General features: G+C 49.7%; 2 protein-coding genes across 2 annotated transcripts; one reads left to right on the forward strand and one right to left on the reverse strand.

The window, feature by feature from the left end:
- Positions 1–13,745: 13,745 nt before the first annotated feature.
- Positions 13,746–27,454, forward strand: MCRIP2 (MAPK regulated corepressor interacting protein 2). The gene is made up of 5 exons (XM_065412814.1): positions 13,746–13,800; positions 14,140–14,218; positions 23,593–23,723; positions 25,933–26,034; positions 27,384–27,454. The coding sequence occupies exons 1-5, from the start codon at positions 13,746–13,748 to the stop codon at positions 27,452–27,454; spliced, it is 438 nt and encodes a 145-aa protein (XP_065268886.1).
- A 9,195-nt stretch (positions 27,455–36,649) lies between these two features.
- On the reverse strand, positions 36,650–94,871 carry ABCA3 (ATP binding cassette subfamily A member 3). Its single transcript, XM_065411892.1, has 30 exons — positions 94,794–94,871; positions 85,480–85,741; positions 82,751–82,878; positions 82,014–82,179; positions 78,882–79,141; positions 77,368–77,484; positions 76,236–76,356; positions 73,983–74,156; positions 72,311–72,492; positions 70,434–70,580; positions 68,422–68,551; positions 65,952–66,106; positions 64,402–64,557; positions 60,664–60,874; positions 59,201–59,351; positions 57,540–57,638; positions 56,312–56,504; positions 54,194–54,497; positions 52,572–52,845; positions 51,164–51,368; positions 48,001–48,220; positions 47,533–47,691; positions 45,654–45,826; positions 44,450–44,584; positions 43,335–43,529; positions 40,139–40,326; positions 39,499–39,669; positions 38,916–39,103; positions 38,696–38,769; positions 36,650–36,781 (listed from the first exon to the last, which is right to left on the reverse strand). The coding sequence occupies exons 1-30, from the start codon at positions 94,845–94,847 to the stop codon at positions 36,650–36,652; spliced, it is 5,124 nt and encodes a 1,707-aa protein (XP_065267964.1). The 5' UTR covers positions 94,848–94,871.
- Positions 94,872–144,179: the final 49,308 nt, after the last annotated feature.

Here is a 144,179-nt window from a genome sequence, read left to right on the forward strand (position 1 = left end):
GGGAATCATCCCAGACCTGCAACACTATGTGATCCCACCAGTCTGTGCTTGTTTCCCAGGCCCAAAATCGGCATTCCACAGCATGAACCTGGCCCAATGCCACCATGATCTCCCAATCGCCACATGCCGTGCATCTAGGAATGTCTGTGTCCATGTCCTCATCAGTATAGTAATCGCACTGTCGTCGCTTCCTCGCCCGGTTTTGCAGGTACTGAACGTACTGCTGGATAATGCACGAGGGATTTACAATGGTCAAAACTGCAGCAGAGATCTGAGCGGGCTCCATGTTTGCCGCGCAATGGCGCCTGCACGGCTAATCCTTGAAAAAGGGAGCGAAATGAGCTGTTCGATTCAAGATGGCCGATAAAAGGCGGTAAATGGTTGTCTTCTGTAGCTTCCATGGGAGCCCAGGACAGCTTCCGCCGCTTTCTCCAGATTGTCTGTGCGGCTCTGTTCACGATGGGCGAGAAACAGCAGGGAATTGTTGCCTTCTGTAGCTTCCACGGGAGCCCAGCACCGACAATCTGGAGAAAGCAGCGGAAGCTGTGCGGCTCTGTTCACGATGGCCAAGGACATTTGAAGTGGATTCAACATACGAGGAGACCGTGCTGCACCGTCTGCTGGCAGCATGGCGTCTGCCGTAGCTTTCACGGAGGGAGGAGCGAGTGACGGCACATACCCAGAAAAACCCGCGAGAATGTTTTTGCCCCATCATGCACTGGGAGCTTAACCCACAATTCCAATGAGTGGCAGAGACTGCGGGAACTGTGGGATAGCTACCACAGTGCACCGCTCCGACATTCAATGCTAGCCTTGGTACTGTGGACGCACTCCGCCGAATTCACGCGCTTTAGTGGGGACACATAACATCAAATGTATGAACTCGATTCTGGAAATTCTAATAAAATAACTTTGAATTAATTTCGTACTGTAGACGTACCCTGAGACATGAACACTCTCTCTAGCTTCCTAGAGAGAGAAGGACCTGGCTGCCTGGGAAGCTGAGAAGGGTATCTAGGGTGGCGCAGTGCTGGGGAAGGGCAGAGGGAGCCAGGGAGCTCCAGTCTAGCAAAGCCCCAGGCTGCAGGCCGAGTTAAGGGCCCACAAAAGGGTACTAGGGCTCCAGAGGGGCAGCCCAGATATAGGCAGAGGCAGCTGGTCCAACCCCCCTTGCCGATGATGAGGGGTTTATAGACTGCTGTCTGCCCCAGGGAGTGGGGGCTAGATGGAGACTGGCAGTAGCCACCGAGGCAAGGTGGGGATAGGGGGCTGGGGGTTCCCCTGGGAGGGGAGACCCAGAGTGAGGGGGTACTGTGGTGGGCAGAACCCCTGGGCAAAGGGCACCGGGGTCTGGGAGGGACACGGGGCCAGTGGCAGGTGAGACACCAGCCTGCAGAGGGCGCTCCGGGCTGGAAAGAGCTAATTCCTGGGATGACCAGCAGGAGGCGCCGCGTCGGTGAGTCGTTGCACCGCTACAGGCCTGAGCACACTAGCGGGCCAGCTGTTGAAAGTAACTATTCAATGGTTAAGATGGAGGGCCTTGCATAGTGCAGCCCCACCCCCACCCCGAGGAGCTCAGAACAGCTTATCAAACAGGCATGCTTTTCTGGGGAAACTTGAGGCACAGATGAATTAAGTGACTTTCTAAAGATCAGTTAGGGAGTCAGTGGCAGGAAGAGAACCCAGGAGTTCTGGTTTTCAGTCTGCTGCTTTACCCCTCAGTTCCACCTTCCCCTATCTGTCAAGCCCTGGCAACATGTGATGCCATCACTGACCCCTAGAGCTGAGCAGGGCGGGTAGGAACATTATACCTTGGTGGTGTTGCTATCAGCAGCTGTGGCAAGGGAACCTACAATCCCTAACTCTATATGGGCCCCAAATCTGCTTGCACTGACTTTCCACAGCCAGGGCTCCCACTGGCTGGGAGCAGGATTGTGCCTGTGATGGGATCCCCGGGGTGCAGCCTGGGACTGTTGTACTCCCTTAACTCTCCAGCTTGGGCTGTCTCTCACAATGCTTTGCTAGTGACAAGTGGCAAACCCCTCCAGGCCCTGTTATCACTTAGCACAACAGCATGTGGAGCCCCACACCCAGCTAGATTGCATGAATGCTCCCAGAGTCACTCATGAAGCACACAGGGAAAGGCACTGGCCAGATTCCCCCAGCTCCCAGCACTGTACCTAAGGAATATACCATCTTGCACTGCTCAAGATGAGCAGTGCAAATTTATTAATTGGTTCATCACTTCATCAATGGAAAGTGGATATACACTAGCCTTTGTACCCTGAGCAGATTTACCACACACTTTGTACAAATTCACTGGTAAAGATAAACAGTAAAACAAATTTATTGACGACAAAAGATAGATTTTAAGAGATTATAAGTGATAGGCAAAAAGTCAGAGTAGTTACCAAAAGAAAATAAAAAATAAGCACGCAGTCTAAACTCTCAACCCTATTAGACTGGACAACATCTATTAAGCAGTTTTTCTCACTCCACTGGATATTGCAGTCCTTAATATACAGGTTTGTCCCTTAAACCTGGGCTCTTCTGTTGGAGTCTTCAGTCTTCTTCTGAGTGTCTTTGTTGCTTGCAGCATAGGTGGGGGCAGGAGAAAGGCAAAGCATGGGCCCCCTGTGTTCTGTTTTATACCCTCAGTCCACGTGCTTGGAGAACAGAAGTCCAGGCATGTCTGGTGGGCATTGCTGAGTCCTCAGTCATGGTTGAGCAATTCCCCATGTGTGGCCTTATGAAGGTGAGTCATTGAATTGTAGCTCCCTTACTGGACAATGGCTGGTGATGTCTGCTGCTCAGCACCCACCCGGGTGTTGATTACCTCCCTTGTCATTGTCTCTGGAGAGCTAGTATCTGGGTGCCTCCCAAACCCACAGAATATTTTAATGACAACCATATAACCCAATTCTCATAACTTCATACACATTAATGATATACATATTTAGATTGAAAAATGACTTTCAGCAGATCATAACCTTTCCCCTGATACCTCACATGGCCTGCTTTATATGCAATATCACAATTATATATAAATGAGGAGTATGGGGGTTACAAGATGCTACCCCAAGGTATAGTATGTCACAGTGCCCTTAGGCAGGAAAATCAGCAGAGATGTTTTTGACTCTGTCATGTTAGGGCTTACCCCTGGGAGAGCAGAGTGCTTCCTGGGAGATGCTAAATGTGTTCAGCTTCCATTACAGCGCAGAGCGGGGCATGGCCTGGGAGGAGCAGAGATGTAGAATACACAGGATCAGGGCCGCAGACTAACTCTTTGCTGTTCCACTCTCACTTTGCCAGCTCTGTTATATCATCGATCCAGCCTGATGTCTCCTTGGTGCATTTCTGGTGGGGATGGTTTGTAATCCCCAGCAGCCTCTGGCCTGTTCCTGGGCTTCTTCTTGGCATCTGGTTCAAGAGAACATACTGAGCTCTCACTGAGCCATGCTCCTAAAGTGATGGTATTTCATATGCCCTGGTGCCAACATCTCATTCTCCTTTATTGATCCCTTTACATTATGGACTAGCCTGGGACCTCCAAAGGCTGCCCTGGACAAAGCTTGCTCCCCCCACCTCCTCCCAATGGGGATTGAGTGCTGGATGTGACGTGGTAAGCGACTACCTTTTGTCCTTTGCAACAGTTGGCAATGTACCATCTAAATACACACACAGCAACGGGTACTGTCCACTTTAGTCATCAGCGTGGGGCCGTTTCTTCCCCACTCTTGTGGAGTGTTCGGGAGGCGCCTCTGGGTGTCTGGGCATCAAATTAAACCAACAATTCCTAACAAGATGGATAAAAACTCACCACCTCACTCCCCAAAAAACAAACTGAGTCAGCCCACTCGCACCTTCGCCCTGGCGAAGGCTTGATGGAGCACGCTCTGTAGGGAGTTTTGTCCAACCCCACCCTGCCTCCAGCCCCTACCCAGATGCCCAGTTTGTCCATAGCTATGTACTTACCTGGCCCCTTTGCTGTAGGATCTGGGCACCTCACACTCAGTGGATTTTAGCCGGGTGACACCTGTGAGGGTGATAGGGCAGTGGGGCACAGATAGACCAACACTCAGATCCTTAGAGTTAATTAGGCACCTAACTCCCATTGATTTTAATGCCTAGATACCTTTGAGGCTCTGGGCCTAGGAGACTTGCCCCAATCACCCAGCATGTCTATGGGTATGGCACAGCAGGGAGCTGAACCCAGCTCTCCCAGGTCAATGTCTTATGCACTAGAGCACTGGTTCCCAAACTGGGGGGCGTGAAGAAATTCCAAGGGGGGCGCGAGGCTGCCCAGCCCTTGAGCTCCCGGCAGGGGAGGCTAGCCCCCGGTCCCTCCCCTGCTGTCCCCCCTCCCCTGCAGTTATGCCACCGTGCAGGGGCAGCGCAGCTTGCACCCACCCACCTCCCAGGCTTTCCAATAAGCCAGTCCTGCCACTCTGAGTGGCCTGGTAAGGGAGCGGGGGGGTGGGGGGGTTGGATAAGGGGCAGGAGATCCCGGGGGGCAGTCAGGGGACAGGGAGCAGTTGGATGGGGCAGAGGTTTGGGGGGTGGTGGTCAGGAGACAGGGAGCGGGGGGGTTGGATAGGCGTGGGAGTCCCGGGGGGCCTGTCAGGGGGCGGGGGTGTGGCTAGTCGGGGCAGTCAGGAGACAGGGAGAAGGGGGGGTTGGATGGGGGTGGGGTCCCAGGAGGGCAGGGGGTCCCAGGAGGGGGCGTTCAGGGGACAAGGAGCAGGGGGGGGTTGGATAGGGGGTGGGGTCCTGGGAGGGGGCGGTCAGGGGACAAGGAGCGGGGGGGGTTGGATAGGGAGTGGGGTCCCGGGAGGGTGGTTAGGGGCATGGGGTCCTGGGAGGGGGCGGTCAGGGGACAAGGATCAGAGGAGGTTGGATGGGTCGGGAGTTCTGAGGGGGGCAGTCAGGCAGCGGGAAGTGGGAGGGGGCGGATAGGGGGTGGGGGCCAGGCTGTTTGGGGAGGCACAGCCTTCCCTACCCGGCCCTCCATACGGTTTCGCAACCCCAATGTGGCCCTCGGGCCAAAAACTTTTCCCAACTCTGTAATAGACCAACAGACAATAAATTATACATATTCTGTATAAATAATAACTATTCATAAAATTGTCCAATTACAGGCCTATATTATTTAACTACAATAAAGTATTAACAATCTTCTTGTTTTTGATTATGAATATAAGTAGACAAGAATAAAGGTATAACATAAAGTACAATAATAATAAAAATACAACTACAAATAAAAGTATATAACTGCAATGTTTTCAAATTTCATACCACAAAATGCGAATATTTTTTATTTTTTTGCCTTTCAACGTGTAGGAGTGCCGTTTCAGTCGGTGAGGAGGCTGAAGAATGATGTAGAAAGCAATGGAACTTTTTAAAACTTCCTAGCTCACTTGCGAGAGTGTTTGAGACTGTTCTATCGTGGGAGTGGTTACCTCCACCACTCAACGCGCAAGGCCGGCTACTTGCCGGACTGGTGGTGGGGTATATAGAGAGCAGCATGCATCCCTACGTAATAGTAGTAGTAAATAAACATTCACAATAACTCAAATTAACTTGCGTCCGTTATTACTCACGAATCAGGAAAATTATTTTTATAGATTTTTTTTTATTAGTATATTATGGCTGCGATTAAGAAATGGAAGTACGATGAAGACTACATGAAGTATGGTTTCACCGTCATGGAAAAAAACGGGATTGATCATCCTCAATGTGTAGTATGCCACACAGTTGTCAGCAATGATACCTTGAGACCTAGTCGTCTTGAGCGACACTTGACAAAGAACCATAGCGCTTTGAAAGAAAAAACCAAAAGAGTTTTTTGCTGCTAAACTTCAAAATTTAAAACTCATGAAGCTGGACACTACTGGAGCTTTTCATCAAGCGTCAGCCAAAGTGGTAGAAGCATCTTATGAATTGTCATTGCTCATCGCTAAAACCAAGAAAGTGCACATAATAGGAGAAACTCTTGTGAAGCCTTGCTTGTTGAAAGCAGCTGATATTGTGCTTGGTGCCAAAAGCAAGAAAAAAGTATCGGAAATTTCGCTTTCCGACAGCTCTGTGAAACGTTGCATCGATGACATGGCGAAAGATCTAAAACTTCAAGTTGTGGAGGCAGTGAAAGCTTCTCCTTTTTTCGCAATTCAGTGCGACGATACCACTGATGTAGCACAATGCTGTCAGTTGCTTGTCTATGTTTGATTCATTAACGATGGAACTGTGAAAGAAGAACTGCTTTTTTCGAAGGAATTGACAACCACATCAAAGGCTTCTGATGTTATGAAAACGGTTTCCAACTTTTTTGAAGAAAATGGACTTCCATGGGAAAAACTGGTTGGTGTATACACAGACGGTGCTCCAGCGATGCTTGGCTGTCGCTCTGGATTGGTGACATTGGTGAAAGAAAAAATCCACCTGTAACCACGACTCACTGCGTCATACACAGACAAGCGTTGGCTGCTAAAACCCTTCCAGATGACTTATGTGACTCGTGGATTTGGCCATCAATTTTGTGAAGAATACAAGACTTTTTGCAGTTCTTTGCGCGGATTTGGGAGCAAATCATAAAATTATTTTGTTTCACACGGAGGTACGATGGCTTTCCAAAGGGAACATGCTTTTGAGATTATTTGAACTGAAAGACAAAGTGGAAATTTTCCTCAAGCAACAGAAAAAAGAAGGCATACCTCGTGGACATTTCTGAATCTTTGAACAATCTCAATTTGAAGCTGCAAGGAAATAATGCAGCAAACATTATAGTGCACCACGATGCCATCAAAGCGTTGATGGAAAAAATCAAGCTTTGGAAACGTCAAATGCAAGCTCAGATGCCTAGCTTTTCATTTTTTCCAACATTTTCATCACTTGCTGAAAATGAAGGTTTCCAAGAACTTTGTAAAGAGGATGCAAAGAACAAAATTGTGTTTCACGTGGACTGCCTTGCTGACAAATTCATCTGCTATTTTCCAGACAACTTTTCTGGCAACCCCGTTCATAAATTAGCACGTAATCTGTTCAACATTGATGTCGATTCGTTGCCAGAAGTATTGCAAGAACAAGCACTCAAAATGAAATATGCGAAGTATGAAATATTCAAGTGCGAAAGATATTTTTGAAAACTTAAGCCTGGAGGAATTTTGGAGAAAATATTTCCCAATTTACCCGAAAGTTGGAGAAGAAGCGCTACGTATTATTCTTCCATTTTCATCAATGTACCACTGTGAAAAAAGCTTTTTCGAGTTCAGTCATAATAAAAACGAAACAAAGGAATCGACTGGATGTCGAAAACCATTTGCGTTGCGCACTTTCATCTTTCAAACCTAGGATTTCTCACTCATGAAGTAAATGCATGAAGTAAATCCTTCACATTACATTTGTTTTGTTTATGCTATTTCTCATTTTAAATTACATTTTTATTAAATTTTTGTGCCAAAAAAACCTATTTGTGCTTATTTTAAATTTTAAATAAAAAAATGTATACCAAGTTTTTGTGTTTATTTTTAATTTTAAATTACAAATTGAATTTGTTAAAAGGGGGGTTGGATGATGGTAGAGAGGTGGGGGGCATGAGGGTTTCTCAAAAATTAAAAAGTGGGCCTGATGCCGAAAAGTTTGGGAACCAATGCACTGGGGAGCATTAGTAAGAGTAGCTCAGTTAGAAGGACACTGAATGAATGTTCAATACAGAGACCTTGATCCTCCCTATCAGTACACGCTGTCTTACAGTGCCTTACTGCCCTTGCTGGCGTCAGACACTGCTCCCGAGCTCATCCCTCCACCCCGAGCCTGTTGAGTGAATCCAAGTGTCTTTCACCCAGCTCTCGACCTTCCTGGCCATGAGCTGCACTGAGCACGTGAGCCCGAGGGGCAGGAGCGACGGGGCCGGAGGACTCCAGAGGTTGCATGTCGCCCCAGCTGCATGCTCCGTCAGGCCAAGGGAAACCCCTGCAGCTCCTCATTCTGCACTTCAGAACACAAGATCTCATATGAAATAAAGGAAGGAATACGCACATACTCGTGCGTTGCCATTGATGCTGGACTTTGGCTAGCTGAGAAAGGGTTTGGCTTCCCCTTTGTCCTACCCAGACCAACAGGGGCATGTGGGGCACCTCCTTCTATACTACAACCTCCCATTCCCATAAGCAGTGGCTTAGGCAATGGGAGTTAGGCACATAACACCTTTGAGGATCTGGGTCAGCAATTTGAGATGAGAGCTGTTCCGAATCCTGATCTTTGGCAGCCCCCTCCCTTCATTGCAATCGGTCTCTGCTTCTCTGTGTACCCATGCACCCTGCCCTACAGGGCAGCTCTGGGCTGTGCTGCCTGCCTTAATTGCAGCCAGAAAGGGTGGTGGCTGCAATGCTGCACATGCCAGTCACTCGCAGGCATCCAAGGGCACAGGGAAATGAACATTCCCCTGTAGAGAGGGGTCAGTATTGCAGTGCTCCCAGAGTCCCAGCCCTCACTGGCTAGAGAAGCAGGAATGCCCAAGGTCACCCTGGAACCTGGATGTCCTGTGAGGCAAAGGCAGGCCACACCTGATGAAAAGTCCAATGACTAAGCAGCTTCTTGTCAAGTCTGAACTGGAAACTGCCTTTAAACCGGGTCTGACCTGGGACACAAGAAATGCTGGATGGCATGTGGGGGCCTTGTATTCCCCTGGATAGCCTTTTCCAACAGTGGGACCAGGGGAGACATCATCTAGTGGTTAGAACAAGAGCGTGGGAGCTTAGGAGATCTGGTTCCTAGCTCTGCCACTGATTCATTGTGTGACCTTGGGCAACTCACTGTACCTCCGTTTCCCCATAGCTAAAATAAGGATCATAATATTCAGCCCACCTTCAAGATCCTCAAACGAAAGGGAAGTGCAGAATATTATGGCTACTAATTTCTGCCCCCTTTCAGTAATTTGGGGTTCTGAAAGTCATTACTGATTCTGCAGGTTGTTATTCCAGCCCGGACTGAATTCCACTGGGGATTTTTAGTCTTCCTGGGGCAGCAGGAAATGAGCCAGCAGCAGGATTCTGCTGTGTAAACACAGAATGGTAAAGTCCTTCTTTTGATTATTTAACTCAGATTGGAGCTGGAAGGAATCTGGTGTTTACCATGCACTTTTCCATAGCTCCCAACCTGCCTCAGGCCAAATGTACCACACTGACCTTTGCAATGTGTGACGAAGATCCTGGACTGGGGACCTGTCGTCAACAGCAGAGAGGGGCAGACACATGAAATGACATTTCCTTACAGCGTACAGAGCGGCTTAGGGCATCATATTTCAGAGCCAGCATTTTGGTGATTAACATTTGACAGAGGGAATTGCTACTTCAAGGTAGACCAGTGGTCCATCCTGTTCAGTCTCTGAGAATGACCCACACAGCTACTTCAGAGGAAGGTGAAAGAAACTCCACAGTGGACAATTATGGAAGAAACTCCCATAGGAGAATTTTCTTTCTCAGCCCCATCAGTTAGAGGTTGTCTTGGGCCTGGTCTACACTTAAAATTTAGGTTGCCATAGCTACATCACTCAGGGTTGTGAAAAATCCACACACACCCCTCGAGCCACCTAGCCCGACTGACCTAACACACAGAGCCAACACTGCTAAGTTGATGGAAGAATGCTTCTGCTGAACTAGCGACCATTGCTGGGGGAGGTGGGATTCCTACAGTAATGGGAAAACCCCTTCCATCACTGTGGGCTGCATCTATACTAGAGGATTACGCTAGCATAGCTATGGTGCCATAGCTATGCTGCTATAGTGCCTGTAGTGCAGACATGGCCTCAGTCTCTGAAGCATGAGAGCTACCATCCCTTGTCAATGTTGTATCTTATCTAATGTGATCGTGGGTGTTCTAGTGTGAACCCACTAAGGCCTTGGCCTCAAAAATGCATTGTGGCAGTGAGTTCCACAGGTTAATTATGCATTGTATGTAAAACTATTTCCTTTTATGTTTCAAATGAATCATTTTCTAATCTCACTGGATGAGGGCAGTAAATGGTTTGCGCCCAGAGGAACCTAATCTGTTTTCACCCATGTATTCCTGTGCCACGGTGTAGAGTGAATAGAGATAGCCTTCCCGGTGGGACAAAGTCTGTGTCACTTCCATGTGAATACTGTAGAAAAGGCCTATGGGTTATGCCTTGGATTGACCAAAGACCACATAATGGCTCGGCTATGACCTGATCTGAACATGGCCCCTTTCAAGAGTCACACAAACACAGAGACTATTGTCGTTGTACACAAATGAGACACGGCCCTCTCCACATGGGAACCTTTCAGCCATTTGGAGCCAGTCAATCCCTTGGTTTTTCCAGTGGGTGTCTTTGAGTGTTAGGGGAAGTCCAAATATTGGCTTTCTCCAGAGCGTGGGGGCAGGGATGGTTTGCAGTAGATGTATCCCTGGGGAGTGAAGCTCAGCTGCCTCCCAAAATATATGTTTGTTCAGGGTCTTGTGCTCCCCTCCATAACCCTGCATGGAGGCACCATACACCCCCACGTCCATCCTGAGCACTGGCTCCGCAGGAGACTCCATTGAGCAGCGGCTGTCAGACTCATGGAGCTGTCTTAACTTGGACTGTTCCCCCTTCTGTACTACGGGACCTCACCTGGTTGTGAACAGCTGTGATAGGGAGAGCTTCTGGCTGCACAGCCGGTATATCGGCCATGCTGTGCAGGACCCCACGGAATCCAGGTGGTACAGCATCTCCCCCAAGATCCATTCGGGTCTGACGGGACCCAGGGGTTAAAGGAGTGAAACACACATACCCCTGGTCTTCTTCCATTATCTGCCCCACAGAAGAGAATGTGCCAGGGACTCCACAGCATTTCCTCTGCCTTATGGGTTAATGGGGCCTTTATTTCCTTTTATTTTCTCCAGTCAACCAACTAATTTGCCTGAAGATACCAGCATATGCACAGACTCTCACAGCCAACTTACTAGCCCTGCTCCTTGGATGCTAGTCCCTTGGGTGCAGCTGAAGGGTGGGGGCTAAAGCATCTGACTGCATCAATCTCCCCTGTATTTACACAGACCTCCATGACAGCCCTCAGCTGTTAAAAGCCAGTTAGGGCCCAGGCCTGCAGCCTGTGCTCATGCAAGTACAGTGGCCCCATTGAAGCTCATGAGAGAAAGGTTTGCAGGATTGGGCCCTAAATTGCTCATTACAGCCACTTCTTAATTCTTCAAACAGCACGTAAGAAGCTCTTCTGTTTATTTCAATCAACACCTTTGAAGACAAAGCATCTGTATTCAGTTTTTCTCCCTGCTTTGATCACATTCTGCCCCTCAGATCTGCTAATTCAGTCGGGAAATCTGACGCCGTTCTCAGCAAAATAGTTATAGGGATTTTACAATACATAGATGTTAGGAGTTTGTTTAAAATCTGAGAGTTCAGGTCTGAGAAGCAGCAAATAAGCCTAAAGTGAAATGACAGCATCGAGGCAGTGGTGGCCGGGCTTTCCAGTCAGGGGAGCCCTACGTTCTATTCCCATCTTCTCCCCTGTTTCGCCTGGGAAAGAATCACTGCTTTTCTGTTGCCTGAGTTTCCCGTTTGTACCTCCTTTATGAAGTACTTGGAGGTCTACGGATGAAAAGCTTTGTACACATATAAAGGGTCAGATCATCTACTGGTGTAATCTGTTTTATCTCCATTGACTTCAATGGGCCTATACCGATTTACACCAACTGAGGGCCAAAGTATTTATTACTGAGAGCTGAAATTTTAGGTCAGTGCAGAAAAACTACATAAAAGGAATGAACAAATATGTAAATGAAACCACTGGGGACTGGAATTTTTTGTTAATGTTGCTTTGGGAAAGCAAGCCACCCATTCCTAATAATGATACTTTGCCCTTCTGATCTCCAAGCACACAGCAAACACGACCAAATTAAGCTTCCAAACGCCCCTGGGAGCTGGGAATTCCTATACTCCTGATGCAAATGGAGAAATTGAGGCACAGTGGGCTGAAATTACTTGCCCACAGTTGTAGTGTAGGATTAGGAACCAGGTGTCCTGTGTCCAGATTTCTGACTAGGCCACACTGCCCCCCCCAGTTCATGACTGATGAAAACGGCATTTCCCCTATTTATATTCTGACAGTCTCACAAATAATCTGGCTAACACAATAGAGAAATTCTCCCATTCCATAGTACCTCTATAGACACTGGGATGAGGTGTCCTGTATGTAACCTTCACCGCTGGGCACCTAAGTCTCACCCAGCTCTGCCCTTTCTCCATTCCAGGAGAGACTTATTAAGCTGCTAGGAACCAGCTTTTGGCTGCTGTTTATCCCTTTGAAAGCTCAGTGGCTACTTTGCGAACATGTTGTTAGCATGGGACCGAACTTACTGTTCGATTAGACACATGGGTTAGGATGCCAATAGAACTGCAAGGAAATTAGAGAGAGAGGCTTTAGGTCATCACAATGGGTCTGATTCCCACCCTCCAAAGCAAGTTACTGCTGCTGCACCTGTGTCTTTTCCTTAACCCATGGAGAGATAAGGCACCCCGGGGTTTTCAGAAGGCTGGGTGACTTTGGTGGGCTAAATTCTGCTCTCTGTTACACTGGGTGCAATCCCAGGAGTGCCGCAATACCCTGGGCACAACCAGGGAAAGACTTGGGTTGGCAGCTGTGCTGATTTTAATCCTTGCTCTGGGGGTCATCTAGATTGTTGTTGGGGAAATCCTGTGTCCGCCACACCTAGGGTTCAATCAATCCCCCACTGACGTCAGTTGGAGATGAGATGGACTGGCCAGGCCTCTAGCATGCAGCACATGCTCATCCCATTTCAAAAGCGGCTGCTGGTTTTGGGGGGGGGGGGATAGGCACAAGGCTGATCCTAGCCCCAAAATAACCGTTGCAGCTTGCAACACATCATCACAATCGTGCTGTGTCGGATGACAATCTGCAGAAACAACATCACAGTGCATTTTGCGATGCCATGGCTCTGTTTTCACCTCTGAAAAGGGATGGATTTATATGTACCTCCAGGTGTTTTTATTAGTTTATGTCCGTGCTCCCTGAGTCATGCCTGAGGGCACAGTGCAGTAAATAAAGATCAAGATGCACAGGTTTGTCTGTCATGGGGTTACCTTGCAGACATGTGGCCAGAAATCCCCAACGTCCTGCCTTTGGTGGTGGCTTTTAAGATTATTTGCCTGGACTATTTTTAATGGTTGTATATTAATATCAGGCACTGCTTGGCTGGCAACAACTGTTCAGCAGCAGCCAAAGAGGCTTAGCTACAAAACAGAAAACAGTTAAACACCACCAAAGATTTAATTCACCCAGCAAATGCAGAGAGAACAGGGAGGAGCCCCAGGCCCGATTTCTTCCTCCATTCTATTTTCCCTCGTTCAGTAAGCAGAACTATCCAGTGCGCCTTAGGTGTTTTGTAGTTGGATAATGAAGCAGAGGCGCCACCTGCCCCTTTAAGAGGCTTGGGGGGCGTGTTGCATACATGCTGCTGTCTCTCACGGCTTCCCTCTGCCTGTTAAAGGGGAATCACTGTCTGTCCCAAGCTCTGCGCAGCGAAGTTAAAGTCAAAGGCATCTTGGAAGAGTTTTGCAACAGGCAGCTCTGGCTTTGGGAGCTCTGGCTAGACCCGTCTTCTGTTAGTGGCCCGCTCCGGGAGCCGGGAAAACATTTCCCCACCGCAACAGTAAAGCTGGGTGCTGGGCTCCCTCCAGCCCTGCCACACGATCAGCTGGAGCTGCGGGGCACATGATGTACACGATTACCAGGGGACCTAGCAAGCTAGCCACCCAGAGAAGGACAGGTAAGGGGGGAGCCAAATGGGAAGCTGCTTCTCTTTGGTGGGAGCAGGCTCGGCGGCGGCAGGGGTGCGCCCCTGTTTTTGTCCAGCGGGGCCAGGAGGATCTGCTTCCCCTCCCCCGGTGCTGCTCCTCTGAGCTCTCCCCCCGCCCCGCTCGGCAGCGTGCCCTCCTCAAGCACCACGTTGCCTGTGGCAGGGAGTCCCCCGTGCCCCGTTGCCTGCCTGTCTGACCTGGGAGGGCAGGGGGCGTGGGGCGGGGAGATGTGCCGCCGGGGGACTGTGGGTCGTGCCCAGGCGCGCCTGGGGGCTCGTGCCCGCCCTGACCCCGCTGTGTCCCCGCAGGTCCCACGCAGCAGGTGGAGAGCAAGGCGGCGGATCTGAAAGGCCGGCAGCCGCCGCACAGCGCCTGGCCTCTGTCAAGGTGAGCTCCGGGCCGGGCTGCATTTGGCACGTGCTGCTCCAGGGTCCCAGCTCGCCGGCAGCTCGGCTCCAGCCTCCCGCGGGGGGTGCCCAGGTGCGGGGCGCGGCAGCCCGGGGGGAGGGGTGACCTTGTGCAGAGGTTACCCGGCTTGTCCTTGCCACATGGCTCCGGAGTAGGAGGAGGGGCTGGCGGGGAAGGAACAAGGGGTGGAGGCGAGCAGCGGACTCGGGAACCGGCCCCGATCGCTGCTTCCCCAGGCCGGCAAAGGCCTGTGGAGGGCCGGGGAGAGGGATCCAGGCTGGGGCAGGGCCCGCTGCACGCGGGGGCTGGAGTTGGGGACTGGGGGCGAGTGGTGCAGAGAGCTGGGGGCGGGGCAGGGGGTACGGAGCGTGGAGGGCGAGTGCAGAGAGCTGGGGGGCGGGGCAGGGAGCGTGGGGGGTGGAGGCGTGGAGCTGCGAGCCCCCGGGGGAGGGGGACAGAGCGTGGAGAGTGGGGCTGGTAGCCCAAGGGGTGCCAGCCAGATCAGAAGCACTGGCAGCCCCTCCTCTTGCTGCTGCCCAGAGTTAGCCTTTGCCCCAGTGTACAGGCACACATGCTCCCCACGGGGGGAGGGGCAGGAGGAGGGTGTACCGAAGTACAGGCATGGGATGCCCTGAAGCTGAACTCCCAGGGCCTCTGCTAAATTAAATGCCTATCTTCCTCCTGCTGCCCCCCATCCAAGGGAAGGAGCCATGCTAGCCCATAGCCTGGAATTGCCAGCTCCCTGGGGCTCCAAAACCCATGTAGGGATAGTGGGGCCGCAAGATTTGGGACCTAGTAGGATATGCAGGGCCTGAAACTGTGCATTTCTCTCTCTCTGTCTCTCTCTGTGTGAGGCATGAAATCCTGGCCCCAGTTAAATCGATGACAAAACCAGTGCTTAAAGTGGTCTGAAAAAAGTGTGTGTGTGTGTGTGGTGTCTATCATAATCTGGGAGCAGCGGTTCTGGCAAGACATCGCGTTAAAGTGCACCCCTCAGGGACCCCGGGGAATTAAAAAAAAAAAAAAAATCTGTGTCTGTGACCTTGCAAACCCCACTCCCACTTTAAGCTCTGGGCATAACTTCCATTGACTTAATTGGGGCCAGGACGTCACCCAGGGGAGCCTCTTCAGAAACTTTTATGCTTGACCATAGGGGGTGGGGGGGACCGCCAAATACGGAGGTCATTTTGGAAGTTCATGGCCTGGTTCAGATGAGCCATTACAGGATCAGGTGCAACCCATGGGTATTTCCCCCCTGGCCTTGCAGCCTGTCTGTTCCTTCATCGCTACCCCCAGCTCCCTTCTGCTTGAAACAACTCAGCAAGGAGAGCTTTCACTTAAAGGCCATGGGAACTGCAGATCCAAGCAGATGGATCCAAGCCCTTTACAGCCTGGCTCATAGAGGATCCTCTCATGGTGGAGAAGCAGAGACCCTCCCCAGTCTCTGAGGCGCCCCCCCCCCCCCAACCTGCTTTTTCCCAGATAGCGTAGCCTGAAGATAAGGAATTAAACTCTCTTTGTGGGTCTGAAGATAAGAACGGGTCCAACCCTCAGGCACTCAGTGGCCTAGGCAAGGGTAATGAAGGTGCATTGGGACGGCCCACCCAGCCTCCTGCCTTCAGTAGGAAATATTTCCTAGTTTCCCAGCCCAGGTGAGGGGACAGAAAGGTCAGAGCAGCATGTAGCACTATGATGACATAGCCAGAAATCCAGGCTGGAGGTGGTGCAGGGGCCAGAGGCAGTTAGCCACTGCAATCCACTGGCTCAAGTCACAGTCACTGCCCATTTCCAAGCCTCTCTGTTGTCCACTCCAGGGAAAAATAGCCAAGGGCAGAGTGGTATTCCACCTTCGCTATATGCATGGCCCTCAATTGTGCCATCCGATCCACCTGGCTGGACCTTGGCCCCCACATGGAGCCCCATGGATGTCAGCAGGGCTCTGTGAGGGCTGCTTTGGCACCCCCCGCTGGATCACCCACATGTACAGTCTGGGGTACATGAATGCAATGAACCCTTCCATCTGGAAAATTACCATCTGTGAATGGTGCATTGGGATGAATTGGGATGAAAGTAAACTTATTTTACTCTAATCTTATTGCACCTAGAAGATCTTCCCAGCACCTGTTTGCTATGTGGTCTCCCTCTCACTCATCAGACCTGTCCGCCTGGCCCTTTTCTTCACAATCTCTCTCCAGAATGGACTCCCTCACCAGATCATTCAAAATTCCACACAGCAAAAATGCAATAAGAAAACCTTGGGGTTGCACAGCTAAACACGCAAAAGTCAGGATATTGCAACATTGCTATTGTACACAGAGCCTTAACTCTGCCCTATTGGGAGTAAGCATTACTATACTGGTTTTTAATTACATGATCACATGCTCTTTGTCAAATAATGAACAAATGAAATCAGACAGTATTCCCATTTACAAACAGCAGAGCTATATTCACTCTTGACCAACCATAACATGTACTGTAAAAGTTCTTTGGAAATAACCCCTTGTTGGAATGATTAAACACAGATTTCTGGTGATGACATAGCCATCAGATCTGACTTTTATTCTGTAGCTGCCAATGAAACAGAACTAAGAGCGGGGGGAGAAGTTTCATTTAAAGGTCAAGGAACCTGCAGATCTACTCAGATCAGTCTGAGGTGGGGGAAGTGCGTGTACACACTTCCAAACAGTAACGTGTAGATTAGTCTATAGATGATATCCTCAGTTCCTCCGCTTATCAATTCTCTGGTGTGGGGAGAATCTTCATTTTCATGATAGGATGTATATAGTGGGGCTCTGATTACTCCCTGGCAGATAGTGTTGTCTACTTTGGGAAGCTCTCAAAACTTTTCATAGCTTAGGCCATACCTTCTTAGAGAGATTGTCTAGTGAGTACTTTCCCTCCCATTCACCCAGTTCCCTCTGCCCTCCCATTCAGGATCGCATAACACCACCATGGTAATTGCCTGCATAAAAAATTAACATGAGGAAAGGTGGTTGTGGTGGTGGTTCTCTTAGTGCAGTGTAGCAGCTGGAGCCAGGGAAAAGATAGCACCATGGGACGAACCAGCTTTCTACAAGCCACCAGTAAGTGCTCTGCAGACCACAGGTTAGGAATGGCTGGTCTGTTTGTTTCTGTTCTTCCACCATATGGGGGAATAGATATAATTGTATCTAGGGGATTATATTCTAGTGGAAACATTATAGTATATTTAATAGAAAAAATCCATCTTTGGAACACTTTAGACATTGCACTGCTAGGATAGCATCAGAAGACTATATAATGTAGTTACTGTAAAAGCATTGCAACCAATGGAATTTCAGTATGCAAAAGAGCCATATGATGACTGGGCTGATGTCAAACCCACTGATTACAACGAAAGGCCTACTGCCATGCTCCTCTTTCCAGGTGGGGAGTGCCCCTGATTTCCCACTGAAATCAACGGGTTGATTTCACCTGAGCACCTTGCAGGATTGGCCCTTTATCCCTATACTGTCTCTAATCCAAACCCCACTGGAATCAGGAGAATGGTCTGTATTAATCCTCTGCACTTCTACAGCACTTTCCATTCAAGGACCTCAGCAGTGCCTGGACCTGGTGAATTCAGCTCCCCAACACCTTCTTAAAATACATATTTTGGCAATGACAAATAAACAGCCTGTATTATCCTTGAATGGCAATAGAGGCAGATGCAAACCTTTGATCAGCTCTGTATGACACGTGTTATCAAATATTTATTATTGCTACATTGTAGTAGATGAAACTGCTTTGGGTTTTGCTCATCTGGCTTCAGTGGAGGTAGATTATTCTTGGATTTCACCACTTAATATATTATTTCCCTTAGAGCCTATTGAACAAACCACAGCCTTCATTAACCATGAAAGGCTGTTTCTCATTTTGACCAGACTTCAGTTTAACTCATAGCCACAAGATTCTCCCATCAAGATGACCTGTGTTTGTGCCCTTTTGGTTTGCTTCTTTATGGTATACAGTGGTGGTCTGGAAGGGTTTGATATTTGTTGTTGTCAGAAACATCAGGAACGTCAATCTTCCTGTTTATCTTCCTGTTTTTGCTGGAGGACTTCTTGGATGACACAGTGCTATAGTTTGGAACTTTCTCTGCTCTTAACTGAAAGGGCTGGAGGTGCTGAATAGGAGTTAAAACAAGAAACAGAGTTTATATAGTCTTTCCCTCTCTATTAATCAGTTTTCATTTCTTTGCTATTTTCAGTGTCACAATCCTAGTAGATCTCTAGTCATCCATAGAATCTCCCAGAGCAGACAACACCTTGGTGTCTAATGTGAAAATCATGCCGTTTTTCTCCATCCTTAAGAACCAAACAGGAAAAGACACACAAGCTCCATTTCCCCCCCCTTTGTCAGTTATCTTTCACACATTAAACAATATGATTGTTAAACATTTACTGTCTTTAAAATTGCAAGTCACTTATTTACCATCCTGGCTGTAACATTCACACTGTGTTGAATGTTATACAGAATGCAATTTTCCTCTGGCATTCTGAGCGCCTTCCTCACTGGCTCATATGGCATCGCTTAGGTTGTGTTGTTTGCACTGCAGATTCATCAAGGCAGGGGAATGGCTCCCAGGGGCAGACAATGAAGCCAAGAATAGACTAGCAGTATTTTGTGAGACTTGGTCAGACAGGGTTTCAAGCACTTTTCAGGACTGACAGTCTCAAATGGTGACAGGGCAGGTCCTGGCCTTCAGGTCACTAACTGAGGCCTTGAGTACGGTGGAATTTCTAGACTCGGGAAACTATGAGAGCTGGTGAAATTGTAATTTCTGCCCCATTAGAAATTCTGATATTTCAACATTTGTTTTTGTCCCAAATCAGGAGGAAAAATTGAAATATGGAGATTTCCCCCAGAACAGCAAATTTTGAAAAGTTTCACGTCAAAACCTTTAATTTAAATGTTTCTGTTTTCACATTCCCAAATTCAAATGGTTTTGTTTGTTTGAATGCCTTGTGATCTATTATCTTCTATGGGACTGGGATCCCCAGCTAGATTACATCTCCCATGATGCATTGTGGTCAGATAACTCACGAGGCCCTCCCACAATGGTTCAGTTGCAGGGCCCACCAGAGTGCATCATGGGAGATGTAGTCCAGTCAGAGATGCCATTCAATAGAGAAGAATGGTGGCATAAGGTATCCAAACTACAGTTCCCATGAGACACTATGACAGCTCAAGCAGACAAGAGATTAATACTATACTGACCTGAAAAACTTTGATTCTATTCAACAAACTGAAATATTTCAATCTGGGTTGACCTGGCCTGAAACACAGTATTTCATTTCTATTTTCCTGACAGAAAATTGAAAAGTTTTGCAAAATCAGGGTTTTTTTTTTTTTTGGTGGAAACTGCATTTTCCATCAAATTCCCAGTCAATTCTAGTAGCTACGCTGGTTTAGACCCTTCTTGCACACTTGGTGCATTTGTGTAAAGCAGAGGTTCCCAAAGTGGGCGATACCGCCCCCTGGGGAGCGCTGGAACGATCCAGGGGGGCAGTAGTAGCCTCGGGTGCAATTGGAGGGCGTTGAATAAAAATAAGGGGGCAGTGGAAGCATAAAGAAAGAAGAGAATATAAGAAACTTTTGAAAAACCGTTCGTACATGTTTCATCTGTTGTGTAACATAGAGTTAAAGTTGTAGTGATTACTTTATTTTCCAAATAAATTCACAAATTATAACCGATCAGGTGTCAAGTCCGCCAACAGCTCTTAACAAGCAAGTGTTGGCAGGCGAGCATGTCGCGCATTGTCGGGAAGTCCAGCATGCATCGGCAGGAATATGTGCGTGTAATGACTTGTTTACAATACGATACTATAAATAGGCGACATGTATGAAATCTAATTTAGATTGTTTCTGAATTGTGTAAAAAGCAGTTAACAATAGTGCAATAAGTATTTAAATTTTTTTATTCATATTCGATACCTTCGATCTTTACGGATCACATACAAAGCAAATTGTATTATTGTTGTTTCAATAAAACAGCAATTTACACGTGAGTATTTTTATACATTTTCTTACATATCTACCGTACGTTTCTGTGTCTCTAGTGCTTACTAATAATAAAATCGTAGCAGGCTTGTGTCGATACAGTACTATTTGAAGTGTACAGTCAATATATTTGTCATATTTTTATTACAATATTAACGAAAACAGGGGAATGAAATCGTAAAAAAACTGTTAACTATTAACATTTATTTATATCTATCGGATCATCTGTGTTAATTGGTAAATAAGTCGTGTGTTAATAAGGAACAATTATTTAAATAAGGGCAAACTAAATTAAAACTATTAACTGATTTTTAATTGCATATTGATTATTTTTTAAATTAATTATTTCTTGATAAATTTAGTTTGATATTTGACAATTTAATATCAAATACATATATCTAATGCTGAGCAAAGAACAAAACCCAGTTTATTAGTTTCATTAGTATTTTAGTTTGGTTGTCTTTTGCCGTCTTACGCAAAAACCACTGTATACCTGATGTCGTGGGCGATATTCTAATAACACATCTTTCTTTACTATATTGTAGGACGTAGGTAGAAATATAGATACATAAAATAACGCAAATTTGTCACTGCATCTTTCTGTTTGTTCGCTTAAAGAAGGTAGATTTCCAGGGGGGCGCTGAGTAATTTTTTTTCTGAAAAGGGGGGCGCTGAGTAATTTTTTTTCTGAAAAGGGGGCGGTAGGCCAAATAAGTTTGGGAACCTCTGGTGTAAAGTGTGGTCTACATTGATGCAGCTACTCCAGTTTCAAACATATTACCCCAATCTCTTTCCTTCATTGAGCCCTCCACCTTCTAGGATCTATGGGGAAAAATAGCATGTGATCATGTAACTCATGACTGTACCATAATGCAGAAGGGGCCAAATTAAGGTTGCATGGGCAACCTTAGTTCTGGCATGTCTTATCTTCTGAATGCATGACTTAGCAACCTTTATGTTCTTGTAAGATAGCATGTTTGTGTGTAATTTCCTCAGTTTTTAAAAAAAAAATTAAACTGAACTGCCCCCAGAAATACCATCAAGTGGCATCATATTTAGTCCTACATGGTTTATCAGCAGGGTTGGACCCTTTAGATGTACTGCACAAACCTCTGCCACTGAGCTAATGAGGTAACTGATAGCAGTGGTAGGTGGTTATCCTCTACGTGGGTCCAGCACTAAAAAGGTATGGGACACTTTGCCAATGGGTTTCACAGATATTGGCTCACAGCATAGGACTTGAGAGACTCAGGAATTGTGGGTTCCATTCTATGCTTTGGAGGGGATTGCGCTTTAGGGGGCACAGGCTCTTCTGCCCATTCCCCCCAACCTGCTTCCTTTTCCAAGTCCCACTCTTCAGGCTTCTCCTCCCAGTCTCCTTGCCCAGCATGTCCTAGTCTCCCCCTCTGGGCTCCCCAGTTCCAGTCTCCTTGTCCGGCCAGTCTCACTTTCCCACCTCTTGGTCCCTCATCCGATCTGTGTCTCACCCCCACCCCAGCTTCTAGTCCCCCGTCCCCATTGGATCCAAGTCCCAGTCTTCCTTCCTGAGCTTCTCATCCAATCTCAGTGATCTCCCTGCAACCCTGGTTCCTTGTCCCAGTCTCTGCCCAGCCAGTCCAAGTTCTCCCCCTGCACTCCAGCCCCTTGTAAGATCTGTGTCCCCGCTCCTTCCCCCTACCCCACCCCATTGGTATGCAATCCTAGTTTCCCTTTCCCTTCCATCCCCGCCATCTCTAACCCCAGTCTCTCTCCACCAGCCCAGGCCCTTTATCCCAAACTACTCCCCTCCGCCCCCTTGTCACTTCTGCATTCAAATCAGACAGTTTCCTCTATCTGCTTAGGCCCGGCAAGGGATCATGGCTCCGAAGCAGATGGGGGCCCTGCTAAATCTTTTCAAAGAAAAGGTCACTTTTTTTTAAAAAAAACACATATTTTTCCTAAGCCTCATTACTGGAAACATCTGAGCCATTTTGGATAAAATCTTCCCCACAAAAATCAGCCTAAGGCAGACACTCAGTATGGGAAATTTCTGTCTAACAGCTTGAAGTTTGGCAAAGTTATAAGCAACTAAAAACAGGAGCTTATACTGGGAAGCATCAGGCAACCTTTACTCTAGGTGGTGCTTCCAGCTCCACCTATAGTAAAACATTCAACTCCTTTGGAGATAACGTGTGGCCGCTACCTACGGTGATGGCAGGGGTTCCCCTGTCACTTTCCTGAGAGGCGGCAGCTAGGTCAACAGAAGAATTTTTCCATCAACCTAGCGCTGTCTGCACTGGGGGCTAGGTTGGGTCCGGGGTGAGGATTGTTCAGGCCCTGAGTGATGTGGCTGGGTTTAACTTTTTAGTGCAGACCTGGCCTCAGAGTACAAAGCCCATATTCTCCCAGGGCATATTCGGCCTGTGACCGTCTCTGCAGCTATGTCACTAGAGACCAGCAGGCTGGGTCTCTGGGCTGACTTGGGCTTTTCTAACCCAGCCAGTTAGGAGCAATCTGTTTTAGTGGCACCTACAGACTTGACATATTTTGCCTTTGGGCTCCCTCTACTGGCTTGAATGAGTAGTGACACATACTGTGCCCACACCTGATGCTGGTGCTGGGACAAGGTTAATGTCTAGATCTATTAAACCAAGTGGGGATTGGGGGTGAGCCGCTGCACAGTGAAGCTGGAAGCTAGCAATCGAGGATTTCACTTCCTGGCCAAGGAAGGCCAGGGAAAGATGAGGCACCAGCTGAAATGCCTCTGGCTCGGTTTCTTTTGCCAGCTCTGCTGCTCCTACGACGATGGCAACATTTTCCTTCCCAGCGAAAACTCATAGTGCAGTGACTCTGCCATAGCAGTGGTCCACACGCTGAGGTTCTGAAAAGTGTATTGGCAGAAAGAGTGGCCCCAACAGTAAATGAACCAAGTCCCATGTACTGAATTTGATCATTTATAGCAATAGGCTGTTAGTTAAAGAAAGAGACTGCAAACGTTAATCATGGTTTCATCACCTCACCGTGTTTATATTTCACTAATGCCTAGAGCTTCCACCTGAGCGCAAGGCACCATTGTGCTGGACAGATAAAGGGACAGGTGCTGCCCCAGAGAGCTAATCTACATAGAGCAGACAGCTAAAGGAAGGGGAAATTGAGTGACAAAGAAGCAAAGTGACTTGTCTCAGGGTGTAACGAATAGAACCCAGGAGTCCAGACTCCCAGTCCCAGTCTCCGGCCACAAAATCCACTTCCTCTCGTTACACCATGCCCTCTGCCCCCTATCCTACAGCTTACTGGCTCTGGATGCAGAGAGATCGGTCTTTTCGGCCTCTGATTTTGTCTCTTTGCCTCAGTAGCCCAACTCCCAAACTCGTGTTCAACAGAGTGAATGGCAAGAGGCCCCTGGTGACGACACAGCCCACGGCAGCCACGGAGGAGAGCTACACGCTGGCCCACGAGGAGAACGTTCGCTTTGTCTATGAAAGTAAGAGGCCCCCATAGCAGGGTCTGGCTAGTTCAGAGAGAGAAGGGAAGCCTCTGTAAACCCCAGTCTCACAGGGGTGTGTCAGTGCCAGAGGTACCCAGGGACTGTAATGTAGCAGAGGGGACAGAGGGGTGTCTCGGTGCAGGGGGGCCCCGGGGGCCGAAACATAGCAGAGTGGATGCAGGGGTGTCTCGATGCTCGGGGTTCCCAGGGGCTCTAACAGACCAGAGGAAATGCAGAGGTGTCTCAGTGCTGAGGATTCTCGGGGGTCGTAACGTAGCAGAGGGGACACAGGGTTGTCTTGGTGCTGGGGGTTCCTGGGGACTGTAACAGAGCAGAGGGGATGCAGGGGTGTCTCAGTGATTGGGGTTCCCAGGGGCTGTAATGTAGCAGAGTGGACGCAGGGGTGTCTCGGTGCCGGGCTTCACCGCGGGCTCTAACAGACCAGAGGAGACACAGGGGTGTCTCGGTGCTGGGGATTCTCGGGGGCTGTAACATAGCAGAGAGGATGCAGGGATGTCTCAGTGCCAGGAGTTCCCGGGGGCTTTAACGTGGTAGAGGAGACATAGGGGTGTCTCAGTGCTGGGGGTTCCTCGTGCTTACCCATGGTAAAGATCCTGTTGTGTGACTTGGCCCTTCTCTCACTCCCCCAGCAAACTGCCACCTCCATGACATCCCTTGTCTCTGCTCACCTGAGGAAGTTGATTGGAGGTTTCTTGTGATCCAAACATCCTGCAGCCAGCTTCTCCTTTGCTTGCCCAGACTCCGGGTGGGGATTTGGGGGTCCTGGTGGATAATCAGCTGAACACGAGCTCCCAGTGTGATGCTGTGGCTCAAAGGCTAATGCCATTCTGGGAGGCATGAACAGGGGAATCTAGAGTAGGAGCAGAGATGATTTTACCTTTGTGTCAGTGGCGTAGCCAGGTGGAGCGAACGGGGGGGAGGGGGACATAAAAAAAGGCGCCACCCGCTACGGTGCTTGTGCTCACCGGGTGGTGCTCCGGGACTTCGGCGGCGGGTCCTTCACTCTGAAGTGCCGCCGAAGACCCGGAGCGCCGCCCGGTGAGTACAAGTGCCTCAGCAGGTGGCGCCTTTTTTTATGTCTGCCCCCTCTGTTCAGAGTAAAAATTAAAAAGGCGCCACTTGTACTCAGTGGGGGAGGGGCCGCTCCCCCTGCTCCCCCCTAGCTACGCTACTGCTTTGTGTCGGCACTGGGGAGACTACTGCTGGAATCCTGTGTCCAGTTCTGGTGCCTGCAGCTGAAGAAGGGTGTTGATAAATTGGAGAGGGGTCAGAGAAGAGCCATGGGACTGATCAGAGGTTTAGAAAACCTGTCCGATAGTGACAGATGGAGCTCCATGAGTCTAGTTAGTTTAACAAAGCGAAGGTGACTTGATCAGTCTGTAAGTGCCTACATGGGGAACAAATACTTGATAATGGGCTCTTCAGTCTAGCAAAGATCCAAACAGGGTCTACTGACTGGAAGCTGAAGCCAGACCAGTGAGGGAATTAACCATTGGAAGAAGTTACGAGGGGCGGGGGTTTCTCCAGCACTGACAGTTGTTCAGCCCAGACTGGGTGTGTTTCTGACACATCTGCTCTAGGGAGTGTCTGGCCACCGTTCTCTGGCCTGCATTACACAGGAGTTCAGCCCCCATGATCCCAGTGGTTCCTTCTGGCCTCGGATGCTGGGAATGTGTGTGTGGGGTGGCGGCTATTAGCGGTGGGGGAGGAGGTCTGCCTGCCCTGCCACATATGGGCATTTGGCAATTCCCTTGGTAAGGCTGTCACCAGCTCCAGGGTGCATCTCCACAGTGCGGTGGCCAGAGCAGCCCAGTGATGTCTCCTCTCCTGGGTCTGAGTCTGGGGGCTCTATGGGCAGCAGCACTCTCCAGGGCAGGCAGGGAAAGCTTATCCCTGGGGTGCAGGGGGAGACACACCTGTGGGTGGTGCCGCCCGTCACTCAGCAGCAACCTGCCTGCCCCCAGCCAGGCACTGGGGCAGCATCTTGTAGCCCTGGGCAGAGGTGGGGGAGGAGGAGGCCGTAGGGAGCTGGGGAAAATGGGGGTGTGGGGGAGCACAGAGGGGATCCAACGTACAGCAGAGCTGGCGGTGCCTGTACTGGACCAGTCAGAGTGCAGGCTCCCTTGTGTGATGGTGGCTCCCCCCCCCAAGGACCTGCGGCTCACACCTTTGCTCTCCCTTCCAGCCTGGCAGCAGGTAGAACAGCAGCTGGATGGCAGCCGGCCAGGGGAGAGCCGGCATGGCCCGGTGCAATACGCAGAGAAAACTCCTAACCCCGTGTTGACAAGTAAGTGTCCAGGAGCCACCTGCAGGGGGCAGCACATACCTCAGCACAGGAAGCATGCAGGAGAGGAAGCGCTACGTGCTGGCTGGTGGACCAGGCTGGCTTCCTAGAGACCAGTGCAGCCCCAGCTCTTTACTAGGCGACCCACCAACTGCATTTGGGCTTCTTGGGGGGTGGGGGGGGGGCTACCATTATCCCTGCTGCCCCCTCCCCTCCTCTCCCCAGCCCCCCTCCCTTCCTGTCCTCTGCTCTCACCTCAAATGCCTGCTGCCCTCTCTCCCCTTCTGGTGCTGACTGTCCGCTCGCTGGCTCCAGTTGCTTGCTCCCAGCCCGACTCCCGCTAGCGTGCTGACAGTAGCAGAGTGGATGTTGCAGTGTGGGCTGGAGCTCAGGCTCTGAAGCCCAGCCAGCCCCCCTCAGTGAGAGTCTGAGTGCCAGCCCCAGCCAGAACAGGCACTCGGCGAGCGTGAGTGGGTCTGGCCAGGCGGCTCGCTCCCAGCTGCAGCGCAGAGGTCCTCAGGAGGGCAGCATGTCGTTGCCCAGGAGCCGGGGGCTCGTCCGCTGCTCTGGAGAAAAGGGCCTTGAATCAGTCCAAGTCAGCAGGAGCTCCCTTCTCTGGTTCTTCTGTAAAATGGCCCCTCTTCCAGCAACCACACTGGATCAGTGGCACCGGGGGGGGAGGGGGCACCAGCACCATGCCGGCGGATTGGGCGAGATCTGGCTCAGGAGAAGAGCGCCCCCTTCTGAGTCATCAGCAATGTGTAACTCTGCTCTTGGCCAGATCACTCATGAGCACCATTGACATGGTCCCCGCTCAGTCACTGGGGAAGCCTTTTGCCAGGAAGCCCAGGGCTCTCCTGGGAGCAGCAGGCAAGGTCAGAGTCCCATGGGGAGCACGCTCATCTCCTCCAAAACTGACTGTGCTAAGGTTTCCACGCCTGGCAGCCCAGTCACATGGCTCCAGAGAGCGAAGGCTGCCGCTTTCGTGGCAGGAACAAGGAGACCTTTGATCAAACATGCTAAGAAGGGAACAGGTGGGGAGTTTCTGTAGCGTCCTTCATACTGCCAGCAGCCCAAAGAAAGAACTGGGGGAGCCATGATGCAGGCAGCTGCAGCAGCCAGCGGGGGAGCAGATCTGCTGTGGTTGAAAGAAGAGGAGGTGCTCCAGGGCAGGGGAATTATTCCCTCAGCTCAAACAGGGGCAGTGGTGAGAGGCCAGGAGAAAAGCTTTGCCTGCAGTTCAATATCACCCCCCGTGATAGTTGGGGGAATTGCCATATGCCAATGTGAGTGCTGTTAAACTGTGCTTCCTATCTCCATGCATTCTGTTCTAGTCTCTTCCTCTCTTTCAGATTTTGTGCCGATTGACCTGGAGGAGTGGTGGGCGCAGCAGTTTCTAGCCAAAATTGAAAACGGCTCATAAAAAAACCCAACCAAAAATACAGTGTAAAAAATATTAAGTTAAAGAAATACACTTGTTAAAATAATCCCAGCCCAAGTGACACCACTGGAACTGGACCACGGCTCCGCCACGCCACCCTCGGCCCGGCCAGGGGAGGAGAGCAGCCCACTGCCCCGGCTCGGATTCCTTAAGTGCCAGTGTTCAGACACTTGAAACTCCTGCAGCCTCTGGGGCCTGGTGACACAGCTGCAGCGTGGGTGGGGGGGGGAGAGAGGATTGTGCCCCCGCTCATCATCTCTCTCCTCTTTCTGCCCCTTGAGCTTTTCCCCATGGGAAGACAATGGTTATCTGTAGCCAGGACCTTGATACAATAAAGAGCTGAAACTGCCAGTGGATAGAAGCTTGCTCCGCCTGTGGGGCTTTACTTGCAGGCTCCGTGCTGGCCAAGGAGGGGCAAGAGACAGCAAGGCCCTGTGCAGCCACCCACAGTCCCGTGTGACTCTGCCCGTTCCTCCACGGAGGGTGGGGGGCATGCAAAGGAACCAGTGTGAGAATGATGGGGAGGGGCTGCTGGGTCAGAATATTTGGGTGCCTTTGCAGGTGGGCTGGTCATGGGCAACAGGGAGTTTACCTGCAGCTGGTGCCCCTGGCTGAGGAGGCGCAGAAGGTGTCTATGTCTGACTAGGGTAGTGTTTGGTGCACACCGTACAGGGAAGCGGCTGCCCTATTGCACATTCCCTGCTGGACTGGTGCAGCCCCTTCACTGTGCTCCAGGCTTTGGGCTCCTGCCTGGCCCTGAAGCAGCTTGAACAGGGAACCCCATGGGGGGGAAGGGGAGGGGAGCAGGTTCAAAGCGCAAAAACAACTCGGTTTAGCCAGGCCAGCATGCCACTTTGGGATCTCCCAGGCCCCATCCTCACAGAGCCCCCTTCTTCCCTAAGCTAAGCATCCCCATGACATGCCTCTCACCTCCCTCCCCACCGCATACACCACACAGGCATTGCCCCTCCTTACACACTCACCCCACCCACTAACTGAGGGTTTAGACTCCTCCCTTGCCGTAGGCACCGCTACTCTTGCTAGCCACCTGGGCTGCCTGCCCACCCCCACAGTCGCTCCACCAGCCAGGCCTGGCACCTTTGTGATGAGGGGCAGTATCTGAGAGGCAAAAAGATGGGCCCAGGCCGGTCTCGGCCAATTCTGGCTGGGCCTTGTGCCCACCCTGTAGCAGCTAGGGAAGCTGAGCCCAGGAGGAGCCGAGCAAGATCCCCAACTACAGGCTAGAGACTAGGCAGGATGGCACTGTGCGGGCATAGGCACCGCTTCCCTTTAAGTGAATGGGTGGGACCCACAGGGATCCCGCTGCTGGTCTGCCCCAGCCAGTGAGCACCACTGCCCCCACCATGCCTTCCAGTGCCCGAGGCAGAGATCAGCAGCGCCACACCAGCTAGGGCTGAGTTCCATGCAGCTGCTGGAGACATGCTCACAGTGTGAGTGTATACAGCCCTGCATGAGGAGACCTCATTAAGCAGCTGTCCCTTCTCCATTGCCTTGTGCATTTGGCCATCCAATTGTCCAGTCCCAGCCTGAGCCTTGCCGTAGGCCTGAGAATAGGCTGGTGACTGCACAACCCCAGGGTACATAGCCCAGTGGCAGAACATTCCCCTTGGGAGGCTGCAGCCATCACACACGTGTACGTACCCTCTGTGCCCAGGGACCGTGCTGCCTAGTGATTAGTGCACGGGGGGGTGGGTAGGCAGGACCCCTGGGTTCTGTTCCCTTCCCCATGACTCAGGCTCCCCTGCTGGGCAACACTCAGCAGCCCTGGGCTGACAGGTCCCAGCAATGCAAAGTACTAGATGGGCCAGGCCAGCCCCCAAGCGTGGCGCTAGCTGGGTGACTGGAAAATGCCAGTGTCCTAAGAACTGCCTGAGGGGTGCTGGTTTCCCCCCCCCCCCAACCTGCTCTGTGCAGCGGTGGCTGGCAGCCATGAGGCCCCTTTCTGGGCTCTCCCAGGGCCACCAGCGCGTTAGTGAGTGCTCAGAGCAGCACAAGTGAGGCTCTATATGATGGAGCCCGCCATAAGGGACACCATGGGGAAGCTCTAACTCTCCCCTATGCAAGCCAAACGCTGTGGGCAGGCGCACAGGGGGCTTTGAGATGGGGAGGAATCAGACTGAGGAATAAGAGGCCTATGCCTCGGAGGGTCCCCTGCAGCCATGAGCCAAAGTGGTTTGTGGAGGCAAAGCCACCTAGCAGCGGCCCCTGGGGTAGGGGAACCCCATGGTTCAGCTTAGGTGATGTTTGGCTTTGGAAGAGACCTCACTCCATCAGTTACAGCCTCAAGAGCTGGACTCTAGACCCTGCTCTGCCCATGACCTGCTGTAAGGCCTTGGCCTCATGGCGGCACTTCGCTGCACCTCCAATTCCCCTCCCACTGTGTGGGGCTTGTCCATTGAGCCTGTTAGCTCTGGGGGAAGGGACTGGGTCCCCTTGTGCAGTGACAGGACCAGGAGACTGAGTGCAGACAGGGGCTCTGGCTACAGCTCTAACATAAATAATGAGCCAACAGGAGAGGCAAGTGGGGTGTGTTTTGCTTCCCTATTTCCTCACACCCAAATCTGCACTTTGATCCAGTGGATGAAAAGATTCCTCGATACAAATCCAGTGTCAGTCAGCCCTCCCCCTGCTAATTATCCAGTGCGGCCCCCCTGGCCCAAGTCCTCTCCAGGGCACCTTGGGCTGGGGAAGGGATTGTACCTGTCGTCACGGAGTGCTCACACTACCCCCATCAGCACATACCGACACGGAGGACACGTCTACACTACAGACTTAAGTCAAGTTATAGGCACCGCAGCAATTACTGTGGATTTTCACATCCACACTGCTCTCCTTCTGGGGCTGGTGCGTGTCCTCACCAGGAATGCTTCCATCAACTTGAAAGGGGCAGCGTGGGGGGCTGCCAGCTCCTGGGCCCTCAGCTCTAGGTGCAGCTCCTTGCCAGGAGCCTGGCAGCCGCTTGACTCCTGGCAAGGAGCTCTGCGCCTGGAGTCCGGGTAGCCACCAGGCTCCCAGCAGGGAGTCTGGGAGGCAGTCTGGCTCAGATCAGGGAGCCCGGGGGCAGCAGGGCTCTAGCTGGAGCCTCCTACCCACCCCGGGGTGAAAGCCTGAGTTGTGAGCTGGGTGCAAGGTTGACAACAGGGAACTTACCAGCCTTTCTTGTCAATTTCACAACTCCAGCAGGAACCCATGAAATTGACAAGAATGACAGATTGGTCCTTCTTTGAGCAGGGGATTGGACTAGATGACGACCTGAGGTCCCTTCCAACCCTGATATTCTATGATTCCATGATTCTATGACAGCATAAGTAACAGCAGAGTCTAGTGGCATTAGCTACACTGACATAAGCCCTACGCCTCTCGTGGAGGTGGAGTTAGGTCAGTGTAGTAGGGCACTTACATAATTAGGTTGATGTAAGCTGCCTTACGTCGACCTACCTGTGTAGGGTTGACCAGGTCTGAGTCACTAAAACTCTCCCCTTCCACGCTTTCTGGGGACAAAATGCAACGCTGCCCAGCTGTTCACCTCGGGAGTGGCTCTTTACAGGCAAGTAATGGGAGGAGGCACTGGTAGGAAAATCCAGTTGATTTCTGAGACGGGACAAGCTTCACTGCTGCAGCCTGGTGCGCACACGGCCATCCAAGAGCAACAAGCCCTAGCACACGATGGTCTCACGCCAGCGCCTCCCTCCTACCACTGCTGCTAGCCTCTTTACAGTAGATTGGTTTCACAGAAACCAACACAAAACCAGATCAAAATAAACAAACACAGAGAACCCCACGGGCTGGAAACAGACACATGGAAACCTGGCATCTGAGTGCTGAGAAACAGCGGGTGGTAGCAAGATGTGGAGCTGGCGCCTCTCTCTGCGGTACCTCTGGGGCTAACACAAGCTGCCATAGGCTTAGCTCCTGGCCTGGATCCTGTTATTATAGATGGGCTCAATGCTCCAGAGACCTATGCTGGGCTTAACCCTACGCAGTGTGAGCAGATCCATTGACCTCTGTGGGGCTGCACACCCTGCCTTAAATTAAGCCCAGCCTTAAGTCTGCAGAATCAGGGTGTGTTTAGTAAATAAGCAGGAGAAATCATGACAACACCAACACTGATCATTCTAAGCACTGACTCGAAGGCAACATTCTGCGGAGAACAGATCCTCAGCACTCACATGCCTGAGGGTTGTTTTGTAACAAAAATAAGATCAATTTAAATACTGAGCTTAAAAAAAAAAAAAAAAAGGCTGAACCTTTATTTTAACTGGTAACTCAATTTTTTTTTCCAGATCAGTTCCAGTTCAGCAGGTAGGACAAAATTAGGGTTCAGGTTCAGTTCCAGTTCCACTCCTGGGCTGGAGGGAGATGCGCTGACATGCTTGGGAAAATTCCCTTCCAGAAACACAACGAACATGCACGCTCCTGCACATAGGTAACAGCTACAGCCTGCAGGTCATGCTGAGGGCACGAAGCAGGTGCTCAGGCTCCAGGCCTCTGTTTTGCAAAAAGGGTGGGAGGGGGTATTTAGTGCACTGGGCAAACATCATTCAAAGGGTTTGAAAAAGGGAGACTCCATTTCCTTGAGCTATGAAGGCCAGAATTGCTGGGTGGAGGTTTCTTGCTGCAGAAACTCAAAGCACATCAGAAACACTTCCAAGAGCAAGCAAGGCAGTTGTGATGCGAAGCACAAACCAATTACAAATTGAAATGGAAAGGAGAGCGCGTGGGTTCACAGACCCCGATCTGCTGAAGTCAGGCCTTGCACATACTGTTCTCTGGTTGAAATCTCACCCCACTGAAGTTTTGCCATCGATTGCAATCAGGGTAGGATTCCACTCTCAAATCCAGCTGGTGCTCTAGCTTATGCTATGGAGACTTTTCAATAACGTAGGCTTTAGAATCTGATTTTGTGGCAAGGCAGCCCCACATGAAGCCAATGAATCCTGTATTAGCAACAAATGCAAGGGGTAGCCAGGACCCTGGCAATTTCTTAGCCAACAGTTGCTGACAGGTCAGAGAAAATGCCCCTGACATACATTATTCCACATTTAACTCCACCTCTAAAAGTGGCTCTTCCTGGCCTGGCCAGAGATTTCCCCTACACAGTTGCAGTGACAGGTTGCTGTCACTGTAGACAGCAGCCACTGCAGAGCCCCCCTCTGAGCCACGTCACAGCATTTGGGGCTTAGGGACAGTGACAAGGCAAAAAGCAAAGATCTTCAGCCTAAACCTGCAAAGCTATGCACCAATGCACGGGAAAGCCGCCTGTCACAGACACACACTGCAATGCCAGACACCACACTGTAATCACTTCTCTGTGCCCCCTGATGTCCCACAGAATTTGGGACAGCTCCAGGGATTTTTGGGGGTGGGGTGGAGAATAAAGCAAGCAGCTTACTCCAGCAGGAGTAAAACACAAAAACACACACAGATTCTTCCTCCCCCCAGCAGTAATCAGCCACTGGGAAACATTCATTCTTGGGCTGATCCAGCTTCCACTCAAGTTTTCCCATGGACTTCAAGGGGAGCAGGACGGTGCCCTTCCTGCTTAGCAGTTGTACAACTGCAGGACAGCTGGATCACACAGAACCTGGCTGAGCAGGTGCCCACCCTTTGCTGTATCAACATATGGACTTTGGGGGATCCAGGCCTCCCAGCCCACAGATCCCTTAGCACCAGCTCCCATTGATACTGCCATTGCAGTCAGGTTCAAGCAGCAGCAGCATTGGCCGTTGGTAGTGAGAGCTGCCAACACCCACTGAATCTACTACGTGGTCAACACCTCCAGGGTTTGATGGGTCCAAAGCTTCCCCACTTTCCAGGCAGCCGAGCCCTGGTGTCAACGCTCGGCGAGTGAATAATAAAACTGACACATGCCACAGTGAAGAGCCATTCTTAGTACAGTAACATGGTGCACCATCGTAGTAACATTTGGGGGAATGGAACGGAACAGAAAAGGGGCTGGTTACAGGAACAAAACACAAATTAAAAACCCCAATGACACAACCACTCAAACGGAATCTGTGTCCCACCCATAAATATTAGTTCCTTATGTGCAATCGTGTGTGTAGCTATAGTGCAATATCTCAGCTCTGCCCTGATCACGGAGCAGTCAGATGGACGGAGCTAGTCATCAGCATGGGAATCAGACCTGGTTATAGGCAAAGGAGAAAAACTGAGACACCCCAAACATATCACCAGCTACTCCTGCAGCCTCTTCAGCTGGCCCTTCCATACAGGGACGGCTCTGCAAGCCAGAGAGCCCAACCCTGCCCGCAATCACTGATCACTTCCATTGCATGCCACAGGATCGGGCCCATGGCAGGGTGAGGGATATGCAAGCAGCGCAGGGAGCACAATGGTGCCCCCTGTGGGGGCAGTTTGGCCATTGCTAGGGAGGTACCCAGGCCAGGCTGAGCGGAGAGGTGTCCCAGTCATGACATATTTGGATCCAGAGGTTGCCCACCTCCTTGGAGTGCCTTCAGGAGAGAGCAGAGAGAGGGCCCCACAGCTACGCCTCCACTAGCAGCACTGGTGTCAGACCAAGCTGGGCTCCTGTTGGGCACCAACCGGAACCCCCGCAGCCTGGGTTTTTGGATCCACTATGCCAGGGCAGCCCATTGTAATTAAAACATTTAAGGAACTAACAAAGCGCTATGTCTCGCACGGCAACCCCCTGAACCTCCTCCTCCCAGCCCACGGTTTACCTCCATCCCCTCTGCCATTTAGACTGTAAGCTCTTCAGGGCAGGGATGTGGCTATTCCTTGACCACCAAACGCCGTGCCCTGTCTGGGCGCTATGTAGAGGCCAGACTCACACCAGTTACAATCAGCATGTGGATCGGAACGAGCCAGAATCTGGGCTGGGGACTTGACTCCCAGTGCCCCAGCTCGGGGTTTGGGAACCAGAATGTGTCTCCCAAATTTTGTGTGCCCAGGCTGCAGTTAGGGTTAGATTGAGCCACTTCTCACAGCAGAGCAATGTAAGCAGGAACAGCTTCCCTCGGAGGGAGTGGGACACGACAGACATCAGCCGTGCCCCGTACCCCACAGGGCGCTCTACATGGAGGTTCCACTGAAGATCACACCGTGCTGCAGGTTGGGAACCACGGAAAGGGGCCTTCCACCAACAGGCAACCTTTCAGGGGGCGGAGGAGGAGCTTTTCCCTTTTCAGTGGCATGTCCCTGACCTCCCGGGGTGGTTTTTGGTGAGCTAGCTGGCAGCAGACGCAGGGCTCAGTGCTGAGCTGATGCTCGTTGCAGCAGGTGCTGTGCAAGTCCGACAGCAAATGCCATGCCCGTCGGCACAGACGGGCCCATGCTGACCTCAGGGTGGGATCTGGGGTGGCCTGGAGCACCCCGACCCTCCTGAATAGGATCAACAGGGTTCCCTTGTTCCACACTAAGTCCTTACTGGGATAGTCTACCTGCACCCCCAGAATTTACTCTGTGGGGCGTGTGCACTGGGGGAGGGGACACAGACAGATGGGAATGTAATTTCACTGCCCTGGTCTGGACCATGCACCAGGGAAGGCTCTCCCCAACCACGCCCACAAGCATCTCACAGGGTCTATACTACAGATCCAGAGCCAACCCTTCCTGGACAGCTCTGCAATGCGCCACCCATGGGTTGTCCCCATGGACTGCTCTCTAGGGTGCCCCTCTAGAACACAAGCGCCCGCTGTATGCGGGTTGCGGCCCCAGTGCTGGACATGGGGGCGTTTACCCCTGGAAGCCCAGAACGGTTGTTAAACGCTGGCTGTGAAGGATGTAAGTGCAGGCCATGCAGTGAACTCGGAGCACCTGTGAGTGCATGCCGACACGGCTCCTTCACTTGTTAGCAGGCAGGATGGTCTCTGAAAAGGGCGACTGTTGTATCCGATAGCAGCTCCCTGGGCAGTGGGGTCTTGCATCCTCCCAACACAGAGCACGCCTCGTGCCGATGGCTGTGTGCCAGGACGGCGTGCGATCGCTGCAGCCCAGCTCGGTACGGAATGCGGCTGTCCCCAGTGTCAAGTCAGAACAGGACAGGCTGTTAGGAGGCTTAAAGGGAGAAAGTGAACAGCTCTGTCCTTCCTAGCAGCTGCTACCCCCGGCTCCCGCGGAATGGATGGAAGGTCCATTGGCAGGGCCTGTCGCATGAACAGTGGCTATTTGCTTCTTTCCATCTAAACACCAAGGGCTCCTGGAGGATAATCCCCAACAGATCCCAATGAACCGAGTGAAGTGCTGGCTCTAAGCTATATGACAGTGTCCCCTTAGATCCCAGCAAGCCCCAATGGAATACAATTCGACACGTGAGAGTCCCAAAGCCAGGTCCTTATGCCAGTGCGTTTCTGGGCGGATGAGGCGTGTGCAACGATGTGGCACGTTAGCGAGGGGACCCTCTGGAACGGTGCCGGGAGAGTTCGTCCCATGCTCAGCTATGATGCAAACCTGTCTCACGCTGCTGCCAGCGCGGAACGAAGCAGCCCTCCCAAAGGACGCACGGGGCCTGATCCTGCTCCCTGCAAAGCCACAGAGACTCTGCCTGCAACTGCAAAGAGCAGGATCAGGCGCCCACCTCTGTGCTGGTGCCCTTCCCCTGCATTTTGATGCCGTGCCTATGGATGGGAGTGAACGTTGAAGAGTGACGTTTTCTCACACACTCAGGCGTGTGCTGCCAGCGCCCCACACAGACGTGTGCAAGGGTCGGTGACAAGGACACTGATCCAGAGGGGAGCTCTGAACCCTCCCCCCCCCCGATCATTCGATACATGGATTCCCCCCTTCGATGGAGCAGAGCAGCCATGGTGTAGAGATGAGCACTGGCCTCCAGCGGCTCTGTAGTTCCATTGGCTGCTCCCCCGTCGCTGAGCACCGTCCTCTCCTCGGCTGGTTTAAAAATGGGAAGGAGGGAGTAAAATTCAGAGATTTCCCCAAAAGGCAGCAGTTGGCGAGCATCTTCACTGTCTGTGCTTCACACACCCCCATCCACACGCTCCTTGTGATCCCTGCACTGAGGAGCAGACAGGATGCCCCCCACCCCCCACGCACCCTGGTCAAAACTTTCTGACATTTATACATTATTTAAGACACACGCTGATAATATAAATTACTGTCTCTCTATATACTATGTATAGGCAGCAGGTCAGTCCAGGAGGAGGGCAGGTGGGTCTCTGTTCATTTCCCTCGCTCCTCTGTGCAGTGCTGGAAGCGGGTGAAGCTCATGAAGACCTGCTCCAGGGAGATCTGGCTGACTGAATAATCCTCCACGTGGAACTTCTCTTTGGCTCTCTCCAGCGCCCCGAAGACCTGGAGGGGACAGCACAAGAGGCCGGGTGACTCCACGGGGTTGGGCTTGGGGGGGTAACCGGGTGGGACTCTCTGGACTGCGTTACGCGGGAGGTCAGATCAGGCATCTCTATCTACACAAGTAACTGTCTGCAGGGATCGGAGTTTACTATGCAAGCTTGGTTCCTTACCTGCGGGGATGTCCAGGAGCCCCAGTGAGGGTGGCATGTATCCCGTGGCACAGCGCTGGCTACAGGCCCCAGGCACTGCTGCACTCTGACAGGGGTCACAGGAGGAGAACCCTGCTTGCGGTGCCACCTGCTGGTCAAACGGCAGGTGTGGATGGGTTTCCACAGGAGCTGGGTCTGACTGTCCTGACCTGGCGGGGGATTGCTGGGGCTCAGAAAGGAGGGTGTTTAGTGAAGGGTCTGCCCCTGTTTAAAGAATACGTCCCTGGGCTGGAGGCAACTGGGTTGCACAGTTCACCAAAACCCAAGGCAAGCGGCTCAGGCCAGGACAACCTGTACGGTGCAGCTCGTGCAAACTGCATCCCACAGTGCTTTCGAGCTCAGCAAGTGGCTTAGGCAGCCAGGTGTGAGTCAGAGCGACGGGGAAGGGGGAACAGGGGCCCTCAGACAAGATCTGACACAAGACAGAGAGTCAGCACGTCTGAGAGACTGAGGCTGTTCCAGATGGAGAGAGCTGCAGAGGAGAAGGCTCTCACACCAGTAGCAGAGACATGGCCCGAAGGGCTAGGCTGGTGGCAAGTCCAAGGCAAACAGGAGGAGAGGGAAGAGAAATGAAGGGGGGGCAGGGGCTATGGGTGTACGCGACAGGGTCATGCTTCCGGGAGCCTTGGACGTGCTGGACCTGGGAGCTGCAACAGGTCAGGTGAGAAGAGATGAAGGGAGAGGCAGCCAGGGCTGCAGTGGAGATGGAGAGGAGCAGATTTGCAGACATGGGAGAGGGGGACACAGAGCTCAGGGATGAGGGTTAGGGGAAGGGGAGACAAGCGGCAGGTGAGAGCTGAGAGAGGGACAGGGGAAGCATCTCTCACCCAAGATGGTCAGGGGTTTCCATGCGCAGGACCAGCATGGGGTGTGGACAGCAGATGCCTTGGAGTGACTCGCCCTGAGGATGCCACGCCCGCAGCACTGCTCCCTCTGAGCTGCACAGCAGAGCTCGGCAACCCCCAGCCCAGGCAGGCTGGCTTGGCCATTTCTGGGGCAATTGTTTTTGCCCAAAGAAATTCGAAAGCCCCCAAAAAGGGAGGCATTTTGCCCAAGCCAAAGCCAGAGGCCAAAGGCTGTGATCACCCACAACCTCCCAGCACTGCTCAAGGGGGAGCGGTACAACTGCTGCGGCACCCAGAGTCCAGCCACTAATGCACGGCCCAGTACCACATACACTGGTATTTCTTTATTGTAGCAGCTTTGGGTACCACGTGCCAATCACAGCACTGAGTTCGGTGGGGGACACCACTGACTCATTCCTAACTATTCTAGAGAGATTTAAAGATCTCCTGAAATAGTACCCCCTCCAATTACCCATCTGCTCTGGGACAAAAATCAGCTTAAAAAGCAACTGGCGAGAGGAAAAGGCAGAAATATTAGCATGGAGAGTGGGGGCGGGGAGAGGAGCTGAAGCTATTTTTAAATCAGTTACTTCCGATGTCCTGTATTTCAAATGGACAGTGTCCCTTTAAACAGATACCAGTAAATGGAACGTCAGTGGCCCGGTGGATGTACGTGTTAAAGCAAAGCCCAGCTGGAATGGATGGATAATCCCAGCTGGAATGACACCCAAATGACCAGGGGCACGCAAGTCCCTCCATTCACTCCCTGCTTCGCTCCAGCGCCTCTTGTGTCTGCTATGGAAAGGGAGAAGCCTGGCTTGGCCTGGGCCAGACGCTAGCAGCCTCTGGCCTGCCCTCACCTGTGCCCAGCTGAGGTTCTTGTTGGTCAAGTGATAATGGACCATGCCTTGGTGCTCGTGCTTCAGGACGCTCCCTGGGGGAGACAAGCAGAGGTTAGCGCTGAGTTAGGAGACTGCAGGCGACATGCGCATGCATGGGTGCAAACGGGGCCTGCTGCCGAGCCCCACACCCAGGGCTCCCCGACATGAATGGGGGCCGTGTCCCAGTGAGGGGCTGTACCTGGAAACATCTTCTCCACAAAGGCCTTGAACACCTGCACGTCGCCCTCCTCCTCGGCCCTGGTTTTTGCTAGCAGGGTGTATCCGCTGCCGAACTTGCTCTTCAGGTGCTGGGGGCTGCCTAGGCATTTGAACTGCCCGTTCACCATGATGGCCAGCCTGGTGCACAAGGCCTCGCACTCTTCCATGCTGCAGGGAGGAGAACAGAGCCATGGAAAGGAGGCAGCACCCAGAAGCGACGATGCTGGAACATCCGGGGGTGTTGCTGCCTGGGACTGGGGCCAGGCACAGGAACCTGCTCTTTACCCACATGGGAGGTGGGGTGCCAGCTCCCCCTCCCTGTCCCTGCTTCGCAGGCCAGATGCCATGGACAGAGCTGAGCGGGTTACACTGCGAAGGACTGTGCACTGCTACCATTGCAATAGTCATTCAGCAGGTGCCACAAACACTTGCCCGTGCAATACATCCGGGTGCTCTGGGAGACAGGGAGCAAGGGCTAGTCCATTGCAGGGAACCTCCCAACCAGCCTGCCCCGCTCCTCCCCCTCCCCGCTGGATCCCAGCAAGGAAAGGGGTGCTAGCCACCTGTGGGAGGTGATGATGATGGATTTTCCACATTCCCGTGTCCTGGTCACAGCATCCCAGAGCAGGCGCCGGGCCACAGGGTCCATGCCGGTGGAGGGCTCATCCATGAAGATCACAGGAGGCCCGCCGATCAGGGCAATGCCGGCGCTCAGCTTCCGCTTGTTGCCACCACTGTGAGGGAGGGACCGACAAGACAGGCAACCTTGAAACCAGCTCTGGGACAGCCAGACTGGGAGAGCATCGTGCATGGCTCTATGGGATGCCGAGCTGTCTGGGCTACGCCGGGGGGTGGGGACAAGCCTGGGGCATCTCCTCGAACTATTCCCATGCCCCCCCCAGCTATAACAGGTAATAGTTTGCACAACCCTGTGTCTCAGTGCCCTGCAGTGCATTTACCTGCACAGCCCCTTCAGGCAGGGAAAGTTTCTCCATTTGACAGATGGGGAAGCCCAGGCAGAGACAGGGAGGCTGGCCAAAACCTCTCAGCAAGCCTGTGGCAGAGCTGGGACTAGATCTTCGATCTTCTGAGTCCCAGCCCTGAGCTTTAACCACTAGGCCAGGCTCCCGCAGGCACTCAGGTTTCCAATTCCGCCCACAGAGACGTGTCTGGGCAGAGAATGCCACCGGGTCTCCGTCTCACCTGTAGGACCTCACTAGCTTGTCCGCGTGGGGCTCCAAGAGCAGCCCTCGCAACATGTTCTCCACGCAGCTGCCGATGTAGCGCTCGGGAATCCCCCGAAGCCGGGCATACAGGCTCAGTGTCTCCCGTCCAGTCATGTGATCCAACAGGGCATCAAACTGAGGGCAGTAGCCGATCCGCTGCTGGACCTTGGAGCAAAGGAAGGCCAAGAAAATAAGCCAAGAGTGAGGGGCTCATTCCACTGAGATCACCAGCAGGGGGAGCTTTGTTCTTGCCACAAAGACTCCCTCCAGTACTAATTGTTTTACATTAATTACATCAGTGGGTAGATTCAAACCACATCAGCCCTGAATGTACTGGGTCTCCAGACAGACAGACACCCCTGTATGAAAGGGCCTTATGACTAAAGTGTCTTCTAACCAGCTGGTAGGATAATGAGCCATGAGAAGCCCCAGAGCTGCTAGCTACGTAGGGATGGCTAGCTAACCGTGCTTGCCGATTCCTACACAAGCTTCCTGAGCTGCTAGTCTGACAACACCATACTACCCTATTCAGATCCCCTTCGGGTGGCTCAATTCAGCTGGCTGTGGCTACCAGGAAAGAAAGCTACACTCTATGTACTGCCTGGCAATAAGCAAGAGGAGAAATTGGTCATTCAGAGAGCTCAAGTGAGCACCACACAAAGTTATTCTCTGTACAGAGCATCTGGTATCTTGCTCTCCAAATCCTCGCTAGCAAGAGTGATATTTGCGCCAGACTCCTATGGCCTGATCCCCTGCATTAGTTTCTGGTGGGTAGCTTTCCGGGTCTTAACTCTGTGTTCCCTCTCCCAAATCAACACCATCTGCAGACCAGAGCCCAGGGACATGAACACCTAGCTACGGCCCGCTTCAGCGTGACAAGAACAAGATCACAAGCTCCTAGCCAGTTTTATTCCGCAGCCGGCCCTGCAGATTCATTGTCTGTGCAGAGGGCGTTGTGCTTCCTTGTGTCTGTCGCTTCCCAAAGAGGGCCTGCCAGGGGTTAGAGAGACAGGGAGAAGAACAAACTAATGCGAGGAAAGGGACAGACACAGAAAATTATGTTGGAACTTGGTCAGGATTCGAGGAGAGCCCTCAAAACCAATCCCCAATGTCAAGGCGGATTGTCTTGGGGAAGGACTTGTTAACATGCCTGGAGCAGCAGTACCATGTATTGGCATCCACCCACCGATGTGTCAGAACCTAAATGATCATGGCCCATTCTCAGGATTCTCTGCATGGCTACCAGATGCTTAGTGAACGAGGGAAACACTGCGGCTTTGGCTGACATCATTAGTTTCCTGAAAGCCAACCAAGATGGACAGACAAAGGCCAGCTCATCCCATTTAGGGACTACAGGTCCAGTATCGGTCTCATAGTGGTCAGCACCAGCTACTTCAGAGGAAGGTAAAGAAACATGATGGAACAGCCTATCCATAGGGGTGTTTCTCACCAATTCCCCATCAGTTAGTAGCTACTTTATTCCATAAGGTATCGGAGCTTCAATCCCTTCTGAATAATTTTAACCCTCTCGAATCTAACTGCAGATGTTCTCATTAGCCATAAAAGGTCTAATACTTGTTTGAATCATGCTAAAATCTCATTGTGTGGCAATGGGTTCCACCAGCTAATTATGCATTATGTGAAACATTTCCTGTAACTAGGTTTATTAAATGCGTTGCCTTACAACTCCATTGAGTACCAACGGGTCTTTTAAACAGAAATTGTGACAGATATGGCAATTTCCTGCAGTAGCCTTGAAAAACCTCGCTGAATTAAGTTTAAGTAACTTTGGCATCGACTGCACTAAATGCAGTTTATTGATTATTGTGGGCTGAGATTGTCTGCACCCTCGAGGGGGAGATGGGATGTAAGGCCTGATTGGAGGATATGAGGACTACACTGAACAACATGCCAGAGGAGAATGGACTTTTGACGTGGATTTCCTGGGAAATGTTTAGGGGGAGGGGAATGCAAATTCCTCACCTCTGGTTATGCCAGAACGTAGCCTTTGGGAGCTCCACCCTGAAGGCCTTTGCCTGCTGATCCCCTGTTCCCACAGACTGGACATCAAAGGCCAGAAATGTGTAAAGAAATAAATGACCTGACCAGGTGACTGTTCTGTGTCAGAGCTAAGGCTGTTATGAACTTGTAGTCCCAGAAAACCCTCCGGACGGGTGTGAAAGGCTGACTCCTGCCAGAGCCCTGCTGGAGACAGGGTGATCCCTGGTGAGATCATTAGCAGGCGTGTAGGTTTCTATTGTTTGACTCTCACCTTAAGAATAAATGAGCTGTGTGAGAACTTGTAACTGCTGGTAATTCACAACATTATAGATCCCACACGCTGCCTGCCACCAGATCTGTCATGGTGCAGACCAACGGCATGGATATTCCCACCGTGGTCCACCAAGGGCACCTGCTCTAGGCTCCTGGCTTCTCAGCCATCACCTCTCTTGGGCAGTGATCTACGTCTCTCTCCTGCTGGACTGGGGTTTTCCTAGGCTGCACAGTTCCGACCTCTGCAGCGATATCCCCAGCAAGCCCGACTGCCTAGGCAGGCCAGCATCTGCGCTTTGTTTCTCTCCAAAGGCTGGGAACAGCTGTGATTGCCAGCAGGGATAAGTTACTGTAGTCAGAATGCACCACGGAACTTTTGTCCACCTGGCCAGTTAGTGCGCTGTCAATTTACACCTTGGCTTGCCATGCACTAAGTCTTCATGACAAGCCCTAATTTGCATGCTTGTTTTTAGCAGCCCATGTCATGCTGGGTAGCTTAACGCACTTTGAGTACTGTGCATGGCATGATTCAAATAGTGATTGAAGTTATCCACGTGTTAAACTTATTTGATCTCTGCCTTTACAGCAGAGGGGACCAGCGTGCCAAGTAACCAGATTTCACTCAGTGGAGCAGGCTGGCTGGACATGAAAGCAGCACCTTGGGATCATTATTACATCAGCCTACAGCACAGCACCCCCAAGTCCTGCTTCGGCCCTTCCACTTACAAGGCAAACAGCCACTAACCACACGCACGCAGCCAGAAGCAGCATCATGCACTTTGAGAATCAAACACAGGGTGCTGAAGCAAGACTTCTCCCCACCCTGCCCCTCCAGCAGTGCCCGCCATGGGTGGCAGCAGAACCCCAGCCTCGCCCCTTCGCTCGCTGGGGTTCGGTACCTTTTTGATGTTGGCCAGAATGCTGTGGCCATCCACGTAGGCATCCCCCGAGGTGATGCTCTCGTCGCCCGTCAGCATTTTGAAGGTGGTGGTTTTGCCGGCTCCATTGAAGCCCAGCAGGCCGAAGCACTCCCCTTTGTTGACCGCCAGGGAGATTCTGTCCACAGCTAGCAGGGACTCACTGCTGTTATACACCTGGAAGAATACAGAGCACTCGGTCACAGGGAGGCTGGGCTGCTTCTGTCTGCCACAGATGCACTACTGCTGCTTCCCGACTGGGCGCTGGGCTCCGCAGGGGATGCTCAGGGTCAGGGCTCAGAAGGGGACCCCAAGAGCCTTGAGACAAATGAAATCCAAGCCCCTGACCTGACACAGAGCTGGGAACACGGAATTAGATCCCCACCTCCTACCCCATGGCAGCAGGGGGTCCCTGCCCACCACAGCTGTGCCCAGTGTGACAAGGGAAGCTGACCATAACGTGGGCATTTGGCATCCTGCGTGTGAGCAGCAATGGGGCTCAGGACCCCGTCTCATGGCAGCCAGCGCGCAGGGCCTTAGCATGCAGTGCTCAGTATCATAGAATCACAGGACTGGAAGGGACCTCGAGAGGTTATCTAGTCCAGGCCCCTGCATTCGTGTCAGGACTAAGTATTATTTAGACCATTCCTGACAGGCATTTATCCAAGCACCCAGGGAAATGGCAAGCATGGGCGCATCCCTTCACATCCACCGAAGCCCAGGGCTTTCCTTGGGCACTGTGGTGTCAATTCCTCCCCATGGACGTGCCAACAGGATGCTCCAAGGACTAACAGCTGCACTCTTCCACCCCAGTCAGCACCGCCACTCACCAGGGTGAAGGTGGCCTTGTGGAACTTGGGATTTGCACCAAGTTGCTGGGGGTGCTTGCAGACGGAAGGCCTGATTTTGCTGCTGTGCAAACGCACAGTCCAGAGGCTGTGCAAACGTTCCCCTGCATGGCTTTGCTAGAGCACCTTGAAATCCAGCCCCGCAACACCCCTGCTAAGCTGCAGTGGCACAAACCATCCGTGTGCATCCCCTTTAACCCGGGAGCCCTGTAGGGATCAGATCTGCGAGGTGCCTGGGCTCCAGCTCACCTTAGTGAGCTCTTTGATGACCAGCGGGCTGCTCAGCGATGACAGCAGCTCTGGCGGGGACTCCAAAACTTTCTTCCTCTCATCTGCCACGTCCCGGTCTTCCGGCAGCACGGGCATCCTGTTCAGCAGCATTGCCTATGCCAGTAGAACCAGAGGGAGTTATTGGCAGGGGCAGGCGGGCTGACCGAGGGCAAGCCACCAACATGGAGAAATGCAATGTTCCGATACACCCTGGATGTACCCTCCCACCCAGCCAACCTGAGGATTGATCCAACCCCCCGCCCTTGGTTGACTCTTCTGCCCAGTTGACTCTAGGAACAATTCTCTGCTCTGCCCCCACCTGACACAGCCCTGATCGGGGTGGGGAAGGAGGGAGGGGGAGGAGAAACCCCCATGCTCAGCGGACGGACAGATGGACCAGTGCTGTGAGCAGTTTAGTGCCCCCGATTACCCCTGCTCTTAGTCAGCAAGAAGATGGGATTTAGAGCAAAGAGCAGGTAGTTTGGGGCTCCAACACAATGACCACACCTCTCACAGGCCTCGTGCTCCGTTGAGATTTGGACTTGCTAACTCATGCTCTGGGGGGGGCTTTCCTTACCCCAGCCTGATGCAAATGCCCCTGAACCGAACACACATCCCCCAATCCCAATGGTCCCAAACGCTCGGGGACAATCGGGACCAGATCTGAACTGAGCGCTTTGGGCCCATCTCCAGGGATAGCTCAGTGGTTTGAACATTGGCCTGCTAAACCTAGGACTGTAAGTTTAATCCTTGAGGGGGCCACTTAGGGATCTGGGGCAAAATCAGTACTTGGTCCTGCTAGTGAAGGCAGGGAGCTGGACTCAATGACCTTTCAGGGTCCCTTCCAGTTCTATGAGATAGGTATATCTCCACATATTCACCCCAAGAGCCAACAGGCCCAATTCCCTTTTACACCAGTGTCACTTCCCTGACATCAGCGGAGCCAATCCTGACGACACGGGGAGTCTCTACAGGACCCCAAGCACACAGACACCCCCTGCAATGCTGGGCCTGGCAGACTTCCTGCTGCACACGCTCGTGCCCAGGGGCACATGTCAAACCTGACAGAGGGGGCCATGAGCAGGGCAGTTGCTGGTACGAGCCAAGAAAAGGGCACAGACCATGAAGAACGAAGGTGGGGGTAGAGGAGGCCTGGAACTACAACGTGCAGTCAGCAGCTCACCCATTTCCGCCTCCTACAGATGCCGCAGACTAAGGTCCTCAGTCTCCAGAGGAGGTTAGTTTCAATGAGGAAGAGAAGAAGGAGGAAGGCGGTGCCCTGGACACTCATGGAGGTCAGATATTGCCCGATCCCTGGAGTCTCCCATGAGAAGTAATTCATCTGGTAACTGATATCTGGAAGGTGGGGGGGGGGGGGGGGGGAAATCAGAGGTGGGTCATTCGGCTCTTTGGTGGGAGGGGAAGATTCACCCTTTTATGTTTTCAGAGGGAATGGAGCTACTTCCCCGCCCAGCTCGGCCAGTGCCCCTCCCCCCCCCAACCTGCCCGCTCAGCTCGGCCAGTGTCCCCCCCCCCCCCCCCCAACCTGCCGCACCCTAGCTGGGGATTCCCCCGCACAGTTCGGCCAGTTCCCCTCCTCCGTGCCGCACCCCGTCAGAGAATGCAAACTGGCAAGGAGCTGGTGATGCAGAAAGATGCCCATGAAGACCCTCACAAAGACCACTGGATTCTTCATTCTTTGTCCAGACTTTAACCTAGTTCCTCCAAGGTAAAAGGCTAATGCCCCAACCCCACTGTGCCCTTCGCCCTCCCCATTAGCCTTTAACCATCTCCTCGTTTCTTGCTTTCCAAACAGACTTCTCAGCTCCACCGTCCAAGGGCAGGAGTGGAACCCCGAGGTGCTGGAACCACTGTGGAGAGGCTGATTGAGGAAGCAGCCACAGCTGGGCCCACGCCCAATCAGGGCCCAGCTGGCCCTGATAAGAGGGCTGGGGGCCGGTAGCTGGAGGAGTCTCACTCACTGGAGTAGGAAGGGCTAGCTGCCTGGGAGCAAGGTACCTGAAGCAGAGGAGTGCTGGGGAAAAGGGCAAGAGATGCTGGGGAGCTCCAGCCTGGTAAACCCCCAGGCTGCAGGCCTTGGTGAAGGCCTACAGAGGTACTGGGGCTGCAGAGGTGCAGCCCGGGGATAGGAAGAGGCAGCTGGTCCTACCCCATTGCCAGTGATGAGTGGCCATTACAGATTGCAGTCTGCCCCAGTGAGCGGGGGCTAGATGACGACTAGCAATAGCCACTGAGGCAAGGTGGGTGTAGTGGGTTGGGGGTTCCCCTGGTAGGGGAGGCCCAGAGAGTGGGGCTACTGCTTGGGCAGAACCCCAGGATAAGGGGCACCGGGGTCCGGGAGAGACACTGGGGCCTGAGGCAGGTGAGCCACCGGCCAACAGAGAGCGCTCCAAGCTGGAATCAAGCTAATTCCCAGGACTACCAGCAGGAAGCGCCACACCGGTGAGTCTCGCTTTGCTACACACAGATTTCCCACGCTAAAGTGTCCTGAAGGAACACTAACTGCAGAAGCCAGGCCTGCCAGGCCCAGAGAAACAGGGAGACAGGGATTCACCCTTGCTGTGCATTTACACATCAGGGATCAAAGACACCAGTAAGCTTTCAAGTATTTTTCACCTCTCTCCAAGCTCCTCCCCTGAACTCTTCTGTCCCCCTTGAGCCTGGCCCATCAATACCATGGCTCTGGATGACCATGAAGGTTCTAATTTGCTCTCCAGCTCCCCAGGAGCCCAAATGCTAAGTCAATAAATATAATTCCACCAGTCAATTTGCACTGGTTTACCCAGAGGGAGCCGAGCCTCAGGAATACAACTGCACAATGAAGGCACTCAATAGCACCAAATGATACAGAGGGATGAGCAGCATTTGTAATTCAAGTTCCCTTGAATGTCAGCAATGTTCCTTTCTCTCCCCCTAACTCCCAACACCTCTCAGAAAAGTCTGCTATGGACACCAGCTCATGCCATCTTACTGCAAGGTGCATAGGGCTGCTGGACAGTCATGGGCTGGCGAGCTGAGCAGGGAGTGACTGGGACACTCACTGAACGCTTTGCAGATAATGATGGCTTCGACGGAAGAGGTGCAAAACTGAATGAACTCATAGTTCTGGTAGAAGTCACTGATGCACTGGCCCAAGCAGTAGTTGGGCAAAATCAAGAAGATTTTATCCAGGGTTCTGGACAGGTCCACGAGGCCCAGCTCTGAAAGAGAAACAAGATCAGCTGGGCGGACTTCAATGATGGAACCTGCTGTCTTGCCAAGAAAACACAGCGCCAAGACTTCAGAGTTTACAAAGCTAGGAGGGAAAATGAATTGGCACTGCAGCGCATGGCAGGAGGAATGAATCTGCAGAGATCTCCCTGCTAGCAATTAGCGCTGTAGGATTCCCCCAGCAAAGGAACTAAGGAAAACCTCTTTCCACTGGAGGACAAATCATACCAGCGTCTTTATGAGATACCGGGGGTGGGGGATGGGGATTCTGTCAGGAGGGCAGAGGGCAGCCCCTTTACCTGGAATGCTCATGATCGTGACTGCGAGGAAGGTGGCTGTGCCCGAGAAGATGTTGAAGATGGTGAGGCGCGTGTAGGCCGTAGCTGCCACTGAAAAGAAGAAGCTGAGCAGGTACATGAGGGGGATGATGGCCCAGCCGTAGAGCAGGAAGATCAGCATCACATCGACGAGGTGGCTGTCCTGGGTGAAAGCTTTCACGTCGAAGGCTTGGAATATCACCTTAGAGACGACATCGAGAGGAAAACCAACACGAGGAGTGAGCTGTTCTAGATCACAGCCCATAGAGCCTCCATCTGAACAGGCCAGACAGCAGCATTGTTAAGCTGTTAGCTAACTCTTCACACACACTGCCAGCTCCCTCCGGGGCCTGGGCAGAGTCAGCTGTCTCATGGAGCCCCCAGCTGTGCACAACCCCACCAGCTCCCACCAGGGTACGACAACATTCTCCGTCTAGAAGGAGCCAAAGATCAAGACACCGGGAGTAAAGCAACACTCTTTACACTTCACCACCACCACCACCACCAGTCTTTCCAGCAGGATTACTGTAGGCCAGAGTTGCAGTTTTCCCTTTTGGTCCTTTAGAGTAATCGAGACAATAACGGATCCAGCTGGGACGGTCCCATTCTATCTATCCCCAGACTACAACACTGGGCACCATATACACATCTGAGCATCTCGGAAACATCAGTGAATTTATCCTCAACCCCTGGAGAGACAGGGAAATATTATCCCCATTTTGCAGATGGGGAACTGAGTGACAGGGCAGATCAGTAACTTGCCCAAGGTCACAAAGGCAGGCTGAGGCACATCAGGCCAGTGGATCCAGGTCTCATCACCAGTTCATGCAAACCACCAGTTCGCATCACTCATGAAGAGGCTCAAGGAGTCTATGGCAAATGGAGGGCTGCCCATGCCATGCCACTGAGCTACGTGGTACAGCCCAACTGGATTGGCCACATCAGCACCTCCTACAGCTTCTGGCCATTCGGGAGCCATCTTCAGCCCTGCTTTGCCTAGAGACAGTTACTGTAATAAGATGGGCCCTGAGGATAGGAGATGGATAGGAGTTGACAAAGTTACTGGCCCAGTGTAGGGGGGGGGGGGGGGGGGGGAAGAGAAGCAGTAGACATGATATATCTTGATTTTAGTTAGGCTTTTGACACAGTCCCACATGACATTCTCATAAGCAAATTAGGGAAATGTGGCATACATGAAATTGATATAAGATACGTGCACAAGAGGTTGAAAGACTGTACTCAAAAAGAGTAGTTATCAATGGTTCGCTGTCAAACTGGGAGTGTGTTGCTAGTGGGGTATCACAGGGATCAATCGTGGGTCTGGTACTATTCAATATTTTCATTAATGGTTTGGATAATGGAGTGGAGAGGATGCTAGCCCTTTGGAGGCCAGGATTAGAATTCAAAATGACCTTGACAACTGCAGAATTAGTCTGAAATCAACAAGATGAAATTCAATAAAGACAAGTGCAAAGTACTTCACTTATGAAGGAACAATCAAATGCACAACTACAAAATGGGGAATAACTGGTTAGGCAGCAGCACTTCTGGAAAGGATCTGGGGGTTAGAGTGGATCACAAATTGAATGCGAGTCAACAACGTGATGTAGGTGTGAAAAAGGTTAATATTCTGGGGAGCCTTAACAGGAGTGTTGTATGTATGACACAGGAGGTAATGGTCCCGCTCTGTGTGGCACTGGTGAGGCCTCAGCTGGAGTTCTGTGTCCAGTTCTGGGCACCACACTTTAGGAAATATGGGGACAACCTGGAGAGAGTCCAGAGGAGAGCAATGATAAAAGGTTTAGAAACCCTGACCTGTGAGGAAAAGTTAACCTGGGCACATTTTGTCTTGAGAGGAAAAAAAAGACTGGGGGGGAGGAGCGGGGGACCTGATAAGTCTTCAAATCTATTAAGGAGTGTTATAAAGAGGAAGGTGATCAATTGTTCTCCACTCCTCTGAAGGTAGAAGAACCAGTGGGCTTAATCTGCAGCCCAGGAGATTTAGGTTAGCTATTAGGAAAAAACTTTCTGACTACAAGGGGAGTTAAGCTCTGGAATAAGCTTCTAAGGGAGGTTGTGGAATTCCCATCATGGGAGGTTTTTAAGAGCAGCTGGATGAACACATGTCAGAGCTGGTCTAGGTTTACTTGGTCCTGCCACAGTGCAGGGGGATGGACTAGATCGGGGTCTCAAACTCAGATGACCCCGAGGGCCGCATGAGGACTAGTGCATTGGCCCGAGGGCCGCATCACTGAACCCTTCTCCCCCCCCCCCCGCTGCCTCTGGCCCCGCCCCCACTCCACCCCTTCCAATTAGGCCCCGCCCCTGCCCCACCTCTTCCCAGCCCCATTCCAATCCCTTCCCTGAAGTCCCCACCCCAACGCTGCCCCCAGGGGGTGCAGAAAGGGTGCAGGGTGCAGCGGGGGCCGAGGGCAGGGAGTTGAGGTGCAGGAGGTGTCCAGGGTGCTCAGGGCAGGGAGTTGGTGTGTGGGGTACAAGAGGGGTGCGGCAGGGGGTCGGGGTGCAGGGTGCAGCAGGTGGCTCAGGGCAGGGAGTGCAGGAGGGGTGCGGGATGCGGCGGGGGCTCAGGGCAGGGAGTGGGGGGTGCAGGAGGGGTTCAGGGTGTGAGCTCCAGCCTGGTGCCGCTTACTTAGAGCGGCTCCGGGGTGGCAGCGGCGCTCACTGGGGCCAGGGCAGGCTCCCTGCCTGCCTTGGCCCCGGCTCCATGCTGCTCCGTTCCAGGAAGCAGCTGGAACCGTGTCCCTGCAGCCCCTGGGGGAGGGGCTCAGGCTTCCCTGCTTGTGCGGCGAGCCGCTCTTCTAGGTACCTCCCACGAAGCTCCTATTGGCCGCGGTTCCCTGTTTCCGGCCAATGGGAGCTGTGGGGGGCGGTGCCTGGCAGGAGGCAATGCCGGAGCCCTCTGCCTCCTTCCCCCTCCCCTGAGCCCAAAGGGGCGTGCTGCCGGCTGCTTCAGAGAGCAGCGCGGCACTTGCAGCATCAGGAGGCAATCCCACGGGTGGGTGGGGGGGTGCGCGGAGCTTGCGGGCCGCGTGTTTGAGACCCCTGGACTAGATGACCTCTCGAGGTCCCTGCCAGTTCTACATTACTATGGTTCTAAACCAGGGATGTGTCAGTGGTGACTCACCAGCATCAGCGCACAGGGAATGAGGAAGTTGATGAGGTCCCAAAGCAGGGCTGAGAGCCAAAAATTGGCCACGTAAACCCCGCTGACAAACTGCACGTGCTTGGCCTTGATGGCTCTCTCGCTGACCAGCAGGAGCGCGAAGGTGCTGGACAAGGAAGCCATCCCATAGAGCAAGTTGATAGCAATGGCGAACCCAGTCTGGCCTCTAAGGGAACATTAAAGCAACTGGTTAGCAGGGGGAAAATCCCACCAGAGCAATACCGAGCATTTTAACTCGTGCTGCAGACTACGCCGTGGCTGCACACAGACCAAGCTTGAGCTACTGCGGCTGTATGGCCTATTGCTATCCCCTCCCCCAGCATGGATTCTCCTAATGCCAGATGGGATCCTGACCATCTTCCAGACCCACCCCTGGGCTCCCTCCCAGTCACTCTAGGCAGCTCTGAGCCCAGTGCTCCAGCCTGGAGAGCAGATGGGCAGCTCGGGGAGACGTTCCTAGTGCAACGTCTGCTCTGCAATGTGTTCAGCATTTGCTGCACCAAAGGGCAAATCCTGAGCGGTGCTGCAACTCCCATAGACTTCAGTAAGACCTGCAGGCACTCTGCACTACTCAGGATTGGGCCGCAGCAGTTCACCCCTGGCTGGACCTTTACCCATCACACAATTCAGCACCAATGGCAGGCTGCCTTGCCTGTGGAGAGGAGCCATGGGCTGGAAGAGCATGGTGTACCGAGGTGCCAGCAGAGCTCGAGCAGCCCCTGTCCGCCCCAGGCTCAGCTCAAGGGAGCCAAACCCACGCCCAAGATGTAAGTGAAATAAAAACGAACGAGCACTACAGTGGTAACCCAGCGCCTCTACCCAAGACTCTCAGAGCACCTGGCAATCATCAACTAACCCTAACCCTCCCTTGTGGGATCAGCAGCATGATCCTCTGGGAAGAGAGGGGAGTCAAGGCACAGACAAACGTGGTACAACGTGGCTGAAAGTGGGCATCTCCACTGTCAAGTACCTGCCTTTAGACACCTACAGCCTGACTTCCCGAGGTGTTCATCAGCTCCATGACCATAGCTGGAATCCCGGGCCCTTAGCGCCTCCGAAAACCAGGCTCTAGGTATCTAGAGACAGACTCAGCCACTGAGACACCCACTTTTGGCAATTTGGGTTTACATGACCTTGGGCGAGGTCACGCAGCAAGCCTGTAGCACAACTGGAAACAGTGCCCTGATCCCCTGACTCCCAGGCCTGTGCTCTTGCCTGAGATAATACTCCCAGTTTTGTCCAGTCTGCACGGGACCCTCAGCTGGTGCAAGTTAGCGTGGCTGGATGGAACTAGGCCTATTCACTCCAGCTGCCGATCTAGGCCCCTAACCCCTGGCATGAAAGCAAGTAGTAAGGAAGCTGGATGTACTCCATGAGCTGGTCCTTCGCTGTCTCTGTGATGTTCCGGGGCTGGGGATAGTTGGTGACAGTGATGGAAGCATTGGGTCCAGCCAGCAGCCGGAACAGGGCGTTGTCTGCCAGCATCAGTGCAGTGGCGGAGGCATGATACGCCTGGTTGTTGAACAGTGCCGTGACCACCGTGCGGTTTTTGACCTCTTCGAAGGAAGCAGCTGCGATGTAGCGTTCGTTGAAAGTTCCGCCCTCCTCCGCCGCTCGGGAGATCAGGTACTCATCCAGGTCACCTGTGCCAAGCACACCCACTTCGCCATTACAAACGGACCCCAGCTCATACCCACGCAATGCACACCAGGGCCCGAGCATAAGAGTAACCACACTCCACCAGAAGTCCACGGGAGCAGGGGAGGCTCCACACCTCAGAGTCCAGCTCTAATACAGCCCAACCGGGGAATTAGATGCAAGGCTTGGCATGCTCCTCACTGAAAGAAATCGCATGCTACAGAGGCGGGTGAGTCTTAGGTTTGTGTTGGTGGTTTTTTAATTCAGGCAAAACTCAGAACATACTGCATGGCTCTGCAAATCCCCAGGGCTTGGATAGGACACACACAACAGGCAACTGATTGATCTGATCAGTGATAGGCTGCTTGCTTAATATAAAACTGAAATGCCCTTTGAAGGGAGCATAGATTCTGCTAGTACTTCTATGTCGAGCTAAGTCAAAAGAGGATCACGCCATCCAGAGTTCTTGCTAAGGGATGAACCTCCGGGTTATTTAATGTAACAGAAGAAATAGAAGTCTACCAATAGTGCAAGCGTGTCAGAGAGATACAGACAGGCCCACGAGGGCCAAACCTAACAAATTTGGGGAAGGGTTATTCAAAGAGCTGTTTATGGGACAGCCTGTACAGCAATTCCAAGCCTTCCTATAAATCCAGATTTCCTCGTTTAGAAGCGAGATGCACTTGTGTTTTAAAGCGAATACATTTTTAAATTAAGTAAACAAGCACGCAGAGTCTGGGAAAGCTGAACTAAGTTTAACCCCCTGTTCTCATCTACATGAGGAAACATTTATGCATCTGCAAACAAACATCTACTTGTCTTACAGACTGCAGAGGCTAGCTAAGAGCCAACATAGCCTACCTTGAGAAATAATATGGAGAAAATAAGCAGGCTATATGCAGACGTGGATACATTTAATGAGCATTAATATGCACACCTTATATTAAGAACATAAAGCCAGTGAATACTGAGGCCAGAACTGAGTTCTGAGCTAGTGGCGAAATCTTTTGTCACCTTCCATAAAAAGAATTAGCTATCAGAAGTGCCCAGGTTGAAAGGCAGGTGAAAATTGGGAGGTTAAGGTGGAGCTCTGTCTTTAGCATGCCTGCTTAGCGAAATGGTCTAACAGGATGGGATCAGAAATAACCTATGTACTGCATTACCCAGGCCATTCAGGATACAGTGAGGCTGGAATCGGACTTCCCCGGTGTCTGTTGGCTGCATCACATTGATTCTACTCAGTTATTCTAGCTACTCACGATCTTTGGAGCAGGCAACCAGCAGCTCTTATACATATGGCCTGACACTGTATGACCCCTCCAGAGTAACAGCCCTGTCCCTGGCCTGACCTACCTAGCACCTCCAGGGGCACTTGGCCCTGAGCATCCAGCAGCACTGCATACTGTTCTGCCAGCCTCTGGGAGATCCTGGATGCCTCGGAGACAGAGAAAGGCACGACAGTCTTGCCATACGGGTCCAGCGTCAGCCTGAGCAGCGCGGAATCTCTCGGCCCGGGGAAGGTCTTGGCAACAACCAGAGCAAGGGCTGTAAAAATCAGAGGCACCAGGAACTGCGCTGCCACCATCTTCCAGTTGCGCCAGCTGTACACTGCCCTCTTCATGAACATGGCATAGAACTGCTGGCAGCATAGGTAGAACTGAGATGGGAGAGAGGGGAGGGGAGGTTTTAATTTGACACCAGCAGACAGCCCAGCAGGACAAGCATGCTAAAACCCATCCCTGCTGGGCCCTTCCTGACCCAGACCATGCTAACTGGACTAACATCAGAGCTCCCACTAGCGATGCTGGCTTCCAGCAAAGCCTGTAAGGAAATTATGGTGGGTTAACAACTTGACTTCTGATGGCAAGGTCAACAATCTGCAACTAATGAACAGGCCACTGTCAGCTTGAGATCCGATCTGTTTTCAGAAGAGAAGCTCCAGACCCCTGCCCCCAAGGCCCCAGCCAGTTTTTGTGGTTTTACAACCACCTTGTCTTACTTTTTTCTCTCCTCCCCTGTGGCTTAGTGAAATACACACAGAGAGCAGTAAGAGAATATGGACACACACAGGCTGCATACAGGGTGCTGCTGCAGCTACACAAAGCAAGAGAAAGATTGTGTCTACTAATCTCCTTCAGTGCTAGGCACAGGCGTGCTACTTGGGACAACGGCAGGGAAAATACTAGATAATTTGCACCTCTTTCAATTGAAAGTGACCCTTTAAACATAACATTTGCAGTGCTGTTGTAGCCGTATTGGGGGCGCCCAAGAGAGCTCGTCCCTTCTACCCAACAGCAGCTGGTCCAATAACAGACATTGTCTCTCCTCTAGATCTAATGTACTTTTAAAAGGGTTGCAGTGGCTATTCCCTCATTTAATGCACAAAATCCATCTAGCAGAGGAAAGATGCCAGAGAGAGGAAATTCGCCTTTAGAGTGCTGGAAATATTCAGTGTTAAACATTGAGAAGAGTAAGATCAGGACATCTCAAAAGGAGTCAGGAATTCTTGTACTTCCCAATTAAAGGCTTAAGATGCACACGATCCAGTGACTTCGCTATGGAGGAATTCTGCCTCTTCTCCTATACACCTCAACCCTGGCACAGCAACTAGTGCCGGTCAAATCAGAGAGGTTTCAGAAAGAGAGCGACCAAGACACAGCTCAGATTGCAATTCTGGGCATTTGAAATCAGAAGCAGTGGGAATCCAGAGTCAGAGAAGGGGACTAGAATCAGGACTCCTGGGTTTTAATTCCTGATTCGGCCACTGACTCATTGTGTAACCTTGGGCAAGTCACTTCACCGCTCTGTGCCTCAGTTTTCCCACATGTAAAATAGGGATCCGATACTGACCTGCCTCACAGCTACACGGGTGAAACCAGCCAATCACTGTGCTCTTGAATGAACTCACACAGAAAAATGATAAAAGACAAAAACTCTCCATCACCCATGGGAGAACACTTCACAAAGCAATCGCTCCACATCTGGCCTCTCAGTCCTCATCCTCCAAGAAAACCCGCACCACACCTTTGACAGACACACCTGGGAGCTTAAATTCATAACTTTGCTAGATACTAAAAATCATGGGCTCAATAGAGACACTGGTTGTATGTCTCATTACAACAACCTGTAACCCACTAACCCTGCTTTGCCTTATGACTGCAGTGTTTGTTAAATGCCCACTTCATCTTGAATGGTCTCCTGCAACATGTGTTAACTCCTTACTACGCTTAACAACCTGTTCCCCCTTGCATTTAGCGGTGACACAGATTACCTTTCCCAGACCTGAAGAGGAGCCCGGTGTAGCTGGAAAGCACATCTCTTTCACCAACAGAAGTTGGTCCAATAAAAGATATTACCTGCCCAACCTTGTGTCTTTGTCTCAATACGACAGTTCCCTCCAGACCCCAACCAAGCCAGTGGAGACACTCTCTAGCCTTCCCTATGCCCTGACATTCCCAACGGAGCACTCACCCCCGTGTTCAGTTTGATACTGGAGCAATCCTCCGTGATCAGAGCCCCACTATCATCAGTCATGTCAGTCATTCCACTCAGGCTGCTGGAGTCATCCATGGCCCAGTCGTTGGACCGCCTCTCATGCTGGTACTGCAGGGCAGGGAGTTGGATGGCTTGGATATCCATGCTGGAGTCCACCAGCTTGCCAACCCTGAAACACAAGGAAAAGCAGCCAATGGAAGTCACGCAGGGGACTGAATTTCATGCTGCTACATTAAAACAAAGGAGACTCATGGGTCAGTGCTAACAACTTGCACTACAGATTGGCCTGAGCCCACATAACCATGCAGGGTTCTAAACGGACAAGCTGAACTCCAGTCCACATGCCTTTTCCCAGCCTAGGTTCATTCAGATTTTTGCCTGATCGACTCATCCCCCCACATAGTCCTCTCTCAGCTATTCATTCCCAGTTCAGCTGTGAGGAGGAGGGTTCGTGGAAAGGCTTTATACCGTGGAAATGTTGGTCCAGGCGCTTTCAGGGCTCCAGGGGGCTCTTGCGAATGCTGCTTGGATTTTTTTTTTTTTAATTTAAGAAGACAGAAGGCGGCTTTGGCCAATCATGTGCTGACTTAAGTGGCATTTCCAGAGAGCCTCCCAATCCAACTTCACAGTGCCCTAAACAGCAGCTTCACTCAGGTTTACCACCAGTGACACCTACAGTTGAAGAGGAAGAGGTCTGTGCTATGGATCTGAGGGCTGGGGGGGGTTCAAACACAGTTGACGACTCATACAGAGGTGAAAAATGTATAAAATTGAGTGCAAGGATGCTGGAGTAATTGCCAGAATGACTGGCGATCAGCCGAGTCCCTTCTGGACTTCTGTGACTGACTATGAACGACAGGAGTTAGGGCTACATTAAATCTCAGTGATCAGTCATGTAAGAGACGCATGAACCCCAGGAGGGTTCAGTTGTTTCCTTAGAGGAGCCTAGAGTGCCCTTGTTCTCAGTACAGGTTTTACATGTCCACCTCCCACAAGCTATTCTGATCTCAGAGCCCCGCTGCAAGGCTCAGATCTGGAAACCTTTCCTGAGAGGATAAGGAAGGGGATTGGGTTCACTCATCATGTCACTGCACTGAAACGGATATTGCTGACAGGGGCTCGTATTCGGAGACACCACCCTTAGTGAGTGGGGGTGCAAGCCTTCCCCGCTGGCTATCCGAATGGCTCATCACGTGATACCCACCTGAGGAAGACCTCCTCCATAGTGGTGACAGAGGCACCATAGCTAGCAATCCCCAGCTCCTCCCGTTTCTGCTCCAGCTCCGTGAACAGCGCCTCAAACCTGCCAGGACAGGGATGGAGTTAGAAGCTACATTCTGGCCCTTGCTAGAAGCTGGCTCTCCAGGTTCCCTGTGCAGAGGCCAGGCAATAGCCAGCCTCACTCGTCCATTAGGATGCCAGGCAGACAGCTCCCTCTGCGTGGCTTGACATCAGACAAACAATTAATGGACCAGCAGAGGGTGATGGGAAGCAAGATGGAGTAGAACAGCAGTTCACCAGCAGGTGTCGCCCTAGACACCCAGCGTTGGGATTTCAGGTAGACAGGGTTGTATGGGAATCAAGACAGCTAAGGGCAAAGAGACCGTCCAGACACTGGCCAAGCGCTGGCATGAGCCAAGGAGCCTGGGTTCCATCGTGCAGCTCCTGCATTCAGTTATGCTTTGGCTCCGGAGCAGCTTTTCAGCTCAGTCTTTATCTGAGCTTTATGGAAGCTCCTGGTGGTTTGCCAAGCGCACAGTCATCTCATTGCAGCTTCACTAAGCCCCTGTGGAAACGCTAATCAGCAGCATTAACTATTAGTTTTAACAGTTTATATCCCTGTAGTGCCCATGGCGACTAGCCCTACTGTGCGACGACACGGTCCCTGCCCCAAGGAGCTTACGATCCAAGCAGCCCTCCAGCAACCGATCCCCGCTGCCCGTTAGCGACAGCATGCCTGGGAACAGCAGGGATTTCCCCCCAGCAGTAGGAGCACTCTGGTGCCTATACCAGACTGCTCTAGCCCTGCCTAAACGGAGGCCGAGGCTCCTGCACTGAGCACAGAGCTACGCAGCAAAGCTGCTTCCTCAGTCTCTCTTCTGTGCAACCGAGGAGCGACCTGTATGCCCCACGTCAGGCAGTCTGGTCTGTCTTCTCTAGATACAATAGCTGGGGTGTACCAGAGACCCTCCATCCTAGGAACACCATTGGCCAATCCAGGGAGAAGCCCTGTTTGGCACTTGGGAATGCTGTGGCAGAGCAACTGAGGAACTTGTCCAGGGTCCCAAAGGGAGTCATCATCAGCATTATAACTCAGGTCTCCTGGGTCATAATCCTGCACTTTAACCACCAGGCAACTCTGCTCCTCTAAGCAGCCCTTCGCTCGATAGCTTTGCTTTTGCTACTGACAGTTTGCCCAGTTAGTCTGGATTTCTGTCCATGTTAGGTACCTCTCTGGTGCCCATCACCATAGCGTGTGGGGGACTCATGGTCTTTAATGTATCTATCCTCAGCACCCCTGGGAGGCAGGGCAGAGCTACTGTCCCCATTGTACAGATAGGAACTGCGGCCCAGCCAGGCTAAGGGACTTGCCCAAGGTCAGATAGGAAGTCTGGGGCAGAGCAAAGATTTGGACCCAGGCTCCCATGTTGTAGGCTAGTGCCCTAACCACTGGCCCATCTTTCCTCCTACACCTTGCTAGATAACCGAGCAGTGGAGCATAGTTTAGGTCTCTAATTGCTGGCAGGCCTTGTGTGTGGCAGTACTGCCAAAAACCTGGGCACTGCAGCTTGGCACCGGATTCGGCGCACAGCCATGTAAACAGCAGTGAAGGGAGCTATGACAATTGTCAAGAGCAGCTGTTACCTGTGTGTGCTCTCTGTGGGCAGAATGAATGACAGCTCGGCCCCGGCATTGCTCTCCAGGCTGGCATTGGGCACGTACTGACAAATGAGGCGGGAGATCTCTCCGAGGTTACAGTATGGCTCCTTCACCATCACCATGTGGTAGCCGGCACCTGGAGGAGACCAGGTACAGAAGGGCACCAGTCACAAAGAAAATTTCTTCCACGGCATACCTAGCCTCTCACTGCTGGGGAGAAAACAGGGCCCGGCCTAATGTCACATTACATGGACCTCTACAACCTAATGCCAGGTGGCACCTCGACAGGACCTGAAGGAAGTCTCACCTGCCCTCCTCAGCTGGGAGCTGGTGGACGTGACCCCAGGGACTAGCGGATAGTGTTGATCTAGAGGGGAACCCTCAGGGATCCCAGCACCAGAAGGAGTGAAAAACCCTCCCAGCCTCACGGTGCCTGCAATCTCTCTAAGAACATACAAGCATAAGAATGGCCAGACTGGGTCAGACCAATGGGCCATCTAGCTCAGATTCTTCCGACAGTGGTCAGTGCCCGGTGCTTCAGAGGGAATGAACAGAGCAGGGCAATTATCGAGTGATCCATCCCGTCGTCCAGTCCCAGCTTCTGGCACTCAGAGACGTGTGGAGCATGAGTCGTGTCCCTGACCATCTTGGCTAATAACCACCAATGGACCTATCTTGCATGAACTTACCTATGATGAGGAATATGGGCAGATGACATCTCAAAGAGAGAGAATGGCAACAGGCAGGGTGAGTGAGTGAACAGGAATACAAAACGACCAGGGGTTTCCTTGTTAGCCCCACCACCCCTTCGCCCTTGGATTCTCTCCCTCCCCAAGGTGCCTGATAGCAGTGCTCCAGGGGTGGACGTAGCCTCGTGAGCCCATGGGTGCTCTACACTAGACCGCCGAGGGGGCACCTATCACCTGCAGCAGCACCCCTGCCTCCAGCCCAGTGCTGCAACCCTAAACCTGGCCTGACTAGGACGGGAGGCAGACTGGAGAGAGAGCCCACCCTGCACTCACCCTGCTGGGGTGGGTCCTATCCCATGGCGCTGGGCCAGCTCTCTCCCTCAGTCCCCCTCTGTCAAGATGATGGGGCAGCTGGACCAAATCTGAGCGAGTAGTGCTGCGACCTGGCACACGGGGTCGCAGTGCCACTCAGGTTCGGGCTGGGATCCCGTCTATCACGATGGAGGGGCAGGCAGCTGTGCCAAACCTGTCACGTGGAGGGGAAGCTGGGCCAAACCTGAGCTGGGGGCCCTGTGCAAGTGCACACTGGTTGATCCAGGCCTGATTCCTGTGGGTGCAGTGGCGTCCATGGACCCTGGCTAAAGCCACCCCTGCAATGTTCCCCTCCCCAGCAGAAAGGCCCTGCAGCACTCCCATGAGGCCTGAAACTCTCTTTTCCTCTGGGCAGATGGACCGAGGGAGAAGGTGACCTCTCCATACCATATTTGTGCTTGAGGAAGAGCGAGGACCCACAGCACTGCAGCTCGCCCTGGGCCATGATAGCGATGCGGTCTCCAAGCAGGTCTGCCTCATCCATGAAGTGGGTGGTCAGCAGGATGGTACGGCTGCTCCTCTGGTGCTGGAGGAGGTCCCAGGTGGCCCTGCGGGAGGCTGGGTCCATTCCTGACGTCGGCTCATCCAGCATCACCACCTGCGCACCAGAGAAGGTCGTCTGTTAGATGGGCCCAAGACAGACCTGGCACTGTGCAGGGGCCTGAGCTGAACACAGCCCTGGCCTGGCAGCTCCGCAAAGACACGGGGAGGGGGAACATAGATAGTTACAACAGGGTCACAGCAGCAACAAGTGGGAAATCAGGGGTGGAATCAGCTCAGCATTTTAAATGTCTGTACACAACTGCAGGGCATATGGGGAGCAAACAGGAAGAACTGGCAATATTAGCATATGAGCTAAATTCTGACTTAATTGGCAGCAGAGACGTGGTGGGATAAGTCTCATGACTGGACTATTGGTAAAGAGGGGTGTAGCTCATTCAGGAAGGACAGGCAGGGTAAAAAGGGAGGAGGTTTGCATTATACACCAAGAACATGGACACTCGTTCTGAGGTCTAGGAGGTGAGAGGAAGATCATTTGAAAGTCTCTGGGTAAAGAATAACAAGGGTAAAAAGTAGGGGTGACGTCACGGTAAAGGTCTACTATAGAGCACCAGATCAGGAAGAGGAGGTGGATGAGGCATTCCTAGGACAAATAACAGAACTATCCAAAACCCAACAGCTGGTAGTAATGTGGGACTGGAACTACCCGGACATCTGTTGGGAAAGTAACGTGGTAAAAGACAAACTTTTCAGTAAGTACTTGGAGGGTATTGGGGACAAGTTGTTTCTGAATGTGGAGGAAAGAACCAGGCAGACAGCCAGTTTAGACTTGATTCTGAGCAACAGGGAGGAACCGGTAGTGAATCTGAAGGTGGAAGATGATTTGGGTGAAAGTGATTCACAATTCTAAGGAAAGGAAAGAGTGAAACAGCAGAATAAGGACAATGGACTTCCAAAAGCCGACTTTAACAAACTCTGGGAACTGGTAGGTCAGGTCCCATGGGAAGAAAATCTAAGGGATAAAGGAGTTCAGGACAGCTGGCAGTTTCTCATGGAGACAACTGCAAACTATCCTGATGCAAGGAGGCAAAATAGGAAGAGGCCAATATGGCTGCGTCAGAAACTCTTTAATGATCTAAATATCAAAAAGGAATCCTACAGAAAGTGGAAAGATGACGACTTGCTAAGGAGGAGTATGAAAGAACAGCACAAGCACATACGGATAAAATCAGAACAGTTAGCCACAAAATGAGTTACACCTAGCAAGGGACATAAAAGGCATTAAATACATTATAGCAGGAAAAAGAGGAAGGAAAGTGTAGGACCTCTACATAGTAGGGAAGGAAAGCTAATAACTGATGACATCAAGAAAGCCGAGGTGTTTAATGCCTGCTTTGCTGCAGTCTTCACTAAAAAGGTTAATGACAACCAGATACTCAACATAATTAATATTAACAACAAGGGGGAAGGAATGCAGGCCAAAATAGGGAAAGAACAGGTTAAGGAATCTTTAGTTAAGTTAGATGTATTCACGTCAGCACAGCCTGATGAATTCATCCTTAGGGCACTTAAGGAACTAGTTGAAGCAATCTCGGAGCCATTAGCAATTATCTTTGGGAATACATGGACAACAGATGAAGTCCCAGAGGATGGGAGAAGGGCAAACATAGTACCTGTAGTTAAAACAGGGGACAAAGAGGACCTGAGGAATACAAACCAGTCAGCCGTACTTCAATCCCTGGAAAGATACTGGAACATATTTCTCAACAATCAATTTGTAAGCACCTAGAGGATAACGGAGTTGTAAGGAATAGCCAACATGGAGTTGTTAAGAACAAATCATGCCAAACCAACCTAATTGCCTTCTTAGACAGGGTTACTGGCCTAGTGGAAGGGGGAAGCAGTAGATGTGATAGATCTTCACTTTTAGTTAGGTTTTTAACCCAGTCCCACATGACAGTCTCATAAGCAAACTAGGGAAACATGGTCTAGATGAAATTACTATAAGGTGGGTGCACAACTGGTTGAAAGACTGTACTCAAAGAGTAGTTATCAATGGTACATTGTCAAAATGGGAGGACATATCTAATGGGGTCATGTAGGAGTCAGTCCTGGGTTGGGTACTATTCAATATTCTCACTAATGACTTGGATAACGGAGTGGAGAGGATGCTTATAAAATTTGCAGATGACACCAAGCTAGGAGGGGTTGCAAGCACTTTGGAGGACAGGATTGGAATTTGAGACGACCTTGACAAATTGGAGAATTGGTGTGAAATCAAGAAGATGAAATTAAATAAAGACAAGTGCAGATTATTGCACTTAGAAAGGAAAAATCAAATGCCCAGCTACAAAGTGGGGAGTAGGCAGTAAGGAAAGGATCTGGGAGTTATAGAGGATCACAAGCTGAATATAAATCAACAATGTGATGCAGGTGTGAAAAAGGTTAATAGCAGTCTGGGATGTATTAACAGGAATGTTGCATGTAAGACACGGGAGGTAACTGTCCCGCTCTACTCAGCATTGGTGAGGCCTCAGCTGGAGTCCTGTGTCCTGTTCTGGGCACCACACTTTAGGAAAGATTGGGACAAATTGGAGAATCCACAGGAGAACAACAGAATTAAAAAAGGTTTAGAAAACCTGTCCTAAGAGGAAAGGTTAAAACGTGGCATGTTTAGTCTTGAGAAAAGACGACTGAGGGGGGACCTAAGAACAGTCTTCAAATGTGTTAAGGGCTTTTACCAAGAGGACTGTGATCAATTGTTCTCCTGTCCACTCAAGATAGGACAAGAAGTAATGGGCTTAGTCTGTAGCCTGGGAGCTTTAGGTTAGACATTAGGGAAAACTTTCTAGCTACGAGGGCAGTTGGGCTCTGGAACAGGTTTCCACGGGAGGTTGTGGAATCCCCGTCATTGGAGGTTTTAAGAACCAGTAGGACAAACACCTGCCAGGGATGGTCTAGGAGGTTTGTGTGGCCCTTCCTCAGTGCAGGGGGCTGGAATTCATGATTACTTAAGGTCCCGTCCATCCCGACATGTCCATGATTCTGTGGCCTGCAGGGATCTGCAAGGCCTGGGCTGAACGCATCCCTGAGCTAGCAGCTCTGAACAGACATGGCACAGCGCAGAGGGATGCCCACAGCCGGAGCTGAACATAGCTCTGCACAAGTCTGTAATGGGCACAGTGGAGGGACCAACTGCCACACACTCGTCTGCCCCACCAGTCTAGATGCTGTCGGTACCAACCTTGGCGCTAGTCCAGAAAAGGCAGCCCGGCCTCCTGCCTTCCATTCTGGGGGCACCGGAAACCCCCCCCCCCAACACCTGCCATTCTAACAAACCCTCCCGACTCACGAGGGGAGGGGTGGCTTTCGGCAAGCTCAGCGCCCATCCTGCTCCAGGCCAGGCGCAGGCAGCAGTAGCAGTTTGCCACAGCCCTGTCCCCAGAGAGCCCTCTGCTATAGCCACTGAATGACACAGCCTCCTTGTGCCCCTGAGATCACCAGTGCACCTCCTGGTGGCGGAGCGGGAGGGGCTTGGGACCAGCCACTCTGCCAGGGAGCTCCCTTACTAGCACTCCAGCTGCTGGGCTCCACAGGGCCACTTGAGCAAAGGGAGCCACTTGCCTTGGAGTCCCCGATGAGCGCGATGCCGATGGACAGCTTGCGTTTCATGCCCCCGGACAGCGCCTTCGACAGAGAGCAGCGCTTCTCCTCCAGGTTCAGCAGCCTCACAATGCGGTCAATCTCCTCCGGGCACTTCAGCGAGGGGTAGCCCTTCAGCTGGCAGACAAGGTGAAGTAAGGGTTAACGGTTGAGAAAGCAAACCCAGCAGGGAGGAACCTGACACAAGCAGCCAGGAAAGCCCCTATGCAAGGGGCCTTGTTCACTCAGCTCCTGGGTGTAAGGACATGCTCCATGCTCCCTTTCTACCCACGCTTCTGCATTAACCAGGAATGCAAAGTCAGGAGAAGGGGAAGAAGTTAACCGCTCATCTCCTGCCACAGAGTGAATCCTTTCCTGCAGGACTCCCCGGATCAGACCCTTCCTGTCCCCTGGGAGGGGCCATGCTGCTCTGGCACAGCCAGTCCCAGCTGCTGCCCCAACGCAACAGCCTTAATGGGATTCCTAGGGGCTAAATCCCAGCCGGGTTTGCAGAGACCCAGCCAAGAGGGACACCCTGAGCTGAGCTATTGGTGTCTTTGCCAGAAGCTTATGACTAAGGCCGAAGACAGGAGAAAAGGGGGGCGGGGGATGGTTCTGCTTGGACTGCACTGCTTGCAACTCTCCTTCCAGCCACCCAGTCTCCAGCCCAGTCACCCCCCGCCCCCAGTGGGCTGGGAAATCGGACAGCAAGGTATCTCAGTGGGAGAGCATCCTTAAAGCCGCTCCGCCACTCGAGGGGCTCCGCTGCTCTCTCAGACCCTCCAGAGCCGCAGCGCTACATGGGAAAAGGCCCCCAAATGCAAATGAGCACGTGGGGGAAGCCCTGTTCCCCTTCAGAACTTAACGAGGACCATGGTCTGCCCTGGATGGCTGAGCTCAGCTCATCCTGCCCCACTGCCACAGAGCTACAAGGAGGGAAGGGAATTTGGACTCAACAGAATAGTCGGCAGGCACCCAAGAGTAGTTAGATGCTACGCACCCATCCACGGGTCTCTCATATCGATGACCAAGGAAGCAAACTTCCCAATCGCTCTCTCATACACTCTATAAAATTTCACAGGCCATAGGCTTGTCCACCTGCTGAGTTGCAGCAGCATAACTTGGTGCGCACCCCAGTTTAAACCCAACTCATTTTGGATTAGCTGAAATGGATCAGCTACAGGTTTAAGATAAACTGGATGGAATAAGCTATTCAAACCAAAGACAGTGCTTCTGCAGGGTTTGCACCTGTTCAACCAAACCAGCTGCAAGCTGGCATGTAGATAGCCCCAGTACGGATAGAAAATTAAAGGATAAACATTATTTTCTATTATTCGGATGAAAAGTATAAATATCAGTGTTTAGTGCAGGCGGCACGCAGGAGTAACATGGCGCTACATTACTGACTGCAACTGCTGTGCCCAGCCGAGAGCTACAGGCCACCATTGTGCTACTGAGATACCAATACTTCTGCAGGCACAGCCGGGCCCCCGGCCTCTTCCCTCCCAGGATGCCGCACGTCCTCTGCTCACCCCAGAGTAGAAGTACAGGTGCTCCGCCACTGTCATGTTGTCAAACAGAACGTCGTGCTGGGGACAAAGACCCAGACTCCTTCGGATCAGAACCATGTCCCGGGAGATCTCGTAGCCGCTGATGTAAGCCTGGCCACTCGTGGGAGGATACAGACCTAGGAGGTGACAATAACCACATGTAGGTAAGAGCAGTGAGGTGCCAGGGCCCTGTCTTCTCCCAGCCCGCACTGAAGCCCTCAGCTCCCAAGCCCTGTGGGTTTCCCACACCCCTCGCCCTAGGCTAACTAACCTTCACTTTAGCCACTGTGCTTCGAAGAACTGAATGGGGCTCCCCTTAGAGTCACTCTGTACCACCCCTTAATTAGCTTTTTCCCTCTATCCTGACAGAGCTGATTTCACAGAGCTCCCAGAATGGCCTGAGCAGGGAGAGAGACAGATGGGTGGGGATGTGAACCAGTGTCTGCCATGCAGCAGTGCACAGCACCTGCCATTACACCACTGGCCCCCACCTCCTGAAATCCCCTTCAAAGCCAAAGGAAGTCTCAGTCCTGGCTTGGCTACATAGCCTTGTTCAGCCAGCAAAGCGCTCTGCTGCAGGGAGAGGGACGACTCACTGCAGGGGCCAGGAATTCACTCCTCCCTTTGCACAACTGGCAGGGGTTGTGCTGTCCTCTGATACATCAGCCACTGGCTGCTAAAGGAGGCAGAATACCAGACTGGCTAAACCAATGGTCTGATCTGGCCTGGCAAGTCCTATGCCCCACACACTGCTGAGAGCCACATGAAGGGTGGGCCAAGCCGGGGAATTCAGCCATCAAGCAAGATAGATAAATGTCTATCAGGGATGGTCTAGACAGTATTTGGTCCTGCCATGCGGGCAGGGGACTGGACTCGATGACCTCTCGAGGTCCCTTCCAGTCCTAGAATCTATGAATCTATAAGAGAGCCTGGCTGAGATTCCCACATTTCATCTTCTGGTCTTTGGGCCAGCAGAGGCAGCGTGCTAGGCCCCATGAGGAGGAAGGGGCCACGTGTCACCCCACAGCTCCCTGAATTGTCAAGAGCCCTTCATTTCCAGATAGCCATTTGCTGTGCAATAGCAACGGTCTATCGTTCTGTGGCATTCACCAAGGCGTCGCACAGGAAAACGAGGAGGTGTGCGGAAGCAGGGTGTGCAAAGGAACAGGCCAGGACAAAAGTACAACAGCTCACCTATTTGCAATAGGACAGACACTGGAGAAGTGCAACAACTTTTAGACTTCAAAACAGGCTTTTGATAGCGCTTAGCAGCAAGGGGCATGGTGAGTTAGGAGAACGTATAGCACCCCAGAGAAACTGATCAAGCTGAGAGAAAAAATCTACAGCAAGTTGCCGAGTGCGGTGAGAGTTGACAAGAAGCTGATGGAGTGGTTCAGGATGACCATAGGAACGAGAGAAGGGCGCACGCTAATCGGCAGGTTTGTTCCACTCGGTACTGGAAGCAGTACAGGCTGTAGCCCTGAGAGAAGTCACGTTATATGGGAGGACCGAGAATAACGCAGAGACAATATTGCTCCCCTCCCCCACCAGCATTGACCAAGGAAGATTTACAAAGAATAGCCGACAAGGCCGCCTGGGAAAGTAGAAAATTTGGACGCAAGATCAGCATGGAGAAGACAAAAAAATATGGCAATTGGAAGACAGGAGGAAAAGGTAAAGCTCAAAGTCAGAGACAAAGAACTAGAACACGTGGGAAATCTTGTGTGCCTTGGAGGACTAGGAGTGGAGAATGGGAATTGTTACAATGACACAAAAAGACTTGGACTAATGGCTACTGCATTCAGAAAACTGCAAGATCTGGAAGGCTAAAGACATTTTGATGAACACTACCACGTGGATTGGAATGCTGGAGGCTGAGGAAAGCTGACGAACAAGATTTTGACTGCAGAAATGAACTGGCTGAGGGGAATGCTGAGAGCTTTGAGGCTGCAGAAAATTAAAAATGCAGTGATAAGAAAATGTAGAGGTCAAGAAATAACGCTGTTACAGAGGGTTCAAGAAAGACAACTGATGGTTCAGACGGACTTGGAACGGATACCGCGTAGGGTGATACATACCAGAGCATAAAGGACTCCTAACAGAGGGAGACTGAGGATGCATTGGACAGACACAGTGAAGAATGACACAGAACAAAAAGGTTTAAAGATGAATGAAGCCGGTACGAGGTAGAAAGCAGTGAAACGATTTCATTCGGCTGGCGGATGGGAACCAAAGAAGAAGAGTCGATTGTGCTGCAGCAGTCACAGGATGCTGCTTTGGGGATGGATCAGACACCAGGAGAGAGTCCAGGCACCTCAGCAGATGGTTATGGCTTCAGATGATCCAAAGCAAGATACAACCCTGCACCAGGAAACGCGCTGTCACCTGGGCACTCTCAGCCATATCCCCCGTGCTGCAGTGCGCCTGCCCCTGGATGGCCTGGGGGCTGTACCTGTGAGCATGGACAGGGTGGTTGTCTTCCCGGCACCGTTGTGTCCCAGAAGGACAGTGATCTGCCCCTCATACATGTTCAGGGTCAAGTCCCTTACTGCCTCCTTGGTCTTGCTCCCCACTTTGAACACCTGCAGAAGCAGAGAGAAAAGCCGAGTATTAGAAGGAAACACACATTCATCTTGCCCATCTACTGCACCCTTCATCCCACAGCACCTACAAGAGACCACCTCCTGATGCGGCCACCTCACGTCTTAGGAGACCACCCCCTAAGTGTGTCTAAGCAGAGCAATTTCAAATCTACAACATTATGCAGCCAGTGTATGCAGATCCCTCGAGTGGCTATGTTAAAATGTTGGGTTTCTCCATATGCATGGACAGATTGTTTTATCCCACTGCAAAAATGCTACCACCCATGGTGTGAGCCTTGGCTACTGTTTAACAATGCCCAGCAATACTCTACTCAGGAAGAAGGCAGACTATTGAAATGGGAGCTATGGTTAGGAAGTTTTTAAAATATAAGCGAGGGCATTTCAGACCCTTGTGGAAGGACGGGTGTGCCCCAAATTCCCCAAGCCCGTGTCACGGCCACCAGCCTGTAGGCAGATGTCTTTTCAGCATCCATCAATGCTATGCCATCAGCTACAGGGATCTGGTGTAGATCAACACTTCCTGTCCCTCCTCAGCATGCGTAGCCAGACAATCAGCAAGAGCCTGGGAATCCAACCTGGTCCATTGTTTAAAAGCCCAAAGCCTGTGTAATGAGGGGGTTTACACAGCAGCTTGCGTGTCACGCACTGAGCTGGACGATGGGTGATCCAGGCCAAACACACAGTTCAAAGTTCTGCACAGACAATACAGAACGGGGTGCGGTCCCTACGGTGGTGGTGGTTTACCAGTAGGTGATTGCAGAAGGGGAGGAAAGGAGGGAGCTAGCTCGGTATTTGTTAATTGATGCATCAGGCATAGAGGCAGAAAGACGTCAGGAGAGGGCAAAAGGAAGGACTGCTCAGTGCAACCGGGATGCATGCCCACTAGGAGCTCAGTGTCCATAGCTAGCATGGCAGTAGCCCATCCCCATAGCAGCACATGACCCACTGAATGCTAGGAGGGGTTTTTTGCACGCACGGCTGCTGCAGCTACACCCCAGCCTTCAAACTCTTTTGACAGAGAAGTTGTATGCAGCCCTGTGCTCTGGTGCCACTGCTCCAGGTAGGGGAAGGGAATGGGTCTGAAGCACCAGGAGCCCCGCTGATGTCTTCTAGGGACTCCGAAGTGAGGACTTTGGTCTCCAGAGCATTGTAACAAACCCTTTAGTCATTTCCTGCAATCCCCATGGGTCATGAAAGTGACAGACTCCAAACTGTTAGCCCTGGTCTACACTTAAAATGTAGATCGAACTAGGTATATCACTCAGGGGTGTGAATTAAGTGCTGTAGTTAAACCAAACTAACTCCCAATCTAGCTGCAGCCAGGGGAGGTGGATTACCGACACTGAGGAAAAACCCCTTCCATCGGTGCAGGAAGCGTCTACACGACAGTAGAGGGGGAGGGATAGCTCAGTGCTTTGAGTATTGGCCTGCTAAACCCAGGGTTGTGAGTTCAATCCTTGAGGGGGCCACTTAGGGATCTGGGGCAAAATCAGTACTTGGTCCTGCTAGTGAAGGCAGGGGGCTGGACTCGATGACCTTTCAAGGTCCCTTTCAGTTCTAGGAGATAGGATATCTCCATTAATTTACAGTGCTACAGCACTTTCACCCGTAGTGTAGACATGCCCCCAGAGGCTGTTGCAGGGGGTGGGGGAGAAGGGAGGGAAAGAGCCGAGTCACCCCACCCTTAGCATTGCTACTAGCTATTCCTGTCTGAAATTGCATGACCCATGCCAGCACGGATCTATCTGGTGCCAGACTCTTCCTGCCGGGGAGATCTTTACTGCTTGCTCCAAAGACCTGCAATGTGTTGCTGTCAGATTGTCCCTGCTTGCTGGGCAGGGACTGGTCTGGGGGACTTTACCTTGGAGAGGTGCTTTATTTTGATCCCTGACACCAGATCGGCAGGCTCTTCCTCAATGTACTGGCTTTTCAGGGCCTTCTCCGGGTCCTCCTCTTCCTCCTTCTCTTTCCCCAGGACGGTTCTGGGAGTCCCGCACCAGTATGAGGGCTAAGAGGAAAGATACAGAGAGAGTGAAAGTAGCCCAGCTGCTGTGCACAGCAACCTTCCCTCCCGCCAACCAGCATAACCAAGATGGGATTCGTTCTGCCACAGCTCACGCCAATACATCCCATAAATGGAGCTGTACAGAGCACCGGCAAAGAGAGACACGTCATACAGAGATGCCCGTTAGACACAACTCAGACAGGCTTTAGAAATACTCCCCCTTTCAAATCAGCACTTTGCAGGATCCGGCTAGGAACGGAGCATCTCCAACACAACAGAAGCCCTGGGCCATGAAATCCCCCCTCTCCCCACCCCAAAGGGGAGCCCCCTGATTTTCTCAAGACTCCCAGAGGAGCCTCTGACTCTATTGACAGCCATTTCCGAAAGAAAAGGCATTAGGAGAATTAATTCACTCCTCCACTGATGCCCTCTAGCTTCCAAGAAGGCAGTTTTAGTGCACCTGTAATCAAAAGTAGAGCATTGACAGGTAGATCAGCCACTGGCTGAAAGTTCTTGCCCTTACATGCTGTTCCTTCTGCTTCTAGCCAGAAATCCCACATTGATGCTAATATTAGCACACATCATCACCACCACATAGGCAGTCATTCTTATAGCGGTCATCGTCATGGAGATGATAGCAGCACAAGGACCCCAGGCACCACCCCCCTAGCATGATATTGTCCAAGGAATGTACCAAGTGGGATACCAGCTCCCCAACACAGGGGGTTGTGCCAATGAGAGTGGGGGGGGGCAATCGGGGCTGCTCAGAGGGTTGTCACCTACTCTTCAATCGCCCACTGTCCCTCATCCTCCCGCCCACGCAACAATTTCAAACGCACTAAGTGAAAGGAGCCATGAACTGCCACTATTCAGAGGCTGCAATCACTCTAGTCACTGGGGGAGCCATGCTCTCAGGAGCGAGAGGGCCACTCAGGGTCTTAGCTGGAGGGAGAGGCCTGACTTCACTCCCGTATTTGGCTCTCCTGCCTGGTACAGCAATCCTCTGCCTGCCACACGAGTGGGCCTGACCCGTTCCATGCTGTAGGGGAAAGTGTCAAAAGTCATCGCACCAGGTTACTATTTCCTGATCCAAAGGGTCTCGGCACTCCCTGTGCTTTCCAGCAGTCCGCAGCACAACCTGCCAAGCAGAGAGCTGGCTCCTGAGCCCCACACAGGTATCCTAGAGGAACGCGCTCTGCTCTGTGTGCTCCCACCTGCCCTACAGAGCCAGAAATGAAAGCATGCTGGGATGTGGATTTGGGGGCAAAAGAAAACACCACCATGTGATCACCCACGCCCGGTGGCCCTGTACCACCTGCTCTTGTATGGAGCCTGCCAGGTTTCAAACGCTAAGATCTAGTCACTCACATGGCTGCTCTCTGAGCCTTAACGTAGGTGTTTGGGGTGTGGTGACATGACTCGCAGCATCACATGTGCCAATAAACCCCAGCCCAAAGATCTAAAGCCAAGACCTGGAAAGCGCATTTCACTCTCAGCGCAAGGCTCCTCAGATATAAGGCAGCACAGGGCTTTAGTTATCAAGTATGGGGCACAGATACTGAGACTAAGCCCAGAAGAGACCATTGCAATCGTTTTAGTCTGACCTCCTACATAACAGGGCAGAGAATTCCTATTTAAGCCCCATTATAATAAACACTCTGGGTGTGAGAGCAGAATCCCTGCGTTTCATCTTAGACATTGCCAGTGACAGAGCGCACAGCAGTGGTGCTCACCGTCAAGAAGAAGTACCACGGCTGTGGCACGCCATACTCCCCTGGGAAGACGGCCTCCACGTACCAGGCCACCAGGCCATAGAGGACAGAGTCCAACAGCAGCATCCCCAGCACCTGTGCAAAGGTGAAGTTATCATCCACGCTGACTGGCTTCATGAGGTCCTGCCACTGAACGCCGGTCCCTGAAAGCACACAAGATAGCGTTTGCGTCTGCCAATGTGCAGCCACAGTATGTAACACTTTGTAACTCCTCACCCACAGGCTGGGAGAATATATACAGCGGTGCACGTTCTCTGGGACTGTGAAATAAGGGATCACAATACAAATTCGCTGCTAGCACACTGTGTGCGCATGTGTGGGAGGGGGATAGAAAACACATCTGAAAGCAAGACACGATAAATATGTTTAGCACATGCCTGTAACTTATTGTGTGATTTAATTTACAAAGATCTGCAAAAATGTGTTGGCTAAATACCTATGTTACTGCATGACCTTGTTCTCAGCAGCTTTGTTCTATTCGCCCCCCCCCCCCCCCAAAGTATGGTTTCAAAAACTCCATCTGCACTAGGAATCAAATCATTGCTAAAAATGTTGTTCCAGTACAGGACCTCGAGCTGGCAAAGAAAATATTCAGTGCTCGTATAGCTCAGTCCACCCAGCCTCAGTGCCGTGTCCATACTTAAGACATGTACCATTTGGTCCTCCTTACACACTTGTAAAACCCCCTGTATCCCCTTAGGAGTGCTTTGAACAGTGTCCCTGCCACATACCACTTAGATTAGTTAACCTTCACGTCAGTCTGCACCATTTCCCATCTGAGCTCCCACACGGCCTCCACCACTGTAGTGTCTGAGCACCTCTCATACATCAGAAATTATAGCCCATGGCACCCTTGCCAGGTACGAATGTACAATCAATCCCCATTTCACAGATGGGGAACCGAGGCACAGACAGGTTAAGTGACAGGAGCTGAACTCAGATCTCCTGATTCCCAAATGGGGCCCTTGATCACAAACCATCCACCCTCTTTTGCACTTTCTGACACTGTATCAAGGAGAGAGATGTGCGTCTTCTCCCCTAAAAAATACTACCCATGTCTCAATCTCCCGCTTAGTTTCATCAATTCGCAAAGACAACGTTCTTCTTGGAAAAAGAGACAGACTGCTCATTGACATGGAAATTAGCGAGAGAAAGATGATCTGGATTCAATTAACGTCAGAAATTACATTCCTCAGAGTAGTATTAACTTTGTAATTAACAAAAGCAAAACCACCGAAGAATCCTAGCTTTGCCAGCCAGATCCAATTTGGAGATGAGGTGCTTCCAACAAACTGAGAGCAGCTCCTCCAGAGAGATACAAGTTATCCAGAACCTCGAAGCGGGTAAGTGTGTGCATTGACAGATCCCCTCCTTTGGATTAGCTGTCCAAGGACTGACTCCTGCTCTCACTTATGCCAATGACAAGACTCCTTCAATGGTACAGGATCAGTATCCAGTCTCAAGGTTCAAAAAAGGAGGCCAGATAAGAGCCTGATTTTTCAGACTGGCATCAAAGTGCTTAACATCCCCAATCCTGGAACTCTAGAGCTCAGTGTAAGTCTCCAGGCTGACTTCCCGTGCTTGGCTTCCCCATCTGGGCCTGCATATTACAACAGAGAGAAAAATCACTCACCTTTTCCTTCAAACATGCCTATCAGCTGTGCCCCCATGGCCATGGCAACATTGGAGATGAGGCAGGATGACAGTTTCTGACTGTGGGACATCAGGTCGTAGCGAGGCGAGATAAAGAAGTAGGGGATGTAGGAGAAAAAGTAAAGGAAACCCCCAGCGGCAGCTGCCACATTTGCTGCAAGTGCAGAGAAGAGGGGGAAAAAAAGAAAAGAAATTTCCAACAATGTGGTGACAAACACAAATGGATACAGACACTGCAAACTTCTCTAGAGCTTCCATCCAAGGAGATCTAAGTACTTGGCAAAGGCAGGTGTTATCTCCATGACGCCGATGGGGAAACAGGCGCAGAGCGATTGAATGATTGGCCCAGGCCACACAGTAGGTCAATGGCCGAGCTGGGACTAGAGGAGAGTCTCCCAACCTCCCTGCACTAACTATCGGACTGCACCATGTCATTTCAAGCCCCAGAACGCTCCAAGCAGTGCAGTGAAGAGTTCAGCAGGTTCAGTGAGGTCTTAATGCATACACTGGCCCATTTTGGAAAGGTCCGGTATATAAACTTCCCATGCACCACAGCTTTTAATAATAATGCTGAATGGGGATGTGTATTGACAGCCCTTACTGGGCATCAAACCAGAGAGCCCCCAAGTGACTGCACACCCCACGCACAGCCTACCAGTAATGGGAACATGCTTTGGAGCCTTTCCCAGCATCCTACCATACAGAGTGCGGCAGCCAAGGACACCTGCAGCCTCCCAAACTGAAGCCACTGCTCAGCGCACATCTGCAGAGGAGAGCAGGCTTGGTTTTGTAAGTCACACCAGGATGACGGAAAAGACCAAACCCTTCCTCCACCAGATGAGTCCTGCCCTTACCAGGTGGGAGGAGTGTCAGCAATTCAACATACAGACCTTTCCCATTAGGAAGAGGGATGTTTACAAGCCACGATGCTGACCCTGTAGGAAAGCGCTTCCCCTACTGGTGTGTTTCAGAACAAACTGCTCCGAGTCTCCTGTGGAAAATTGCTGGAGGGGCTGATGGAATATTTGCCTGCATTCCTCACCCAGCACAAAAATCCAGAGCAACAGCTTCTCTAGCCTGGCTAGAGGTCACCCTCCCCCTTGGATTGTCCCCTGTACAACAGGAATAAGAGCCATTAGGAGACCAAACAATGGACAAGTGAGACCAGCAGGTATTTCCATTGCAGTTATTGACATGGAGGAATGCACCTGCTCTGCTGGGTTTGCAGCACACTGCTCATCCCTCTGTCCCCAGTGCACTCGCACTTAATGCCCAGTGCCAAATGGACAACTGGGCAAAGGTCCCACAACAATCAAACCTTCAGGTGGCTCCGCTGGTAGAGCATCAAACTCTAGATGTGAGGGTGCAGGCATCACAACTCTCCTCTGGCTTCTTGTCTGCCTTCAAAGCATGGGCCACGACAGTCCTAAACAAATACAGCTTGCTGCCCTCTGAAGCTGGAGGCACTAGGTTGGAGGCGGGATTTCATTCCTTTGGTCACTAGCTGGGGGCCATCCAAGTTCCATTCGGAAGGATACCAGGAAGAAGCCGGGAATTCTAATCAAATCCCCTGCCCACTCACAAGCAACCAACAGCCATTAACTGGGGAAAAGGGGCATGTCACCCCTTGTTTCCCCATGAAGCACCCACAGAGCGAGGGGCATTCAGAGGAGCTAGCCCAACACTGTGATATTTAGCCCCAAAGAACAATCGGAGCTCATGAGTGCTGTCAAAACTACTCCAGCCCCTGCCCCTTCCACCACGTGGTGAAGAAAAACTGAGAAGATGGAGCTGTGGGGCTCTGTATTTATTGGCTCTCAGTGGCTCCTATAGCAAATCTGCTCTGTTCATAAGTAACAAGTTGGCTCTGCAAGGTCCAAAGGATCTGAGAGTCAAGCTGGGCTCTTTCCTTCTCACACATCCCCACTGGTAATAAAGGTTCTGCAGGACAAAACCCCTTAGTGACACCTGTGCAGCTCCCCGTCTTCCAAGGTTTAACTGATTGCCACTTGGTATATCATTCTGTTGATCACTCTCAAGGCAGATCAGACTCTAGGTGACTCTCCCAGAGTTGGGCTGGCTCTGACAGGCTAATGGGAAGATCTTAGTAAAGTCGGCAGGTAGGATCCACACGGGAAGAAGATACGGTGCCATTTCTATATGGGTGTCCATGTTCCACAGCCAAAGCACCCTCTCTGACAAACAGCATGAAAGATTAACAGGATGGGCTCACCTCTGGAGAAGAAGGTGCTGACCATGAAGCTGAAGGAGATGGAGGAGATGGAGAAGACAGCCAGGAAGGTGAACACCAGGGTTGGGTCACTGTTGGTGAGTACCGCCCCCTGCTGGCTTACCTACAAACAAAATCCAGGCCATGAGTACTGTTACCCACGCGGACATAGCACCTAGCCTGGGAACTGAGACCTGCGATCCTCATGGTGCAGATGGCAGCACAGAATGGGCTCGGTGGTCAAAAGAGATAAAGAAACTGTGTTAAAGATACCCAAGAGTTTTCTACCCTACAGTCTGTACCACTGCACTGAGTGTTATGGGCGGTGATTATCCTAGTGTAGACCAGGCTCTAACGAAGAGTGGCCTTTATGCCCCTGACACTCCAAGGACTCCTGTAGGCTGACCACCGGAATGGCCAGACTGGATCAGACCTGTCGTCCCGCCAGTCCAGCACCCTGTTTCTGACTGGCCAGCACCAGCTGCTCCAGCGGAAGGCACAGGAAACCATTCAGCATCAGTTCTGGGATAGCCTGCCCACGAGGGAAGTTTCCTCTCATTGGTTAAGGCTGCATGCAACCTGAAGCAGGAGGGTTCAGATCCCTTCGAAAACCTGGGTGATTTAATCCTTTAATAACCAGATGTTCCTGTTAACCATATGAACGTTCCATCCTTTTCTGAATCCTGCTAAGCTCTTGGCCTCAATGATGCCTGTGGAACTTCTTGCCACAAGGTTGTGTGAAAAGCAAGCTATGGTGTCTGCAGAGGGGGATTCAAACACTTACAAAACTGAGTGCAGCAAAGACCCAGCCTGAAGTAGCAAAGTGAACTTCCACGTTGAGAATGGGCAGGCACATCCCGACCCTCAATATTGACTTCGAAGTCTTACCCCCTAGCTGCCACTTTCCCCCTGGTTTGGGATAGTGAAGAGAAAAGCTGTCTGGATCGAAGGAGTGGAGAGCGGTGGGGAAATATAATTCAGCAGCATCTTTGAGTCTAAGGGCCTAGGACACCCCCTCCCCCTGCAATCTAAAGCCACCTGCAGATGCCTGTCCACGCGAGAAAGCCATCAGCTCCCTCACCGCCATCCCCAGGGTGGTTCTGTATACCTTGGAAGCCTGAGCCAGGACACTCACCTTGACACAGAAGAGCACCGTGACGAAGAAGATGGACACCAGGAGGAAGAGGAAGAACATGAGGAACCAGGCGCTCCAATGCAGCCAGTTACTGAGGCCCATCATGCGCATGTACTCCTGTGGGAGGCCAACACAAGCTGCATATTATCCTGTGCCGTGGCAGCCAGCTGCTGGCAGGCTGACAGCTGCCTGCCGAGAGCACCCTGATCGGATTTTCCATTGTGGGACAGAAAGAGGCGGCTGATGAGAACCGGGCACCATGTGCTGGAACCGGGCACCATGTGGGGAAGCACAGTGCAGCTATCACCCATGCGCAGTTCTATTTTAAATCCTAGCCTGTCTCTGAACAACCGCCAGTGACTCTGGATGACATGGGGGTCAGGCTGGGCATGAAGAGGAGCATTGGGTGGAAACCCAAATCCATTTTCACAGAGGATAAGGCCAGAAGGGACCATTACAATTATCTGGTCTGACCTCCTGCATAACCCAGGAAAAATCTCACCGACCAAAGAGGAACTGAACCTGGGACCCTCAGATTAACAATCTGATGCTCTAATGACTGAGTTACTTGAGCTCATGGTTGCCTAGACACCAGTCTCTTGATATGAAACAATGCATTGTGCCCCAACGCTTAAAGAAACCCCCCCACCCCAACAAACCTCCCTATGCACCCGAGCCACCAGAACCCACAACTGTTTCCGTCTCCCCCAGAGCCACACTTTAGGCATCAGACTCAGACCCAAGACAGCGACCTGCCTGCCACTGCCAGCAGATCTAAGAGCATTGCCAAGCAGACAAAGCTGCATGGCAAGGTGGCAGACTGAATTCCTGCAGCAGGATCAGCTACCTTCCTCCCTGGAATTCACTAACCCTCCACAAACCCCCTTTCCTGCCCTCTGCTTGCCTAGCAAGAGTGGGATTTTGTTTACAACTCTGCATCTGGCATGGGTAAGCAAAGCAGTTAATGCAGAGTTATCTGTGCCTGTGCTTAGAGACCGAGCCCATACTGAGCACAGGCTTTTTATTCCTTCCAAGGAGATTGCACTGCATGAAGCTAAGCAAGGCTCTTGCCATTAGTTGTTTTTCTTCCAGGGCTATTTTTTGACATGCTCCTTTTGCACAGGGTTTTCCACCCACTCCCTTGCTTCCCTATCCCTTTCCTCTCCCTTTTTCCACCTGACTCCAGCCCAGCATCATTTCCCCTTACATTCTTCTCACAGCTGGCTACCAGGGGCACAGACACAAGCAGCCTCCTCCAAGGCGCAGAGCCAGGCTGCTAGGGCAAGCTGGCCAGCAGAGCAGAGCAACCTTGCCGGCTCACCTTCCCAATACACTCCCCTCCCACCGCATGGGAACAGCAGGTGACCACTCAAGTGCTATCCTGTCTTGGAAGCCACAGTCCTGATCTCCCCCAGACTAGAGCGCTCTGGCAATAGCAGATGGTGTCACTGCCGCAGCAGCATCTCAGCCTGCCAGGAAGCCACCGGTGCCCTGGCCATCTGTCTGGCGTTTACCTTCAACTTTTTCTCCTTCTCATGCACAACGGCGCGGACGATGTTGAGCGAGGTGTAGGTGAAGCTCAGCATGAGCAGCAGGGGCAGCTGGTTCTGGATGGCCAGGAGGAAGAGGTCGTTGACGTATGGTGGGTAGGGGAAGCGCCGGACGGCCACGGTGAACCCCTCCAGCAGGCGGGTGGCAGAGGCGTTGGCATGGTATTGAATGATGGCTCTGTCAACGGCATGCTGCACAGCCAGGAACCCTTCCCGGATGTAACCTGTGCGAAAGCACAGAGCGACAAGTGAGAGGCACTGCAGGAACGGGGCAGCCGGCTGCCCCGAGAGGTGAATGCTTCCCGCTGGCAAATGGGTGCGCACTGTATTATTTGTATTAGCATAACGACTGGGCGCCCAGACATGGAACAGGACCTGATGGTGCTAGGCGCTGTACAAACACAGCACTCTAAACCAGGGGTAGGCAAACTATGGCCCACGTGCCGAATCCGGCCTGCCAACCGTTTTAAGCTGGCCCTTGAGCTCCCGCTGGGGAGCAGGGCTTGCCCTACTCTGGCGCTCCAGCCGGGGAGCAGGGTTGGGGGCTGCTCCATGCGGGTTGTGGAAGCAGCTTCATGGCTCCACTCCAGCGCTTCAGCCAGGGAGCAGGGTTGGGCACAGCTCCCAGAAGCCACAGCATGGCCCCCCTGCAGCGCTTCAACCGGGGAGCAGGGTCAGGGGCCGCTCCACATGGCTCCCGGAAGCCGCGGCATGGCCCCCCTCCGGCACTCCAATAGGAGCTGCAAGGGCGGTGCCTGCCGATGGGGAAGCGCGGAGAGCCGCCTGGCCGCACCGGAGCCAGAGAAGGAACATGCCACTGCTTCTGGGAGCTGCTTGAGGTAAGCGACGCCCAGATCCTGCAGCCCTGAGCCTTCCCCCGCACCCCAACCCCCTGCCCCAGCTCTGATCCCCCTCCTGCCCTCTGAACCCTTCAATCCCATCCCAGAGCACCCTCCTATACCCCAAATTCCTCATCCCCAGCCCCACCCCATAGCCCGCATCCTCAGCTGGACCCCTCACCCCTCCCGCACCCCAACCCCAATTTTGTGAGAATTCACGGCCCACCATACAATTTCTATTCCCAGATGTGGCCCTCGGGCCAAAAAGTTTGCCCACCTCTGCTCTAAACAGATGTATAGAACATGGCGACGAGGGGTAATGCTGCATATGCTAGGAAAGGATGCGGCCTTCAGAGACTGTTTGGTGGAGCAGGAGAAGCAGCAGCATAATTAGCCCTAGGACTGATCATCATTGTTCCGTGTGTAACACAGTGCATACAGCACCATACAGCAGGGCCCGTGTTTTATTTGGACTGTTCATAGAATCATAGAATATCAGGGTTGGAAGGGACCTCAGGAGGTCATCTAGTCCAACCCCTGCTCAAAGCAGGACCAATTCCCAACTAAATCATCCCAGCCAGGGCTTTGTCAAGCCGGGCCTTAAAAACCTCCAAGGAAGGAGACTCCACCACCTCCCTAGGTAACGCATTCCAGTGCTTCACCACCCTCCTAGTGAAATAGTGTTTCCTAATATCCAACCTAGACCTCCCCCACTGCAACTTGAGACCATTGCTCCTTGTTCTGTCATCTGCCACCACTGAGAACAGCCGAGCTCCATCCTCTTTGGAACCGCCCCCCCCCCTCAGGTAGTTGAAAGCAGCTATCAAATCCCCCCTCATTCTTCTCTTCTGGAGACTAAACAATCCCAGTTCCCTCAGCCTCTCCTCATAAGTCATGTGCTCCAGCCCCCTAATCATTTTTGTTGCCCTCTGCTGGACTCTTTCCAATTTTTCCACATCCTTCTTGTAGTGTGGGGCCCAAAACTGGACACAGTACTCCAGATGAGGCCTCACCAATGTCGCATAAAGGGGAATGATCACGTTCCTCGATCTGCTGGCAATGCCCCTACTTATACAGCCCAAAACGCCGTTAGCCTTCTTGGCAACAAGAGCACACTGTCGACTCATATCCAGCCTCTCGTCCACTGTGACCCCTAGGTCCTTTTCTGCAGAACTGCTACCTAGCCATTCGGTCCCTAGTCTGTAGCAGTGCATGGGATTCTTCCGTCCTAAGTGCAGGACTCTGCACTTGTCCTTGCTGAACCTCATCAGGTTTTTTTTGGCCCAATCCTCTAATTTGTCTAGGTCCCTCTGTATCCGATCCCTACCCTCTAGTGTATCTACCACGCCTCCCAGTTTAGTGTCATCTGCAAACTTGCTGAGAGTGCAGTCCACACCACCCTCCAGATCATTAATAAAGATATTAAACAAAACCAGCCCCAGGACCGACCCTTGGGGCACTCCGCTTGAAACCGGCTGCCAACTAGACATGGAGCCATTGATCACTAAGACATGGAGCCACTGTTCCTTGGATAGGTTTCAGCTATTACAGTGCATAGCAGCATCCCTGCCCCAAAGTCTTTAACCGAGAGCCAGTGATGCCAGCACTCCCACCTGCACCAGCTGCCAGCAGGTGTGCTCCACGGATTTACTACAAGAGGAAGGAGAATTGTAGGACAAAGGCGCTGGGTTAGGACCCAGCAGACCCGGGTGCGACCACTGCTGGAATCCTGTGTCCAGTTCTGGGGCCCACAGTTCCAGAAGGATGTTAATAAATTGGAGAGGGGTCAGAGAAGAGCCATGACAATGATTAAAGGATTAGAAAACCTGCCTTATAGTGATAGATGGAGCTCCTTGAGTCTATTTAGCTTAACAAAGAGAAGGTTAAGGGGTGACTTGATCAAAGTCTCTAAGTGCCTACACGGGGAACAAATATTTGATAATAGGTGCTTCAGTCTAGCAGAAAAAGCTCTAGCATGATACAATGGCTGGAAGTTGAAGCTAGACAAATTCAGACAGGAAATAAGCCGTAAATTGTTAACAATGAGGGTAATTAACCACTGGAGTAATTTACCAAGGGTTGTGGTGGATTCTCCAGCACTGAGTTTTTAAATGAAGATGGGATGTTTTTCTAAAAGTTCTGCTCTGGGAATTGTTTTGGGGCAGGTCTCTGGCCCGTGCTGTGCAGTTCAGCCTAGATGATCACAATGGTCCCTTCTGGCTTTGGAATCCATGAACCCCAGAGACATCCTGCTCACCTGGCGTCCCTCCATCAGGGAACTTGACTTCTCTGGGGCCCGGTAACTGGAAAAGTGGGAACAGGTAGCTGGTGTGCCAGTCACGGTCGAGGTTGGGGTTCAGGCCTGTCTGCTCGCTCCGGGGGGCATTCCTAGGGCTGTATTTGAAGCGCAGCTGATAATTAACCTACAAGGCAACAGAACGAGAAGGGCGTTGGAGTCAGAAAAAAATTAGGGGATTGTGGAGGCGGCAATGGAGAATCAGAGCATGAGAGAGAGCACCAGTTTGAGAGGAGAAAAGGGAGGTGCATCTTGGAGCACCCCAAAGGACCATTAGGGGGTCTTCCCCCAAAAGCATCACCACAGGGCTGCTGTCTCTGGCCTGGACAGGTGACGGGATACCAGTCCCCCCACCCTGCGTTTAGCATTGGGGGCGCTGTGCCGGGGAGGTGCTGTCTTTCATATAGGTATCTGGATACTTTGATGGCCCCCATCACTATGGCAACTTTGGTACTCTCCTCTACCACCATGACACTAGGAAATGCTCATGGAGTTCTCTGTGCTCATGGCTTCTGGAGCTAGCCCCACATTGAAGTGAGAGCCGCTTGGTGCACAGTAACATTGTAACCGGGATGTCCTCTCTCTCATGTCACGTTGGGGCAGCCATGGGGGTCACCACACAGCTCCTCGGAGCACTGGCCTTTGTGACGGGGGAGGACACCCACTTCTGAAAGGGCCTGGCCTGCAGATTCACTTACCTGCAGCGGCAAGGGGTCCTTGCTCTGATTGAAGCAGTGTTTGAAAACGAGGGCGGCCAGCACGTTACCCGAGCGGTTATCAAACTTCACATAGTCCTCAAACTCCTTCTCCGAGGGGAACCCTTGAGCTGCAGAGGAGGGAAATCCATGCGGTGAGCCGCCTGTGATGGGGGTGGGCTCTGCAGCCGTGAGGGGGTGCACTGGGACGTTTCCAAGCCAAGGGCTTTTGGGTTTCAGTCCTGACAGGCTGCCTGGGGAGCATGGCGGTAGCGGGATTATTTCATCAGAGCTCTGCTTTGATCAGCAACATTGGCTCCGTCTCCCACTTGAAGGAAGCTCCCAGAATGATGCCCTGTCCCCACCCATGCCAGGAGTGCCAGCTGCTGGTACCAAGGGGTTATGTTCTTCTCCTTTCACAAGAGAGGAAGCTCACCCCGCCCCCAAATACTTAAAGGAAAAACAACAGGAGAGTTTGGTTCATGCATTTGAAAGCCCAGCCAGACTCAGACTCTTCTTAGGCAAGGCCTGTACAAGCCTCCCGCAAACAGTTCTACCAACTCTGCCCCTCCTTTTGTGGCCAGCAATGTCAGGACCCTCCCCAGAGCCGGCTCACCAAACCCATCACATGACAATGCAATTCTGGTCTGGGACAGCTCTTCTAGTGCTAGAGGGGCTCCTCTCCAACAAGGCTCAGCCAGGGTAGGGAGTGGGGAACCTTGCATTGCTGCTGCCAAGCTGTAGCTAGTGTGTAGCTACCCAGAGAACTTCACTCATCTGGGTGGAATTTGGCACCTTTTACTGGCATTAAACTAACTCAAAACCAGAACAAATCAAATGTTGGCTAAGGTGGAAGGTCTGGTACCGATCCCATCGAGTTTATGCTGTTAAAGGGATCCTGCCAACTTGGAAGCCTAAGCAATATGAAAAGTGAGCTAAGAAGCAATTTCGGGATCCAGCCTCAAATCCCCCTGACAATTCCTATGGTTGCAAAACCCCATTTCCCTATTTGTAAAGCTTTTTCTCTCCAGTGCTGGGTGAAAGACCCATGCAAACTACAGGGAGATACAGATCATTAGAGCTGATGGAAAAGGGAATTTCCATTCCGTGGGAAATTCCAACATTCGCTTATTTTCCAAATTGGAATGAAAAAAAAAAATGTTCCGCAAAATGAAACTTCCAAAATATTTCAGAAACATTCAAGATGACAACAACAAAATATTCCGATAAGGTCAGAACATTTCACAACAGAACACAGGAGTGAAAATGAAGTAGTTCCATAATTTCCCATTGAAAATTTTGACAAAAGTGAAATGTTCCCGCAAAACATTTCCATTTAGCTGAATCAGCATTTTCCAACAGAAAATTTTTTCAACTGGCTCTCCCTATCATAGCGGGAAAACAGCAAAACCGACTAGACAAAGAGCTGTCAAATGCACAAAACAAACAAGCAGCATAAAGGAGATTGCTAGTTTTTCTAATCTCGTTCTGTTAGCCCAGGGGTGGGCAAACTTTTTGGCTCGAGGGCCACATCGGGTTTCCGAAAATGTATGGAGGGCCGTTTAGGGGAGGCTGTGCCTCCCCAACCAGCCAGACATGGCCCGGCCCCCGCCCCCTATTTGACCCCCCCTGCGTCTCGCCCCGACAGCCCCCCTGGGACTCCTGCCCAATCCAATCCCCCCCATTCCCTGACAGCCCCCCTGGGATCCCTGCCCCATCCATCCCTCCCTATCCCCTGACTGCCTCTGGAACCCCGCCCCTGACTGCCCCCCGCCGCCCCATTCAACCCCTCCTCTCATTCCTGACTGCCCACCCGGGAACCCTGCCCCCATTCAACCCCCCTCTCCTTCCTGACTGCCCCCCCAGGACCTCCGCCCCCATTCAACCCCCCTGTTCCCTGCGCTCTGACCGCCTCGACTCCTATCCACACCCCCAGCCCGAACTCCCCTGCCCTCTATCCAACCCCCCCCCCCCCACTCCCTGCCCCCTTACTGCACTGCCTGAAGCACCGGTGGCTGGCGGCGCTACAGCCGCGCTGTACAGAGCACCAGGACAGCAGTTGTGCCGTCTGGCTGGAGCCAGCCACGCCACCTCGCAGCACAGAGCACTGGGTCAGGCCCGGCAAGAGCTCGCAGCCCCGCCGCCCAGAGCACTGCGCCGGCGGCACAGTGAGCTGAGGCTGCGGGGAGGGGGAACAGCAGGGGAGGGGCCGGGGGCTAGCCTCCCGGGCCAGGAGCTCAGGGGCCTGGCAGGAGGGTCCCGCGGGCCGTAGTTTGCCCACCTCTGTGTTAGTCTCTCTCAGGTACTACTTTGACAGGAGGTGAAAATTTCTAGACAGAAGTCTGATTTTTAAGTGACTACTTTAATTGCAATAGCAGAAGGCTCAGCTCTTAAGATGAAGCCAGCCATATCACTGTCACCTGGTGCCTACATTGGATTTTGAACTCTGGTCCCTAGAAATAATTAACTTAGAGAAATATCCATTCCCTTCTGAAGCTGAATCCAGGACACTTAAAACAGCCTCCCCACAGATCCCAATTTAGCAAAGCACTTAAGCACGTGCTTAGCTTTAAAAGCACTTAAGATAATCCCATCTCTCTTCAGCGAAGCAAATGTGCTTAAGTGCTTTTCTGAATAAGGCCATATGAAACGCATGCCCGCACACATGTACACACCGGTTTCTACTCTTAAAAGACCTCCCTCCCTTCCAGGAACCCCCAGCCCATTCTAACCTTTGATATTGATGCGCAACGCCTTTTCCACCGCCTCCGCGATGCTCTTCACAGCAGTGACATTGGAGGGGACATAAGCCAGCTCCCAGGGGTTGAGCTTCCGGTGATGGAAAAACCATGGCAGCTCATCCACTGACTGGCTGGGGTAGATGGTGGCATTGGGGTGACTGATCGAATGCACTCGGTGGCGGAGCGCAATGAGGATTGCAGCAAATAGCAATGGCAAGCAGATTTCTATGACCGTTACCAAAATCTGTCGCTTCTGCGGAAGAAATAAGGGAAAACTGGTTAGACTGGCAGGCAGGGGATCAATTTAGCACTGGGAAGGAAATTACAGCTCTCACACGCCGGTACTACACACAGTGAGTCCACTGCATTTCACTGTAGTCATAGCCAAAGGCAAAAGTGATGACCGTTATTTGCATCACATTGGCAAAGGGACCCCCAATGAAGCCAAGACCCAATTGTGCTAGATGCTGTACAGGCAAAGGGAAGAGACGGTCCCAGCCTCCAAGATCTTGTCATCTGGGTTTTGTGGCACGAAGCACAGGGTGAACAAGCCAAAAAGGCCTGGGGAGTTAATAGTGAATCAAGCCAGTTTTGCAGCCTAGCCATTGTCAGCTAGCAAGGTTTTGATGTAAAGTCCTGATGGATGCAAGTATCAGGGGGTAGCCGTGTTAGTCTGTATCTACAAAAACAACAAGGAGTCTGGTGGCACCTTAAAGACTAACAGATTTATTTGGGCATAAGCTTTCGTGGGTAAAAACCTCACTTCTTCGGATGCATAGAGCACTCAACTCATGACATGTCATTCTCCACCCTCTTCACCTCTTGCTGTGCAAAGATAACCCTTCCTAGAGGTAAGGGCAATTGCATGCAAGAAACAAACAGGAAATACAGGGCTCTCCTGGCCATCTCTGGGCACTCCACAGACATCAAATTACACCACAGCATTCTTGCAAGGATGGAAAGGGATGCTTGGTGATTGATCACCACTGGGGTGAAGGATAGCAGCTGTTTAACAGCGCACAGCAGCATTACCCAATACCTCAGGGCTGGGAGTGAAGAACAATAATGCATTCAAATGGAAAAGGAGAAGAATGGGGCAAGCGGAGCTGGAGTTAAACCAGAGCATAGTAAGGTAAATTCTTCTCCTCCAGCAAAGAGAGGTCTTTATAAGCAGGACAGCTCTGACTCCCGGGGAAGGAGCACCTCCAAGGAAGTCACCAATACCACTTCTGGCAGCTCCTCAGCAATTCCCTGGAGGCCACCCATCAAAGTACCCAGTCTGATTAGCTGATGAGATCTGACAGGTTCACAGCACAAAGTTGAATAGCTCCAGATTACAGCAGGGCATCAAGGATAGCGGGAATCTGACCAGCTGTGGGGCTATTTGGCAGCACTGGAATCTGACAGTACGTCTGCAAAGTCACCTCTTGTTTGGTTTTATATGTAAATACTGGACAGTTTATAGTATAACCCTACAGCAGCTCCAAGCATGACAGCCAATCCCACCACATCTATAATGGTTAAAGCCACTTAGCTGTCAACCACTCAAACCCTAGCTGCAACAACATTATTACATAGAACTAGAGGTGCTGCATGCACCCCATACAGTAGGGAGAATGCGTCTGAGTCCAAAGCCTCAGAAGTTTGCCTACACTGGAGTTTTAATATCAAGTTAACTGAGCTGACATTTAGCTCGCGTTAACACATGCTAGTCTAGACACTCCACGTCCCTGGCCACAAAGGTTTGTGATATACCTAGGGCTTCATCCCGGAACAGAAGCCTGTAGAATGTTCAGACATGGTAACTAACAAGTACATTGGCATTAAAACCTTAAGTGCAGTCATACCCAAAGAGTTTATAGTCTGGAGGCACAAGGCAGTAAAGCACAACAAGCTAAGTAGGGTGTTATTCCAGCCACAAAGTTTCCCTGAGTACATGGAATGCCCCACCGACAAGTGTCAATACTTGTACTTACCGTGTCTATCGCTTTATGATTCCCAAGGCCATACAAACATTACCCTCTACAGCCATCCCAGGAGGCAGCAAAGTATCATCATCCTCATTTTATAGTTAGGGAAACTGAGGCACAGAGCGATGAAGTGACTTGCCCAAGGTCACTCAGTAAATCAGTGACAGAGCTGGATTAAGTGTAGAGTTCTTGGCCCACAGGCCCAGTTCCATGCTCAATCCACCAGACCACATCACCTCATTAAGGCCTTCATCGCAGGCCAATTGAAGTCAGTGAAAAGAACGAGGAGTACTTGTGGCACCTTAGAGACTAACAAATTTATTTGAGCATAAGCTTTCGTGGGCTAAAACCCACTTCATCGATGCATGCAGTGGAAAATACAGTAAGAAGATATGTATACACAGAGAACATGAAAAAATGGGTGTTGCCATACCAACTGTAACGAGAGTAATCAATTAAGGTGGGCTATTATCAGCAGGAGAAAAAAAAACTTTTGTAGTGATAATCAGGATGCATTTCCAACAGTTGACAAGAAGGTGTGAGTAACAGTAGGGGGGAAATTAGCATGGGGAAATAGTTTTTACTTTGTGTAATGACCCATCCACTCCCAGTCTTTATTCAAGCCTAATTTAATGGTGTCCATTAATTGCAATTTAATGGACACCATTTGCAAATTAATTCCAGTTCTGCAGTTTCTCGTTGGAGTCTGTTTTTGAATTTTTTTTGTTGGAGTATTGCGACTTTGAGGTCTGTAATCTAGGGACCAGAGAGGTTGAAGTGTTCTCCGACTGGTTTTTGAATATTATAATTCTTGACGTCTGATTTGTGTCCATTTATTCTTTTGCGTAAAGACTGTCCGGCTTGGCCAATGTACATGGTACATGATGGCGTATATCACATTGGTAGATGTTTAGGTGAACGAGCCTCTGATAGCGTGGCTGATGTGATTAGGTCCTATGATGGTGTCCACTGAATAGATTTGTGGACAGAGTTGGCAGAGTTTTCCACTGCATGCATCCGATGAAGTGGGTTTTAGCCCACGAAAGCTCATGCTCAAATAAATGTGTTAGTCTCTAAGGTGCCACAAGTACTCCTCGTTCTTTTTGCTGATACAGACTAACATGGCTACCACTCTGAAGTCTGTGAGAATCATTCAATGGGCTTTGGATCAGGCCCCCAATAGAGATGCTGCTTTAAGCATGAGGAGCAGCGGGAAAGGAGAAGTGAAGTTGGGACTGGGTAAAGGAACAGCAAGACTAAGGAGGAGGAGAGAAGAGTTGATTTATAGATAGGAACAGGAGGGAATAGTTGTGCTGAGCTTTGAACATGAAGGAGAATGGAAGCCAGTAAAGGTATCTGAGGCTACATTTACACTTAAAACACTACCACCACTGTAGCGCTTCAGCAACGGGAGGGGCTCACCAACTACTATAGTAAACTCACCTCACAGGGACTTAGTTCGGCTTAACTCCAGCGCTCATGGATGTGGATTTTTCACACCCCGAGCGATGCAGCTGGGTCGATCTAATTTTCTAGTGTAGACGAGACCTGAGAAAGGGGTATAGGAATGAGATGATCGGGGGAGGGGGATAAGAATCTTGGCAGCAGCATTTAGAATATAATGAAGGGGAGGGGGAGGAAGGGCACAAAGGGGGTGACGATGCACAGCATCATTACATTGTGTCATGTCTTACAGTGCTTAGAAGACAGGGAATCAGGACTTTCAGGTTCTATTCCCTGCTGTGCCACTACATTGCTATGGAACGTCACGCAAGACACTTCGCCTCCATCTGCACATTGATAAAATTAGCAGAACATCTCAGAGGAGTACAGAGGTGAAAGTAAGCTGGTATGGTCCAGTACGGCGTACCGGCAAGAGTCAGTACACTGTGCCGGACCGCACTGGCTTCCGCGGCAGGGATTTAAATCCCACTCGCAGTTCCGCGGCCAGGCTGGGTCCGGGATTTAAAGGGCTCAGAGCTCCCCGCAGCGGCAGGAGCTCCAGGCCCTTTAAATCCCAGCCCCAGCCCGGCAAGGCTCGGGGTTCTCTGCAGACGCAGGAGCTCCGGGCCCTTTAAATCCCGCCCGCAGCTCCGGCAGCCAGAGCTGCAGTGGGGATTTAAAGGGCCCAGAGCTCCGTGGCAGCTGGAGCCCCAGGCCCTTTAATTTGCCCTTGAGCCCCGGGGGCTCCCAGTCACCTCTGCAGCTGGTAGCCCCGGGTTGATTTAAAGGCCCTGGGGCTCCCAGCCACAGCCGGTGCCCCAGGGCCTTTAAATCTTGAGAGGCCACACCTCTTCCGGATGAGGCCACGCCCCCCTCAGGACTCCGGCAGTACCAGTAAATCCTGTAAGTTACTTTCACCCCTGGAGGAGTATGGCCTCAGGGATAGAGCACTGGGACTCAGGAGACCTGGGTTCTAGTCCCATATCTGTCACCTGGCTGCTGGGTGACCCTGAGCAAATTACGTCACTTCCCTGTGCCTCAGTTTCCCCCTTTATAAAGCACTTTGAGATCTACTGATGAAAAGTGCTAAAGAAGGGCTCGGTATTATTCACGTACTTCACTGGGGTAAGGGGTGGCTTAATAAAGGCTTGTGAAGTGCTTTAAGATCCAATGATAAAGGGAAGGTGTTATTACTCAATTTGTTGTCCAGGCAACTATCTGTTCAGGTGCCCCAGCCCCACCCCTGAACACCACCTGGAGCACCCTCCAAGCTGTTAAATCATCTCCAACCTGGTGCGCAATTTGTGTAGCTGCTTTCAACAATCAGTTAATTTGGCCCACAAGTGTATTGATTCACATTAGGAAGGATCGCAATTTAAACCCAAGGAGGGTTTGGTTTTCCTGTCAGAAGATTCATACTGATGCATTTCGCTATCCCCGTTGAAAGGATCGATGCACCGGAGTTGAACCTTGATACTTTCTTCATGGGTGTGTGTTTGTACTCCCGTCCCTCCACCTTTCATAGATTGTTATAGGCCCAGGAGGAATCAGCAATTGTAGGAAGAAAAACAAACAGGAGTGAATGCAACAAGGCAGCCCCCACAGGAGATTATCCCCCCTACCTCCCATCCCCTAGTACCTTCAGCACCTCACAAACATTAACGGATTTTATCCTCACAGTGGGGAAGGATCACCCCATTCTTCAGATGGGGAGACAAGAGATTAAGTGACTTGGCCAAGGCCACATGGGGGATGTGTGGCAGAGCCAGGAATTGAGCCCAGGTGTCCCATTCCAGAGCCAAAAAGACCATGCTTCCTTCCCACACTGTGATGCACACTCCTGGGGAGGGGAAGAAGGTTACTGGGAGGGAAGAAAGGAGGGGGGTGCGAGGACCTGACTGGCTATGAATTATTTGTTGTTTCTTCAAAATACTGGTTGATGAAGTAAGAATTCCTCTCCCTAGCCAAGTCCCCTATTCCAGTTCCAGCCACTGTTGCCTGGCTGGAGGAGCATGGCTGCCCTGGGCAGGAGGGGTGGGGAGCCCATTCCAGCTTGCCTGTCCCTCCAGAGGCTGATGAGCCCCCATGGGAGGTAGAACCTCCCTGCCCATGCAGGTTCTAGGACATGCATGCTGGGACAGCACCAAGGCCAGATGAGGCTGAGGTCTTTGAGCAATTCGGGGGCCTCCAGGGTGGCAGAAATGAGGAGAGGGGCACAGCCTGGCTCTCTGGGACCTGCTGGGGCCAGCCGCCCGGAGCATATCCCAAAAGCAGTGGGGCACCCAACCAGGATGGGCTCCCAGACCCCAGGCATCCATGGAAATACTGTTTTTTAGAAAGAGGGGGGCTCACCTGGGACGTGAATCTCTGAAAGGGGGTAGCATTTGGGGGACTGGCAGCACAGCTAATCCTGCCCCACTCACCGCTGCCAATGCACCTGGCCCACATTTGATTCCCCACACACATCTGCCTGGGACAGGATCAATCAGAGGGGTGGCTGCCTCACTTTGGCATTTACCAGGCATCAGCCTGTCATTTTCTGTCCCCCTGGGGTTTGGGAATCAATGAAATAACTGACATGTCATGGGCCAAATTCAACCCTGAGGTAAACGTACTGCCGTCCCTGGAGTATGATCTGGCCCTGCATGATGGAGGAGTGTTTCAGAGGCCATGCTCAGAGTCAGCGTTATGAATGTCAGATGGTTTTACAACATTCCCCTGGCAGACAGGCTGCCTCCCAGGGCAACATCATTGTATTAACCCTCTAATTGCCTCCTGGACCTTGTCCAAAATCATTGTCTGGCTCCATAAACGGAAGCCAACATACACTGCCCATTGCAGGACTGTACTATTACAGAGCTTGCTAGCTCAGGAGGCTACGGGGATGCTGCCATCTCTCAGCAGCAACGAGGGTCTCAGCTACTGCTGTCTAGTTGCTAAGCCAGTCACATGGACCCAGCTCCATACACAGAACTAACCCTCATACACCAGCCATTTTAACTGGCCTGCTAATCACTTGCAAGTTTCATTTCTTCAATCAGAGCGACTTTCCCTGACTGGGAGGCCAGGGAGAAACAAGCCCTTTGGCTGATCCAGGCCTGCCAGTTTCCTATTAAAGGGAACTAAGTCCAGAGAGGTATATCCCGACATACAAACCCAGGAACAGGAGTGACCCACCCCCCGAGGATGTTTGCTTTGAGTACAATGTCCCCCATTCTGCAGGAACCTCCGAAGTACAAAGCTACATAAAGAGGCCTGTGCTCTACCCACTAGACCACGCTGCCTCCCAGCACTAAGAACATCAGACAACAGAGGAGGGAAGTGAAGCAAGTTCAAAATGAAGTCCCCTCATTCAGGCCGCTGGCTCCAGCCCTCCATGATGTGGTAAGGCAGTCAGGGTAAGATACTAGCTGCATCCACATAGTGCAGCGGTCTCCAACCTTTTTACGCCCAAGATCACTTTTTGAATCTAAGGGCAACCCAGGATCTACCCTGCCCCTTCCCCAAAGCCCTGCCCTGCTCACTCCATCTCCCCCACCCTCACAGGGGGTGAGGGGTGCAGGAGGGGGTGAGGGGTGCAAGCTCTAGGAGGGAGTTTGGGTGCACGAGGGGGCTCCGGGCTGTGACAGAGTGTTGGGGGGTGTAGGAGGGGGGCAGAGTGCTGGCTCTGGGAGGGGGGTCAGGGCTGGGGCAGGGGGTTGGGGTGCAGGAGTGGGTACAGGGTGCTGGCTCTGGAAGGGGGTCAGGGAGTTGGGGTGCAGGAGGGGGTTCGGGGTGCTAACTCTGGGAGGGGGCTCAGATATGGGGGTTGGAGTGCGGTCTCCCGCCGGGCAGCACTTATCTCTGGTGGATCCCGGAAGGGGCCAACGCACCCCTGTGGCGGGGGGCCCCGTGGCTCCGCGCGCTGCTCCTCTCTGCAGGCACCGTCCCTGCAGCTCTCCCAGCCAATGGAAGCTGCGGGGCCAGTGCTTGCAGGCAGAAGCAGCGTGCACAGGGACACCCCTGCCCCCTGGGCTGTGCTGGCTGCTTCCAGGAGCGGCGTGGGGCCGGGTAGGCAGGGAGTCTGCCTTAGCGGTAGCCACACTGCGCCACGGGGGATTGTGATCGACGGAGATCCCCGAGGATTGACCAGTCGATTGCCATCGACTGGTTGGTGACCACTGCCGAAGTGCCTAGGAGCCCTCGTCACGGACCAGGACTGCACTGATTTCAAACACGTGCTGATCTGCAACTTTTTCATGGTTTTTAATTGTAAAAACAAACTACAGATTCCGCCCCCACTGCAAGGGCAGGCTCCATGCCTCTGCATGTCTGGGTGGTGAGTCACGGGAGAACAGGAAAGGTGGCCTCAAATCAGCAAGAGGCCAAAGGAGCTAAGCGCTGTTTGAGCTGCTGGCTGATGGATGGCCCATTAACCCTTCGCTCACCAGTCGGCCTGAAGGATCTTACGCTTCTCATTGCTGCCCAGTTTGTAGAAACACAGCTGGGCTGACGGGGTGCTCCATCAAGGAAGAGACAGGCTCTGTGCTGCTGAATCAGGCCGCTTGCATGGAGCCAGATCTAACCCAACCTGCCTTCCCCTCCCGCTGGTCCAGTGCCTCACCGCAATCCTAAGAGGCAGGCAGCTTTGGCAGCGAGGGGCAGAGCTGAACCGGCACCGAGCCATTCATACTCAAGAGGCAGGCAGTAGTCAAGGCCAGGTGGGTGGAAAGCTGGAGGTCCTCTCCCTCTTTCAACAGCCACCGCAGGGTCTATCTGGATAGTGGGGAGGTGGAGCTGGGCCCCGCGTTCACTCCTCTCTCAACATGAGCTCAAACGATTACGGTGCCAAGAACCAGTCTTAGAGTTACCAGCATGGCTGGACGTGGACAGACTAATGCTCCCCTTCTACTGCCTTTCCATGGGCAAGTGGACCAGCTCTATCGGAACGTTCCATTTGAAGAGGTGATGCAGGGGCAACGACAAGGAGACTTTTAGTGAAATGAATCTTTCTACAGGATCATTGGATTAGCCACTTCCCCCAGCCAGTGCCCTTTCAATCAGGATAGAGATACTGAAGGAAACACCCCTTCACCTAACCAACCCCAGCGTTCTCCACCTAACACTACTTCCACAATGCCCACACGCAGCAGGGTTGTGGGAGAGAGTTGCAATGAGAGGGTGGAGAATAGGGATTGGGAGTGTGGGCCACGCACAAGGGGCAGCACAAAATATATATATATATATACACGCCCCTGGTGAGTTTGGTCAGCAGCTTCCAATCAGTGCTCTGCTCTGCCTGGAGCACACAACAGCATTCGGGAGCAAAGTAGGATGTAACACGGAGCCCCCCACCCTAAAATAAAAGCAACTGAGAGATCAGGCATTTAAAACAGTGTTCCCTGATCAGTATTTCAGCATCTGGAAACTAACTAATATCAAATCTGAAGTGTCTGAAAGGCTGAAAGAAACAAGCCAGCATCCAGCTGCCCTAGTCTCACGGCTTAGCCTTGCAGAGCTAACAAATTCGATGACTAGCTGACAGCTAGATTGTGTACCCCAGACTGTATTCAGAGCAGATTGCAAAGAACCAAAAAATCAACAGGCCGCCCTGATTTAACTGACAAGGATTGGGGCAGGGAAGGGGCATGACAAAAAACTAAAACCACACCACCTTCCTCATGCATACACTTAGCCAAATCCAGAAGAAAATGAACCCAGAGACGTTCTCCTCTCGATGATGTCCTGCCCTAATGGCTAAGGTTCATTGGAGCTTGAAGACATACCAGGAGGGTCTTGAGAAGTGACTTAATTTGAAGCATCGTACATTAGACAGCTAAAGCCATGCTTCTCTTAGCCTCATCTCCACAATCATCTATTCTCCTCCGCACAGAAAGCCCAGTGTGAAAGTACCTGCAAAATGTAGTTCTTCCAGAGAAGCAACCCAAACTGCCTTAACACGACCATTCTTCAATCAGAAGGGGAGCGTCACCTCTTTCCTGGACTCTAGAAAAAAAGAGCAGTCAGCAGTGAGTGAAATGTACAAAAGAAACCCAGGATCATCTATCATGGGGATGGCCATTGGAAGAGCCCACGCACAGGTTTCTCTTGCTGATTCTGTTAGATCTGCCTGTATCTAGTTCTTAGGATGACCCCATCTCGCCCCTTCTCCTATCCGATGTAGAATCTGTACAGCACAAGTAGCAGCAGGGCAAGCTTCCCCGACTCTACCCTGCCACTGTGCTTCAAACCTGGCCCAAAGGAACTACTTCTTGGAAAGAGGAAGGGAGGAGATCATGCTTTATAGCCCATTTGGTTTTTGGCCACTAGTGAGATTCCCAGTAAGGTGTTCAGTTATGGTGGGCTTCTTAGGCAAAAATAACTTAGCTACCAGGAACTCACCTGGGGCCACCAGCTCTTTTCACATCACACAGCAGCACACGGGAACAGCTTTGGGTCTAGCCCGGTTTCTTTTAGCAATGGATCCAACTCTTCAGGGAGTGGGGAAGTCTTATTTTTACAGCCTGGGATTTTCAAATGTGTTTAAGTGAATTATGCGCACACGTCCCATTGACTTTCAATGCAGGATCTTGGGTGCCTAAGTCACTTAGGTGACTTTGAAAACTCCCACTCATAGGCGCACAAAGACCTTTCTAGAGGCAAAGCTACATCAGATAGGTTGATAAATTACTAGGTCCTTGCCTCAAAGAGCTTACAGGCTCCAGCCACCATACCAGAGACAGCACTACCACCACTAGGAGCAGACGAGAGACACATTCTGAGGTTAGCCCCACTAGACCTCCCAGAGCAGAAGGCTTGGAGAACTTGGACTGGGGGGGCAGGTCTGTTCCATGTGTAGAGGAGATATGTCTGAAGAGAGCAAAAGACCGTTAGGAGAAGCCTGGATGCAGCCTAAGGTAGAATTATCAGTAACAATGCAGGAGCGTTCAATAAGGAGGGGGATGGGGTGTAAGACGAGATGAGGCCAGGTGCAGAGCTGGGTGCTTTAAAGGTCAGTATTTGTGCAATGCTTTGAATGCTTAAAGCTCTAGGTAAGTTACATTACAGCGGTCTCACCAGCAGCAACTGCCACATAATAGGTAACAGTTTTCATTCTAAACTCCTGTTTCCACACGTACAGGCAGCTTTCCAAAGCAGTCAGCTTTCGGGCTGACATTTTCCAGGCTCAGTCTCATACAAATTCACCTCAGGCAAAATTTGAGAAAAAACCCTTTGGCTGTGGAATAACAGGAGGACAAGCTCACACACTCCTCCCTCCCACCCCTCTACCCCACTGTAAAAAGCAGCCTCTCTTTCCCCCACCTTAGGGCTAAGTTCAAAACAGCTGAAATTGTTCCGATCACTGCACCCACACAGAGCCCCAGTGAAGTCAACTGGGTTCTGCCTGTGCAAGATCAGGGCTCTGGTGTCTCAATAGGTCTTAATGAGCAGCACATACTTGGCTAAGTTTGGGGAGGGAGGGCATGAAGGTGTGTCGTGTGCATGTGCGTGTGTGGTGGGGAGAATGGTTTTGAACACAGTCATGAATGTCTGAAAATGCAGCACTGAGCATACATATGCACAGCAAAAAGTTGTGCTAAGCTGTTAGCTGCCCACAAAGCCAGCTCACTTGCTAATGGAGACAATGGCAGTACATTTGTTGGTGACTTTAGTGAGAGCAGAATCAGGCTCACACAGGCGGATACAATATATGGCCCTGACCCAACAGTCGGATCCAAGTGGACAGAGCCTCACGAAGCTCTAGTAACATCACCTAAATGGGGAAAACTGACTAGAAAGGAGAGGAGAAAGTGAAACTGACCTGACAGAGAACTGTCCAATGCACAGAGTAAACAACCAGAAAAAAGTAGGGAAATCCTTTTCCTCCCCTATTCTCTTTTACTTACAAAGACTAGAACAGTAGGAAAAACATGCAGTGTTCACTCTGCCATGCTCCCACAAACAAATATGTGTAGCATAATGTTAAGTAGAGCCCTGCAACTCTGCGGATATCCATGTGGAGGTCCATGTTTACGGATCGCGGATGGATGCAGATACAAATTTTATATCTAGAGCCCTGCAAATCTGCGGATATCTGCTTTATATCCACAGACCATGTTTGCGGATGGCAGATCAGATGCAGATACACATTTTGCATCTGTGCAGGGCTCTAATGTTAAGTTTTGATGAGCCTGATTTTTAGCTTAGCCTTAACTCGACCTCCCTCTTGGGACACAATTTGCATAAGCAAATCATTAGAGAAAAGATACTTACTGGGATTTATAAAACTAACAAAGGCATCTGTTGTAAACTCTAGTGGCCTGTTTGTAGTGTTAAGCAACTCCTGCTCTGGCTGAAGTCACTAGAGCTACAGGTGCTCCGCCCCTTTAAAAAAGAAATCTGGCCATTGTTGTTTATAACAACAAATAACCATAAAGAAAGAGTCCAAAGGGAAGAAATCAAGCCATAGCACAATTTAGATCATAAGACATCTCAGCACCCAACTAGCAGGTGCTATCAGAGACTTAGACATCTGAGTGGCCTAAATTACACTTAATATAGTAATTGCATGCACAAAAAGGGAGGTCACCATTTAAAAGTCTGGCCCTATAACTCCAAAACAAGATATAATTGTGTATAATTATATACCACGCTGAATACACCCTATACCACACTGCAAATCCTAGGAATGCTGAGCATGTCCTTATAGGCTAGGCATTGAAACACAAACAATACTAGAGGAAAGATTACCTTTGGTAAGGCAGCGAAATATACCAGATGAGTGACCCTGTGAGAGAGAATGAATTAAAAATGCGAAAAAACTTTAAAGAGACAGCATCATCTTAAAAACATACTTCTGTTCACGTGTTTTACCCACCATTGTTTCAGACAAATCCTATGATTCCTAGAACTGAAATAAATGGGGGGGAGGGAGGGAAGAGTCTTTATGTTGTGTATTTGGCAATTTGTGTCCAGTCAGTTTTACCACTTCCCCTATTCCTAGGAGTCTTTCACATAGCAAAGCTATTTTTTATATAATGGGAATGAGAGATTGTAAAACCTCAAAAATCGGAAGAGACAAAGCTACTTTTTACCCATTATGTTAAAACTGATTAGATCTCAAGTTGGTATCCCTTTAACTTCTGGAATTTCCAGGCTTTTGAGTATTTGGTTTTGCAACCTTAGCACTGCATTAACAATAAGTCATCTTATTTCACTATTACAGGTGAGGACAAGAACACTGTGGGGAGCTACGTAGAGACCTGAAGGGAGGTGTGGGGGAGAAAGATCAGTACTTGGATTGCACCTCAGTCCTTCAACTAGTCTTGCAAGATTCTCTCTCTACTTTTCATTCCAACCACTTCCCCATTATTTTGGCCACTGCACTAAGAAATTTCCTTATGGGAAAAAAAGAAAATCTCCACCCCCAGTGAGAGATGAGCTGTGATTTTACCCTTGCGGTGATTTTACTCTCTTGTATTGCCAATTGATATTGTTCCTCTCGGGTAAGAAAAACTTGCCTGTAAGGGGAAATTTTTCCACACTTCTTTTTGTACTTTGAGCTGAAACATCAGACTTTTCTAAAAGCTTCAGGGCAAACAATGGACTTATCCATCTCCCGCTCCCAGTGCCCAAGCACCAGGTGCTGGCACACTGCACGCTAAGGACTTGATTAGTGTTTACCCAAAAAAATGTCAAGGCCTCTTGCACAAACATGGCTTAAGTATGCTACAAACAGTAGGAGTCCCAGGAGCTTTGATGTCTGGCTATTCAGCCTAACGCTAGGTCAGCAGCTGGCATAGCCCCTGCCACCGGGCTTAAGAACAAGGCTGCCTTTGTCCCTGGCTCCCTTAGAGGGGATGGGAGTAGTGAAGGAAGGAAGGAAGGGAAGGAAAGAGAGTCAAGTGGAAGCAGATCATGGGTAAGATCTGGGCAGACATATCTGCCTCAATGTTCTGGGATGGAACAAGGGCAGCTGCTTCCCTCCCATCCACTCCTGTAATTCCCCTGACGCCATAAGGGAGGTTCAATGTAACTATGGTCATGGCCCTCAGATGCCCAGGTCGCTAGTCATGGCTCCTGAAGCTTACTTCTGAACTTGGGTTGCTGAATAGGAATGCTTGATTTGCCACAGCCCCCGTGTTCTGTCCACAGCAGCAGATATTACCCTGATGCTTCAGAAGAAGGCAAGAAGCTACTGTAACACCCCCAGCTAAGCATGAAATGCAATACATGGATACTGGGGGAGAACACAGAGGGATGCGTCCTTTCTGACCCCTTCCGGCAGTCACTTCATGCCTGGAAACACAAGATTTAATCACCCTTCTCTTAGCAAGCCCAACCAGTGGTAATAAGTTTTACAGAGCTGAGACAGACTGTACCCCTGTATTCACCCCTCACATACCACTGTAATGATCTTTGTACAAAATATGCCTTGGGAGGCATCACTTGAAAACTCATAATTTGCTGATCATTATTGTCCTGGTAAAACACGTGTAGCAACATTGCATGTCAAGTTCTAAGATTCCTTGGTCTGGAGTTACTAACACATATTCCAAGCCTGGGGAGTGGCCAAGCCAGTTCTTCCATGACAAAGGGCAAGCTGCTGCCTCAGCCAGAGGTACATAAGGTCAATGGACCATCACCTACTAAGTGGCCATTCTTTGGCAGGAAAGAGGACGTGGGTGACAAATCTACATTTTAGCAAAGAAACAACCTGGGGTTCCCGTCCACATAGATCTTCTGTCTCCTGGCTGGAGATGCTGCCCAAAGGCAGGAGAGAACTATAAAAAGAAAGGGGAAACACCCCAAAGCACCCCTCCTTCTTGTTCTCCATCGATTCACTGCAACAGAAGGAACAAACGAATCATCCATTACACAGAAGAAGGGGTCCTGGCCTACAAAGTTGGTCCAGTAATACTGTTGAGAACACGTGGCAAGAGAATCTTTGCTTAGAATCTAACCGTTTGTTAAGTGAGGCACTAGCTGCTTTTTATCTTTATTTTTTCTTGTACTTCATTACTTATAGTCACACAAAATCTCTCTCGTTGTAGTTAATAAACTCCTTTTATTGTTTTATCTAGACCAGTGTGTTTTAACTGAAGTGTTTGGGACGCTACTTGGGAGAACTGGATTTGTGTATAGCATTTCTATTAATAAAATGACGGACTTATATGAACTTATATTGTCCAGGAGAGGGCTGGGCAGTACAAGACATACAATTCTGGGGAAATATCTGGGGCTAGGAATATGCTGGCGTCACCCTGCAGTATAATCCAAGCTGGTAAAAGTCTGGGTGTGACTGACAGGTTGCAAGTGCACACAGATATAGCTGGGAGTGACTTACACACTAGCGGTGGGTTGCAAGCAGTCCAGGAATGGAGGTAACAACAGCAAAGCAGTGTAAAGAGCCCCCAGGTTAGAGGGCAGGGATGACCCAGCTCCTCACTAGTGTGGACTGCACCCTAGGTATGTCACAGGGGCTCTTTTTAAAATCCTGCCCCAGCGGTTGTGCCTCTGCCCTCCTGCAGCTGGTACTCCGCAGGCTGCCTGCACACTGGAATCAATCAAAGGAAGCGACTTTGTGCAGCGAGACTGCTCAGCTGCTGCAGACTGACACAAACATAACAATTACTTTCCTCATCTCACAAGACAGAATTTCCTCATCTAAGAGATGGGTTTCCGGAGATGAAACCATCATAATACCAGACCTAGCCTCAAACCTCCATGGAAAGCTCAAGACATCAAAGAGAAACACACAAATCGATGAGAGATTTCAGGTTAATGAATCACCTTGTCTGATCTACGCTGCAAGATAGCGCACGCTACAAGGCAGTTCCTATCACTACAGTATTTACTGCTGGAATAATTGCATTATAGCGATTATCCCAAGGTCTGGCAGAGAGTCAGGTCGATACAGATCCATAGACATCACAAGTATAGATACGCATCTGAGTACATCCCACACAGTGTCAAAATCCTAGGCACAAACCGGCCTCTAATATGCTTGACTGACCCGCAACCCATAATCGGATGACGTGCTGTACCCATCTGGGAAGGATCCTGTTACCCAGAACCCGGCACAAGGCTGAGCACCCTCTGGACAAACAGAAGTGTTGGGTTTCCTGCCATTGAAGATGCGGGTGTCACATTCACCAAACTACAGCAAGCACGAGTCCGTGGTTTTGGTGCCTTGACTCCACACGATGGCCCAGCAATGAAGAATTGGCCCATTCTAGCAACGTACAAACTGAGACTCAGCAGTGCTTTCCCTGGGACGGAACAGGAGAGGCTGCGCCCTCACCTAAAGTGGCTGCCTCTAAATTGACATTTAGACACCATTAAATGGGAAGCAAATGACAGCACACAGGCCTTTTGAACAAGGCTTATACAGGTCTGTCTCATCTTACGTGGGGGTTCCGTTCCGCGGTTAGCGCGTAAAGCGAAAACCGCATATAGCCAAAACCCCATTGAGTTCAATGGCGGGCGAAATCACCCGCACTACAGGTATAGTATTAAAACTGTTGTTTTTCTCTTTTTGTTGTTGTTTTTTTTGTTTTTGCCGACCGCGTAAAGTTGAAATTGCACATGTTAAATGCGCGTAAGATGCGACAGACCTGTATGTTCACCAGCCACCTGCCTGCGTCACCCCTGGTGGAAATACCACTAACTTGCAACACCGCTGTGGCAGAAGCCCCACCCACATGCAGGCAATGAAGAACACTCCAGGATCTGATGAAGATACAAGTGAGTGGTCCAAAAGTAGAAACTCTCCAGTTCCAACAGGCTATTTGCTACCAGTGTGAAAAGAATTGGGAACACGGTCACAGGGAGCGGAGCAGCCCGGCCCCAGCCAGCTCTACTCTGCCAGCTCCCAGCCACGCCACTCCGCTTCCCGCCGCCTTCCCCAACCTCCCAGCACTCACCGGGGCAAGGGAAGTGGAGCGCCGTGGCCCCAGCCCGCTCCGCTTCCCTTGCCCCGGCCCCAGCCGTGTCACTCAGGGGGGGGTTAGGGAAAGGTCCCCCCCCCCCGATTCGCTGGCGGCGGGAAGCGGAGTGCTGCGGGTAGGAGCTGGTGGAGTAGGGCTGGCTGGGGCCGGGCTGCCGGTGAGTGCTGGGTCGCTGGGGGAAGAGGTGGAATGGGGGCGGGCTGGGGGCGGAGGGAGTTGTCTGGGGTCCCACACTCTTCTAGGGACAGCCCTGCCCTTTGCAGTGGGCGCAGCTCGTGGGGGGGCTGGCCAGGGGATAGGGCTGGTCGCAGGGCTGGTGCTGCCGCGTATGCAGCACGCAGCTGCTTAGGGCACCATGAAATTTGGGGCAATTTGGTGCCCCAAATTTCATAGTGCCCTAGGCAGCTGCGTATGCTGCATATGCCTAAGGACGGCCTGACTCCTAACTACCGGAGCCGAGCCTCTGGTACCCGAAAGCGTGTAGATATTTCTTGAGGAACCTGTAATGTCAACACTCAAACACCGAGACAGAAAGTCTATCACAGAAGCTGCAACTGCACTGGCCATTTTCTTCGCATTTCCTACCATTTCACTAGCGCAAGCAATGTTGGGAGAGGTAGCCTGGATTGACCCCGGTTTATTAGCTGCCGTGTTGTCTAATCCAGTACAGAAGAGATCTAGAGCAGTGGTTCTCAACCAGGGGTCCGGGGCCCCCAGTTGGGCCGCGAGCAGGTTTCAGGGGGTCCGCCAAGCATGGCTGGCGTCAGACTCGCTAGGGCCCAGGGCAGAAAGCCAAAGCCCGCTGCATGAGACTACAGTCTGGGGCCCTGAGCCCCACCACCAGAGGCTGAAGCTGAAGCCTGAGCAACTTAGCTTTGTGCTGCCCCCTGTGGCATGGGACCCCGGGCAATTGCCCTCCTTGCTACCTTCTAACACTGACACTGGTTTTTATATGCAGAAAAACAGTTGTGGCACAGCTGGGCCGTGGAGTTTTTATAGCATACTGGGGCGTGGGGGGGGGGGGGTGCTCAGAAAGAAAAAGGTTAAGAACCCCTGATTTAGATGACTCAGTGGTTAAAACACAGGCTGCCTGCATATACTAGTGCTCTTCTGCTGAGCATCTTGTTATGGGGGCTGGCCACTTCCAGCTGCCATCGCAACAGAGGTGGATGAGTGAGCTGAGAACAGGCCATGTGCTCTGAGAACTGGCAATTATTTTAAAGCACTTACTGCATTTCTGCTCTTCTGATGTCCTGTTTCCATAGAAACCAGGACTGGAAAAGGCAGTTTCCCTTATCAGCACTTCTCCTTCCCCCACTTGGATAAGCATTAGAACCATGTAATGTAGGAACTAGCCCAACCTGCAGGACTACATCAGACAGCTGCATGCCAGACCCCGCCTTGTGCCCATATTGGCAGGGTGGGGCTGCAGTAAGACATCACATGCTAGCCTTACTGGCAGCATACCCCTGTATAGAGGTGAGGAGGGGCAGGGTGGAAGGACACACTTGAATCAAACATTAATATTAACCCCCCAGAGCCCCCTCCTCCTGCCCAACACAGCAAGGAGGGGCTGTCTCCTCTATTCATTCCCATACCAAGACATTCCAAGAACCATAGCGATGGCAGCAGGCCCTTTGGCCAAGACTTTCAAAAGTGACTAGTGAACTCATGGGCCCACACTGAACCACCTGAAAGAGGCTGGGCTTTCAGAGAGGTCTGGTCTCCTGCCTTCTGAATGTCAGGCCCCTTTAAGGTGGCTCACTTTGGGCATCCAAAGCTTGAAGCCCCCAGAATCACTAGCCAACACACTGAATCACGACTAGACAACCCAGAACCACTAACCACTTGCCAACATTTTCACCTTCAATTGTTTTGAAAGCACGCTACCATTCTGATCGCTCTGTACTAATGCAGTCCTAAAACAGAACCAGCGTAGAATTCTTTTGTTTGCATCCCTACCTCTGTACAGGAGGGTTTAAGGCAAATTAAATTATTAGAAGAATAAAAGTTTCAATAGAGGCTGCAAGATGCAAAAAACAGAGGCCAGCTGATCTTTGTACCCAACACGTGGTACATCAATAACATGTTAACATACCAAAGCAGGTTGCTAACAGTTTTACAACCTTCTCCAAATCTCAGATTTTATAGACACCCCAGGTGGATTTATTTTTATGAACAAAGACATCATCAGTTCTCAAAAGTTTAAATAAATACACACAGCGGATGTGGTAGTTTCTCAGTTTAGAATGCTCTGGCTTTACAGGATTCAGAACAGTACTGTGTACAATGCACTGCTTAATACAGTACCAATAAACTGCAGGATCTCATGTCAGATCTTAACAAGCACAAATAACTCAGCTCTCCCACAGATGAAGTGAGGCAACAGGGAAAGAAAAAGGAGTTTGGTTTGGAATTCCTGTCGGTGCTGAGAGGATGAATGAAGAGGCAGGTTAAGAACAATCCATCAGGAAGATAGCTTGGGTGGACAAGAAATGGGGAGAAAGCAAGAAGGGGCCCTGTACTGTAGTCTCTATTTTAAAGTGGTGCTGTCATTTATAAACACATCTCTGAACAACGTTCCTGGTTGTTACAAGTAACATCTGGGATTCCGTCCTGGAGCAATTACCAATATTTTCTGTTTTGTACATATGATGGGTTTGCGGTTAAGGCACCAGAATGGGACTCTGGAGACTCGACCTCAATTCCCTTAATATCCATGTCTCAGTTCTCCAACTGTGACATAGAGACAGTAATCTGACCTTTGACAGCCTTGTCTCTTTAGACTGTAAGCACTCCAGGACCGGGTCTGCAGTTGTGTACAGCACCTAGTATAACAGTACCTCAATCTAAGCTACAACCGCATTTGCCCCAATCCCTCAGACAGAGACAAACACCTACAGAATCTCTATCAAGCGTTCTTAAAACTACAATAGCCACCTGCTGAAGTGAAGAAACAGACTGACAGAGCCAGAAGGGTACTGAGAAGTCACCTACTACAAGACAGGCCCAACAAAGAAAGTAACAGAACGCCACTAGCCATCACCTACAGCCCCCAACTAAAACCTCTCCAGCGCATCATCAAGGATCTACAACCTATACTGAAGGACGATCCCTCACTCTCACAGACCTTGGGAGACAAGCCAGTTCTCGCTTACATACAGCCCCCCAACCTGAAGCAAATACTCACCAGCAACTACACACCATACAACAGAAACACTAACCCAGGAACCAAACCCTGCAACAAACCCTGGTGCCAACTCTGTCCACATATCTATTCAAGGGACACCATCATAGGACCTAACCACATCAGCCACACCATCAGGGGCTCGTTCACCTGCACATCTACCAATGTGATATATGCCATCATGTGCCAGCAATGCCCCTCTGCTATGTACATTGGCCAAACCGGACAGTCTCTACGCAAAAGAATAAATGGACACAAATCTGACATCAAGAATCATAATGTTCAAAAACCAGTAGGAGAACACTTCAGTCTCTCTGGTCACTCAATAACAGACCTAAAAGTGGCAATTCTTCAACAAAAAAACTTCAAAAACAGACTCCAACGTGAAGCTGCAGAACTGGAATTAATTTGCAAACTGGATACCATCAGATTAGGCCTGAATAAAGACTGGGAGTGGTTGGGTCATTACAAAACCTTAACCTAATTTCTCCCTACTGTTACTCACACCTTCTTGTCAACTGTCTGTAATGGGCCACTCATTACCATTTCAAAAGTTACCCTGCTGTTAATTGATTTCTCTCATTAGACTGACCTCACACTTGGTAAGGCAACCCCCATCCTTTCATGTATTTTTACCTGCTCCTGTATTTTCCACTCCATGCATCTAATGAAGTGGGTTCTAGGCCACAAAAGCTTATGCCCAAATAAATTTGTTAATCTCTAAGGTGCCACAAGGACTCCTCGCTGTTTTTTCAATCTACACTGGCGCCACTAAGGATGACCATAATACAGGATTACGTACTCTCACGCTTTCCACTGTAGGGCCAATTACCCCATTTGTGAGAGTCTCACACAGCAAAAGGGGAGAGAGACTATTAAGAAAAATGGGAAAACAGGATTGCAAAGCCACAAAAATTTACAGTGGGACTCAGAACCTGGAACTAGCTGTTTAACAAGCTGCCCAAAGGAACAGTGTGCTGTGAAGGAGCAGGCGGATGAGGAAGAGCTACCGATGAGCTGAGCGTTGGCTCACTGGGGATGCCTCCAGCAATCTGTGTGTAGACTCTCTGGGCCAGATTCTCCTGTTTCTCAGTCATGTTCCCCCGTTAATTTCAGTGAAGTAACCCAGGAGTTACACCAAAGTAACCCAGGAGTTACACCAGCATGAGCAAAATAAAACTTGTTCCCCTCTGCGGGGACTTGCTAGGGGTGCCTGATGGCAAATGAAGTGCTGGAGAGCAGACAGGCACAGAAGTTGAGGGTGGGGAGGGAGAGGAAGTTGAGTAGTAGAGGCACAGAAATGTCTGCAAGGTGCCACACATGATCAGTCCCTTTCCTAGGACAAAACCTTTCCCATGTCATGTAATGAAGCCCCTTGGACTCCAGAGATGCAGGTTTAGTTCATTCCAGTTTCATCTCAACATTTCAAGAGCCCTTCTAATTCCTGCAAGAGTGACCCCTTCTCTTGGGGCGCACTTTGACCAGGCTAACATTTATCTCCCAGCGGGGCCATTGTCTGCCTTACCCTGAAGTGTCAGCCAGAGACCATTCTCTTTTCAGTCCCAGCCTTAACTGCAAAGTGATTAGCATGTTCCAGCTCTCGGTAAATTCAATCTCTCTCAGATACGACTGACTGATCCAACCTCAATCTGAGGAGTGCTTTGAAGACATCACAATTGATAGCCAGTAACTCTTCAGTATTATTATGTGAGAAGATACGTAAGAGCAATAATATTTAGTGATCCCGAGCTGAGGGAGTCCCTTGGGTCACCTCGGGGTATTTTATTATTCCAACACCACCAAGTGACACTACCATACTAACTCAGGGCAGTGACACTACCCCAGCATAAACTGGAGAAACTAAGGCACAAGAACTACAGCAAAAAAAATGGCCACTGATTTTAGGAGGCCAACTGGAGACATGCTGAGCCCTGATATTTAGAAACACTGAGCACCCCTCATTCCAACTGAAATCGAAGAGTTTATGGGCTCAGCACCTCTGAAAATCAGGTCCTAGCCATCTTAAGTTAGGCGCCCAAAACCAGTAACCACTTTTGAAAAGACAGGCCTACTGCAAGAGACTAGCGTAAAGTCACACAAGTCTGCAGCAAAGCTGGGACTAGAACCTGGGCTTCCCATCTCCCTCCTAACCACTAGACAACGCTGCCTATCATGCATGTTGCGTAAGAACACTGTCAACCAACCCCAGTGCAGACAGGAAGGAATTCTCCCCAGACAAGCTAAGTTACATACACTACACCCTAGTCCGCCCATCACATGCCTTTCCTCACACACGCTGATCTTTGGAACAGTCCATGAAGGACAAATCCACTCTGCAGCTCAAGGACCTCTGCCAGAGAACTGGAGGACTTCACTAGGAGACAGGAATCCTTCTCCAGGCACAGAGTAAACACTCTCTATGGACACAACAACATCAGCCTAATGGCTGAAGGAGACTTCAGTGCCTATAGCACAAGACGAAAGAAGGAGTACAGGGTCCACACAATGGTGCATCTTTCATCCTTACTCCCCGTGCAGTGGACTGGGACCTCTGCATCATACAGTGGACATGTTTCTCCCTGCCCTCCTTTGTACAGTGAGAGCACATGGGTTCCTGTGCAGGGGGATCCTACACAGACTGGAGGAAAGGGCAGGACTTCCACGTACACTGCACCATTGCCAGGTCACCTTCAGAAGTGTCTGCAACCCCCTTTGCAGACACACCTTTCACCAGCTTCTAGTTCATGCCATCCCCGCCCTTACACTCTGCCCACCCAGCACTGGTATTGCTGGGAAATCCTGCTGGGCCAGCATTGGCAGCGCGGACTGGCTCCCAAACCAATGGCAGATATTCTAGCACCAGCATCTTTTACTTGCTTGAAAACGTTTCCTTCTTGTATGAAACTAACGCATTTATTGCACTCAGAGACAGAGACAGCCCTTGCAGCAGAAGGAAATCCCAAAGTGAAGTTACAAGCTCGTTGTGCTCTGTAGCAGTGTGAGCGCTCACCAGGCTGGAACCTGCAGCAGCATGGTGAAGTGAGTCAAGGTTGGCACAACTGAGTCATGCCAAAGGGTTGGCAAGTGCAGCCCAAGCAGGGACCCTGGGGGCGGGCAGCACATCTGAGAACACTTTATCAGAGGTTACAAAATGAAATCGACGCAAAGGGATAAGACTGAGTATAGATCCCGTCAGCCACTTGACATTTCAGAGAGGACTTGCAGTCCCCACAACCAGAGATGGCCCCAATCCAAGGCAGTCTCAACCCTCCTGAATCGCAGCAATAATGGGCCCAAGCCAAATTAACCCTGCCCTAATCAAACACTTTGGCTCCCATTCACTCTCTTCTCTCTGCTATTAAGACAAAAAGCCCACTTCATTTCCTTTAGTGGCACTTCCCCGCTAAAATGCCTGTTCTCTTGCTGTTAAAATATTGGTCATCTCATCAGGACACTCTTCAGGGGAGGCTCTAATGTTTGCTCTTTTAAGCAAGGAATTGAACCCTTTGATCTTACAGTGGTAAGCGAATTCGTGCCCAAAGGGATGGGCCATCTGAACTCACAGATATTTTGTATGGCTCCAGCTGTGCCCTCTGTTCTAAGCCTGGAGTTAGCATGGATGCAGGTGAGTAACTGGATGTAGAAGCTGGGCTTTGTCACTTACACAGCACTCTGTGTCTTCAGAGCAATCACCAACTAGTTACCATAAGCTTCCTGACAGGCAAGTATAATCCCCGTTTTATACACAGGGAAAACAGAGGCACAGAGAAGCCAAATGACAGCCCAGCCTGAAATTCAGACAAAGGAGTCCCCCAATTCCCAGTCACATGGTCATTCACCCAGACCATGCTGTCTCATTGATCTGCTGCACGTGCCCCTCTTAATGACTGCTTCTTGGAGCAGTTAGTCCTAGAACCCACAAGGGAAGAAGCAATTCTTGATTTAGTCCTAAGTGGTGCACAGGATATGGTCCAAGAGGTAAATATAGCTAAACTACTCGGTAATAGCAACCATAATGTAATTAAATTTAACATCCTTGGTGTGAGGGTGTAAAACACCAAAAAAGCCCACTGCAGGAGCATTTACCTTCAGAAAGGGGAACTACACAAAAATGAGGAAGCTAGTTAAACAGAAAGTGAAAGGAACAGTCACAAGAGCGAAATGCCTGCAAGCTGCATGGAAACTTTTAAAAAACACCATAATAGAGGCTCAAATTAAACGTATACCCCAAATTAAAAATAATACGAAGAGGACCAAAAAACCATCACCATGGTTATACAGACTAAAAGAGACAGTTAAGGGCAAAAAGGCATCCTTTAAAAATTGGAAGTCAAATCCTACTGAGGAAAATACAAAGGAGCATAAACTCTGGCAAGCCAACTGTAAAAGTATAATTAGGGAAGCCAAAAAGAAAATTGAAACGCAACTAGCAAAAGACACAAAACTAAGAGCAAAAAATTGTAAGTACATCAGAAGCAGGAAGCCTGCCAAACAATCAGTGGGGCCACTGGATGATCAACATGCTAATGGAGAATTCAAGAAAGACAAGGCCATTGCGGAGAAGTTAAATAAATTCTTCACATCCTCTGCAGCGAAGATGGATGTGAGGGAGATTCCCACACCTGAGCCATTCTTTCTCCGTGACAAATCTGAGGAATTGTCCCAGATTGAGGTGTCAGTAGAGGAGGTTCTGGAACAAATTGATATTAATGTTCAATAGGGCTGTCAATTAATTGCACTTAATGCCTGCGATTAACTGAAAACAAAATTAAGGCATTAATTTAATGCATTAATTGCATGAAGCCCCAGCCCTGAGCCCAGCCTATATTTGAAAATATAGAAAACATCAAAAATATTTGAATAAATGGTATTCTATTATTGTTTAACAGTGCAATTAAAACCACGATTAATCGCAATTGATTTTTTTAATCGCTTGACAGCCCTACTGTTTAATGTACATCAGCAGGTCCAGATGATGATATTCACCCAAGAGTTCTGAAGGAACTCAAATGTGAAATTGCAAACTACTAACTGTGGTATGTAAAACCTATTGCTTAAAATCAGTTTCTGTACCAGATGACTGGAGGATAGCTAATGTGACACCAATTTTTAAAAGAAGGCCCCACAGGCGATCCTGGCAATTACAGGCCAGTTAGCCTAACTTGAGTACCAGGCAAATTGGTTGAAACTATAGTGAAGAACAGAATTATCAGACATACAGAAGAACACGATTTGTTGGGGAAGAATCAGCATGGCTTTTGTAAAGCGAAATCATGCCTCACCAGTCTATTAGAAGTCTCTGAGGGGGTCAACAAACATGTTGACAGGGGTGATCTACTGGATATAGTGTACTTGGATTTTCAGAAAACCTTTGAAAAGGTCCCTCACCAAAAGCTCTTAAGCAAAGTAAGCAGTCATGGGATAAAAGGGAAGGTCCTCTCATGGATCAGTATCTGGTTAAAAGACAGGAAACAAAGGGGAGGAATAAATGGTCTGTTTTCATAATAGAGAGAGGTAAATAGCAGAGTCCCCCAAGGATCGGTACTGGGACCTGTTCTGTTCAACATATTCATAAATGATCTGGAAAAATGGGTAAACAGTGAGGTGGCAAAGTTTGCAATCGATACAAAATTACTCAAGATAGTTAAGTCCAAAGCAGACTGCCAAGAGTTACAAAGGGATCTTACAAAAGTGGGTGACTGGGCAACAAAATGGCAGACGATATTCAATGACGATAAATGCAAAGTAATGCACATTGGAAAACATAATCCTAACTATACATACAACATGATGGTGTCTAAATTAGCTGTTACCACTCAAAGAACTTGGAATCACTGTGGACAGTTCTTTGAAAACATCCACTCAATGTGCAGCAGCAGTCAAAAAAGCTAACGGAATGGGGCAAAAATCTGTCTGGGGATTGGTCGTGCTTTCAAGCAGGGGGTTGGACTAGATGACCTCCTGAGGTCCCTTCCAACCCTGATATTCTATGATTCTATGATTTGGGAAGGGATAGCTTACACTGCTCTACAGCCAAAATGCTTCTGAAATAAATGTAGTCAAACTTTACTAATTCTGGGTCACTGAGAACGAAAATGATGCTTAAAATTGTTGATTGCCTCTAGTTTTCAAGATATGCTATTGGGTCAGTATATACGACCCTTGACTTGGGAATGGCGGAGGATAAGTGAGTTATAAAGGGAAGGGATCTCAATTTAAACCAGAAATGACTAAAATACATCTTTACTGGATCTATGAATAAATCTATGACTGGGTTTGGACAGTACTTGCTTTTTAGGCAAAATAATGAATGATGCAATCTGAAGCTGGTATTGCGTCATACATGATATGAATTGCATCATGTTATTCCTAGAAGTCATGGATGATGCAATCATAACGAAGCTTACATCACTCTGCTGAACAAGTTGCCCTATATCAGCTCTAGAAATCATACAGTGTCGTGCTCTCTTATTTGTCAGTGTTTGATTTTGCAAAGGGACACATTTCTGTTTAGCCAAAGTGAGCAGAGATGCCTCGTACTTGTGTGAACAGTGCAGATAACTTCTGCTATGTTTGTGGTGAAGTGACTTTTGCATCACAAAAGCGCAGTATAACCACTATGATTAAGAAAGCCTATCACCTTTATTTTGGCTGCAAAATTGGAGATCAGGACAAGAGGTGGGCCCCACACATATGCTGCAACACTTGTGCAACAAATCTTCGCCAGTGGTTGAACAGGAAAAGGAAATCTATGCCTTTTGCAGTGCCAATGATTTGGAGAGAGCCAACAGATCATACCAGCAATTGTTGCTTCTGCATGGTGCCTCCAGTTGGGAAAGGTGTGTCAAAGAAGAAAAAGTGGACTGTGCATTATCCAAACATTCCATCAGCTATACGCCCAGTACCCCACGGAGAAGGACTGCCGGTTCCTGATGCACCAGAATCATTCTCACTTGAGTCAGAAGAGGAAGAGGATGAAACTTCTGGTCCTGAACCATCAATGTCACAGGACCCACATTTTCTCCCATCCTCCTCCTCTGAACCACACCTCATAACACAAGGTGAACTGAATGACCTTGTCAGGGATTTGGAACTACCCAAGAGTAAGGCAGAGCTGTTGGGTTCCAGACTACAGCAGTGGAATCTCCTGGCAGGTGATGTTAGGGTTTCCATGTTCCGTGACCGTCAAAAGGATCTTGTCCCATTCTTCTTCATGGAAGGTGATCTTGTAGCCTGCAACAACATCGATGGTGTGATGGCAGCCCTCAACATCGTTCACGATCCAGATGAGTGGAGACTGTTCATTGATTCATCGAAGACGAGTCTTAAAGCTGTTTTACTGCATAATGGCAATGTTTTGCCATTAATTCCAGTTGGTCATGCAGTCCATATGAAGGAAACCTATGACAACATGAAACAACTTTTGAGGTGCATAAACTATGACCAACATCAGTGGCAGCTTTGTGGCGATTTGAAGGTTGTTGCTCTCTTGCTTGGTCTGCAGACTGGATACACAAAGTACTGCTGTTTTCTCTGCGAATGGGATAGTCGTGCAAGAGATTCCCACTACATCAAGAAAGATTGGCCACTCTGACAGTCATTGGAGCCTGGGAGGAAAAGTGTTCAGCATCCACCACTCGTTGAATCAAGGAAGATTTTGTTACCACCCTTACACATCAAGCTGAGTCTGATGAAGAACTTTGTTAAGGCCATTGACAAAACACAAGCAGCTTTCAAGTACCTCCGTGGAAACCTTGGAAATTTAAGTGAAGCTAAGATAAAGGAAGGTGTCTTTGTTGGTCCTCAGATTCGTGAACTTCTTCGAGATGATGCATTTGACCATGCACTGCGTGGCAAGGAAAAGACGGCATGGAAAGCCTTCCAGTTAGTGGCAATACATTTTCTCGGAAACAACAAGGCAGACAACTACAGGTTGTTGGTGGAAAACCTCCTCAAGGCATACAAAAGCCTTGGTTGCAACATGTCACTAAAGATACATTTTTTGCACTCTTATCTAGATTTTTTTCCACCGAACTGCGGAGCAGTGAGCGATGAGCACGGCGAGCGATTTCGCCAGGACATTGCAACCATGGAGAAACGCTATCAGGGCAAATGGAGCCCATCAATGCTTGCAGACTATTGCTGGACAGTGACAAGAGATGCTCCATTTAATGAATACAAGAGACAAGCCAAGAAGCGCTGAGTAGACACTGAATAGGACTAAACTATGTACATAATAGTTTTTTGCCTTTTGTTTCATAATAAATTTTATTTATATAACCCTTTTGCTGATTTTTAAAGTGTTACATAAACAGGACAGGTGAAATATTATCATGTAAAGCAACCATAAACACGTGAAAAGACCTAGGTTTACAATTTATGATTAAAACTCTACTATCTACACAATATACATAGACATAAAATGTAAAAACTTAAATATTTTAGAAACAGTAGCCAATCAGTTGTTTTAATTGTCATATTTGAATTCAGCACATCAAAATACATAATAAATAGCACATTTTATCTCTGAAGCAGACGACTTCTCAAAAATCGTAGACCAGTGTTATCAGCCAATAAATATCATAATGCCACTATATAAATCCATGTTACACCCATGTCTTGAATACTGCATGCAGTTCTGGTCACCCCATCTCAAAAACGATAAATTAGAAAAGGTGAAGAGAAGGGCAACAAAAATGATTAGGGGTATGGAACAGCTTCCATATGAGGAAAGATTAATAAGGCTGCGACTTTTCAGCTTGGAAAAAAGACGACTAAGGGCAGATATGATAGAGATCTATAAAATCATGAGTGGTGTGGAGAAAGTGAATAAGTGTTATTTCCCCTTCACAGAACACAAGAACCAGGGGTCACCCCATGAAATTAATAGGCAGCAAGTATAAAACAATCAAAAGGAAGTATTTTTTCACACAACACAGTCAGCCTGTGGAACTCATTACCAGGCCAAAAGTAGGACTGGGTTCAAAAAAGAACTAGATAAGTTCATGGAGGATAGGTCCATCAATGGCTATTAGTCAAGATGGTCAGGAATGCAAAACCATGCTCTGGGTGTCCCTCGCCTCTGAGGCCTTGGCTACACTCAGCGCTGCCGCGGCAACGCTGTGAAGCGCGAGTGTAGTCGCGCCGCCAGCGCTGCGAGAGCTCTCTCGCAGCGCTGTAAGTACTCCACCTCTCCGAGGGGAATAGCTTGCAGCGCTGCGAGTGAGCGTGCAGCGCTGCAGGCTCTGATTACACTGGCGTTTTCACACCCCTGAGCGCAGCAAGTTGCAGCGCTGTACAGCGCCAGTGTAGCCAAGGCCTGACTGTCAGAAGCTGGGAGTGGACAACAGGGGATGAATCACTTGCTAAGTGCCCCCTTTTGTTCATTCCCTTTGTAGCATCTGGCATTGGCCACTGTCCGCAGACAGGATACTGGGCTAGATGGACCATTGGTCTGGCCCAATCTGGCTGTTCTTATGACAGCATCATGAGAAGCAAGTACCCGAGAATGCTATTTCAGTCAACTCCCATCATTCCTGGAAGTGCAGCTTCCAGGGCAAGCATTTCTTGGTACTGACTTAGTTAAGGTCAAGACAGCTGTTCCATATACAGCCATGTTTACTCTAGATTTCCCTCCTTGCTACCCATCCATAATTATTATGAGGGACCTTTCCCAACTGTGAACAAGCAAAGAAACGTAACCCCCAAAATTTCCCTACATATATTAGTCACCAAAGCAATACAATCCTATAACCACTAAGTAGTGCTGGAAAAGCTGGACATTGACTCTCCTTTGGAAATCAACAGTGTCATCATCACAACCTCCTTTACAGACACATGCATAGGACAGGAATTTCACTGGCACACTTAAGCCACCCACGCTGTAGGGCTACAATAAAACAAAGCTTTTCCCAGCTTTTACAGCCCGTGTTCAGCAGCAGCAAGCTTCCCATGCTGGGAAACAAAGATATACACTGGAAATAGAGGCCAGGTGATTGCTAATGGGGTCCGGTCATTCTCCAAGGTGGAGCACAGAGACTGGCATGTGGTACCAGAAAGACACTCTCCCCTCCTATAAAACACCAGGAAACCCCAACTCTATCTCAGTCTTCTGCTGCCCCATCTACTATACTTTGCTCACTGCAGCATGTTTTAAAGAGAATGAAAAAGCAGCAGCAACCAATTCCCTTGGGTAATTCTCCGGCCTCTCATCACTTCCTGTTCCCAAGTAAGAACAACAGGCAGGGCCCAAAGCTGAAAATTCATAGATGTGGGAAGACTCCCAGTTAGAATTTACTACTAGGCAGCTATCCTGTCAGTCACAAAACCTTGTACCCATTCCTAACATTACCACTTGTGTTTGTAGAAGGACAACAATTATGAAGACTGGCAAAGAATCAAGAAAGGGACAAAGAATGCATGCCATTTTGACTTAGACACATCCTCACTCACATACAGTCATACACTCAGATTATTCTCTCTGCCACCTGTGCCCTACCTAACATAGGCAGATAGATGGTGATCAACCATGAGGTTAGCTTCCTGCAGCAAGAGGGTAGATACAGGGCACAGAGGTTTTCAAATTCAACAGGGGGTGATCCATGGTCAAATTACACACAACCAATGGTTGCTCTGAAGGCCAGTCTAAGGGTACCAGTCCGGATTCCAACATACAAGAGACCTCCAGAGAACAAAGGAATGGATAGGCCGCAAAGACACAATTACCCTTTAGCTTCTAGAGGCGATCTCTACCAAACAAGCCTTAAGCACTGCGGCAGGCTGACACCTGGGAGCTTGCACTGCCTCTACTGTGCCTGGTATGGAAAGAGAGGACTCGGCCTCCAGGACTGGCAAACTAATATCTTCCACCTTCACTAAACCCACCTCAAAATTAAAAATATTAACTCCAGGAGACTTCCTTCAATGAGTGCCTCCTGGGGCCAGTTATTGCCCCTCTTCTGATCCCTCTCCAGGCACTACCTTCACATAAAACATTCAGAACTAAGATTCAAACCTTACAATGAGCACAGATTTCTCTCCAAAGCACCCATCCAGCTGCCAAGGGCTCAGGTCCCAGCCGCCACAGGGGCTTCTTACACCTCTGCACACCCCAGTAGCTGAGGTGGCCTCTGCTCCAGGTGGCTGCAGCCACAGAATGGGCTGCACACCTGCCCAGAAAGCAGACACGCCTGCAAGTGTGAGTCCCACCCATCTGCCCTCCTTTAGGGTCCTGACTGGATTCCATGCTACACGGCTGCTCTACAACAGTGGGCCCATCCTCTCTATCATGTGGTGCCAACCACAGTGGACGACTAGAGCTGGAAAAGCCCTGCCATGCTTTGGATTCCCCACAGGGCAATGGGCCTGCTGCTGAGGGAGGAGTAGGGGGACAGGAACAGAGAAGGAAGACATGGGTGGGGAGTGAAGAGATGGGGGGAGGACCCTGAATATCCCCCCAGCTCTGCTGCCAGCTAAGAGTCAGAGCTGCTCCCCTAAGGAGCAGGGGTGGGATGGGGGGGACATGTGGGGCAATTAGACCTGGGCTGGGGAGTTGGGAGTAGCTTGTGGGGAACATGGGGGGGGGGGTGAGACTCAAGATCTAAGAGGGGGGCTGAGGCTGCCAGGGAAAAGGTCAAGGGGGGAAGGAGCGTGAGGTTAGGGGGAAGGAAGAAGACGGGTGAGGCCAGGGATCTTGGGGCCTGAGGAGCAGGCTCTTCCTGGGGTTAAACGGGGGGGGGGGGGGCGGGAAAGATGGAAGCCAGGGGTCCCACTGTAGGACGCTGGGGGGAATAGAAAGGAGGTCCCGGGGATTGAACTCCCCCCGGGGAGAAGGGAGGGGCCAGGGATCCCCCGGGGAGGCTGGGGGAACGGAAGGGGGGGTCTCTTACCGGGTAGCGCTCCGGGCCGGGGTGTCACTGCTGCCCCGCGCGGGCCACTCCAACCGCTGGCCCCGCTGCCATCCCCACTCCCGGCTCAGCCCAGGCCCTGCGCTGCCTGCGGGGAAAGCAACTCGGCGGCCAGCTGATCCCGGCGCCGCCTCACGTGACCAGATCTCGTCACGTGACCCGGGGAGGTGGTGCCGCCGCAGGGCCTGTCCGTGTGTCCGTCGGGGGGCAGCGGCCAACTCCCATGCCAGACATCACAGATCAGCCCCCGTGCTGGGCTGGCCCTATCTGCTCCCCCACCCTGCCCAGGGTTCGGTTCCTGCCCACCCGCCAGGGTTGGAAATTTCCTATTTAAAAACAAAAACAGCGGAGAGGCTTCCCAGATCCCGCGACTCCAGGCGCCAGGGCTTTCCTGAGCACAGCGTCACGAGGTTCTCAATGAGATCACCGGAGTTAGCCACACTGCTGCGGCCTCTCTTGGACCCCTTCCTGTATCTGGGGAAACTCGCATGTGCCCCTCCCTGGGCGCCTCCGGCCCAGTGGTTGGGGGGGCTCAGCTTCCTTTATTTCCCTCCCTGTGCCCCTTTGGCTCTCTGTTCTCACAGAGCTGCGCTTGGCTCAAGCTCTGCTCCTGATGGGGGCTCAGATCAGCTGGCAAACAAAACACCCTCCGTGACCTCGAGCAGTTTTATCTACCTGCTTTAAGCGTTGTTCAGGGGGAGAAATAAGGTAAATATGTTTCTCCCCTCCCCAGCCTACAGACCTATCAGCTTCCGTTGTTGTGGGGTAGCATTAGAATAGCTCAGCAGCTCTCTCTCTAGTCTAGATGGCTCAGTGCTGTTTTATAGATCCTCACTTAAGTCCCTTGTCTGGACTGCCCCCCCCACACACCAGCACCTTTACATCTCCCCCTCTGTCAGCCAGTTGCTTCAGTGCCTCTTCACATCCTCACTCAGACCCCTCTTCCCCAAGAGCATAATACTTTCTGCCTGCCCTTTCCTCCCTTCTCTTAGAGAGAGGGACCTTTAGCCCTGCTTAGTTTTCTCCTGGAAGAGGTGTCATCCTCCTTGCTTAAGGACATCCCCATTCCCTCTCTTTTCATCCAAAGCCCAGATGGAGCAGCTGAGGCTCTCTACACTCAAAGAGAACCTTATGCATTTTCTTTCCCCCAGGACAGCATTTGGAAAGTTGGATTTTGGGAGAGTTGAATTGTAGAAGCTAAAATCTCCTGCCTGGTCAATGCAAACTGCAGCCAGTACAGCCCTTAGCACAGATTGAGAAGGCTCTATAAAGCAGACACTTGGTGCTCTCTGCAGACCTTTAGCAAGCACTGCAGGCTGCATAGCTGCTCTCCAGTTGGTGCACCAATCAGGTGCCTGCCATAAGAGCCATGGGGCCCTGGCTTCATTTTCTGATCAGTTTTGCCTTTCTGTCCAAGTTGATTAGTGAGGGGGAATCTCCCTCTTTACCTGCAGGAGTCCAATTGTCTTGATGGATCTATCTTCTGCCCTGCCTCATGCAGACATACCACCCTCTGGACCAGTCAGCTCTGCCAGCAGCACTGGCTGGCCCTATGCTTATGCACCAGGACAGTGCCAGTCAAATCATGGCTGTTCCTGTGCACTAGTGTGTGGGTGCGCTCTCTACCTCCCCTCTTCAAATTTAGCATATCAGGGCAGGGACAGCCATAATTAGCTCTGAGACTCTGGTGAGTGGCGGAGCTGTATCACTTACTCTTTAGTGAGCCCACAAGAGTGAAGAGGAGTAAAGCAATTTGGGTGTCAAGTGACATCTCCTTAAAGTGGATGAAAGGCCAAATTATGAGGATTCTACTATATGTGCATCTAAAATCCAGGGTTCTCCAAGACAACTACTCCAGATCCCTCGTGGAATGAATCATACTTGACTGTGCAGTGAGTAAGTGCTGCCCATTCCTCCATGCTGCCCACCCCATTTCCAGCTAGCATCCCGCCTCCACCGGCCAACATGGGGGAAAGAGATGAGTGCAGGAGAGGAAAGGAACTACAGGAGAAAACCAAGATGAAAAGCAGGGCTGAAATGTCAATGAAGAAGAGCGTTTTAAAGATTGGGGGAAAAAAATATTACCTGGCTACTTTAAAAGACAATGAGATGGGGACGGAGAGATGGAGGTGAGGGGACACAAGAACTCAAGGGACAGCGAGTAAGCTGTGTTTATTTGATAGAAGATGGGTGTTTTTACTGTACTTTGGAAATTGTTTTATATAGATGCAGCAATAAGGGCCAAGACTGAGTCCATGGGTTGCCCAGAGTGTAAATTAGGTCCCAATTTGGCCATGAGTCAAAAGATACAATAAACACTTGATAAACTACTGGGGACCCAGGGTCTGATTCACCACTGTGTTACACTTGATGGTGGTGTAATGCCGTTGGAGTCATTTGTTGGAGTCATTCGGTTGCACAATCCAAGCAGCGGCTGACCAAAAGTGCTCACTCACGTAGCTGTGAGCAGCTTACATGCCAGAGGCAGTGCATGAACAGCCCGGGAGTGGGGGTTCTCACAGCAGAGCAGGGTAAGGCTGGATCCCAAAGTCGAGGATTGGAGTGACCTAGTCCGGTCACCGGTCCAGATAACACCAGGGTAACGTCATAGAGGGAGCCCCCTAAATAACCACAGCTGACAAGACTCAATTTGTTCTTGAATATGAATTGACTCATCATCGTGTCATTAATCTAACCACTCCCACCTCCATCCCCATGATCTCTGCTAAATAAAAACCTAGGCCCTGATCCTGCACTTCAGTCTGTGCCATTAGACCAGGGGTCAGCAACCTTTCAGAAGTGGTGTGCCAAGTCTTCATTTCACTCTAATTTAAGGTTTCGCGTGCCAGTAATACATTTTAACGTTTTTAGAAGGTCTCTTTCTATAAGTCTATAATATATAACTAAACTATTGTTGTATGTAAAGTAAATAAGGTTTTTAAAATGTTTAAGAAGATTCATTTAAAATTAAATTAAAATGCAGAGCCCCCCGGACCGGTGGCCAGGACCTGGGCAGTGTGAGTGCCACTGAAAATCAGCTCGCGTGCCGCCTTCGGCACACGTGCCATAGGTTGCCTACCCCTGCATTAGACCCATGCGCCCATGCTGAGCCCCTTTGACTTCATGGGCATGAGTCTTCCACCTAGATCTGCATGTAGGTCTCGGCCCCACACTTCCCTCAGCCACCAGTCATAGGATGGCTCACATATCTGAGATTTGCCTCTACTAGAAATGACAGCTTATTACTTGAACAGAGGACCTCAGAGCTTCTATTGTCCGCTTCACTTGGGTGACTAATACAATACACATGGGCCACAATCCTGCATTACATACACTCACTGACTTCAGGGTGGCCGATTTTGTGTACGTGGATCATTCCTATGAGTAAGGGTTACAAGAATATATCTACTTCCACTCTCTAATGTGTTAGATGGGAAGCATTGCTGCCCTTAGCCCAGCTTTCAGATTTATTTTAGAAAGACTGTTTTGGGCGTCACTGCTTTAGAGGGTTTTTTCCATTAAGAGGTTTTAGTTTAAAATGCTTATTTACGTCTTAAAATGAATCGGCACTCAGCTGCCTGAACCCACAAATAAACTCCCACAGCATCTTCCCCAAAAGAAGAGAAAACATAATGGAGACAAGAGTGACGCTTTCTCAATAAAAGACTAAAGACGACGCTGAGATCCTGCTTGAAAAACACAGATGCAAAGAAAAAAGTTCTCTATTTTTCTCAGCACTGCTAACACACATGGCCTATAATAACTGTGCAATGGAAGATGAGCTCTTACACAGAGGTTGAAAGCCACAGGGAGCATTGTATTGGTCCCAATCAAAGGAGTTATCATTCAATAAAAAAGAACCAGAGGCAGAGTTTTAGGATGTATTTTTTTATTTGACACAGGCAACGTTCAAAGAGTGTTCATTGTAACAGCTGTACTGAACCTACGTTAGGTGATTCTCTCTTCTGTTGTCTGAACTTATAGCAACAACCTCTTAAGATAAGAAGTCTTTCTCTTTTTTGATCACTACCTCCCGAATGGTGTTTTCTAGAAAGTAATTCTGTTTCTCCTGCAGTAACAATAATGTCAATAATTATTCCAATGTAACGTGAACCTTTTGGTTTTTATATGCTGTTGTGTATGGGAGATCAGTGGTGTAATATCTGTATAGCACTAAAGAAAAGCTTTAAATGAAGATGGTAACAGTATAGTAAATGGAGAAGGGAGGGAAGAGGGAATAACCGCTCCTTTTTACTAAGAAAACTGTTCCCACTTTCCTTCTTGGATTCATTTTCCAGTTTATAAAAGCACCCTGTGCTCTAGGTACCATACAAAATACACAGAACCCAACTCGTCCGCAATGCCCATTAAAGCATTTTAATCCTCTACAAAACTATAGCTTACAAAGGTCTCGCAGCATTTCAGAGACCCTGAGGCTCAGCCTTTCAATGGGGCCAGATTAGGGACCCAATTCCTATTGAAAGTCAGTAGTCTATAAGGGCTTGACTACATGGGAAAGTTTTACCAGTATCAACCAGGGTGGATTTTATTTAAATCACTAGTCAGGAAGACTCGATTTAATCATGGCTTTCTACATAAAAGTGCATTCTTGTTGGTTGTTATAACCTTAATCCATAGTCTTCACAACTCAGAGATAGATGTAGGTTTCATTTTTAGAAGGTACACACTATACATTTTTAAGTGATTTATATTGAAAACTTTTCAGATTCGTTTTACAGCTATATCAGAAAATGAATGATTGTTTGGTTATTTCATTTACCAAAGGTAATTGAAGCAGATATTTATGAAGTCATTGGGAGGTGAACTATCCCAATTCAACAGGTTAATCATTAATTCTTGGAGGATTTTCTTGCCATGTTGTATTAGGAGGAGAACATCACCAGGCAGACATTTAAATTGTTTTATTTAACTAAAACAACATTATATATTCTGGATTTTTTTTCTTCAGCAGCAAACATATAATATTTTAACAAAACAAGCATATGAATTTTTGAATTTAGTTAAACATTCAAGTTTTTTAAAATCAGGTTTGTTTTTGTTAAAATTGTTTTTAACTAAAATAGTTAAATTAAATTGACTGTCAGCCAAGTCAACATGAGAAACTTCAAATATTGGCTTCTGCAGCTAACTCAGTCGTCTTCACCTTCATTTTCCTGTTTGTTCGTAATCTGGAAAAGAAAAACAGGCTTTCCTGCTCTTTCAGGTCCCAAATGATTTCTCCATTTGGAATGAATTGGGAAGAAAATATTCTTTCTAAACCGGCCGAAGAAGCTACTGCTGTTAAAAGTGAGATTATCACTTCCAACAGTCTCTGAATCCAAGTGCTTAAGTGACTTCCACCAGTTCACTGGTGTGACTTTCTTTAAAACATCATCAGCAAACATGTATTTCTTCAGTGGTTCACCTTTAGCTCTGAAGTTTATTATAGTTGGCACTATGGAGGGTTGATTGCTGGATGTCCATGTCATAGCCAACTCCCCTTCTTCAGCAGTTAAGGTTTGACCCTGCTACCGAGTATTGAGAATATTTGCAAGAAAATGAGCTGGAGAGAGTGCTTGTCCCATTTGTTTTTTTAATGCTTGTAATTTAACTCTGTCATTGCATATTTCTCTTTTTAAGATCTCACTCAGTTCCTTCCAAATTTCAAAAGCATCAGCAATAAACAGCTATTTTCCTGCATTTTGTTCAAGGCTACGGAAATAGACTTCAGGGTACTCAGCATGTGTTCAATATTTCTCTTAAACCCAATGTTGAGAACTTTGGCTGTGACAGTGGCATCTATTTGTTCACGATTTTGTTCACAAACTGTCATCAGAATAGGCCAGTTCTTGATATAGTTCTCAAAACAGTCCACTACTGAGTTCCATCACACGTCTTGTGGGAGAGTTAGCTTGGTTCCTCCCACTTTTTTCAGAGCAGTTGCTGCAAAGTGGTTGTTACGGAAGTATTTTGCAATTTCAACAACATTCGCCTTTATTTCTGGAACACTGAAGGCTTTGGCTAGGAGGTGAATCAAATGAGCACTACAACCGTATGTTATTAGCTTGGGACTCTCTTCACTCTCCAAAATTTCTTCTCATCCGGGATACATTTGCAGCATTGTCTGTGACCAAGCTGCCTACTAGACATTTGATTTTTTTTTCAGTTTGTTATAGCTTTTACTGCTACTTCTTGTAAGTATTCTGTTGTGTGTGCATTTCCTGATGTATCAGTTGTTTCTGTAAGGAAGACATTCCCTTCTTCTGTTGTCACACAAGCACATACAACAGGATCATTGTGGACATTGCTCCACCCATCAAGACTCAGGTTAACAATTTTACCCTGTAGACCTTTTGCACACTGCTCAGTTTCTCTTTCATACACTTTATCCAGCAATTTGCCAGCGACATCTGCTCTGTTGAGTGGACTGTATCCTGGTCTTAATGACTGAACCATGTTGATGAAGTGTCTGTTCTCAATCACAGGGAAAGGAGAGTTTGTTGCATAAACAAACCGGGCAATTTTTTCATCAATTACCTCTTTTTGTAATCTGCTGGTTCTTATCACAAACTTATCTATGGTTGTATCTGGATGATGGAGATTTTTTTTTCTTTTTGCTGCTGTGGCTATGTGACATACATGATGTGACTGAAACACTGTCATTGGCAGATAACTCTGAAACTATAGAAAATGATGGTGATCTTGAAGGTGGATAGTCTTCAGAATCCTGTATGTTGAGGATGGATTCTTCTAAACAAAATAAGTTAATGCAGTTATTTAATTATTATTACCATATTGCTCATTTAGTATTACTCATTGCGTTCAAAGCGACAAAGCGTCCTGTGGCACCTTATAGACTAACAGACGTATTGGAAAATAAGCTTTCGTGGCTGAATACCCACTTCGTCAGATGCTGACGAAGTGGGTATTCACCCACGAAAGCTTATGCTCCAATACGTCTGTTAGTCTATAAGCTGCCACAGGACTCTTTGTCGCTTTTTACAGATCCAGACTAACATGGCTACCCCTCTGACCATTGCGTTCACTGACACTCAGTACTACTTTAAAGGTGAAATTGTAAAAGGAAGATCTGCCTATTTCAACTATTTATTTTTTATCACAACTGCATCTAAAATGAGTAACAACTATATTTTTTGCTCAAACATGAGAATTCAAGAATAGTCTAGAAAGAAGACAGGCAGTCATAGAATCATAGAATATCAGGGTTGGAAGGGACCTCAGGACGTCATCTAGTCCAAACCACTGTTCAAAGCAGGACCAAAAAAAGTCCTTTAAAAAGAAGTATGAAATAAAAAAGTTTACCAACCTGAAGATCCTGCATGTTCAGACATGTTCCTTTCATCATCTTCAATGCAACTTCCTCCTGAGAAGGAACACTTCTCATGATGTTGTTTCATTCGGGCAACCAGGCCTTGCATTTCTTTGTTGCACTGTTTGCATTTTACACTCATGCCTGTCTTACCCACAGGTAGAAGAACTTCATTAAAATATTCCCAAACTGGGTCTCTTTTACGGCCTGCTGCCATTATAGGTTTTCCCTTCTAGTGAGAGAATGGTATGGTAGATCTCAAATCAATGAAGGCTACACTCAGAAAGACCTCAAGGCTTCTGGAATATGCTGCTCAAACATTTTTACTTTTGTTTCTACTGTCTGTTAACAAGCATGTTATCTCTGGAGACACAAATCCATGATTTGAGAACTGCAAAACTAAGCATCTCTGATGGTATCTTCTAGACTGAGCACTGAATCCCATTGGGTAGATAGAAAGATTAACCTAAATAATCTATATAGAAGCCCCTGTACCCCAGAAACATGGTCTAAGAGTGAGGGGATTGTGGGATTCCACCCCACGACGGGTGAAGGCACAAGGCCTCTCACCTGAGCAGGGTGCACTCAGAGACTAGAGAGGGGTCAAAGGTGCAGCTAGCCCCTGACCATAACATAGGGGAACTCGGTCTGGGGCTTCCCAGAAACAGGAGCATTATTTCAAAGGAGTTTCTATGGGAAATAATTTCATGGGCCAGATTCTGTGGATGATCAAGGTCTGGCTGTACCCCCACCCCATTCCTTCCAGTATCACAGCCAAGAGAGGTGCATGGCTCCACTGGAGCCGCCCCAATGCCATGAAGGCAGTACAAAGACATAGGGCTTCTGCATTACAACCCTGGCCTCCCCAGGCTACTGCTGAGTTCCATGTGGGATTTGTTCTTTGAGGGAAGTAATTTGTCCCTCCCCACAAGGGAATGACCTGAGGGAAACTCTATTTGTGCCCAGTCCCTTCTCCCCCACCCCCCAATGATCTGGGTACAAATTACTTGGGAAAAAACCCTCACTTCTCACAAGCCTCTGAATAAGGCAGGAGTGCAGCAAGTGCCTGGATCTACAGCAGAGTTTTCATGTGACTGCATATTGTCTTCCACAAACCCACCTTCTCAGCCAGAGCTACCATGGTGGCCAATACGGGCCCACTTGTGTGCCATTGAGATCAATCACATTGGCGTCAATGGAAGCAGAATCACAACCTGAGAGAGTGGCCTTTGGGGCATGGCTTCGTAGCTTCTGAAATAGGAGGGGGATCTTTGTCCAGCTCTGACACCCTTAGTCCACATTGAGCGTTGTCTCTCCACCTGCAAAGCCCAGGCTGGTGGAGAGTTACCAAGTAACTAAAGTGGTATAAGAATTGAGCACAGTGTTTCTGAACGTGTCCTCATCCCATCCATTTCAGAGGATGATGATCCTGACGGGAGATGGCTCAGATGGGGGTATCCAACAGGTGAGCACCCAACATCCCACTATTAAATGTAGTTTAGAAGGCTTTCACACCAGTGCCTCTGGGGGCAGCTTCCTGTAGAATGAAATCAAATGTTATAACCACTCCCTTCCCAGGCTCCACTTTGTCTGCCCAAAGTCTGATCCTTACCCCCCGTGCTCAGAGAGCTCTATGCTCCCCTCTTCTCACAAAGGCCTGCACACTTGCACCATCTTTCCACTCCAATACAGGCCCAAAGCTTCAGCATACACTGAATTCACTTCTCATCCAAAACTTTCTCAACCCCCAGTTTGAAATCAAGTCACTGAAACTCCAGCAGTTGTGACATGTTCTAATGTCTGTAACATTCTGTTCTAGGGAGGAGGCGATATATGAGCCGGTATGTACTTTCGGACACCTTGTTCTTTTGTTTTTAATATAGCCACAGAGCTTCATTCAAAGCCAGGACTGGGGAAAGCCTGAGCAAATTTAATGAGGCACATTAGATTGTAAGTTTCTTGGGGCAGGAGCTGTCTTTTGTTCTGTGGTTGCCAGAAAACCCTTCCCCTTGCCGGGGCTCAGCAGCTCCAGCCCAAGCCTGAACATCAACATGCTGTTTTTAGCCCTGTAGCATGAGCCCAGCGAGCCCAAGTCAGTTGACCTGAGCTCTGAGACTTACTGCCATAGATGGGGTTTTTTGCTGCATAGATGCTCCGTCAGGCAGATGTAGTTCAGAAGAGTGACCCCCAGTGTCAGAGCATGAGCCTGGAAATCGAGAGCTGGCTGTGCATAGATTCACTACGAGACCTCAGGTCACTTAGGGCTTGATTTTTCAAAAGCATTGAGCATCCCAGACTCTCTTCAGTGTCACCTCCGAGAGTCAGGCCTTCAACCACTCCCTGCATCAATTACCCCCTTATTGGGACAACACCTATTTCACATAGGTGCTAGAAGCTCACTTAGCCTCCACTGCTGAATGCCTTGGACTCCTGTTGAAGTCAGTTGCAGATGAGGCTGTGCAACATTGTGTAGCATTGGGTCCTGATGCGATTATCCCTTAGAGCTTTGTCTACATTGGAATGCTATGCCAGTATAAGATAGGCAGTAGTTCTGAACCAGGGGTACGCAAACCTCAGGGGGCATGCAGAGGTCTTCCAGGGGGTACATCAACTCCTCTAGATATTTGCCTACTTTTACAACAGGCTACATAAAGAGCACTAGCAAAGTCAGTACAAACTAAAATTTCATACAGACAATGACTTTATACTTCTGTATATACTATACACTGAAATGTAAATATAATATTTATATTCAATTGATTTATTTTATAATTATATGGTAAAAATGAGAAAGTAAGCAATTTCAGCAATAATGTGCTGTGATACTTTTGTCTTTTTATATCTGATTTTGTAAGCAAGTAGTTTTTAACTTGCAAACATCTAGAACAGTGGTTCCCAAACTTGTTCTGCCGCTTGTGCAGAGAAAGCCCCTGGCGGGCTGGGCCGGTTTGTTTACCTGCAGCGTCCGCAGGTTCGGCCGATCGCAGCTCCCACTGGCCACGGTTCACTGCTCCAGGCCAATGGGAGCTGCTGGAAGCAGCAGCCAATACGTCCCTCGGCCCATGCCGCTTCCAGCAGCTCCCATTGGCCTGGAGCAGCGAACCGCGGCCACTGGGAGCCGCAATCAGCCAAACCTGCGGATGCGGCAGGTAAACAAACTGTTCCGGCCTGCCAGGGGCTTTCCCTGCACAAGCGGCAGAACAAGTTTGGGAACCACTGATCTAGAAGATAATAAGGTGATAAGTAACAGTCAGCATGGAGTTGTCAAGAACAAATTGTGTCAAACCAACCCAATAGCATTCTTTTACAGGGTAACAAGCCTTGTGGCTAGGAGGTGTCATGAGGTCACTCACCACACTGGTACCTCCTGCTGGCCATTTTGGGAATTAGCTTGGGTCAGCAAGTGTGCCCTCCAGTGGTAGTGGCTCTCTCATCCTCATCTCCACCTGCAGACCCACCACAGTTCCAGTCTCACTGCCTCTGCTTCATGGCACAGCCTTCCAGCCATGTCACAATCCAGGTTCCCCCCTTCCAGGGGAACCCTTCCACAACAGTCTAGCTGCTCCTCGCAGCAGCTTGGCTGTCCACAGCCTGGCCGCTTCTTCAGCAGCGAGTGGGGGGGAGGCAAGGAGAGGGACCCAGACCCACCCACTACTCTGGTTCCTATCCCAAGGACCCTGAAAACAACAGCTTCCCGCTGCCCCGCCTTTCTTTCTCCACTAGTCTGTCTCAATCCCCTGGGCCACTTCCTTGCAGCCCCAGCATCTTTGGCTCCTATCTCTGGCTCCCTCACCCTCTTCCCAGGGCCTCAATCCTGCAAGTTCTAGCAACCCTATTAACAGTGCTATTTCTGCAGCCCTCTAAGAAGCCAGTCCTCTCCCTTGGGCTTCCTGCAGCAGACTGCCCTGCTCTCAGAGGTGGCGAGTTATATGGGCCGGTGGTGCTCATGCTCCAGCAATATTCAGGGCCAGGGGGCCCAGCTCCACCAATGTTCGGGGCCGGGTCTCTCCCCCGGCCCCACCTGCCTTCCCCGTGCACCTCCCCCGGAGCATCCCTGCCTACACCCTGGGCAGCAGGCGGCTGCCCTTCCACTCGGCGCTGCGTTCCCTCACCGGACGCTGCCGCTGCTGGCTACAACAAAGGGAGCAGTGCTGGCAGAAGGCTGAGGTGGCTGCTACGCCTGCGAAGGGAGGAGGGGCACACGAGATGACTCCGACTCCAAGGGGACTTTCTGTATGGGGAGATTTCGGCAAACTAGTATAGGGCATTGGCCTGCTAAACCCAGGGTTGTGAGTTCAATCCTTGAGGGGGCCACTTAGGGATCTGGGGCAAAAATCAGTACTTGGTCCTGCTAGTGAAGGCAGGGGGCTGGACTCGATGACCTTTCAAGGTCCCTTCCAGTTCTAGGAGATAGGATATCTCCATTAATTTAAAAAAAACCCACTATTTCTTATTGCTAAAAGCAGCTAAGTCAGCAGGCCGTAAATTGGCCATGCAGCAGTCTCAGCTTAACCAAGGCAAGAGGGGAGGAGGGTTTGGGTGCCACAGGAAGGGCAGCCTGACCCCACATCCTTCCTGATAAGAAGTGTGGTGAAGTTGCTGATACATGCATTTTAGAAGAGCAGAATTTGCCGTCAGGAATTCTGTTAGGGCATCAATGCTGCAAACTCTGGGGAAAAAACACACCTGGTTAATCAATAATCAGAAGGAAACCTCTTACTTGACAGTTGAAACTGCTTGCTTAACAAGTTTTCTTTAAGGGATATGTCATTGTATTACTAATGTATAAATAAGGGGGAAAAGTTTGAGGTAGTTGGACTGGACTCTCCCTCTGGATGCATCTTGTGTTCCCCACCGTCAAATTTGGCCACCGGAAGGCTGCCGCTGTGCCACTTCAGAGCCACACTTAGCTCTGGTAATTATTGAGGGTGTTTTACTAACCTGTTGTGGACGTGTGTAAGTGCTTGAGACTAAGTAAAGTTTAGCTTTAAGTGAAAGCACTCTTGTGTTGTCCTGTTTGTGCCAGCCATCTATCGGTCGGACGGCTGTGTTTCCCCTGATTTATTTCCTGACACTACCTCACACACACTAGAAGTTACCAAGAGCTTTGGGTTGAAAGAACCCCAGGTAACATTCCTGGAGTCTGGGGGCTTGGGTGAGTGTCAGACTCGTGATACCCTGTCCCCCCTCCGCCTGCAGTCAGCACTCCTGCCCCTTGCTTGGCAAGGGGCAATCCCATCCCACATCCCCAGTGAGGCTACGGTGAGGGGCAGCAGCAGGGAAGGATGCGCACATGTGATGTCAGCCCCCGCCCCGGCACTCACCACAGGGGAGGTGAGGGGGCTTCCTGGACCTGAGCAGCTGGGGCTTGGGTGAGTGTTGTGACACCCTGCTCCCCCAACCCCGGTCTGCAGTCACCACTCCTGCCCCACGCTGGGCAAGGGGCAGCCCCATCCCCCACCAAACAACAACGAAAAATGTTTGCTGCCTCCTGAAGAACATCGCAAAAGAAGGGGCTACATTTTGTTTTAATTTTAGAAAGTATTTGCTTTTGAGGGTTACTGCTCCAAGAGTGCTTGGTTGTTTTCGTATTCAAAAGAGTATTAATAAAGTTGATATTCTTAGTTAAATAAATTTTTCTTATGATAGTGATATTGTGCAATATAGGGAAACTGTTAAATGCTTAATGTTTCCAGTCCATTTTTACATTATTGAAAAATATATATATTGGCTTAAAAAGCAGGTGTGTGAGGGTGGGACTTGGACCCATTCTGGGCACCACCAAAAATTATACAAACTTGCTGCCCTTGCCTGCTCTAGCCTGCAGCTTCCTTTTATATGGGCCGGCTGGGCCCCGATTGGCTGGTCCAGCTGCTGCCCTAATTAGCTGCAGCCACTGCCCTAATTGGCTGTTTCCTTGCAGCCCTCCAGGCTGAATTTTAATCCTATCAGAGCTAGTGTGGGGCAGATGCCCTGTCACGGGGAAATGGTAGATGTGGTATATCTTGACTTTATTAAAGCTTTTGACACTGTCTCGCACGACCTTCCCATAAACAAACTAGGAAAATGCAACCTAGATGGAGCTACTATAAGGTGGGTGCATAACTGGTTGGAAAACCATTCCTAGAGAGTAATTATCAGTGATTCACAGTCATGCTGGAAGGGCATAATGAGTGGGGTCCCGCAGGGATCAGTTCTGGGTCTGGTTCTGTTCAATATCTTCATCAATGATTTAGAGAATGGCATACAAAGTACACTTATAAAGTTTGTGGATGATACCAAGCTGGGAGGGGTTGCAAGTGCTTTGGAGGATAGGATTATAATTCAAAATGATCTGGACAAACTGGAGAAATGGTCTGAAGTAAATAGGATGAAATTCAGTAAGGACAAATGCAAAGGACTACACATGGGTAGGAATAATACATTGCATATATACAAAATGGGAAATGACTGCCTAGGAAGGAGTACTGTGGAAAGGGAACTGGGGATCATAGTGGATCACAAGCTAAATATGAGTCATCAGTGTAACACTGTTGCAAAAAAAGCTAACATCATTCTGGGATGTATTAGCAGGAGTGTTGTAAGCAGGATATGAGAAGTAATTCTTCCGCTCTACTCCACGCTGATTAGGCCTAAACTGGAGTATTGTGCCCAGTTCTGGGCACCACATTTCAGGAAAGATGTGGACAAATTGGAGAAAGTCCAGAAAAGAGCAACAGAAATTATTAAAGGTCTAGAAAACATGACCTATGAGGAAAGATTGAAAAAATTGGGTTGGTTTAGTCTGGAAAAGAGAAGACTGAGAGGGGACATGATAACAGTTTTCAAGTACATAAAAGGTTGTTACAAGGAAGAGGGAGAAAAATTGTTCTTATTAACCTCTGAGGATAGGACAAGAAGTATGGGCTTAAATTGCAGCAAGGGAGGTTTAGGCTGGACATTACAATTAAAATATTGCTCGAGCATGCAGGGGTGTAATCAGGAAGGCCAAAACACAACTGGAGTTGCAGCTAGCAAGGGATGTGAAGGGTAACAAGAAGGGTTTCTACAGGTATGTTAGCAACAAGAAAAAGGTCAGGGAAAGTGTGGGACCCTTAATGAATGGGGGAGGCAACCTAGTGACAGATGATGTGGGAAAAGCTGAAGTACTCAATGCTTTTTTTGCCTCGGTCTTCACAGACAAGATCAGCTCCCACACTGTTGTCCTGGGCAACACAGTATAGGGAGGAGGTGAGCAGCCCTCAGTGGTGAAAGAACAGGTTAAGAACTATTTAGAAAAGCTGGACAAGCTCAAGTCCATGGGTCCACATTTAATGCATCCGAGGGTGCTGAGGGAATTGGCTGATGTGATTGCAGAACCATTGGCCATTATCTTTGAAAACTTGTGGCGATCGGGGGAGGTCCCAGACCATCGGAAAAAGGCAAATATAGTGCCCATCTTTAAAAAAGGGAAGAAGGAGAACCTGGGGAACTACAGTCCCTGGAAAAATCACGGAGCAGGTCCTCAAGGAAACCATTTTGAAGCACTTGGAGGGGAGGAAGGTGATCAGGAACAGTCAACATGGATTCACCAAGGGCAAGTCATGCCTGACCAACCTGATTGCTTTCTATGATGAGCTAACTGGCTCTGTGTATATGGGGAAAGCAGAGGATGTGATATATCTTGACTTTAGCAAAGCTTTTGATACGGTCTCCCACAGTATTCTTGCCAGCAAGTTAAAAAAATATGGATTGGATGAATGGATTATAAAGTGGATAGAAAGCTGGCTAGATTGTCGGGCTCAACGGATAGTGATCAACGGCTTGATGTCTAGTTGACAGCTGGTATCAAGCGCAGTGCCCCAGGGGTCAGTCCTGGGGCCGGTTTTGTTCAACATCTTTATTAATGATCTGGATGATGGGATGGATTGCACCCTCAGCAAGTTTGCAGATGACACTAAGCTGGGGGGAGAGGTAGATACGCTGGAGGGTAGGGATAGGATCCAGAGTGACCTAGACAAATTGGAGGATTGGGCCAAAAGAAATCTGATGAGGTTCAACAAGGACAAGTGCAGAGTCCTGCACTTAGGACGGAAGAATCCCATGCACCGCTACAGGCTAGGGACCGACTGGCTAAGCAGCAGTTCTGCAGAAAAGGACCTGGGGATTACAGTGGACGAGAAGCTGGATATGAGTCAGCAGTGTGCCCTTGTTGCCAAGAAGGCTAACGGCATATTGGGCTGCATTAGTAGGAGCATTGCCAGCAGATCGAGGGAAGTGATTATTCCCCTCTATTCAGCACTGGTGAGGCCACATTTGCAGTACTGCGTCCAGTTTTGGGACCCCCACTACAGAAAGAATGTGGACAAATTGGAGAGAGTCCAGTGGAGGGCAACGAAAATGATTAGGGGGCTGGGGCACATGACTTATGAGGAGAGGCTGAGGGAACTGGGGTTATTTAGTCTGCAGAAGAGAAGAGTGAAGGGGGATTTGATAGCAGCCTTCAACTACCTGAAGGGGGGTTCCAATGGGGAAGGAGCTCGGCTGTTCTCAGTGGTGGCAGATGACAGAACAAGTTGCAATGGGGGAGGTCTAGGTTGGATATTAGGAAACACTATTTCACTAGAAGGGTGGTGAAGCACTGGAATGGGTTACCTACGGAGGTGGTGGAATCTCCATTCTTAGCAGTTTTTAAGGCCTGGCTTGACAAAGCTCTGGCTGGGATGATTTAGTTGGTGTTGGTACTGCTTTGAGCAGGGGGTTGGACTAGATGACCTCCTGAGATCTCTTCCAACCCTAATCTTCTATGATTCTATGATTAGGAAAAACTTCCTAACTGTCAGAGTGGTTAAGCATTGGAATAAATTGCCTAGGGAGGTTGTGGAATCTCCATCATTGGAGATTTTTCAGAGCAGGTTGGACAAACACCTGTCAGGGATGGTCTAGATAATACTTAGTTCTGCCATGAGTGCAGGGGACTGGACTTGAGGTCCCTTCCAGTCCTATGATTCTAAGTGAGGTGAAACTAGGGGGTACGCAAGACAAATCGGACTCCTGAAATGGGTACAGTAGTGTGGAAAGGTTGAGAGACACTGAGCTAAGCTAATAATTTAAACTGCTATTACACTGGTGGGCACTTTTTCTGGCATGAGTGGCTTTTTCCAGTTTAGCTCATGTTGCCTTGGAAGGGGTTTAAACTAAACTGAAAACCACTCATATTCCAGAATCAGAGCATCCTCTTGGGGGTTGATACCAGGGTGGATAAAAATCAATGATTGAAAAATTTTTTTTTTTTAAATCTGAGGTTTTTGCTTTAAATTGGATTTTTTTGATAAAATGCTTTTTGAGGAAAAAACCTATCAAGATAGTTTTAATTAAGATACATTACAGCTCAAAGATATCTCATCATGGAATAGGAATTATAAATTCTAATTCTATAGTATGAGACAATATATTCATGTAATGTTTAAGAAAAGTTTGTAAATGAGTTCCAATCGTTCATGGATTAGGGACCCAATCTTATGGGGCTACAGGCAGTGGTGAGCTGAAGCCAGTTCCCACCGGTTCGCAGGAACTGGTTGTTAAATTTAGAAGCACTTTTAGAACCGGTTGTTCCAGGACAACCGGTTCTAAAAGGGCTTTATTTAACAAAGGCTTGGGCAGCTGTCCACCCTGCCCCCGGCCCCAGCTCACGTCCCCCTCCTCCCCTGAAGATGTCAGCAGTGCCGCTGACTTGAAGGTATACATTGTCCCCAAATGTGAAATAGTTGTGGGTGAGGACAAAGTCACAAAGTTCAGTCACAAGGTTTGTGCTACATTGATGACATCTTCATCATCTGGACCCATGGAAAAGAATCCCTTGAGGAATTCCATCATGATTTCAACAATTTCCATCCCACCATCAACTTCAGCCTGGACCAGTCCACACAAGAGATCCACTTCCTGGACACTACAGTGCTAATAAGCGATGGTCACATAAACACCACACAATACCGGAAACCTACTGACTGCTATACTTACCTACATGCCTCCAGACCACACCACAGGATCCATTGTCTACAGCCAAGCTCTAAGATACAACCGCATTTGCTCCAACCCCTCAGACAGAGACAAACACCTACAAGCTCTCTATCAAGCATTCTTACAACTACAATACCCACCTGCTGAAGTGAAGAAACGGATTGACGGAGCCAGAAGAGTACCCAGAAGTCACCTACTACAGGACAAGCCCAGCAAAGAAAGTAACAGAACGCCAGTAGCCGTCACCTTCAGCCCCCAACTAAAACCTGTCCAGCACATCATCAAGGATCTACAACCTATCCTGAAGGACGATCCCTCACTCTCACAGATCTTGGGAAACAGGCCAGTCCTCGCTTACAGACAGCCCCCCAACCTGAAGTAAATACTCACCAGCAAACACACACCATACAACAAAAACACTAATCCAGGAACCTATCCTTGCAACAAAGCCCGTTGCCAACTCTGTCCACATATCTATTCAGGGGACACCATCATAGGACCTAATCACATCAGCCACACTATCAGAGGCTCATTCACCTGCACATCTACCAATGTGATATATGCCATCATGTGCCAGCACTGCCCCTCTGCCATGTACATTGGCCAAACCGGACAGTCTCTACATAAAAGAATAAATGGACACAAATCAGACATCAAGAATTATAACATTCAAAAACCAGTCAGAGAACACTTCAACCTCTCTGGTCCCTAGATTACAGACCTCAAAGTCGCAATACTCCAACAAAAAAAATTCAAAAACAGACTCCAACGAGAAACTGCAGAACTGGAATTAATTTGCAAATGGTGTCCATTAAATTGCAATTAATGGACACCATTAAATTAGGCTTGAATAAAGACTGGGAGTGGATGGGTCATTACGCAAAGTAAAAACTATTTCCCCATGCTAATTTTTCCCCCTACTGTTACTCACACCTTCTTGTCAACTGTTGGAAATGGGCCATCCTGATTATCACTACAAAAGTTTTTTTTCTCCTGCTGATAATAGCCCACCTTAACTAATTACTCTTATAGTTAGTATGGCAACACCCATTTTTTCATGTCCTCTGTGTAAATATATCTTCCTACTGTATTTTCCACTGCATGTATCCGATGAAGTGGGTTTTATCTCATGAAAGCTCATGCTCAAATAAATTTGTTAGTCTCTAAGGTGCCACAAGTACTCCTAGTTCTTTTTGCTGATACAGACTAACACAGCTACCGCTCTGAAATAGACACAATTGTTCACGGTGAGCCTTCCAGCCCCAGTGAGGATGTGAGTGGTGAGGAGATGCCTGATCTTCCAGTTAGTCAGAGTGCAGGTGACCTGGCAGCTACTGCAGCATCTATATCTCCATCTCAAATGGATGTAACCATGCACATTCCTGAATAAAATGTAGATCAGAGAAGAGTGTGGTGGAGGCGCAAGAAACTGCTGCTGCTGAGTTTAGTTCCTTAAGTCTAGATGATCCAGGACTGTGAACTCACTTGAGCAGTAGCCTGAGGGACTTCCTTGTACTGCATGGGCCACAGCAAGTGAAAAACTTCATGTTCCCCAAAGACAATGAAAATAGAAGTTTCCATCCAACACATTACTGGCATGAAATCCCCAATGGTGACAAAGTGGAGAAGCCATGGCTTATGTACTCAAAAACGCAGAATGCTGCATACTGTTTTTGTTGCAAACTCTTCCAGTCTAATGTTCCAGCCACATTGGGTTCTACAGGAACAAAGGACTGGAAAAATCTGGCTAGAAATCTGGCATGCACTGAGAAGGCAGCAAATCACCAGAGAGCATTCCATAGGTGGAAAGAGCTTGAGATGAGACTAAGGTTAAAGGCCACCATAGATGATTAGCATCAAGAGAAGATTGCATCAGAGTCTCTTTACTGGCAAAATGTTCTGAAAAGGCTCATTACCATTGTGAGAATGCTTGCTACCCAAAACCTAGCACTGCGTGGCACTTCAGGTCAACTGTATGTGCCAAATAATGGAAACTTCCTTAAAATTGTGGAGCTGATGGCTGAGTTTGATGCTGTACTCCAGGAGCATCTAAGAAGAGTCACCACCCAAGAAATGTACACACACCACTATCTTGGAAAAACAATTCAAAATGAGATCATACAGTTACTGGCAACAAAAGTCAAACAGAAGATTGTGGCAGATCTGAAGTCAGCAAGATATTACTCTCTTGCATAATGACAGGTTTCAGAGTAGCAGCCGTGTTAGTCTGTATCCGCAAAAAGAACAGGAGTACTTGTGGCACCTTAGAGACTAACAAATTTATTAGAGCATAAGCTTTCATGGGCTACAGCCCACTTCTTCGGATGCATATAGAATGGAACATATATTGAGGAGATATATATACACACATACAGAGAGCATGAACAGGTGGGAGTTGTTCATGCTCTCTGTATGTGTGTATATATATATCTCCTCAATATATGTTCCATTCTATATGCATCCGAAGAAGTGGGCTGTAGCCCATGAAAGCTTATGCTCTAATAAATTTGTTAGTCTCTAAGGTGCCACAAGTACTCCTGTTCTTTTTGAAGATATTACTCTGTTATTCTGGACTGCACACCTGACATCAGCCATACGGAACAAATGACTTTAATGGTGCGTTTTGTAACAACAATAGAACCTAGTGAAAATGTCCCTACAATGCTGACTGTCAGAGAGCATATTCTAGAATTTATTGACATTGATGATACTACAGGAGCTGGTATGACAAATGTGCTTCTTAAAAAGCTGGAAGGTACGAGAATTGCGATAGCTGACAGGGCTACGATAATGGTGCCAACATGAAAGGAAAGTACAGAGGAGTGCAGACACAGATCCAAGAGTTAAACCCTGGAGCTTTTTTTGTTCCAGGCAGTTCTCATTCATTGAACTTGGTGGTCAGTGATGCAGCATCAGCTACTAGTGAGGCTGCTGAATTTTTTTATGTAATTCAAAGCATCTATGTATTTTTCTCCACATCAACTCATCGATGGCAAATTTTGAAGCAACATCTGGGAACATCCTCTCTGACACTGAAACCACTGAGTGCCACACAATGGGAAAGTCGAGTGGAGGCGATAAAGCCTATCAAACACCAAATTGGGAAGATAGATGATGCCATAGTTGCCATTATGGAGGATAATGCTATGACAGGAACTGTTCGTGGGAGAACAGTGGCAGAGGGAAATGGAATCACCAGAAACATACATAACTTCAAATTTCTGTGTGGCTTAGTGTTGTGGCATGACATACTGTTTGAAATAAATGTTGTAAGCAAGAGACTCCAAGGGGTTAACCTTGAAATATCTGGAGCAATGGAACAACTGGACAAAGCAAAGTCATATCTACAGTCTTACCGGTCAGATGAAGGATTTCAAAACATTCTGAAGGGTGCACAGAAGTTGGCAGAGGAACTTCACACTGAAGCTATTTTCCCACCCATTCAAGAATACAAGAGTCACCGAAGAAGAAGACATTTTGATTACAAGGCACGGGATAATTGCATAAGAGACCCCAAATAACATTTCAGAGTTGAATTCTTTAACGAGGTGCTAGATTGTGCAATACAGTCAGTTGAAAGTTTCATGCAGCTCAAGGAACACAGCAGTATATTGGGATGTTGTATGATATTCCAGAACTCCTCACTATACCCGAAGAAGATCTACACCAGCAATGCAGGGCACTAGAGACAGTGTTGACACATGATGACATGCGCGATAGTGATGTGAGTGATTTAGGTGATGAACTGAAAGCCCTTTCAAGACACATTTCAGCAGGATCAACTCCAAAGGCTGTTCTGGAATATATGTGCACAAATAAGATGACCACACTCTCTTTCCAAATGCTTTTGTTGCTCTGCACATACTTCTAACACTTCCTGTAACAGTTGCCAGTGGAGAACACAGTTTCTCCAAGCTGAAGTTAATAAAAACACATCCACGCTCCACAATGACACAGGAGAGGCTGGTCGGCTTTGCAACCATCTTAATAGAGCAAGAGCTGGCCCAGACTGTGGACCTTCAGGAAGCAGTTCAAATCTTTGCAACCAAGAAGGCACAGAAAGCACCACGTTGATTATTCAAACAGATAAAAATGCCAGTGTTTACTATGTAGACAAGAAAAGTTACATTTGCTGTTCAGGCATTTGAAAGTTAAGTGTTACTTAAAATTTTTGAACAAGGCATTTAAAGTTGTTTGTTTTCCTTTATTGGGGTAGGTAGCAGAGCAGTACCATGAGAGGAGTAGAACAGGAAGAAGGCAGAATTGAGACCTTTCAAAGTTTTGGCCCAAGTGAGGAGGCATGGGGGTGTCATTTGAGCTCCCCACCTCAGGTGCCAAAATGTTGTGGACCGGCCCTGAGAGAGAGATGGAACCCAAGTCTGCTCTGGGGCCAACTGGTGAATGCATTTGAAAGACAGACATTCAATCTTGCTAGGAAATTGTGCCACAGCTCAGTAGGAAATTGCTGGTGCCCCTCGTTCCCAGTTAAAAGCGGGGAATAGCTTCTGAGCACTGTGCCGTTTAATGGACAAGAAGCTCATGGAGACACACGTTGTACTCACAAACCACTCTGAGCTGCATGGAGGACACCTAGGAGAGAGCGGCACATATCAGAATATGCCAGGCATGCTAGGAATTTCATAGGCTCCAAAGCCCAGGTGCTGAGGATCAAGTGAAGGGAATATTATTTATGCAGCCTTTGGCCTGTCGATGGAAGAATAACATTTTCTGGGGAATGGTGAAGGGGTGAATATAGAAAGCTCCTTTAAAGGCCTAACCCTGAGTGGTGCTGAGCACCTTCAACTCCCATTAATATCAACAGGACCTGAAGATACTTTGGCTCAGATCCTCAAAGTATTTAAGCACATAACTCCTATTAGTTTCAATGGGAGTAAGGTACCTAAATGCCTTGGAGGATCTAGGCCTCAGTACCTTGCAGAATCAGACAGACCTGCAGGCTGTGTGGTCATTAACATCAATAGAGCAAGTATTCTTCCATCTACAGTCCATAGGATTTAAAGTATTGACTAAGCTATAAAAGGTTTGCTTTTCTTACACTACTGATGCATTGTTACGCTGAAAGGTCCTAATAGTTGCCACCTTTTGGCCTTCACAACAGTGACGGAGTGGGAATTATTCATAATATTTTGTGTGAATAGTGTGTGTGCCTCAGTTTCCCTTATGTGGTTTATGGTTAATGAGGTGGGGGAAAGGTTGTTTCCTCTTTGCAGAGATCAAGGTGTGACTGACTCCTGGCTGTCTGGGGCCTGGCCCCAGGCCACAAAGAGTCCCAGAAGACAATAGCCTGGACATTGGATACCTAGCAACTAACAACCTGGATGACTCACCCCTCCTTAGCAAACCAGCCAGGTTTGACCAACTGGAGAACTAAGGGCTATGGAGGGGCCTTGGAGTGGTTACCTGTGGGCTGCCAGAAGCTCTCTACTTCTGGACTGGGACTCAAGGGGCGTCAGAGGGAGCTCTGGGCTCTGAACTGACCCAGATGGACTTTGCTGTAACTTTTTCTGTTCTTTGTTCTAACTTAAGGATTTCTATACTGTGTTCCAGACATCTAATAAATCCTTCAGTTTTTATAATGCTGACTGAGAGTTTGGATTAAGTTTTGAGGTGCATTGCTCCCTTTGGGGGTGTAAGACGTCCCCCAGTGTCCAAGCCAAGTGGACTCGCTGAGGAGAGTTCACAGTGTGAAGCAGGGGTGCTGAAGGCTCCGAGGGTCGGTGCCAGGAGACAGTGAAGCCAAGGGGCTTATCCAGTGAGAGAGTGTGACCCTCCGGGGGCTGACACACTGAAGAAGTCCTCCCAGGGACTGTTCCAGAACTGTTCGAGAGCACTGGCGTGGTGGAGCCATGACAACAACATCCCGTGACAAGGAGTTCCATAGGGTGACTGTGCATTGTGTGAAGAAATACTTCCTGTTTGTTTCTAAACCTGCTGCCTTTTAATTTCATTGGATGATCCCTAGTTCTTGTGTTACATGAAGGAGTAAATAACACTTTCTCCACATCAGTCATGATTTTATAGACCTCTATCATATCCCCCCCTTAGTCATCTCTTTTCCAAGCTGAAAAGTTGCAGTCTTTTTAATCTCTCCTCACATAGAAGCTGTTTCATACCCTTAACCGTTTTGTTGCTCTTCTCTGTACCTTTTCCAATTAATGTATTTTTTTTTAGATGGGATGACCAGAACTGCACATAGTATTCAAGGTGTGGGAGTACTATGGGTTTATATAGTGGCATTATGATATTTTCTGTCTCATTATCTATCCCTTTCCTAATTGTTCCTAACATTCTGGTCCCTTTTTTGACTGCCACTGCATATTGAGTGGATGTTTTCAGAAAACTATCCACAGTGACTCCAAGATCTTTCTTGAGTGGTAATAGCTAATTTAAACCCCATCATTTTGTATGTTGAGTTGGGATTATGTTTTCCAATGTACATTACTTTGCATTTATCAACATTGAATTTCATCTGGCATTTTGTTGCCCAGTCACCCACTTTTGAGATTCCCTTTGTAACTCTTCGCAGTCTGCTTTGGACTTAACTATCTTGAGTAATTTTATACCATCTGCAAATTTTGCCACCTCACTGTTTAACCCTTTTTCCAGATCATTATGAATATGTTGAACATATTGACATAGGGCATACCACTATTTACCTCTCTCCAGTCTGAAAACTGGCCATTTATTCCTACCCTTTGTCTTTTAACCGGCTACTGATCTGTGAGAGGACCTTCCCTCTTATCCCATGACAGCTTACTTTGCTTAAGAGCCTTTGGGGAGGGGTCTTGTCAAAGGCTGTCTGAATGTCCAAGTACACTATATCCACTGGATCACCCTGGTCCACATGCTTGTTGACCCCCTCAAAGAATTCTAGTAAATTGGTGAGGCATGATTTCCCTTTACAAAAGCCATGTTGACTCTTCCCCCAACAAATTGTGTTCATCTCTGTCTGACAATTCTGTTCTTTACTAAGGAGTAGGAGTGGGGAAGATGATCCTTATAGGAAGCTTCGTGAGCAGAGAGCTTACTAGAGCCGCAGACTTGGGGATCATAGCAAAGAAACAGCCTGCTGTTGTCTGTTCCTACTGTGTTCAGGGAAACAGGACTTTGGGGACAGTTCTTATAAACAGGGTTACACCAAAGAATAGACCTGACTTATATCATCCATTTCTCCTCCTAATGGGAACAGCCCTGCAAGGCCTCAAACATTGGCTAACTGAAGGGGCAACAATATTAACTAACTTAACGTGGTCTGAAGTTTTCCATTTGGAACTACAATGCGCCAGATTCTGCTCAGTTATATATTGATGTAAATCAGAGTAACTCCATTGCTTTAGATTTACACTAGTGAAAATGAAAGCGGAGTCAGGCACCTCCCAAAGAATGACATTGAAGTCAATGGAGAGACTCCCACTGACTTCAGTGGAGTTTGGATCATTTACTGTGGGGCAGGGAAAGGGATTTTGTATGACGGAGTCCCCTCTTATTGGGATCTCCTTACACTGAGATTTCATAGTAAGGTACATAACTAGGAGCTTCACTGATATATCTATCCAATGTGGAGATCCACCCATCAAACTCCCAAAGTCCAGTCCCTGACACCCAGCATGCACCAAGCTCCATGTAAAACCTAGGAAGGCTTAGAAGGGTCGGAGAGGGAACTTTTCTTTGGTTGTTCCAGAGTCCTGGTCAGGAGGAGGAATCTGGCATTACAAGTATAACACCTGATTTCATAAGCAAAGATACTTTAAAGAGTCTAGAGCATGTCAGTTAATAGGAAATAACCTTACTCATCAAAGTCAGGTAGCTCCTCCCCTCTGACCCATTTCCCTTCCTGATTAGCATCTGAAATGGAGAGAAGATCAAATGGAGGAGTTAGGTTATACTCTCATCACAGGAGATGGGGGTGGTGGGATGGGAATATTTCTAAGTAGGTTTTACATCCGGGCTCCTCGTACCGATTTCCCTGCTTTCATACTAACACTCCCCCTCTCTCCCCACAATGCTGCAGTGCATCACTGGGAGTTGCTTTGTTCGGAGAGGATGGTACTGCGAGGTCAGGCAGACCCCTTTCATTATGACAATCATTTTAATAAGCTTCCATCCATCTTTTTTCTTAAGAACACACATGCGAACACACACACACAACATACCAGCTATTCTACACTGCTCTTCCCTCCTCCTACTAGCCTCCTGCAACACCCACTGCTGCCTCTCCTTCTGAAAGAGGAATAGAGGAAACAAGAACTGTGACATTACTTGGGATTGAGGGATTAGCACAAAGCCACTTAGCTGTGTCCCTTCCCAGGGAACAAGGGATTCAGAGATACACAAACCCAGTGAGGATCAGCACAGGGCATTGCTCTTTGAGTGTCACCACCCAGGAACTAGGTGATCAGAGATATACAGACCCAGCTGGGGATTTGCAAGGGACAGCCCCATTCCCCTTGGAGTGTCACCACCCAAGATCAGATTGAACAAAGCCAGCTGGGAATCTGCAAGGCACATTCTAAGGGCAGGTCTTCACTACCCGCCGGATCGGCGGGTAGAGATTGATCTATTGGGGATCTATTGCGGATAAATCGATCCCCGAATGCACTCTCCGTCGACTCCGGAACTCCAGCTCTCAAGAGGCGGAAGCGGAGTTGACGGGGAAGCAGCAGCGGTCAACTTGCCGCCGTCCTCACGGCCAGGTAAGTCGACCTAAGATATGCCAACTTCAGCTACGCTATTCGCATAGTTGAAGTTGCGTATCTTAGGTCGACCCCCCACCCCCCAGTGTAGACCAGGGCTAAGTTTTGTACTATCTTCTATCAACTAATGCAGGTGCACCTCTGTAGCACTTAGTGAAGATGCTCCTGTCGCCATAGGTACTCCACTTCCCCGAGAGGCAGTAGCTATGTCAGTGGGAGAAGCCCCAGGGGTTAAGTCAGTATAACTACATTGCACAGAGGTGTGGATTTATGTAGTTATATCGACATAAGTTGGTAGTGCCACCCAAGCCTTGGGCCTGGTCTATACTACAGAGTTAGGTCAATGCAAGGCAGCGCACATTGGCCTTTGTAAGTGTCTACACAAAAATTTCACTCCCGCTGCTGTAACTGCCTTGCTACACTGACTTAATAACTCCACCTCCACGAGAGTCAACGTTGATGTAGTTAGGTTGATGCAGTGTCACTGTAGACACTGCGTTGCTTACATCGACTGTTACTGGCTTTCAGAAGATGCCCCACAATACCACACACTGACAGTACAATCTGTACAAGCGTTCCTGGCGAGGATGTGCACTGCTGACACAAGGAACAAAGTGTAGACACACACAAGCTATGTAATTACTGCAGCGGCTGTATGCTAACTTAAGTTAGGTCGACTTAATTTTGTAGTGTAAATATGCCCTTAGTTAGATAGGAGCATTATCTCCCAGGACGCAAGATACAGAGATACAGAGTCAGCAGAGATCTGCAAAGGACATTTCTGTTTCCTTAGAACATGGGCGCAAGCAAAAAGCGGTAAGGAGTAACTATCTCTTTGGATTCACCTTAAGGAGGATGGGTCTCCAACTTCCATCTCTGCTCTGGAACCACTTCTGGAAACTATTTTAAAGACAGGGCTTCTATCTCACAACAACTTCTCTACTAATTACTAGACAAATGCTGGTTTTACTTGCTTCTAGTTTAAAAGAGGGGAAATGGCATCTGTGTGTGCCTTAAAATGGGAAAGAAGTTCTCCTGTGGGAGATGTGTGATTGCAAGGGTGTCATACTCACAAGTGACTGCCAGCTGAATTGCTGAGTCCTAGGAGAAAGCAGCACACATGAGAATATGCCACCTGTGCTTTAAGTATCACAGACATGACTTCTGGCTCTGAGGTGCAAGTGAAGGAGGGAATATTTGTCATGCAGCTTTT

Source organism: Emys orbicularis, chromosome 10, assembly GCF_028017835.1.
Source record: "Emys orbicularis isolate rEmyOrb1 chromosome 10, rEmyOrb1.hap1, whole genome shotgun sequence".
In the NCBI taxonomy this organism is placed as follows: Eukaryota; Metazoa; Chordata; order Testudines; family Emydidae; genus Emys; species Emys orbicularis.

Coding starts and splice junctions, on each gene's coding strand:
- MCRIP2 (XM_065412814.1), top strand. CDS start 13,746: ATGATGTACACGATTACCAGGGGACCTAGCAAGCTAGCCACCCAGAGA. Junction 13,801..14,139: donor AGCCACCCAGAGAAGGACAG/GTAAGGGGGGAG, acceptor GTGTCCCCGCAG/GTCCCACGCAGCAGGTGGAG. Junction 23,724..25,932: donor CGTTCGCTTTGTCTATGAAA/GTAAGAGGCCCC, acceptor TCTCCCTTCCAG/CCTGGCAGCAGGTAGAACAG.
- ABCA3 (XM_065411892.1), bottom strand. CDS start 94,847: ATGGTCGTGTTAAGGCAGTTTGGGTTGCTTCTCTGGAAGAACTACATT. Junction 72,493..73,982: donor AGGCATGTTTGAAGGAAAAG/GTGAGTGATTTT, acceptor GTGTGCTTTCAG/GGACCGGCGTTCAGTGGCAG. Junction 39,670..40,138: donor AAGCTAGTGAGGTCCTACAG/GTGAGACGGAGA, acceptor CCTCCCTCACAG/TGGTGGCAACAAGCGGAAGC.